Here is a 144,179-nt window from a genome sequence, read left to right as displayed (position 1 = left end):
TGGGGGTGGAGTGCCTAGTGTCAACAGTGCCTAGTGGAGTAGGGCAGCAGAGAAAGGCCATCGAGCTGGACATTAGCTGAACATCTGTGACTTTTGAAAGGGTAGTTGCAGTAAATGCTGGAGATAGAAGCCAGACTCTGGAGTTAAAGTGGAGGCATCAGGAATAGACTTTTCTTTTTCAGATACTTGGCTGGGAAGAGGAAGGAATGAGGTAAGTGTAAGAGAGGCGGGATGCAGGAAAGATTCTTTGGGGATGTCAAAAGCCTGAGTCTCTGGGCTAATAGGAAACTGCTAGTGAAGAAGAGATGCTGGAGGGGAAGAGAGAGTGAGGAGGGAATTGGAAAGAGAAAGACAGATGATACGAAGTCTTCAGATGGAGGCTGGGAGATGTAATCAGATGAAAGGATCAGCTCTGGAAATCCATCAGGTCACCGGGAAAAAAGACCAGTCTAGCAAGTTACTTGACACAGCATGCCTGCATTTTAAAATGTTTCAGCCTGTTCTGTTGGACTTTTGAAGACAAAGCCATGGTGACCTATTTAGAAGCCAGCCAATAGAAATAGTGGCTTAAGATACTGTGTTTTGTTTTTTTAAGTAAATCATCCTGGAAAATTTCAGCAGTGCTTAGGAAAAATCTTCCCCTCCTTCTTTTTTTTTTTCCCCTTAAGTTTTGATGTAACCATTGAAGTATTAAAAGCACATTGGTTTTTTTTTTGTTTTTTTTTAATTTTTATTTTTTTAACATCTTCATTGGAGTATAATTGCTTTACAATGGTGTGTTAGTTTCTGCTTTATAACAAAGTGAATCAGTTATACATATACATATGTTCCCGTATCTCTTGCATCTCCCTCCCTCCCACCCTCCCTAACCCACCCCTCTAGGTGGTCACAAAGCACAGAGCTGATCTCCCTGTGCTATGTGGTTGCTTCCCATGAGCTATCCATTTTATGTTTGGTAGTGTATATATGTCCATGCCACTCTCTCACTTTGTCACATCTTACCCTTCCTCCTCCCCATATCCTCAAGTCCATTCTCTAGTAGGTCTGTGTCTTTATTCCCATCTTGCCACTAGGTTCTTCATGACCTTTTTTTTTCCCCCTTAGATTCCATATATATGTGTTAGCATACTGTATTTGTTTTTCTCTTTCTGACTTACTTCACTCGGTATGACAGACTCTAACTCCATCCACCTCACTACAAATAACTCCATTTCGTTTCTTTTTATGGCTGAGTAATATTCCATTGTATATAAGTGCCACATCTTCTTTATCCATTCATCCGATGGTGGACATTTAGGTTGCTTCCATGTCCTGGCTATTGTAAATAGAGCTGCAGTGAACATTTTGGTACATGACTCTTTTTGAATTCTGGTTTTCTCAGGGTATAGGCCCAGTAGTGGGATTGCTGGGTCATATGGTAGTTCTATTTTTAGTTTTTTAAGGAACCTCCATACTGTTCTCCATAGTGGCTGTATCAATTTACATTCCCACCAACAGTGCAAGAGGGTTCCCTTTTCTCCACACCCTCTCCAGCATTTATTGTTTCTAGATTTTTTGATGATGGCCATTCTGACCGGTGTGAGATGATACCTCATTGTAGTTTTGATTTGCATTTCTCTAATGATTAATGATGTTGAGCATTCTTTCATGTGTTTGTTGGCAATCTGTATATCTTCTTTGGAGGAATGTCTATTTAGGTCCTCTGCCCATTTTTGGATTGGGTTGTTTGTTTTTTTGTTATTGAGCTGCATGAGCTGCTTGTAAATCTTGGAGATGAATCCTTTGTCAGTTGCTTCATTTGCAAATATTTTCTCCCATTCTGAGGGTTGTCTTTTGGTCTTGTTTATGGTTTCCTTTGCTGTGCAAAAGCTTTTAAGTTTCATTAGGTCCCATTTGTTTATTTTTGTTTTTATTTCCATTTCTCTAGGAGCTGGGTCAGAAAGGATCTTGCTGTGATTTATGTCATAGAGTGTTCTGCCTATGTTTTCCTCTAAGAGTTTGATAGTGTCTGGCCTTACATTTAGGTCTTTAATCCATTTTGAGTTTATCTTTGTGTATGGTGTTAGGGAGTGTTCTAATTTCATACTTTTACATGTACCTGTCCAGTTTTCCCAGCACCACTTATTGAAGAGACTGTCTTTTCTCCACTGTATATGCTTGCCTCCTTTATCAAAGATAAGGTGACCATATGTGCGTGGGTTTATCTCTGGGCTTTCTATCCTGTTCCATTGATCTATGGTTCTGTTTTTGTGCCAGTACCATACTGTCTTGATTACTGTAGCTTTGTAGTATAGCCTGAAGTCAGGGAGCCTGATTCCTCCAGCTCCATTTTTCGTTCTCAAGATTGCTTTGGCTATTCGGGGTCTTTTGTGTTTCCATACAAATTGAATACCTAAATAAAATATCCCATGAATGAATACTTGCTATTTGTGGGGTGGAAAAGTAAAAGCTTGCCAACAATGAAACAGAAAGGACATTGGGGCTCCCAGACACACACACCCAGATCTCATGCCTTTGGATCCTAACCAACACAGGTATTATGTCCTCTGTGTTTATGGACAAGGGACTCAAGCTGGAACTAGAAACTAGTCCAAGTTGTTCCCATCTCCATCTAATATGGCACCTCCTCTTGGAAAAAAATGATGACCTGAACCATAAAAAGTGCAGACAAGCACTTTTATACAACTTGATATTGTGAATACTTCTGTCCATAATTATTCACAATGCAGGGCGCCTAGGACATCGGCTATCCTCAGTCGTAATTCACAGTTCCAAAATAGGCATCTGGTATGATACTAAATGAAGTAAGTCAGAGAAAGACAAATATCATATGGTATCGCTTATATGCGGAATCTAAAAAAATGATACAAATGAACTTATTTACAAAACAGAAACAGACTTGCAAACTTAGAGAATGAATTTATGGTTACCGGGGGGAAGGATGGGGAGAGGGATAGATTGGGAGTTTGGGATTGACATGTATGCACTGCTATATTTAAAACAGATAACCAACAAGGACCTACTGTATAGCACAGGGAACTCGCCTCAATATTCTGTAATAACCTAAATGGGAAAAGAATTTGAAAAAGAATTAAAAAATAAAAAACGAAAACAAAAACAAAACAGGCAGCTGGTCTTTTTCCATAAACTGTTTGCTACTTTTTAATCTTATCACTGACACCTACTAGGAAATAGCATAAATCCCACATATTTCTTCTTCCGGTTTGCAAATTTTCTTTTGGCTTCTTAAGATTATTTGGCTTCTCTATGGTTAACAGTTTGAGTTTAATTAAAATCTAATGGAATCAGGAATCAGAATTCCCAATTTATCTTATGATGGAATAAATACTTTAATAGGCTCAGTTTTTACCAAAAATGTGATAACAACTTTTAAAATTAAGTATAAGAATTTAGGAAATAAAAGGACTCTTTCCTGGCTATAAGGCACAAAGCTATGTTTAAAAATATATTAAGCTGATACTTGAAAAGCCAGGGCTGACTACATATAGTCTACCCATAAGCAAAGAGGTACATTTATTTGACTACACAGTTTCCTTATGCAACTGTAAGAACAAAATCTCTATGTCTTGTTTATTTTTAGGTAAACCAACATGTACGATACACAACAGTGCTATGTGACTGGGGAAAGTGTGTTAAGAGATTGCAGAAACCCGGCTGCCTGACTCCAAATACAGCATTTGAACTGCGATTTGAAGGGTTGGTAGGATTTCAGTAAGACAAGAATTGAAGGAAGAAATGCCAGGTAGAATGGCAGAGGCAACACCAACAACAGAAAATTGAAATGTGCATGTTTTTAGTAATCCCACCAAAAAATTATCTTCTCTCATCTGCTAAACTCTAAAATAATGGAAAGGAAACAGTCCGTACTCTCAGAGTTCTCATGGGACACGGGAAGGGCAGCATCAGCAACCCCACAATAGTGTGTCTGTGTTTTCTGCCTTTAGGACACTTTGAGCAACCAGAGGAGAGAAGCTGGAGCTTTAGCTCAGTTAGAGGTTTGCATGTTGAGAGAGTAGGAAAAGGGCCACCCCAGCAGAAGGAGCAGCACATGCAAAGACACACAGACATTCTTCCTGTAGTTTCTTTTTCTAATTATGTAAATATGAGAAGAAGAAGAATAACATCTAACTCTTTACACTCAACTATTTGTCAGGTACAGGTATTGAAACCTCATTGAATCTTTAGACATCGTTCGGATGAAGGTACTATCTCCATTTAACAGATGAGGAAATTGAGATACAGGGGGTTAAGTAACTTGCCCAAGGTCACAGAGCCAGAAGGGAGGATTTCAACGCAGGGTGTCTGGCTCCAGAGCCCACATCCTCAACTGCAGTGTCACCACAGATAGCCCATGTGGTGAGGTCAAGGAAATGTGGGAGATTTACTCTTACCAACTCTATAGTTGGAACAGCTATATTTTTCGAGCCCTAAAAGTTATCCGGCAGGCAGCCAGTTTCAAACATGCATTGAGCCCTCAGAACATTCTACTTGAGACACTACCACCTGTGTCCCTGGGGCTCTTATAGTTTAGGCTGGAAATCGTGATGGACTGCTATCATGTTTTCTGCTCCAAACCTCCCTTGTCTTGAGAACTTGTCTCCCCACCCCCTTTCTTTTCAACCATGTGATCCCAGTGGGGACTGCCATGATCTTACATGAGATGTTTGGCCACCACTGATGGATCTAGAGGTGTGCCTATCTGGTCTTGACTGAACTAAAACTGAGAAGTGGGAGTTGGCGAATCTAGTGGCCGGAGCCGTGAGATACAAGACTTGGCATCATTGGCCATGTGTTCTCAGCCACGTGGTCTACAGCGGTTGAGGGCAAAACCAACAGGCAGAAAGAAACACAGCTGAGAGTTGGAGAGAGCAGGAATTCTGAGGGCATTTGAATGTCCAGATCCTATTTTCCCTAAGGTCTAGCCACATATCCCCCCGACCTGAATTTAGGTCAAATAAGATAAACCTGTAGCCTTCCAAAACATTCACCTCTTTCTTAAACCAGCTGGAATTCTGCCACTTGCAATCAAAAAGGTCCTGAATAACACAAGCATAAAGAATTAATTTCCATAAAAATACTCAGAAACTCTTTATAAACAACCTGCAAGCAAGGGCTGCTGTATCACTATGTAAAATATCATTGACATATACATAGTGGAAAAAGTTTGACCAAGGGACACTTTCTTAAAGGTAGAGATTGGCAACAGATAACTTAGTTCATGTTGTCAAGTGATTCAGCTTCACCCACACTTATTGAGACCATCCCTCTTCTCTGACACCAGAAATTTTAGGGCTAGGGGATCCTATGTGCTTTAAAACATGGCACCTCCCAACAGTTTCCTGAGTACACAAAGATTCTGAAAGAGTTGCATTTCTAAGTCAAATGGTACACAAGTTATGACTCCACAGCAAAGCAACTGATTTTTAAATAAATATACCAGAGTCTAAAGCCCAAATGTGTGATTTTTCATTTAAAGCCATCAACGTAGGACCACACACTTGGTCTCTGAGGCTGCCATGTCTCAAAGCAGCATTGGAACTCCATTTGGGGGATTGTCTTCACAGCTTACCACCTATGCTCTAAATATTCTTTTTTTTTTTAAACTTATTTATTTATTTATTTATTTATTGGGGGATGGCCTTCACAGCTTACCACCTATGCTCTAAATATTCTTTTTTTTTTTTTTACTTACTTACTTATGTATTTATTTTTGGCTGTGTTGGGTCTTCGTTGCTGCATGTGGGCTTTCTCTACTTGCGGTGAGCAGGGGCTACTCTTTGTTGTGGTGTGCAGGCTTCTCATTGCAGTGGCTTCTCTTGTTGCAGAGCACGGGCTCTAGGGCGTGCGGGTTCAGTAGTTGTGGCGCACGGCTTAGTTGCTCCACGGCATGTGGGATCTACCCGGACCAGGGATCGAACCCGTGTCTCCTACATTGGCAGGCGGATTCTTAACCACTGTGCCACCAGGGAAGCCCCTCTAAATATTCTTAATGGTACCAAATATTTATCATTGGAGGCAGGTCTAGACTTTTGGAATGAGCCAAAATATTTGGAGCCAAGGTTATTGATTAAGGTGAGTAATCCAGCTTAGAAAACTACTTGGCATCAGAAATAACACTTGAATATAAATATGGAGATAGATTTTTTCATTCATTATTGACAAACTGCTTCTGACAAGTGATTTTGCTCAGTTATATACTGTTATAATTTTATAATATAGTTTAACTGCAAAGTAAAATGTTAAAATCTTACTTTTATGGTTTATCTAATCAGATTCATAAATGAGAAGGAAAAATCTCCTCCCCCTAAGCCCAAGATCTGACAACAAGAGATGTGCCACCAAAAGTGTTTGGATGTATTATGCAAACTTGTTTTTAAAAAAAGATAACTTTGGATTTTACAGAATCTTCCATTCCAACCTCAACAATACTGAATTATCTGGACTATCATCAAGCCCAAGGGGGACATTTATTACCTTGGGGGATGAGAAGGGACAATTCTTCACTCTAAATTCTTCCCTCTAAATGTGATAATTTTCTCTTTGAAAAATATAGCAGTTAAAATATTTTTTTTCATTTTTTGCCTTTTAAAAAGTTTCCTTCCTCTATAAGTTATTCTTTTGCCTACACTATGAGGCCACTGAGTCTACTGAGGACTCCCCTAATGGTCCAGGAGACAAAGATCCTGGAGGATTGTCTTCATACTTCCAAAATCTTCTTTTTTTATATATTCTCTGTGTTATAGATCACAAGGGTTACAAAGCAATCTCTCACATTTCCCAGAAAATAAATACATCTGATTTGGAAATTCTTACATCAGCAAGATTGTGTATTATTTGTGCCAGTTATTTCTTAAACAAATAAATAAAACCCCAGAAAATCTTTTTAAAACATCATTTCAAACAATACAAATAGAAATGTGACATGCATGGCATGGCTGTCCGTTTTACTTGCACTGTTTTACTGTTTCATATTCTGAGCAAACAGAGAGGCTATTTTCCCCCAAGGGTTCAGGAGGGCATACGATTTCATTTCTTCAGAAAATTGTTTCTCAAGATTTCAATCTTCTTCGCTGGAGATGACAAAATATAATATCAGAAACACTTAGGCTTTTTATCTACTATATTTTCAAAGAATAAATAAAAGCTCAGTATACGTTTAATTCAGGTAGATTCAAACTTAGGAATAAATCACATACATATTACAAAATAGCTTTATAATGTAAGAACATTTTAATTTTAAAATGTTTAAGAGAAGATCAATAGAAAAACTAAGCCCTTTAAAAATATTTTGCATTGTCACTCTTATTTTACTCAGCTAGCATTCTATTTTCTAAATCTTGGGGTTAATGAGACAAGAAATAAAAAATTAAATTGGATTTTTAGAAAAAGGGATTCAAATGGGCAGCATTCAGCTAAAGCTTCTTTTTCCTTTTTCTTTTTCTAATAGTGGTGAGCACTATTTTGGTTTTCAACCTCCTTATACTTCTATTCATAGAGCATGGTATAAAAACTTTAAGCCTCAAATGTTTTAAATAAAACAAATCATGCATCAATGAAAAGAAGACCATAATGGTTTTTTTTTTTGTAGCTTGCCTAGCGCAGTTTGCAACTGGTCTCACAGCATTAGCTAAAGAATTCCCATTAGTATTAATATGCTCTTAAGTTCTAACTGTCCTATCATTTAAGCAATAATTTGAGGATCAATTCAATTTCATGGGAATTTCACTATTCCAGGCCAGCCCTGTGGCTTTGTGCGCAGAGAAATTTAGTTGTTGAGACACTGAAGTTTTCACAGTCTTTTGTGGAATAGTTGAACACATACACACCCACCACACACATGTCATTAAACTAACATCTTGGATGAAACCAGTTATCAAATAAAGGTGGCTTCTGTGGTATGGATGCCCACCAGCTCCACACCTTTCTTCTCTTGGATCCTAGTTTGTCTGCAGACACCATAGCGAATAGGTCATCCAGGAAAATATCAGGGTTGGTCCCTGAAGGGATTTAAGAGACACTTAAGGAATACTTGAGTCCCTATTCTGTCCGGTTGCTGTCTTGGCTTAAGGCATTGCCTCTAGAAGGTCTCTGATAAGACAACAATTTCTGATCTGGGAGAGTTAACAGGAACTCATTAGCAGGGTTCCCTACATGTAGTAAGAATATATGCTCATTGAATTGAAATAGCACCCATGAGATCACGTCCATGTAATCTGCCCAATCAGTAATGAGCAAAAGCATCACAGGACAGAGCGAGTCCTGAGTGCTGTGTGGGGGGCAGAGGAGAGAGCAGAAAATAAAAATCCCACCTGAAAATACAGAATTCTTACGTAACTGAAAAAGGCTTAGAAAGAGGCTTCATTGTACGCTGAACAAACTATATTCTTGACACAAAAATTATTTGTACTGGTTGTGGGAAAGTTCAGAGAAGTCACCACTATAAGCTTAGGCAGCATTTTATATCTCATTCACTGGAAGTAGAAGAGGCTGAGGAATAAGAACATTGCACCAAGACTGATAGGTTGTGAGACTTCTGAACTTTGACACTAATAAACCCACAAAAACTTCAGCAAGTCTCCTGGCTGATCTTGGAACTTCCTCCTGTTACGTTCTTTATAGATAATCCTGCTCCACCCTTAGTTTAGCTTCCTAGGACAAACCCTGGGCATGATCAGTTATAAAAGCCATGCAACATGCATTAAGAAAATGAAATACAGGCTCTTCTACTATAAGATATATATGTGTTTCAGGGCTTCCCTGGTGGCGCAGTGGTTGAGAATCTGCCTGCCAATGCAGGGGACATGGGTTCGAGCCCTGGTCTGGGAAGATCCCACATGCCACGGAGCAACCAGGCCCGTGAGCCACAACTACTGAGCCTGCGCGTCTGGAGCCTGTGCTCCGCAACAAGAGAGGCCGCGATAGTGAGAGGCCCGCGCACCGCGATGAAGAGTGGCCCCCGCTCGCCGCAACTAGAGAAAGCCCTCGCACAGAAACGAAGACCCAACACAGACAAAAATAAATAAATAAATTAATTTAAAAAAAAAAAAGATATATATGTGTTTCAAATGATACTTGCATTCTGCAAAATCACAGGATTTATAGGAGAAAAAAAGTAGCAAACCACTCAAAACTTAAGCAACTTTATAATGAAAACACCAACACAGAGAATAATAAACCTAATCAAAATATTTTCAGTTTTTTAAAAAAAGTCGTTAACTTCCTAATTTAAAAGACTACTGCAAAAGTTTAAAATTATATTCTCCATAACGATTTCTTCTCTGCCTTGTTATTTTTCAGAAACAGTGAATGAACAATGAAGACTAAAACACTGTTATGTAAATAAAGGATGTATTATATTTAAATAAAATGTAACAAATACTGATTTTTAGAAATATCTTTTTTGTGGTTATAAATATTCATGCTCATTATTAGAAGGTATCCTAGAGAAAATGAAAATGACATACAACTCTGTTGCCGCAATGTATCTGTTGAAATAATTATTCATAACTTTTCTTAGTTTTTCAAGTGACCAATGGCTGTTTTGTTTAAAAAAGCAAAAGGAACAATTTAACTATCAATAAATTAAATAATGAGATAATTTATAATGTATGCCTACAAAAAAACTTTCACAGTCATTAAGTATAGATGAGACCGTTCTGCAAGTATTGATGTGAATAATGTTCCATATGATACATTAAGTGGGGTAATGTTCAAATTATTGCAAAATATGATTTTATATTATATTTGGTAGAAAAATATCTGTTGTTATCTGTGTGCTTACAGTATAATAATATGTGTCTAACCTGGTAATTTAAGATTGCAATATAATAATATTTGACTAATTTAGTAAATTTTTATTTTACGTATGCAGTTTGCCATTTTTGTGTTGCTGTTTTTGTTTTTTTTTTAAAGAAATTCACATTCTTTTATTTATTTATTTATTTATTTATGACTGTGTTGAGTCTTCGTTTCTGTGCGAGGGCTTTCTCTAGTTGCGGCAAGTGGGGACCACTCTTCATCGCGGTGCGCAGGCCTCTCACCATCGCGGCCTCTCTTGTTGCGGAGCACAGGCTCCAGACGCGCAGGCTCAGTAATTGTGGCTCACGGGCCCAGTTGCTCCGTGGCATGTGGGATCTTCCCAGACCAGGGCTCGAACCAGTGTCCCCTGCATTGGCAGGCAGATTCTCAACCACTGCGCCACCAGGGAAGCCCCTGTGTTGCTGTTTTTAATGAACATATTTTTTTATCATTGAAAGGATGAAATTTATGTGCATTAAAGTGTGCACATAAATTTCATCCTCAGCCTAATGTGTGCTCTCAGATTTACATACCACAGTGACCACAGGGGCCCCTGCCCTCACCTTTGATCAATAGAAATAAACTTCATGGCAAAAGAAAAAAAAAAAACTACTGCAAACACAGGAATTTTTAACTTTTTTAAAAAAAAGATGTATATTTCACCACAATAAAGAGAGAGAGAGAGAGGGGGAGAGAAGACAGCTTGATGGAAGGGATGAAATGAAAGATAGAGGCTACTGATTTGAGAAGACAAGAGCCAAATACCCAAAGATCAGAGAGAACCACACACTCAGCACTTCTAAGACAAAGCACATGGCCACACTGTTCACAGGTTGGTCTTCTCTTTAACTTAGTTTGGCTGTAGGTTCTATATTCTGTGTTCTTCTAGCTTGCTGCATTCAGCTGCTGTTGTTTGCTGATGCAAAACATTAATGATCTGAGGAAAATCATGTATGACCAACATGACTTCTGAGTTACACTGGCCTCATTCTCCTAATTACCAGTTGCATAAGAGCTAATTCCTGTTACAGAAACATACTACAGACTCCCCTGGAAAAGTTGTCATCCAAGTGTTGACATGGTATTTTCTGAGAACATAGACGACATCTGAGAATCCTATGCGTTACTTCTTTAACCATCTAAAGGCAGAAGCCTGAACCAAATAACCTCCAAACCCCATCTAGCTCTTCCATTTTAGGAATATTCAATTTTGGGGGCTCAAGAGCAATTTAATTTTTTTAATGATATATAAATGACAATAACAGTAGATGAAATAGATGTAGATGACAATAAATGTAGATACTAATTGGTAGGAGACCATTGCCCAATACCCTACGTGGAAGAGGAATTTTTCATAGCATAATGATTTTGAAATTCCAACATAACAAGGGAACTTAGTCAAACGAGAGGACAGTTAATCAAGTCAGCCATCAGGGGTACGCATGCTTTGGGGAAACAAGTATCCAAGGTCTATCAGGGTTTTAGATCCAGGAAGGACCACTTTGTTTATAGCCCTTTGAAGACACACTCATGGAAATCAAAATTTCCACTCTTTGAGATTATTCAACTAATGCATGACCAACAGGCTATACTCTAATCTGTTGCTTTTCACCAAAAGGATTTATCCAGGCCTCTTTTCTTTAGGCTCTTCTCGAAGCTAAGCAGCTCACCCTTTTAATCTGCTTATTCAGCACAAAATATGAAACACAAAATAAAAGCAGTGGTTGACTTTACATAACTGCCTTTTGTTTTACCTTGTTGGCCCCCTTTTGCCCTATTTGAATAGTAGTGTATCTCCTTCACATTCCAGTCTTAATGAGGTTATTTACCTTGCATACCCAATGAGATTATACCTTATATAATAAATTCTCTTCTCTGAGATATATCTGAGAGGGCAGCCTATTTAACCATTAAAAGGATTAACCTTTTAACTGAGAATGATCTTAAGGCTGGACACAATTTTCATGCTGAGCTTTCAATTACTTAAAGATGTCACCACTGCATACAGAGGTGTTTACATTTACATATACTAGTAGATCAGCCTTAAAAATAGCCACTCGTGGGCTTCCCTGGTGGTGCAGTGGTTGAGAATCTGCCTGCCAATGCAGGGGACATGGGTTTGAGCCCTGGTCTGGGAAGATCCCACATGCCGCGGAGCAACTAGGCCGTGAGCCACAACTACTGAGCCTGCGTGTCTGGAGCTTGTGCTCCGCAACAAGAGAGGCCGTGACAGTGAGAGGCCCGCGCACGGTGATGAAGAGTGGCCCCTGCTCGCCGCAACTAGAGAAAGCCCTCGCACAGAAACGAAGACCCAACACAGCCAAAAAATAAATTAATAAATTAATAAATATTTAAAAAAAAAATAGCCACTCGTTAACTTTGCACAATGGCTGGTAAAGAAAGCTCATTTGTTGCTACGTGTGTATTGCTCTTGCTCATGTGTGTTAATGAAATACATGTGAGCTAAAAATGCAAACTGGGAAGTAAAGAATATCATTTTTAATGCATTAGTATTGCTATCAATTTTATATGCTAACAAAATACATGGAGGGACAATCCATATGGACCCTTCAAATTTCCTTTTAGCCAGTAATTGTTCTTTTCTTCCTCACCCAACTTTTTACCATAAGTGATAACATTAATTGCCTTAATTCTTTTCATATTGTCATTCCAGGTAGGGAACAATAAAATTGGCCAAAGTCTATAAACAGAAAGGGCATGAGGAAAAGCAAATGGCTTGGGTAATCCACCATTTGGACAATAAGTTTGGCTTTACTTCATCGATTGGGGATGGGGATGGAGATGAGGGGGGAGGCAGTTGGTGGTTGGGGGTTAGGAAAAATAGGAAAAAAAAAGAGTTACTTATTTAGCTTATCTAGATCATTGCATTCAGGTAATAGTAAAAAGAATTTTCACAAATCTATTTTCCTCCAAAATCTAGTTGACTTTTGCATTATGGCACATCTCACTCTCAGATCCTCATAAACATTATAACTTAATCTGCTTGATTAAATGTTGTACTGACCTAAAAAGGAACTGTTTATAGTAATGTCCAAGGCACTGGGAGAGCAGCTCTCTTAAGTCAAAACAATTTGGTCTCTATTCTTAGGAAAGGAATCATTGAAAGGAGAACCTCCCCTTGGACATAAACTACCTTGTCCATCTCCCCTGCAAAAGTCCCAGAAAAATCTAGTCTATTTACTAACGTTCTGGGGCTCATGGATTATTTCTGGAGAACTCAAATATTTATTGATAACCTACCAACTGCTGTGTACTGGGAGTACAGCAGGGAATAAAACTTTCAGAAATTTCTGGCAACATGGATTACTTTCTACAGGGGGAAAGGGTGCAATAAACAAAGATGCAAAATATACACACATTAGATGGTGATAATATTGCTATTGAATATTAGCGATAATAGAGAAGTTTTAGACAATTTTAACAGAGGAAAAAAGCAGGAAAGGGAATGGAGGGATATTATAAGGCAGGTGTTGTCAGGTTAGGTAAGGCAAGTTGATATTTGAGTAAAGACCTGGGGATGGGGGATCCAGCTAAGCAAAAATGTTTAAAGCAGAGGGACAATTAAGAGAAAAGGCTCTGAGGCAGGAGTATGGCTGGCATGTTACAGGAAGGCCAAGGAGGCCAGTGAGGGCAAAGAGAGATGGGATAATAAGAACAGGAACATCAAGCAGGGGGTGAGGGTGGATCGTGTAGGACTTTATAAGCCATTGCAATGTCTTGGGCTTTTACTCTAAATAATATGGAGAACTGTGAATCTAAGCTATGGACTTAAATGTCTGTCAACAGATGAATGGATAAAGAAGATGTGATATATACACAATGGAATATTATCCAAGCATAAAAAGGAAGAAATCCTGCCCTTTACAACAACATAAATGGAGTCTGAGGGCATTGTGCTAAGTGAAATAAGCCAGAGAAAGACAAATACTGTATGATGTCACTTGTATGTGGAGTCTTAAAAAGATGAACTCAGAGGAATAGAGAGTAGAGTGGTTGTTACCAGGGATTGGGGGGTGGTGGGAGAAATGGGGAGATACTGGTCAAAGGTTACAAACTTCCAGTTATGAGATTAACAATTTGGGGGATCTAATACACAGCATGGTGGTTGTAGCTAATAATACTGTACCATATACTAGAACATTGCTAAGAGAGTAGATCTTAACTTTCTCACCACAAAAAGAAATTGTAACCATGTGATAGGATGGAGGGGTAGCCAATACTATGGTGGTAACCATTTTACAATTTATAATGATATAAAATCAACACGTTGTACATCTTAAACTTACACAATGTTATGTGTCAATTATATCTCAATTAACCTGGAAAAAACCCCAACAACAACAAGAAGAACAAAAAAAGATGAGAAACCATGGGAAGGTTTTTGAGTAGAGGAGTCATCAGACCCTATGAACAGGCTTACTTTGGCTGCTGCTGGGAATGGATTGTGAAGCAAGTGGATGAGTGCCTGTTACAATAACCCAGAGGAGAGATGAGAGGGGCTGGGGTCTGAAAGAACAGACACAGAGCTCAGGTCTGAACAGCATGGAGTGAGATTAGAGACTGCTCACAGAGACAGCCAACATCTAGGTTACAAATGAATTTATTTTATAAATTCTAATTCTAAAATTTATGTACTGTGAAATCAATCCATCAGTGAGAACACAACTTAGTGGCCTCCAGTGTTAAAATTTGTAATAAAATACATTGTGTGTACATTCTTTAAAGTCACTACACATCTGCATTAGAAGTTGAGTCAAATGTTCGAGGAATGACAGAGGGACCTGTGTAGTCTAGGGGATCTGTGGAGCACAGCATGAAAACTAGAACTCCCTAGGCTGCTAGGAAAGATGCCATATCCCGTGAAAACTGACGGAGGTGGCCTCAGAACACTCTTGGGAGGCATCAGGAGAGGCGGGGGCTGTTGAAGTGACTGGAAGCAATAGGACATCCCACTTCCTCATCACTTTTCTGGGAGGGCCTAGTCTCACAGCCCTGAACTACTTCCTTACTTGCCTTCCCAAACATCTGGCGATAATGTTTGACAGCAACATGTGTTAGAAGTTTGTGTAGAACGCATGTTCTTTGTGAATAGAACCATCACAATGCATGAATTACACATAAGAATCAGGAGTCATGAAAACTACATGCAAAAGCCATAAAGGACTAGGAGAAAGGTTGATACCAATCCCAAATTCAATAGAAGGACATGCAAAGTACTGGGGAAGCAGGTGCTGGGTGAGCACAGGATGATCGCAGAGGAAGGATAGGAGAGGAAGGAATGGGAGAGGGGCCAGACAAGGCAGCTGACTAGTGTGAGGACCTTTGTTGGGCCAGTGCCTGTAACCAAAGGTTAAGTGGAGAAAGGCAGCTGGTCATCAATGCCTAGACCTCTAGGTAAAACCCAAGGGCATGGGAGCTGTGGACAGCAGCAGTCCGTAGCCTTCCCTCCCTGGCTTCAGATGAAGACCTAGACGCACAAGGAAATCCAAAATCAAGGTTTCTTCATTTCATTCAAAAATCTTAAATTTCAGAGAAGATAAGCATCTATATCAGGGGCACAGTGTCCTGCTAGAAACAATTCCAATTCAACAAACATGCATGGAGAACGTACTGTTTGCCAAGAACTGTTCTAAGTGGAGAGTTGAAGGAAACTAAGAGACAATTAGTCCCTCAGTGAAAGTGCAATCCAGGAAGAAATCTGCATCCTTTGTATAAATCAAACCAGCATTTGACATGTACTCAGAAAAACATTTCGATAGACAAGAAATATTAGATATTTTTCAGTACTTTCAGTAAAAATCTCATTGGAAAGACAAATTTTTTAATGGCACAGAATTAAAGAATTTAGATGTTGGTTTTAGAAATTCACTTAGTACCAAGAATAGAAAGGTAATTTATGTACTGAGCAACTTATAATCACCTTTTCTGCTGTTGTCACAAATCAAGTCAACTCTGTATGGTAGCACAGAAGAGACACAGCTAACAGTGAAAGCGGAAAGAATGCGCACTGCTCCTTACTAAGTGGAGGAGGAGCCAGCAAGCAGTACCATATTCTTTTTTAGCTTCTAAAATAATAGTAACATCTCAAATACTGTTTCACAAAATCTGGGCAACCCAAGGAGTGAGTGTCTTACCAAAGGGACTCTTCAAGATTTCCTTCAGAATATTACTATGGAACATTTTTACAGGATATTTTAATCACTTAAAAGTATATAAAGTAAAGAGTATTGCTGGCAAAAAGTCAGCTTGAACAAATGGATAAGACTGGAGGTGGTGTGATACAGTGAAACATTTATGGATCAACCTAGGTTCAAATACTGCCTTTCCCACTTACCAGCTGTGTGACCTTACGTGCGTGACTGAATTTCCTGGAACTTCAGTTTCCTTATCTAAAGAACGGAGATAAATAATTTTCTATTTCAAAGAATTCTTCTAAGGATCAAATGACACTGTGTATATGTCTTACAGCAGGTTGGGTATATATTAAGTATTTAGTCAACTATGGTTTCCCCAGTAGGAAACCAGCACATCAGGGGGGCCTCCAGGTACACTAGCCTACATAGACACTTAAAATAACTACCATAAAGTAAATATTTCTACAAAATCTTAAATGTATTCTAAATTTACCTAATTTTGTATATCATGAAATTCATTCTCATCTCTATCACAAATTGCCACAAATTCTCAATTTGGGAAGCTTGAGTCAGATTTTGCTATGATTGCTATCATAATTCCAGAGCAATCTGCACTAAGATACATTACTGCATACTGTACTGTGATTATTTCTAAATGTTTATCAGAACGCAGATTTAGGAAGTTATTTAACCATCCATAGGAAGCAGTCTCGACAACTTGTGAGATTTCCAAAGAAATATATTAAGGGAAGATCAAAGATTATGGTGCCATATTGCATAAAATGAAGCAACTGCTTATTAGAAGACAAAAACCTTTGATTCATTCCTCTTAATCAAAGGAATTAATGAGCTATGTATGCCTATGTGCAAAGAAAGGAAGGTGGGGCTTCCCTGGTGGCGCAATGGTTGAGAATCTGCCTGCCAATGCAGGGGACATGGGTTTGAGCCCTGGTCTGGGAAGATCCCACATGCCACGGAGCAACTGGGCCCGTGAGCCACAATTACTGAGCCTGCGCGTCTGGAGCCTGTGCTCCGCAACAAGAGAGGCCGCGATGGTGAGAGGCCCGCGCACCGCGATGAAGAGTGGTCCCCACTTGCCGCAACTAGAGAAAGCCCTCGCACAGAAACGAAGACTCAACACAGTCATAAATAAATAAATAAATAAATAAATAAATAAATAAATAAATAAATAAATAAATAAAAGAACGTGAATTTCTTAAAAAAAAAAAAAGAAAAGAAAGAAAGGAAGGTGGAGAAAGTATGTAAATGCACAGGGGCTTTCATAAAACTCTACAGGCTGAGAGTACTTTATTTAAGCTGTTGGAAGAAAAAAATTATCTGAGTTTCTCAGATTCCTTCCTGATTTTTAAGTCCATGTTTTTCATAAAGCATTCATTTCTATTCTTTATTCCAAAGTAACAGAGGTCTCTATTTTTTTTCATTTATTCATTCATTCATTCATTCATTTATGGCTGCACTGGGTCTTCGTTGCTGCGCACAGGCTTTTTCTAGTTGCGGCGAGCAGGGGCTACTCTTCGTTGTGGTGCGCGGGCTTCTCATTGCAGTGGCTTCTCTTGCTGCGGAGCACAGGCTCTAGGTGCACGAGCTTCAGTAGTTGTGGCTCGCAGGCTCTCAAGCGTAGGCTCAGTAGTTGTGGCGCATGGGCTTAGTTGTTCGGCGGCATGTGGGATCTTCCTGGACCAGGGCTTGAACCTGTGTCCCCTGCGTTGGCAGGCAGATTCTTAACCACTGCACCACCAGGGGAGTCCTTCTATATTTTTACTGCCCAGATAAACTCATTTTTTTCTCTGCCTTTTGAAGTTGAACTCTTTCTCAAGACTTTGCATATATGAAAATGTTCTGAATTTGGAAATAACTGAACTATTAATTTGAATTTAGAAATCTTTCTGTAACACAGTGATCTGTTGTAGCTCATTATTCTAGATTTTTAATTTTTTACTTTAAAAATTAGACTTGCTAAAAAGTAATGCACATTCTTGATACTCAAAGTACAGGGGGAAAAGGTGAAAAAACAAAGTAACACGTACACTACAACCCAACTATAATTAGTTAAAATTTCTTATATTTTTATAACATTTGTTATATTTTTATAAACTCTTCTCTCTCATATATCTATATATTTGTAGATAGATCTCTATTTATGTATTTATATAGATATATATTTATCTCCACATCCTTGTATACGAGACCAGACTAAATATACCATGTAACCTCATATCCACTTTTCTGTTAATATTAAATCTTCAGCATTTTCTCACATTATTAAAAATACTTCAAAAATATTTAAATGCATTATTTAAATACTCGCTCACTTCTGAGCATTTTGATCATCTATTTTTCTCACTATCATAAATAATTCTGTGATGAACTTCATTTTACAATGCAACAGGTTTAGACCTACGAGGCAAATGTACAAACTCAAATTTAAGGTATGTTCTGAAGGAGAAATGGAAGAGGAGATACTAGGGGAAGGAGGGAGACCAGGCAATCAAGCGTTCAGCCTGCGTTTGCCTGAGCGTAAGGGAAAAAAACTCATTACCACTTTACAGCTGCTTCGTGGTTTATAAAAAGTTAAGGGTTCAAACCTCTTCCCAGTGACCAGATGCCCATGGCTTCAGGTGCTACGGAACGGTCAGTAACTGACTCACGATTTTGATGACAGTTCATGTGAGAGAAGCTACAGGAGGCAAGTGGGGCCCCACACAGAGCACCTTGCTCAGACACAGTTTGGTTTAAGAATACAACTGTGTACCTATCAATTTATAAGGCATGTAAGCTAAAAGGACTAAAGACTAAAAGGGAACCTAAGGAAGAGAAAGCAGTTAATGCATTACAATGATGGAATGCAGTGAAATAGCTTCTAAAATTTTTATCATTGTGCTTTAGATTTCTTATATTAAAAACCAAGAGAGAAATAGACAAGTATTGGTGAAAAAAACTAATTTTATGACATCATTGCATGAGCAGGAAGCTCCTGGGTTGTGGGGAGGGAACAAGTAGGGGGTTGGGGGGAGGGTGGTGAGACTTTAACATTTATAACATCAAAATCCAGTAAGATACTTTGGGATTCCTTACAATACCCCTACCTTATTTTCAAAATGCAATCTCACTAATCTCACTAACACTGTCGAGTTTTAAGCAATTCTCCTGTCTAAAAATGATCACTGATACAGCTATCAGCAATCTAAAAACACTCAAGACCCACACACTATAGTTCCTTTTTTATACTAATTTTGCCACTGCTGTGGCCATTGCTGCTTTGTACCTGGCATATAGCTTCTGGCCATGGGGATAATTTGATGGGTTCTTTAATGCCCAAAGGTACTTGAGATTCAATTGTGGTTTTTTTTAACATCATTAATTTAAATATTACAGTAATGTTAACTGGTATCTTTGATAGTTAGCTATTCTCCTAGAAGAGAGCTACAGAGTTCCTGCTCTACTGACTCATGGTCCCCTTTGAAAATTAGATGAGAGCTATGTATTCTCTTCATAGAAAAATGTGCATGCACACATATAAAATTCTGCAGAAAATTTCCAGAGGTCCTTGGACTCCCTGAATCCCTGTTAACCTCTATGCCAGAAAGAGAAGAATTTATAGAGAAATAGTAAACAGGCTGAGAGGTGTAAAGGGAGATAAAGGAAGGATGGGAAGTAGACAAGAAAGTTTCCCATTCTAGTCCAGACTTGGCCTAGACTTCCCCTATTTACTTTTCACAGCAGCTCTGTGTACTACATATCATTTTCTATGGTCAAGGAAACCAAGGTTCAGAGAGGTTACCTAACTTTCCCACAAGGTCATACTGCTGGAAAGTGGCAGAGTCAAAATGCAAGCCTGGTCTCTTGACTTTTTAAGTCCCATGTACATTTCACTTAGGACTTACTAAGTCAACTTACTGCTTTTTCATCTTGGACTTCCTAAGATAGAACTGACCTATTAGAATAACCACCTAGTAGACTATGAACTCCCTGAGAGTAGGGTCCATGCCTCATTCATTTTATATCTCCAGTGCCTGACACACAGAAGGCACTCATCAAAGGAGAAGTGAATATATACATTAACACCCTGGGGCAACAATCCCTTAGACAGTGGGAGAAGCTACATGCAGCTGTGTGTGATCACAAAGATCCTTATCATCACTGAATATTCCTTTAGATGACCACTGGGCACAGACTTCAATACATTTTAAACTACAAATGGTAAAACTCTTGTACAGAACCAGCATTTAATCCTTTTGAAAAATAACCTATTTATAAAACACAAAGTAGCTTTACAACAAACCTGCCTAATGTTATCATGTCAACAACATCTTTTGATAGTGAACTACTGCATCTTATGAAAACCAAACTCATGTTGAAAATAAGTGCATAAATTAGGACTGTTTTCAAAAGATACTTAACTTTACAAATGTTATAAGAACTTAAATGTATTTTTGTTGTTTTTGCAATAATTGCTCTGAAGATGAAAACTAAAGCACCATTTCAATGTAGTAAAGGTAATTGCTGCATTTACTGCTCATGTCATGTTGATGTATGACCATGTATCAAAGGTCATCCTTCTGTACTCATACATTATCAAATTTGAAAGCACAATATTTGATTCTGACCAACCTTTAAACTGCCCACAATGTGTGTGAAAAACAGATGGAGTTCTACCTTGGGTTTAAAAAAAAAAAATGACCCATGTTTCGGAAGCAGAAGGGTCAAGAAGCCAGCGGCGAGGTTAGATATCAGCACCATGAACCTCGCAGTGTCTTAGCTTATCAGTGAGGTCTAGTACAATGATCACAAGCTAAAATTGCTGTACTAATGAAGACAAAGGTCTAAAAACTTAGTTAGCACAGGCCCTCTGACAGAGGGCAGTATCTTGTGGACAATTATGCAGAGATAAGGACATAAATCACCCTTTAGAGACAATAAAACCTATAATGCACAAATTGAATTGTTTACATGTCTATTGGAGACACTGTTAAAAACAGAAGTGTTGGCTGCCATACCTCTTGTTACTCATCTGCAACACAGTAGCCCTGAATTCCACTTCTTCATTAGAAGGCAAGTCATCTGCTCCCCTTCCCCTCTTCCTGCTCCAAACATACAACACTACTGTCCAATTTAGTAGTCCTGTGCCATCCTGACCTAAAAGGAGTGCTGAACATTCATGCTTGCTTCAAACTATTGCTTACAATTGTTTGCTGGGAGGAGAAATTGGTCTTATCAGAATCTCCTAAAACCTGAACAGCTGCTGCTCTTGCCTTTGCTGGTTGGGGGAGGGGAGGAGGCGCGGCAGGGTGGGGCGTCAGGCAGCAGGGAAGGAAGAATCCCCACTCTTCAGTAAGGATTGTGGCTGTCTTTAAATAAATAAAACGCCATTTAATTCCATCAAGCCCAACTACAGGAGACTGCCTTATTGAAGAGAAGAAAGATCATACAAACATACAAAAAGAATCCAGATCTTCAAAAACCAAAAGAAAAAAAAAAAAAATCATTCTGAAAAGAATCCACAACGTCCACCCAAAACATGTTTCAAGCATATCAATTTTATTTCAGCCAATTCTCAGGTTAGATTATTTTATAAAATTCACAACATCCTATACTGAAAACTCATTTATTCTTTGGCTGTATGAACACTCATAATTGAGAATACAAATTCACTCCAAAATTTGATTCCTTCTTGTTCCTAGGAAAAGAGTTTTTTTTAAGCATACCACTGTAATTTAATAAAATATGTCAACTCTTGGCAGGTAGGCCAAGCCTTTAGAATTCTTGCTATAGACAATAAGGCACAAGTAGCCTTTCTCATTTTCAGAAAAAAATAACATAGCTGACTATAATTCATAAAATATACCACACTAATGCAAGTTTTAATTATACTTGCCATGTACTGTAAACTTTGCCTTTAATGATTTTTTGAGGAAAGTACTCAATTTTAAGGTCTGAATTCCTATAGCTTATATACTGAAAGAGGAAATATTCTTAAATTATATATATATATATATGTATATATATAGTGCATGTGTGCGTGTGTGAGTGCGTGTGTGTGTGTGTGTCCAGGCTCCACCAATGTCCAAAAAGCAGCAACTTAATCCATAAAATTCCTAACTTAATCTCAGTTGCAACATTAAATGGTCAGAAATGAGATAATGAATAAAAATAAACATAAAACAAGGTATTTTTAAAAACCTCATTCCACAGGTAAGTAAAATATGGGATCGGGGGTCGGGGGAGTATAGGGATCTTCAAGAATGGAAGTTTGCTAAAGAACACAAATTATACATACAATTTAGAAATCATACCCAAACAATGGACTCACATGAGTCAAGGAAGAGCTCTGACACTGTGGTCCCCCCCAGCACACCAGTTCTTAGGCCTTCTCCAGGTCTGTTCATTCACAGTTATTGAGCATCTATATCAGGCATTAAGAATTCAAAACAAATGAATCCTCCCCACCCTCAGTGTGCTCACAGTTTCCATTTTCTTATATCTTGAGCCAGTCCTTCTCACTTTCTAGCCCCAATTACTATATTTGTAGGAGTTTCAGATGGAAGTAGCACACCAACCACTAGTGCTGATCAACTCAGGTCTATCACTTATAGGAATCCACTCTCTAAATGTACATGTAGCAGAGACCATGCCAGGTTTTAGTTTTGTTTTAATTTGTGCCGTTTTGTTTGAAGAGAAAAAAAGTGAGAAAATAAAAACTGAGAAACATGGCCTTTCTTCAGTGTTTACAATCAAATGAGGGAGGCAAACATCAGGAGACTACAAGTTACACCTGGTATATAAAGTACACTGGGAACAAAAGGCAAGTGACTGCTTAGGAAGGCTGAGGAAATCACTCAGATTACAGACAGAGTTAGTCCTTAAAGAAATGAGAGTTGACAAGAGTAGCGTCATGCAAGATCAGCGCAGGGCATCTCTCAGAAGTATGAAAGACTCACCTGTGGTCAGAGCGCGAGGGAGAATAGTGGGAGACGAGGCCGGAAAAGTGATTTAGATTCTGAGGGCATGCTTACAAGCCACCTAAGGAGTTGGCCATACACAAAGGAGCCTTACAATAATTTTTAAAGTTTATGTTTTAGAAAACTCCAACAGCAATGTGGACAATGTATTAAAAAAAAAAAAAGACAAAAGTGTCCATTGGAATTTTCCTAAATTGTGAGAAACAAGCTTTCTGGCCCTTTCCCTTCTCAATAATTCAAATAATTTGAGACTTGCAAAATTCTTCACACTATAAAATCTGCATTAAGACTGCAGTGGTATTTCCCACTGTGCGTGTGTGTTCATGCACGCATACTACCACTCAACAGATAATTTATTATCTCTTCTATATGCCAGGCACTAGGAATATAATTAGCAAAACCAGACATGTCCTTGCCTTCAAGGAGTTCATAGTCTGGTGCAAAAGATAATATTATGAAAGCATTTCAAGGGGAGGGTATGTGTGAGTGGAAAGTCTGACAAGTGTTAGGCTAAGAGAAGATTGCCCTGAAGAAGTAACAACTGAGTTATCACAAAAATGAGAAACCCAGGAGCCTGGGTCTATTTCTTTCAGCTACCAAAGAAAAAGAAGTAGAGAACTCATAGGTAGTAGCGAAAAGGACAGGACTTAAAGATCCTAGGTTCCAGTTCCATTTAAAATATCCATAAACTAAGTGATCTTGGGAAATTAATTTAATCCCTGCTTGACAGGATTCCATCCTCTCACATAGCTCATAGTCTCACACAGACTGTAAGGGAGTGTATATGAAAGTACCCAGAGCACAGTGCCTGACCAAGAATAGGTATTCAAAAAAATGTTCATTTAATTCCCCACTTTCTTTATCCTTCAAAATCAGACTAAGATAGAAATATTTATTTCCACAAAAATAAATGATTTTTCCCAGTTTTCCTAAATCAAGTGCCAGGGATCTGGTAAAAGTCTTTGGCAGTTGAAGATTTGGCCTATTCTCATATAATCCTGGAATAAGAACTTAAAAAACTAATTTATGAGGGAGATTTTTGAGAACTCTTTTTAATCTTCTCAGAGTGCTTCCAGATTCTATCAGTTGTGCTGCCAAAGAAAAAAGGAAGGCATAAATATCTTTTTAAAGAGAGAAAAATGCATAAAGCAGAAACTCTAGGTTTTAAAAAACATCAAATAATACAGAACTACATAAGTGGATAATATTTTCTTCTCCTAAAACTACATGAGTAGTATAAATTAAACTACATATAACAGGACCTTTGAAGGAGAAAGAATGGGAAATTAAATGGAATCTAAGTTTCATACAAAGGCAAACTGATAAAGGTAACTGGAGGGATATCTACTATCCAATAAATGCAACAATTTTTTAAAAGGAATTTTTAAATAGTATTAAAGTAGAAAATGTAGATTAGTTTCTGAGGAGGAAAGAAATTAGACAAATAAATAGTTTATGGATTGATACAATTTAATAAGGTTTAATTCCATACTCATTTTAATTTTTATTCTTATGATTATATTCTCATAAATGTACTTTTCTATATTTATATGTTTATCTTTCCAAACTCAGAGCCTGAATCTGTGGACATTAATCAAACACTTTAAAGGAGGTCACCAGCAAACTTGTTAACCAGTCTCATTGGCTTCCATCTTTTTTTATGCATAATAAAGTCAACTGACCAAGTGACCATGAACAGAGACTGACTGGGGCTCCTGTTTTTTAGCAGCTGTTCCTCTTCAGCTCTGACCATGTTGTTGTGTGATTATCTCAACTGGTTGTAATCAAGACAGAAACTGAAGCTCTACCACTGAACTGTTTAAAAATAAGACACTAGTTTCTTGTATTAAAATTGTTTGCAGTAACAGCAACAACACAAAATCTGTTTGTTTTATGTCCACATTTTACTTATTAACTTGGTAGAGTTAATATATTTAGGTCTTTAATAACTTTGAAACAAGTCAAATTACAAATTGTAAGATTTAGCAGATCATTGATTCACAACTATCTCTATCTTGGTCTATCTTTACATAAGTACTTTTATTATTTTTAATAGCTCTTTGGGAGTTCACAAACTATATCTAAATCCCTTCTATAATTTTTACAATGTATTGAAGTTATACTAGATGACTTACCACATTATTTTTCTTTCAATTTTCTAAAGCAGCTCTGTTCTCCATAATTGTTTCAAAATAGCTACCATAATTCCATAAATTATGCTCATTCTTCGACCCTTCTGCTAACTGATCTGCACACAAGCCAACAGGTAATACTGTAGAGTAATACTGTAAAGTGGTATAAGGAAAAAAATAAGGAAAAAGTTTTAAGATAGTTAAGTAGTTACTGTCAGCTGGAAATAGAAGTAAACATGTTACATATTTTAAATAATCTTAATCTCTAACACCAATATTGATTGTATATAAATGGTGTGTAAAATGTATAAAAATGGTGGTTTAATATAAAGCATCCTACATTAAGAGCTGAGATCTGAGTTCTGACTTGGCTCAGGTAGCTAGCTCTCCCTATGACTTTGTATAAGTCATTTAGTATTTCCAACACTCAGCATACAATATTTAATGAAAAAAATAATTATATAATTAGCATCTTCCCCCCCACCTCATGAAATGGTAGCTCTCCTGATTCAATTATGTTCACCAAACAATAGTGATTGTGTGTCTAATGCATACAATGAGAAAGACCAATTACAAGAATAAAGGGCAAAGCTTAATAACAATAATTAGCAAAATTTCTAAACTTGGGTTCTAACTGGAACTATTTCAATTGAATTCAACAACTACTTACTGAGTGTCCCCATATCTATGTGAGTGGGAAGATACCCCAGGCAGAGAAAAGAGTACCAGGAGACTGGGGGATTAGAGAAAAAAACACTGCATATGCAAACCACAGAAAACGGTATAGCTACATTAAAAGCATGGGGGAATAAGGGGAGAGGAACAGTGGCAGTAGCTGTGGTGAGAAATGCCAGAGTTAACTAGGAGCAAAATTACACAGGCTTTGTGGGCCATATGGGTAAGTTTGGACCCCATTCCAAGAACAATGAGGAATAATTAAAGGGTTTAAGCAATGGTATGACATGATTTGTTTTCCAATTGTGAAAACTCTTTCAGGCTACAGTGCACAGAATAGATAGCTGTGGGCAAGACGGGAGATGAGAAAACCAGTTAAGAGACAGTTTTGAGACGAAGGAGGCTTGAATTAGAAGGCAGTACAACAGTAATAAGAAGTAAGACTTCTGAAGTCATTTGCCTGCATTCAAACCCCAGACTTTCCACTTACCAAGTTGCTTACTCCCTACACCTCTTTTCTCATCTATAATCCAGAGGAAAAAATCCTCACAGGGTTCTTGCCAAAGAACAAATAAAATAATACTCATACAACAGTTGGCATGTTGACTGGCACATAGTTAGAATGCAAATGTTTACTATCATTAAGTAATGTTAATGGGATGGAGAAATGAGAATATAACTGAAAGATGTTTAGGATACAGAAATTGACAGTTAAGGTACAGGAAAAGGGTAAAGGAATGAGTGAACAGATTCTAGTTTCTGGCTTGAATAGTGGCACTATTTGATGAGATGAGAAACACAAAGTTTGAAGGAGAAATTAGTGTTCATTTTTTAATAAATTGATTGAGAAAGACATTCCAACAGGCAGGTGAATATATCGCTCTAAAGTGAAGGAAACAGATCAAGGGTGAAGATCTGAGAATGAGAGAGACAGATGGTAATTAAATCCATTGGGGTTGACCAGAACCTCTAGAGAGAGAATACATAGAGTGAAGAAATGCTGACAAGGTAAAAAGTATGAAACACCAACATTTAAAGGATGGGCAGGGGAAGAGAAGCCTGCAAAGGACACAAAGAAAGGGGCGAGAGAAATAAGAACAATAGTGTGAGAAGTCAAAAGCCAAAAGAAAAAAAGTGTTTCAAACTAAAGGAAGTACTCAACAGTGTCAATACTGCCAAGCAGTAGAATAAGTTAAGGACTGAGAGTCTTCACTGGATTTAGCAACAGAGTTATTCATTCACATAATACATGTGTCAAACATTGTGCTAGGCCCTGGAGAAACAGAGGTAAATAAGACAAGAGCCTTGCACACACAGACTCTAAGTCTTGAAGAGATACAGTAAACTAGTAAACAGATAAAATACTTTTACACATTATGATAATAAAGTAACATGACAGAGTAAAAGGCAGAGGCTAGCTTTAGATGCGGAGCTTGGGAGGGCATTTCTCTGAAGAAAGAACATTTAAGCTGAGACCTAAGATGGGAAAGGGTTTAGCTTGGTCAGAGAACTGAAAGAGGCCCTGAGACTGCAGCATAATGGTGGAAGAGCCAAGGAGAGAGAAGCCAGCTCATGACTGTAGATTACGCTGAGGGTATAGTGAGAAAAATTTAGGTGATGACCTGTTGAGCATTAGTAAGTAGGGAAGTTAAGATCACTCTAACAGCACTTATTAGTTTGCTTTTCCTCATTTATACTAGTCTTAATAATCAGAAATGGGACATTTTACCACTCTTTCAACCATTAGCTGTTTATTACAATGTCAAAATAAACTTTTCTATTTTAAAGGGTACTATATGATTACAGTATGTTACCCGTTGCATTAATTTACCTTTTAACCTTTTAACCTTCTTCCATAGATACTTTTCATAATATCTGCTTAATTCTATCATTAAATTATATTTCTCTGAGGTACTCCTCATTTTCCAGTAATGTACATCAGAATTTGAATGCTTTATAACAAGAAGACTCAGCAAGGTGTTACTAAAGTGTTATGGGCCAATAACACACAAAAAATCTGATGGGCTTCATCAAAAAAAAAAAAAAAGAGACAGTGTCTATATCCTGTAGTATTATATTCCACAGTTTCAGGTTCCTATTTTCTTAACCTATGCATTTATATACATGTATATGATAAAGAAAAGCTGATGCAGAAAACTTTGGCTTGATTTTGAACAGCTGAATTATACGTGCATATTGTTTTTTCATTTCCTTATCTGCAAGAGGAAGAATTTATAGCCCTTCCATATTTCACAAGGATATCAATAGTATAAAATGCTACCATTTACTTAATATCTATTAATTATCAGGCAGTAAGCTAGGCACACTACATAAATTATTTTTAATTGTCCCCACACCTGAAAAAGTAGGTATTATTCTTCCAATTTTACAGATGAAAAAACAGTCTCAGAGAGATCAGCTGATTTGCCCAAGACTGAAGAGCTAGAATTTAAGCCCAGTCCTGTAATCTTGAAAACTCTGGTCACTATACCATGATGCCTCAGACTATCAACAGATTTAGGTTCCTTAAAAATACCTATCAGATATAAGATATTAAATCATAAAGATGAATTTTTAAATGGTAACAAATGGTATTTTATTAAATTTTTAATAAACTGTGTACAACTTAGAAATACTTGCCATATACACCATTCCTATATATTCCTCCCTTTGGCATAAGTTGATTTCAATTTTTTTTAATAATAGAGAAGAGAGATAAAAGGAAGAGAGAAAAGATAACAACACTGTACTTAAAGTACAAGAATTACTATTCTGGGTCAAAAAAATTTCCCAGTTAATCCTTAATACACATATTAAATCCAATGAACTACTAGTAATTAACTGCTTATTCTCACAAAACTATGTCTCTCAAAATTAAAAACTACAAATGGCCTAAGGATTTCATGAATCAGAAAAATCTAACCTCTGATTAGAACCTCTAAATGTCACTATTTCTCTGAATTTGAAAGGCAACAAGTCTGAATAAAAAGATCATAATTTGCTCTTAGCAGAATCTATTGATTTATTGAATTGTGAGCTTTTCCTCCTAAGACTTTTCAGGTAGCCATGTCAGCCACCAAGATACTGTCTGAAGAAGTCTAGGGATTTAACAGAAAGAAATTGCTGCCAGATCATCTTTATTTTCCTTAACAAAATACATAATAGAGCACAAAATTCACTTATAATATCATCATTTTACAAATATAAATAATGCTCAAAATTCAAGTACAGTCAAGTGCAGAGATAGTTCCTATATGTTAATATGTAAACATAAGCTAATTATATACATCAGGTACCTCAGGCCCAGGTGCAAAAAAAGAGACATCAAAATTAACACTGCACTTGACTGTTCGACTGCATTCTTACTGAGAATTCATACCAATGCCTATATTGTTACTGTAGTAACTTTCATACCTCTTAATATAAATGCCTAAATAGACATTTTACCCCTTGGAAAATATCTCAAGAGTTAAAATTCTATCCATTTTAATGATGTAGTATTAAAAATCTTAATTGAGTTTCATTCCTTAAAACAAACGCTATTAGAACTTACTCCTAACCAAAGTTCTGCCTATGTCAAAATGGATAGTATTTACAGGTCACAAATAAAAAACAAAACTGCTATATTTGTTTACATTTAGAATGGAAAAAAATACCTAAAAGCTGTCTAAACCGTGTGGGTTTTATACATTAAAAAGGATTTTACTTTACTGATATCACTTGCTTTTAATTTTAATAGCAGTAGACATAACTTTGACATATTGAAATAGCTAGGCAATCAGAAATTCAGATGACATCAAGCATGTCTTTAGAGGGGGGAAAAAAAAGCACCACCTAAGAAAGCAATAACTGACATCAACAAGACTACAAATATCCAGTTGAAGGCACGTGGAAGCATTTACTACATTGTCGAAGATTCTCCACTTAGTTCAGGATTAGGAATAGCATCAGCTCTGGGAACTGTTGATTTGGCTTTATTCATTGAGGTTTCCTCATTCTCGGTCTCTTCTTGCTTCTCCTCTGGTTTCTCTGTGCCAGATGCTTGTTCAATCACTGGGTCTGTCTGCTCTGTATCCGGTATTTTGTCATCTGTCTGCTCTGTACTGTTATCTAGAACATCTTGTTCTTCTAAAGATTCTGAAAAGATAAAGAGTCAAGACTTTAGGTATACCCAAATGTTAAAACTACTAAATAAGATAAGCACATGCAAACATGGACTAAGAAACAGTAGAATGGTCTAACATTAACCTCAAAAATCTTAAAAAATATGTACTTAACTCCCTACAGCATACCATATATGAATTGGTATGAATGAAGGAAAAAACAAATTGGGGGGAAACAAACCCACAAACATACTTTTACCTAAAGACCCATAGTTCATGAAATATATGAACTTTCATAATATTTAAGAACTTCAAGATGGGTATGAAAGTTGAATGTCCAAATATATCAAAGTCCCTACAGTATTATGTGCTGTAAGACAACAGCCCAGCAAAAAAAGCAAATGTATTAACTCCCAGATTATGCTTCCTGAAGGAACTGGTCTCCCTTGCGTCCAGGCAACGCTGTGACCAATGTGTAAATGTGTACCTTTGTTTGTGTGTATGTGGCGTGATTTCCCACACTGATTTACATCTCTATTATCCATGACTGGGGAGGTCTGGATCCACCTTTTCCAAAGGCATGACAAATCTTCCCTCATCCCTCTGCAAGACAAGTCCTCAGGATTTAAACCTCTGGGTCAGAATATGCTACATACCTTGAATGCTAGGGAGAGAAAGGGAAGGGTCTTTTGCCCCTGTCTCCATAGCGGAGGCCAAGTAAGGGTCTTGGTTCCTACCTGAAAACTTACTCCCTTCAAACTCTCTTTTGAGTTTCATTAAATTCAAATCTCTTAATAATAATTTAATAATAACAACTTTAATTCTTTAAAGTTTACAGAAAGGGATAGGAAAGGGAATGACAGGAGCAGAAAGCTTTGAGCCACCCAATTTCCAAATCAAAGATAAAAACCTAATTTTGAGGTGTTTCTTTGTTTTGTTTTTGTAATAAACAGCAACTAATATTATTGTTAGGAGAAATATGGTTAAACTACATCGGCTAAGCAAATAAGCCGATTTTCATACCATCACAAAAGATCCCTTGCAATAAACTACAAATGTTACTAATTCAAAGAATCTGGAGGAAAGGTCAGTCTACACTAGTAAAAAGTTCTAGTTTTGTTCCTTATATAGTACAGGCCAGAATTTTGCTAAATAGAATTAATTAATAGTTTTGCAAAGAAATTATGTGCTATACGCACACATATTGACATGGAGGTCTTAACAAATTCATGGTTTTATCATATCAGTTTTAATAAATACAAATTATCTATAAATCACACACTCTATGCCAAGAGTCGAAAAATATTTTTAAAATTATATTTAAAGCAGATATCTTAGACCCTAGTTTACAAAATTAATTACAATCTCTTTCTCTCTTTTTATATATAGAACAAAAGGCCAAAATTGCATAGTTAGGGACATCCAAGTTAATGAGGTTTTACTGTATGAAAATTTCACATGCTCACAAAAAGTAGTGAGGAATGTTCACGTCACAAAAATGCTATTTTTATCTTAAAAGGAACTTAAAATGGCACTGCTGCACCACTTGGAATCTTACAAAAATCCAAAGCAGAAAAGCAGTAGGTCATTTGAGTTGTGTTACTTGAATGTTCCAGTGCTCACAGAAAAAGCAGAAAGTGAAATGAAACTCTATGGACATGTACAGATCATTTCTGCTATAAGGGCAAGCAAGCTCTTCAGTGGAAAATTTCAGGAGTCACTAACCATTTGTAATTCTACCTTCACATATTTATCCAGAGTAGAATTTTAAGAGTCATGGTTTTCCACAACTCTCTGGCCATAGAGCAATACTTACTTGCCAAGAACTTTACAAGTGGTTATAATTTAGTAAGCCCTCCAATAAAGTCACATGAAATGAAAAAACAAAAAGCTCAAAATTCAGGACTCAACTCATCAATAAACGTGCTTAAGTGAACATAGGCCCACATAGTTTGTCATATTCTGTTTGACAGATTGCCTCAGTACTAAACTTAAAACAGGAGAGGTATCAAAGTTCATGATTTATCGTATTAAAGCTCTGTGATGTAACTATTTTCAGAATCAGATACATCCCCAGTCAAATCCGATTTAATTTAAAAATTCTGGGATCTTAAAGAAGCAGTTAATACAAAGAGAAGAACTATAATACTTAATTTTTTAATGTCTATAGAGGTGAATTCTAAGAAATACCATGTGCTGTCATAATTAGAAAATAGCATTATATACAAAACTTGCTCATCAATACTGCACTGTATTTCAGAAAATATATAGAAGACTAAAAACTGGTGAAATGATGAGTAGGGCTGGAGAACAATCAAAAAGCCTAGTAATGACTACTTTTCTTCCCCCAGGTTAATTTTTAGAAAAGTAATTTTAATAGCAGTTAACACTACAAAAATTTGGTATGTGTCATAATATCTATAATGCAGATATCAGCTAGTCTAAACGACACAGATATTCAGTGTATGGATACCAATGCCATTTTGTGAGAGGTCATCCCAATAAGCTTGAAGTAAACTAGGTGTGCAAGATTAACAGAGAATTAATTACATATCAGTTTAATAACTAAACCACAGAGCTTTATAACAAGTTTATTAAATATATTCCAAAAGTACTTACTTTATTTCTGTGGGGGGCTATCATTTGCCTATTCTAATAAAAACAGTGAATTTTTTCTCTGAAGTTTAAAATAGCTTGGTGGTATAAAATACATTACAGTAGATGTCAATATTTGGGCATAAAATACCAAAAGAGAAACCAGCTTTCATGTTCACACTAATAAAACAGGCTTACTCTCCCTGTGCAGCACCAGTTTAAGCCTAAAATTGATGCAAGTTACATGAGTGACCTAATTCAATCTGTAAGAAAATTTTAAAAATCACCTTTGACATCTGTAATGCCAAGAAAACAACAGATCACAATGTGATAAAACAAAAATTACCCAAGGGATTTGTTCCTTACCTGACTCCTACCCCTGCCCAACTCCCACCCCACTATCCTTGAGAGAGAAGCTTTTTCCACAAAATTGTAACAACTGGCTTCCACTTGTCTGGGCAAAGCTTCAGTTCAGCTAGACAGAGCTCAAACTTGTAAAACTGAGTGTAACTGTACAGTGAATACCACTGCCTCACCTGTAAACCACACACATGCAAAAACATCTAAGAAGATCACCTTACCTTTAGGTTTTTATTCTAGCTCTTAAAAGAATAACTTTCTAAGAAAATTAAAGAATAGTCTAGCAAAACAATTTCATATATCTCCAAAAGAAACACATAACTTCCACAGCAAAATACATGATTGTATTTAGATTATGCCTTCCAAAACCCCTCATATTTTAGTGATTTAGATTCTTACTTCTTATTCCTTTTTATAATAACTTAAAATTTTTTTTTTGCCTTGCTAACACATCAGTACCTACTATATGCATAGACTATAAAACTTACCTAAAGGAAATATGTTAAATTAAAATGGACAATTTGTCTTTGAACTCACAGATTTTAAACAAACAGTTTTTGCAAGATTTTTCTGCCTTAAGAAAAATGGCCAACTTATATTTAAGGACCAAAGACATGAATTTCATCCCAAAACTCAACTCAATGGTTCAACAAACAAAATTCAAATAAATGATAACCACCTATGAGAAAACAGCTTATCTTAAACACACAGAATGTTGTGTAATTATTTACCATTGGTGAACAAATTCATTAGATGAGACTTTAGAATGTCATTATTAAGTAATAATGTAAAACTATTAGGTGAAGGTGTTTTAGAAAAGGGAATCAAAAGGCTAAAAGATCTATATGTCTAAAACAAACATGCAAAACCATACTACAGGCAAGTTTACATCTTGAGTAAGCTATACATAGCTAAATATAAATAAAGGTATAAGTTTTTTTGATCTGATAAATACACAGAATTCAATAAAATTTATATTATCAAATAGTTCAATTTCCTAGAGCATCATAATAAGCAATACTAAAAATAGAATTTTCCCTAGTTCAACATAACCTAATGGTTACAGTATATTGCTTAAAAGAAAGGAAGAGCAGAAATCAGGTTATCAGATAAATTTCACCTTATATAAATTTTAATCACTATTTTTGATAGTACTGATTAGATGCCATGAGTTTTATTATTAGCAAGTTATTTCCAGTTGAATAAAAGCTATATTCTACTAAAATAATTACATAAGATCTAGCCAAATATAACTGAACAATGAAAATGATATTAACATTTTTCAAACATGCTAACTCCAAATCACTTTACTAAAATACTAACAGTGTAGAAACCTTGTACTCTAATTATTACCATATCTAACAAAAAGAATGCTATGTATCAGTTATTTTGGAAAATACATTTTTTAAAAAAAGCAAAACTGATAAACCCACTTTAACATGGCTTAGCAGAGACTCAAATATTACTGTACTATTCATTTCACAGTAAAAGAAACCGAGGAACCAAAAACCAGTTCATTAGTTTGGCATACCATATCTAGTATGCTTTTAGATAAAATGACAATCCTAATATCTTGCTTTCTTTAATAGTCTATTACCAAAGCATCTGTATACACAATTCTATAAAAAATACTAGCAATTCAAATGAGCAATTAATGGGAGGAATTTCTTCTAGGTCTCCTTCTTTGATGAAAACTTTCCAAGGTTTCATATGTTGTTCTAAAGAGTGGTCCAAAAATTTCAAAAGCCTTGTGCCTCATCCTAAACGCAAAATCTTCCAGTAGCAGGATCAAGACAAAACTTAATTTCAAAGTCTTGCATCATAAATTGAAAAAAAAAAGAAACCGTTTCTTCTATTAACTCTAGATTTATATAAATGGTTGTGGAATATTTTTTGAAAAAAAATTCAGATGGAAGAAAGTTACCTTTTGGTTCCATCTGTAAATTCAATAATGCAATTTCAAGGAGCTACTTCAATACTTTAAAAATATATAAATATTAAAACAGGAAAGTTTTTCTCTCAGACCTCAAGTTTCTATGTCAAAAGTGTAGAAATCAGCAATCTAAGCCCTTAATCACATTGGCTGTCAGCAGAGAGAGTAGCTGATTCAGATGATATGCTCCTTACTTCATAGTTCAATTTAATCATAAAGGTATGCTACCAGCATTCAAATAAATACAGCTTCATCCGTTCATCAGAAATACTTCCTGTCATTTACTAATAGAATCCAGCTTGGAATTGATAACTGTATATCAACAGTGTTGAGACAGGAGTCTTCGAAAAAATTTTCAGTCTTCTGGAAAGCCAAAGAAGTAAAAAGGTGCTCATAATAGCCATTTTGATGAATCCAAAGAGAAGAATGAAGAAATTACTACTCTACAGACTATCTTAACCAAATGGAATCGCTTCACAGTTTCTAGCACTGTGGAACTATCAGACCCTGCCTCAATGTCTTCACCTATTAACGTTACCTTATTAGGGTTGACTTTGAGCCAGTTAGACTTCATTCCGGAGATTTCTGACAAAAAATGAGACATCTGGGGTATTGCTCCTCCTAGATTAGATGAGAAGGGAAGGTATAGCTGGGTGTTGTTTTGCTAACTGTGCATCTTGACCTTAGCAGAAGATATAAAGTATGGGACTCATTATCAAGATATCTATTTTGTTGGCTGTTTTTTCTTTTCTTTTGTCCCAACTATTGGCTTTCAAATATTCACTTTAGCTTTCATAAGCAAGGTTACTCATGGAAAGGACTCCAATTTTTCCTCTAGGCATCTTCACTATGGAATTCTTTAATTTTCAGTTCCAAGAGGCTTGCAATGGCAAAGCAGATGATTTGCATGTGACAGCATGCAGCTCAGAGCATGACTTAAGCAAAAGAAAAAATCTGATATTGTGTTTGGAGTCGATGTTGCAGACTTGGAGAAGACGAATGCACTGATTCAGTGTTGGAAGTACACAGGCCTCTTGTCATGGCTATCTGTATTCAAATTCATTTTGATATTTGTTAGTAAGCCAAAAGCCAAGCCCAAGTCAACACACATATTTTAGGTTCATTTTTCAAAGTTAAAAAAAAAAGATACTCACAGTTTCATACTAAACTTTAGATATGTGAAAATTCATTGCCTCATATATTATTCTCAGTTTAAGCACTTTTTCTACTACTCAGTGATTTTATAAAGAAATCAAATATATGTAACTGATAATTTCAAGAAGTTAAAAAGATGCATACTGACTACTACTTAAACTATGTGAACTGAACTTCCCATATGGATTTTTTTTTCTGTACCAGGTAAAGCACCAAAATATCAGGGCCTTTGTCATAATTTTAGCAATCTTCATAATTCAGAGCTGCTTAACAAGCAGCTCCTCACCCAATATTAATAACAAGAAATAGCTGGCAATTAATAGTCAGATCTTCCATCTCATCTTTTTCATTTTTTCATGAAACTTCCTCAAGAATTCCTAAAACAGAATTAAAAGATAAGTTCTAAAACTCAATGAATCGTGATAACTTCAGTTTCTCTAAACTAAGGTTGTTTTACAACAAAGGCATTCATCAGCAGTGTTAAATCTTGTGGACCTCAATAAATTGTTTGTTTCAAAGGAACACCAGTCCTATCAACAAAGTCTTCCAAAGAATGTAAGGCTGACTTTCCAACTCCAAAGTTTCCGGCTTTCGAGTAACTTCTATTCATTGAAATGGTAGGCACAAACCTATTTTTATCAATGTTAATTACAAAGCTTATAAGAAATTTACCCTTATGAGTAGTAGTTTCATAATTCTCATAATCTGTTTCATTTAAATAAATTGAAAAATAATTCCATGGAAACATTACTAGTTAAATCTCCCAACAGTTATTAAAAGAGGTAACTCCATAAATAATATTTACCTAGCTATTTCTAGATGCTGCTTAACACAATATAACCTGTATTTTAAAACTGAAACACATCATACCAGTTGCACGGGAGGCCACAGTATCAGAACAACAGCTGATCTACGCATGCTGCAAAATCTGATCCATTCTTGTCTAAAACATTATTAAGAGACAAAACTTTTTAATTAACATATTCATACCTTCACTGATCTGGTTCTCTGATGAAATCACACTTCCTGAGGGCAAGGAACCAACTGTACTTGAGCCTTCCAAAGTCTGCCCCTTCTCAAAACTAAACTCTGGAAGTCTTGGAGCCTGGGGTCTGGTTTTTCTTGCAGGATTCAAGAAAAAACAGTAGGCACAACGAAAAGCTGCAGAGAATTTAAAAAAACAAAACAAAAACCATAAAACCAAAGAAATTTTAAGGACTAATCAAGTAACTCTCAAGATTACTTTTACAAACAGTCAAAGAACCCTTCAAAAGTTACTTAGCCCTTGTGAAATTACTCGTGGTTTTAATAATATTATGGCAGGTGTTCTAACCAAAGTTTATTTTAAAGCATACTTTCTAATTATTATTAAAATTATAATATCAATTTAAAGCAGAAAAGATAATAAGTTACATAGCAGGTTAACTAATAGCAGAACAATATTAATAATGACCTAAATGTATTACAGATACTACATTTCTAGTCACCGGAATCATTAGGTTATCTTAAAATCCAGAACTTTGCTCACTTGACCCAAAAAATGTAGTATGTCATATTTGAGAAGCATAATTAATCTAGTTCAATATTTTTAAGTACTAGTAGCTGCACATAAAAATATTCTGAGGAGCTTTAAAAAAAATGCTGATTCCTGGACCCCACCCCAGACCAATTAAAGCAGATTATTTGTAGGTGGGACCTGGGCATCACAATTTTTAAAAGCTCTTCATGTGATTCTGATGCACAGTGAAGTTTAAGAACAACTGGCCTAGGGACTTCCCTGGCGGTCCAGTGGTTAAGACTCCGTGCTTCCAATGCAGGGGAAGTGGGTTCAATCCCTGGTCGGGGAACTAAGATCTCACATGCTGTACCGCACGGCAAAAAAAAAAAAAAAAAAAAGAACAACTGTATACTGTACAAAGAAAAAAACCTGAGTTGTCTTTCTTGCTTTGCTCTGTGTTCTACAATATGCCTGAACAACATATAAAGAGTAGTACCTAAAATAAAATGGCATTACATGGGAATTGGCATAGAATGAAATATTTAAAACATTTAAATCTAACTGCCAAATAATTCTTACCAATGTATTCAAATTCTTCTTTCAAAGCCATGCCATTGTGAGAAAAACACTGCTGACATATAAGGGCATACCTACACCAAAAGGAAAAATGAATAGACCAGTTACAAATGCAGATAAAACCCATGGGAGAGGCTACTTTAGCCATCACAGCTAAAGTACACAGTACATAGCATTTAATATAGCTAAATGTGTCATAGTAGATTAGATATTACTTATAAAACAATAAACAATACTCTTTAAACATGCTAACAGTCAAAATTTCAACTATTTTAAAATATAATTTATACATCAAATTAAAAATAAACTAAGAAACACTCAAATGAAAATATTCTTACTAAGTAAGCAGAAACATATTTGATAACAGAACACTTAAATTTTAATGTTTTCTAACATATATTCCTGGGGATGACAGACCCCAAATCTGTGGTCAGATAAGACTGGAAAAGATGAAACCTCTTAGAGATTCACAGTGAGTATTATTAAAACCTCTGAGATGTCTTGTAGTAAAGAAATGAATTTAATTTTGTTTAGTCCAGTCCAAAGGTTAATTTCTGTACATCATGATTCCTGTATCTATCCCAGTTACACTTAAACATCTTCTGCATTTTCTACTTATGTAATCTTTCTGTTCTCTGCATATGTACTTAACAAATGCTTGGCCCTATCAAACAACATTCTATCTGTTTTGGATAACATATAAATTTTTACATTAACATTAAATTCTAGTCCCTTTATTAAAATGATAATATTACAATAACCTTGTCAAATATTTACTCTAAGAATATCCTAAGAATTACTTAAAAGTCTATACTATGACAATTGCTTTGCTCACGTCATACCTATAATCCTACAGTTATTACAAGGATCAATTAAGATAATAACTGGAAAAGCATTTTGGAACTGTAAGTGCCAAATACATGAAATTGTCCTCACTGTTATTAAAATTATCACCATCAAGTCCAGTACTCACATTTATAAAACTCCATTTCTAACAACCTACCAACTTTTCACTATTTACATGCTCTTCAAGTTCAAAAGAGTCAATGAAATGATTCAATTTCTCTAAAAATTACCTTATAGTGCAGTTATAACATAGCAGAGTTACAATATTTTTTCTGTTTTAAATGTTTTATCTAGATACTTTAAGCTACTACTGAAAAATAATTGAATATGTACTCTTTTGCAGGGCTATAAAATACTCCATTACGTTCTAAAATCAGGAAACAAGAACCACAAAGTTGTAGAACATCTAGTACATGTGCACACACACATACCCTAAGCAATAAACTTTTCTTCATTTTCATTTATCTACCACCCTAGTAAACATTACCTGTTCTGTGGACCATCACCAACTAAATATTCAACAATTCTATCCAGAGCACCTCGTTCTCGGGGCAGAATAGGTCTTGCTAAAGGTGGACCAGGAGGATGAAGACCTAGTAAATAAATAAATATATATATAACTTATATGTATAAAATACATTTAAACTTTAATTCAGTTGCCAAAAACTACCTATGCTTGTCAGAACTTTTAAATGATTTTAACAAAACAAAAATAATAGTTATTAACCTCTGTATTCAAATTTTCATTAAAAATACTGCACTACAAAAAATACATTTATACATGTGCTATATTAGAACCAGGAACATAATCTATTAAGGAATAAAGCTATGTTGAGTTCTGTATAATTAATTTTTAAAATGCTCAGACTCTTAAAACTTTATGTAATAGTAAACTAGGGGACTTCCACTTTGTACCACAATAGAATAACCAGGGTCAGATTTAATCTTCCCACCTAAAACAACTAAAATACTGTGTAAAATATATGATGCAATGGTTTTAAAGACACTGGATATCAGGCAATGTAGGATAAAGATCTCTGAAAGACAAAAAGCAAATAAGATGAGCCCACTGCCAACAGCCAACTGCCCCCAACCTGTTGCCTGGAGAGAATTTCCAGGTAGCAACTCAGGCAGGGTAAATCCAGGTGAAGTTCATCAGTCTCCTTGAGTTGAGGAGATAAAGCTGGAACTCTGGGGAGGCCAAGGCAGGTTGAGTTCACTGGAAAGAGTACCAGAGAGGAGAGAATGCACAGAGCAAGAACACCAAAGATCTGCCCAGGATGCATATGAGGAAGACTACCTGAGGACAGAGAAATAACTGCCCCAAAATATTAAAGCTACCAGTGCTCACATGGGATCAAAAATATCACATTAAAAAAAAAAAAAAAAAAATCACATGTTCCCACCAGCCAGGGTGGAAAACTTCATAACTCACAGGTCATCGGGTAAGTATTCAGAGGAGCTTTGTATAGGAATATGAAAACATCCTGCACCCAATAAGGTTAAATCTACAATGTCTGACATCAGATAAAAAATTATTAGATATGCAAATTAGCAGGAAAATACAACCCATATGAGAAAAATCAATCAAAAGTGACCCAGAAATGACAAAGATGACAGCATTAATAGACAAATATACTAAAACACTTATTATGACTATATTCCATATGCTTGAGAATCCAGAGGAAAGATTTAATATGTTAAGTAGAGACATGAAAAAAATTTAAAAGATCCAAATTGAACCTCTACAGATGAAATCTATAATATCTTGATTAAAAAATCCACAGATGAAATGAATAGCAGTTTGGACATTACAAAAAAAAATTAGTAAACTTGAAGACAGAGCAACAGAAACCATACAAAATGAAACACAAAGTCTAAAAAGATTTTTAAATGAACAAATCATCAGTGAGCTGTGGAACAACCTCAAGCACCTAGTATACTTATAACTGAAGTTCAGAAGAGGAGAGAGAGGGAAAGAAAAATATGTTTGAAGAAATAACGCACAAAAATTTTCCAAATTGGATGAAAACTGTAAACAAACACACAGACCCAAGAATATCAACAAACCCTAAGCAAAAGAAACATAAATAATATTGTGCCAAGGCACAGCATACTCAAACTGCTTAAAACCAGTGATAGAGGGAAAATCTTAAAAGCAGTCAGAAAAAGATACATTATATACAGAGAAACAGAGATAAGAATGACAGATTTCTCATCAGAACATAAGCAAGCCAGAAGACAGTGAAACAGTATCTTTAACGTTCTGAAAGAAAAACTATCAAATTAGAACTCTGTATTAATGAAAACATCTTTTAAAAACGAAGGCAAAATGAAGACTTTTTTTGGACATACAAAACTGAAAGAATTCATCACTAGCAGAACTGTACTACAAGAAATGTTAAAAGAAATCCTTCAGGCAGAAGAAAAATGACATCAGGCAGAAAGCTGGATCTACACAAAAGAGAGAGGAGTACCTGAAATGGTTACCATGTGGGTAAATATATAAAATTTATTATTTAAATCACTTTAAAAAATAATCAATGGCTTAAAGAAAAAGTAATACATGATTTCCCTTCCTGTCCAAAATTTCCCATGAAAGCTTTTGTAAGCCAAAATGGCATAAAGTGAAGAAGCAATTACCTTAGGATACATCTTGCTAATGGATGCACAAAACAAACTGAGATAAAACACAGATGTTCACAGACAAAGTTCAAAGCTATGGCGGCTTGAGGCTGAGATGCTGAGTGTAGTTCCCAGGGAAGGAGCTTGGTGGTGCCACTCTTGCTGCTCAGGATGTGCGCTGCCTCTATAACAGCTCACTGCAAAACAAACGCTAAACACTATTTTTGCTTTCCACCTTTTTTTGTAAAAGCGAAAACCCTCTTCCGATTTCTTTCAGTTACTGAAAACAGGTACTAATGTAGGTCTTTCATAAAAGCAAAGTGGTGTAAAGTGACCTTTCAAAATGTGGGGGATATCTGTACTTTCTTCTGGGGTTTATAATACATATATAAGCAAAATGTATGACAACAATAGCACAAAGGCCAGAAGGAGAGAAACATAAGTACACTGTAGTTTGATTCGTAAACTATGTGAGAACTGGTATCATATTACTTGAGATGAACTGTGACAAATTAAAGATACATACTGCAAAGTCTAAAGTACCTGCTAAAATAACAAAAACAAAAAAGCACTATCGCTGATAAGGCAACAAAAAAAATTAAATGGAATCATAAAAGACACTCAACCCACAAGAAGGCAGAAAACAGGAGAAAGGGAGCAGAACAGATGAGACAAATAGAAAAAAAAATAGCACAATAAAAGATTTAAACTCAAACCTAAACATACTAATCATTACATTAAATGTATGCGGCCTGAACATCCTCACTATAAGGCAAAGATTGTCAGAATGGATAAAAAAGCAAGACCCAATAGGTGCTGCTTACAAAAACCCCATTTTAAATATAAGGACACAAACAGGTTAAAAGTAAATGACAGGAAAAAATATATAAATACACTAACACTAATCAAAAGAAACCTGGAGCACTTGTATTAATAGCAATCAGAGTAGATTCTGGAGCAAAGAATATAATCAGGGATAAAAAGGGTAATTTCATAATGACAAGAAGTCAATTCATCAAGAAGACATAATAATCCTAAACATATATGTGCATCATAACAGAGTTTCAAAAACTAACAGAACTACAAAAAGAAACAAAGACACAATTATAGTCAGAGATTTCAACAGCATTCTCTCAATAATTGACAGAACAAACAGACAGAAAATCATTAATGACGTACAATACTATCTACTACCAACTTGACCTAATTGACATTTATAGCCATTCTACCCAACAGGAACAGAATATATATTCCTTTCAAGTGAACATAAAACATACACCAAGACAAATGATAGTATGAGGTATAAAACAAGTCTCAATACACTTAAGAAGATTCAATAATATAAAGTATGTTTTCTAATAACAATAGAATTAAATTAGAAATCAGCAACAAAAAGACATCATGAAAATATCCAAATTTTTGGAGACTAAATAATAGAGATATAAAAAATCCAGGCTTTAAAGAAAAATCAAAAAAGAAATTACAAACCATTTTTAACTGAATGAAAACAAACAAAAAAAAAACATGTCAAATTTATGACATGCACCTAAAGCAATACTTAGAGGAAAATTTATAACACTAAACACTATACCACTAAACACCTACAAAACAGGATAGGCCTAAAATCCATGAATTCAGCTTCCACCTTAAGAACCACAAAGGAAACAGCAAATGAAACCTGAAGTAAACAGAATAAAGGAAATAATAAAGATCAGAGAGGGAATTAATAAAAGAGAAAATACAAAAATAATAGAGAAAAGCTAGTTCTTTGAGAAGACCAAATGAATTGATAAACCTCTAGCCAGACTAATCAGGGGGAAAAAAAAAAAGGAAGATACAAAATACTAACATTAAGAATGAGAGGGACTTCCCTGGTGGCGCAGTGGTTAAGAATCCATCTGCCAATGCAGGGGCCACAGGTTCGAGCCCTGATCCAGGAAGATCCCACATGCCAAGAAGCAACTAAGCTCGTGAGCCACAACTATTGAGCCTGTGGTCTAGAGCACGCGAGCCACAACTACTGAGCCCGTGCACTGCAACTACTGAAGCCCATGCACCTAAAAGCCCGTGCTCCACAACAAGAAAGCCACTGCAGTGAGGAGCCTGCACACTGCAACGAAGAGCAGCCCTCACTTGCTGCAACTAGAGAAAGATCGCACGTAGCAATGAAGACCCAATGCAGCCAAAAATAAATAAATGAATAAATAAATAAATTAATAAAAAACAGAATGAGAGAAATGACATAAATAGAGATAGTAAAAATATTAAAAGAATAAGAAGGGTATATTATGAATAACTTTATGCCAATAAATTCTATAAGTTAGATGAAATAAATTCCTCGAAAGACTACCAAACTACCACAACTCACTCAACAAGAATTAGATAACTATTCAATTTGTTAACATTTTGTTAAGAATTTTTGCATCCATGTTCATGAGGGATATTAGTCTGTAGTTTTCCCTTTAAAAAATTGAATTTTTAGTTAAAAAAAAAAACCTTCCACAAAGAAAACACCAGGCCCAGGTACTTTAACCTGTAAAATTTTAATTTATTATTAAGAAATAATACCAGACCACAGCACAGACAGCAGAAGCAAGAAGAACTACAATCCTGCAGCCTGTGGAACAAAAACCACATTCACAGAAAGAAAAACAAAATGAAAAGGCAGAGCACTATGTACCAGATGAAGGAACAAAATAAAACCCCAGAAAAACAATTAAATAAAGTGGAGATAGGCAACCATCCAGAAAAAGAATTCAGAATAATGATAGCAAAGATGATCCAGGACCTCGGAAAAAGAATGGAGGCAAAGACTCAGAAGATGAAAGAAATGTTTAACAAAGACCTAGAAAAATTAAAGAACAAACAAACAGAGATGAACAATATAATAACTGAAATGAAAAATACACTAGAAGGAATCAATAGCAGAATAACTGAGGCAGAAGAACAGATAAGTGACCAGGAAGACAGAATGGTGGAGTTCACTGCCAAGGAACAGAATAAAGAAAAAAAAAATGAAACGAAATGAAGACAGCCTAAGGGACCCCTGGGACAACATTAAATACACCAACATTCGCATTATAGGGGTCCCAGAAGAAGAAGAGAGAGAGAAAGGACCCAAGAAAACATCTGAAGAGATTACAGTTGGAAACTTCGCTAACATGGGAAAGGAAATAGCCACCCATGTCCAGGAAGCGCAGAGAGTCCCATACAGGAAAAACCCAAGGAGAAACATGCCAAGACACATAGTAATCAAACTGACAAAAACTAAAGACAAAGAAAAATTATTAAAAGCAATAAGGCAAAAACGACAAATAACATACAAGGGAACTCCCATAAGGTTAACAGCTGACTTCTCAGTGGAAACACTACAAGCCAGAAGGCCGTGGCATGATGTATTTAAAGTGATTAAAGGGAAGACCCTACAACAAAGATTATTCTATCCGGCAAGGATCCCATTCAGATTCAACAGAGAAATCAAAAACTTTACAGACAAGCAAAAGCTAAAAACATTCAGCACCACCAAACCAGAACTAAAACAAATGCCGGAGGAACTTCCCTAAGTGGGAAACATAAGAGAAGAAAAGGACCTACAAAAACAAACCCAAAACAATTAAGAAAATGGTAATAGGAACATACACATCAATAATTACCTTAAATGTGAATGGATTAAATGCTCCAACCAAAAGACACAGGCTTGCTGAATGGATACAAAAACAAGACCCACATATATACTGTCTACAAGAGACCCACTTCAGACCTAGGGACACATACAGACTGAAAGTGAGGGGATGGAAAAAGATATTCCATGCAAATGGAAATCAAAAGAAAGCTGGAGTAGCGATACTTGTATCAGATAAAATAGACTTTAAATAAAGAATGTTATAAGAGACAAGGAAGGACACTACATAATGATCAAAGGATCAATCCAAGAAGAAGATATAACAATTATAAATATGTATGCACCCAACATAGGAGCACCTCAATACATAAGGCAACTGCTAACAGCTCTAAAAGAGGAAATCGACAGTAACACAATAATAGTGGGGGACTTTAACTCCTCATTTACACCAAAGGAAAGATCATCCAGACAGAAAATGAATAAGGAAACACAAGCTTTAAATGACACAACAGACCAGATAGATTTAATTGATATTTATAGGACATTCCATCCAAAAACAGCAGATTACACTTTCTTCTCAAGTGCGCACGGAACATTCTCCAGCATAGATCATATCTTGGGTCACAAATCAAGCCTTGGTAAATTTAAGAAAACTGGAATTATATCAAGCATCTTTTCCGACCACAACACTATGAGATCAGAAATCAATTAAAGGGGAAAAAACATAAAAAACACAAACACATGGAGGCTAAACAATATGTTACTAAATAACCAAGAGATCACTGAAGAAATCAAAGAGAAAATCAAAAAATACCTAGAGACAAATGACAATGAAAACACGATGATCCAAAACCTATGGGATGCAGCAAAAGCAGTTCTAAGAGGGAAGGTTATAGCAATACAATGCTACCTCAAGAAACAAGAAAAATCTCAAGTAAACAATCTAACCTTACACCTAAAGTAACTAGAGAAAGAAGAACAAACAAAACCCACAGTTACTACAAGGAAAGAAATCATAAAGATCAGAGCAGAAATAAATGAAACAGAAACAAAGAAAACAACAGCAAAGATCAATAAAACTAAAAGCTGGTTCTTTGAGAAGATAAACAAAATTGATAAACCTTTAGCCAGACTCACCAAGAAAAAGAGGGAGAGGACTCAAATCAATAAAATTAGAAATGAAAAAGGAGAAGTTACAACAGACACTGCAGAAATACAAAGCATCCTAAGAGACTACTACAAGCAACTCTGTGCCAATAAAATGGACAACTTGGAAGAAATCGACAAATTCTTAGAAAGGTATAACCTTCCAAGACTGAACCAGAAAGAAATAGAAAATATGAACAGACCAATCACAAGCACTGAAATTGAAACAGTGATTTAAAATCTTCCAACAAACAAAAGTCCAGGACCAGATGGCTTCACAGGTGAATTCTATCAAACATTTAGAGAAGAGCTAACACCCATCCTTCTCAAACTCTTCCAAAAATTTGCAGAGGAAGGAACACTCCCAAACTCATTCTATGAGGCCATCATCACCCTGATACCAAAACCAGACAAAGATGTCACAAGGAAAGAAAACTACAGGCCAATATCACTGATGAACACAGATGCAAAAATCCTCAACAAAATACTAGCAAACAGAATCCAACAACACATTAAAAGGATCATACACCATGATCAAGTGGGGTTTACCCAAGGAATGCAAGGATTCTTCAATATATGCAAATCAATCAATGTGATACACCATATTAACAAATTGAAGGATAAAAACCATATGATCATCGCAATAGATGCAGAAAAAGCTTTTGACAAAATTCAACACCCATTTATGATAAAAACTCTCCAAAAAGTGGGCATAGAGGGAACCTACCTCAACATCATAAAGGCCATATACGACAAACATCATTCTCAGTGGTGAAAAACTGAAAGCATTTCCTCTAAGATCAGGAACAGGACAAGGATGCCCACTCTCGCCACTATCATTCAACATAGTTTTGGAAGTCCTAGCCACGGAAATCAGAGAAGAAAAAGAAATAAAAGGAATACGAATTGAAAAAGAAGAAGTAAAACTGTCACTGAAGTAAAACTGTCAGTAAAACTGTTTGAAGATGACATGATACTATACATAGAGAATCCTAAAGATGCCACCAGAAAACTACTAGAGCTAATCAATGAATGTGGTAAAGTTGCAGGATACAAAATTAATGCACAGAAATCTCTTGCATTCCTATACACTAATGATGAAAAATCTGAAAGGGAAATTAAGAAAACACCCCCATTTACCACTGCAACAAAAAGAATAAAGTACCTAGGAATAAACCTACCTAGGGAGACAAAAGACCTGTATGCAGAAAACTATAAGACACTGACGAAAGAAATTAAAGATGATACCAACAGATGGAGAGATATACTATGTTCTTGGATTGGAAGAATCAATACTGTGAAAATGACTATACTACTCAAAGCAATCTACAGATTCAATGCAATCCCTATCAAATTACCAATGGCATTTTTTACGGAACTAGAACAAATCATCTTAAAATTTGTATGGAGACACAAAAGACCCCAAATAGCCAAAGCAGTCTTGTGGGAAAAAAACGGAGCTGGAGGAATCAGACTCCCTGACTTCAGACTATACTACAAAGCTACAGTAATCAAGACAATATGGTACTGGCACAAAAACAGAAACACAGATCAATGGAACAAGATAGAAAGCCCAGAGATAAACCCCATGCACATATGGTCACCTTATTTTTCATAACGGAGGCGGGAATATACAATGGAGAAAAGACAGTCTCTTCAGTAAGTGGTGCTGGGAAAACTGAACAGCTACATGTAAAAGAATGAAATTAGAACACTCCTTAACACCATACACAAAAATAAACTCAAAATGGATTCCAGACCTAAATGTAAGACGAGACACTATAAAACTCTTAGAGGAAAACATAGGAAGAACACTCTTTGACATAAATCACAGCAAGATCTTTTTTGGTCCACCTCCTAGAGTAATGGAAATAAAAACAAAAATAAACAAATGGGACTTAATGAAACTTAAAAGTTTTTGCAAAGCAAAGGAAACTACAAACAAGACGAAAAGATAACCTTCAGAATGGGAGAAAATATTTGCAAACGAATCAACAGACAAAGGATTAATCTCCAAAATATATAAACAGCTCATGCAGCTCAATATTAAAAAAAAAACAAACAACCCAATCAAAAAATGGGCAAAAGACCAGATAGACATTTCTCCAAAGAAGACATACAGATGGTCAAGTAGCACATGAAAAGCTGCTCAACATCACTAATTATTAGAGAAATGCAAATCAAAACTACAGTGATGTATCACCTCACACCAGTTAGAAAGGGCATCATCAGAAAATCTACAAACAACAAATGCTGGAGAGGGTGTGGAGAAAAGGGAACCCTCTTGCACTGTTGGTGGGAATGTAAATTGATACAGCCACTATGGAGAACAGTATGGAGGTTCCTTCAAAAACTAAAAATAGAATTACCATATGACCCAGCAATCCCACTACTGGGTATATACCCAGAGAAAACCGTAATTCAAAAAGACACATGCACCCGAATGTTCATTGCAGCACTATTTACAATAGCCAGGTCATGGAAGCAACCTAAATGCCCATTGACAGATGAATGGATAAAGAAGTTGTGGTACATATATAGAATGGAATATCAGCCATAAAAAGGAATGAAATTGGGTCATTTGTAGAGACGTGGATGGACCTAGAGACTGTTATACAGAGTGAAGTAAGTCAGAAAGAGAAAAACAAATATCGTATATTAACGTATATATGTGGAATCTAGAAAAATGGTACAGATGAACCAGTTTGCATGGCAGAAATGGAGACACAGATGTACAGAACAAATGCATGGACACCAAGGGGGGAAAGCGGGTGGGGGGGGTGCGATGAATTGGGAGATTGGGATTGACATATATACACTAATATGTATAAAACAGTTAACTAATAGAACCCGCTGTTTTAAAAAATAAAATAAAATTCGAAGAAGGAAATAATACCAATTCTACACAAACTTGTCCATAAAATTAAAAATGAGAAAATACTTTCTCATAGTGAGGCCAGCATTACTCTGATACCAAAACCAGAAAAAAAAATTACAAGAAAAAACAAAAAACAAAAACAAAACTACAGACCAATATCCCTAAGGAAAATTGATGTAAATATTTCTAATGAAATTTTAGCAAATTGAACCCAACAATATATATAAAATAATAAAACATCATGACCAAGTGAAATTTACCTCAGGAAAGCTAGGTGGTTTAGCATCTAAAAATCAGTGTTAAAAAAACGTATTAGGGACTTCCCTGGTGGAGCTGTGATTAAGAATCCGCCTGCCGGCCTTCCCTGGTGGCGCGGTGGTTAAGAATCTGCCTGCCAATGCAGGGGACACGGGTTCGAGCCCGTTGTGTGCCACAACTACTGAGCCTGCGCTCTAGAGCCCGTGAGCCACAACTATTAAGCCTGCGAGCCACAATTACTGAAGCCCGTGTGCCTACAGCCCGTGCTCTGCAACAAGAGAAGCCACCACAATGAGAAGCCTGCTCACCGCAACAAAGAGTAGCCCCCACTCGCCGCAACTAGAGAAAGCCCACGCACAGCAACGAAGACCCAACAAAGCCAAAAATAAATAAATAAAATAAATAAATTAAAAAAAAAAAAAAAAGAATCCGCCTGTCAATGGAGGGGACACGGGTTTGATCCCTGGTCCGTGAAGATCCCACATGCCGCAGAGCAACTAAGCCCGTGTGCCACACCTACTGAGCCTGCACTCTAGAGCCCACGTGCCACAACTACTAAAGCCCCTGTGCCTAGAGCCTGTGCTCCACAGCAAAAGAAACCACCACAATGAGAAGCCTATACACTGCAACGAGGAGTAGCCCCTGCTCGCCGCAACTAGCGAAAGCCCAAGCACAGCAACAAAGACTCAGCGCAACCAAAAATAAATAAATAAATTCATTTAAAAAAATCAATCAGTGTATTTCACCATATGAAATAGTGATGTTAAAACAAAAGAACAAACTAAAACCCTACATGAGCATCTCAATAGATGCAGAAAAAGCATTTGACAAAATCCATCATCTTTTACTGATAAAAACCTTTGTAACTAGGAATGGAAGGGTACTTCCTCAATCTGACAAAGGCAATCTATTAAAAAAAAAAAAACAAACAACCCTATAGCTTACATTAGGCTGAAGGAAGAAAGAGTAAATGCTCTCCTCCTAAGATCAGCAATAAGGCAAGGATGTCTGCTCTCACCACTTCTATTTAACACTGCACTAAAGGTTCTAGCTAGTATAATAAGGCAAGAAAAAGAAATGAAAGGAATCCAGATTTTAAAAGAAGTAAAATTGTCCTTACTTACAATCTGACAGCCTATGTAGAAAATACTATGGAATCTATTAAAAAAAAAAGCTATCAGAACTAACAAGTGAGTTTAGCAATATTACAGGATACAAGATCAATATACAAAAATCAACTCTATTTCTATATATGTTAGCAATGAACAATGGAAATAGTTAATAAAATATCATTTAAAATAGGATAAAAACATGAAAAAATTAGATGTACGTTTAACCCCCCAAAGGTGCAAAACCTATATACTGAACACTGCAAAACATTGTTGAGAGAAACTAGAGAAGATCTAAATAAATAGAGAGATACACTGTGTTCATGTAATAAATTAGCCAGTATCAGAGGAGATGAATGGAGAATGGGGAGTGGAGGAATAACCCAGAATTTAGTTAATGATTACATCATATAAAAACAGTAGCAACAAAGAGTTGCACATTCAAACTTTATGAATTGTAACTCCACCGTCTCTGAAAACTGAAACAGAACTGTGTGTAGGAGATACTCTGAACTGAGAGACTACACTGAAGGCACTGAGAAGTGAGAGAATAAAATAAATAAGATGTGATGTTTGCCTTTGTAAAACAAGGCCAGATAAGAGTAAGATAGGCAGCAATGGAGGTTATGTGGAGACCTCGTAGAAGACTTTGAAACAAAATGTGGTCTTGTTGGAATAAGCCCTGCAATACATGGATAAAAGGTTTTCAAAATGACTGTGACAAAAACTCTAAAGCATTAAAAAATGGCTTTAGGGCAGCAATATGATATTAATATATTAAAAGATAAGAGATTTGTTTTGTAAATAATCACAAATCTAAAGGTTGTTACCATCTTTAAAAAGGCAAATGATGTAGAATTATAGCTAGTAAATGAAATTTAGGTTCTAGAATAAGTTTTTAGTATTACAAATCAAGTACATTTTTCAGATTTCATCAGTTATTGGTATAGTCGTACTAACAACATTCAATCATTATCATCAAAACATTAACTTGAATGCAGACATTAAGTGTCATCCTTCATTACCAAATTTTCAACTTGAATAAACATGCCAAATTAGATTTTGAAAGCATTTAAGCCAACTTAACTTTTTCTGGAGTATTTTACTTCTACATGTTTAAAATGAAAACGTCCAGAAAGGAATCTGGATAAATAAAACAACAGATTTCATAAAACTATCTTAACTCCCTTGCATACTAATAACTTTTAAAATAACACATCTTTGTATTCATGCTGTTATGGGTAACAGTAATTAATAAAAACATCAAGAGCAATCATTATAGGAATACTGGTCATTTTTACACAGCTTGGCAAATTATCAAGTACCTGCTGGTTATTAATTTCCAAACATATGGGAGCCCTGTGGTAATACACATTAAATTGATTCTCTTCCACAAATATGGCATAATGAAAATATGAATTATTAATCTTCTCTGTAAGAAATCACTTAACTCATTCATACTTTTGGCAATGTACAACTTAAATACAAAGTCTTTTACACGGAAACTAATTAAAAACTTCAGTAAAATATGTTATATTTACATGATCATGAAATGGTAGACCACTGCTCCTGCTATAATCCTGTTCTTACATGTGCTATTATATAATTTTTATTATTTTATATAAATTGCTAAACTTTAATTTCTTTAAAACTAGTTACACAAATGTATATAACTCATGCATTCTCACAAAAAAAGTTCTTTCATTAAACAACTAAGAGCTTTACTTTACAAATATGGGTATCTCGAATCACCCAGATAACAACTGAAAGATGAATAATTTTCAATCACTTTAATTTACTCAACTTCACAAAATATATGGCTGCCTTGGGTGACATCATTATATGTCAAGTTTAAAAGTATTTTTTCAATAACCAATAATTAAAAGTTATGTTTTGTATTCATTTCATTTGTAGCTAGCTTTCTTAATGTATTTATAAATTAATAGTTTTCTAGTTTTCTAAAACCTTATGCTGCTTTTTTTGAAGAAAAAGCAGGAAAAAAAGTCTACTGCATTAGTAACATTTAGATTGCTTATTGATTTTATTACATAAGTGCCCTGAATACCTGATATCAACTACTGACTAGCCTCAAAATCATTATAAATTATATGTAATTAGTCATGAAATATGAAAGTAATCTAAATTAAAATTAAATATTCTAAAATAAGATAAATAATTTACTATCATATTCAATAATCGGACATGGAAATCTACATAAACTAATGTGATCTGCTGATGTAGTGGACTTCCATGTCCCAATCACACTCCAAAAGAAAGTTGCAGGGTAATATAATCTATTACACTCCAAAAATGGGATCTTCCCCTAGAGATCTACAACACTGAAAAAAGAGAATCCAAAGAAATGAAATAGTAGTAAAGGCAGTATGTTATTAATTCAATAGAACTTTATGTTAAAGTATCTGTCAGAAAATACTAAGGTTCTATGGCTTAAAAAAAGAAAAATCTACCAAGCCCACATTAACATTAGTAGTATTATACACCACAACACATGAATATTCTTCCTGAAATATGTTAATTGTCATATTTTAAAATATATATGAAGGGGCTAGCAAAAAGCACGAATATATTCCAAAAATGTTCTCCTCTATCCTCATTTTATATAAATCTGGGACCATTCTAAAGCTGAATATAAAAAGATATGTTATACTGTTGACTACAGAATACTACAAAGTTTTATTGCCATTTAGACAAAGAAGCCATAACAGTTAAATGAGCTCAAGAAATAGGTTTCAGTATCACAAGGTGCCAGCTGTAAAGAGTTATGGCTAATTGAATATGGAACTCCTGCTTAATCAGATAACTGCTCTGCTATTTCCAAATGAAATGCCATTTCCATACTGTCTGAAAATGGCCCGTTTTATTGGTAACCAGAGAAAACAATATAAACTGTAAACAACATTAAGTGCTCTGTTTACCCATTCCAGGCACTGAAGTAGCAGGGGATCCAAAACGTCTTGGTAACACATTTGACGATAGGGCTGGAATAACAGTTCTTTCTGGGGGTCCACCAGGGGCTGAAGTGTCCTTTGGTGGTCCAGGAGATACTGGAACTTTTGGGGGAGAGCCCTGGCTAGAGCCTGCTGGTGCTGGAGAAAGGTTTCTTTGAGCTGCAGGTCGCTGACGAATCTCTGAGAATAAGAATAAAAAGTATATATTAGGTTCAACATCCAATATACCACCATTAGTCAATATCACAAATGACTTACATTTAATAATGTTTTGTGGCACTAGAAAGCATCTGTAGGGTCAAAACTACTTGTAATAAGAAATCTATAAAATGTGACACTGAAAGCTGACTGTAGAGTACTCCATTTCTGAACCTACAATTCAACTACATGTATATATTTACGCAACAAGCCTTGATCTACCTGCTGATATTATTTTTCAAAATAAATTCAAATAAAATAAAATCATCACCCAGTTATGTATCATCTTTTTACAATAATCCTTCCCAAGTTATGATAAAGAAAGTTTATCAGAATTAGTGAAAACGCCAGTGAAAACTGTAGAATTGTTTTTTCAAGATAAAAAAATGGTAATGCTAAGAAATGAGTAAATAAGTATATTCTGTAATTATCAAGTATTTATGAAGTAATTAATCAAAGTAGTCATAGAAATGCTGAAAAAGTATTCTTTACTGTTAGGTACCATTAGCTTCCCATTCTCCTTTATACTATTGCTATCTTTTTGGGTAAACTTTTTTTGCCAATACAGTTTACAAAGGAAAACTTCCACTCTGCATAAACAATATATCATCATAAACAAATCTTATCTTTTTGTTGCAAAAATTACAAGAAGTGGGCAAATGTGCCAAATCCAGGCTGCTGCCTCTTTTTGAAACACAATAACGCTGTTGTTTACATACTGTCTATGGCTACTTTAGAAGAGTTGAGTAGTTACAACAGAGACCCTATGGCTCTCAAAGCCATTTACTATATTTACTATCCGGTGCTTTACAGAAAGTTTCATGATCCCCTGCCTACTCGATAACATAAAATTCAATTCTGTCATTCCCCATACCCACCAGTATCTTACTTGAATGTCGATGGTAAGATCTCAAATAAAGATGCACTTCTAGCTTTTTAATTCTACATATCACCTTAAATTATCACAAATCCTGAAACTGCAGGCTAAAATTAAAGAAGTTAAATTTTAATTGGCATGACTGGTAAAAAATGCATACTTCCAGAAGCAAAATAGTTTAGATTTGGACTCTATTTGGCAGTTAAAGATTTTCATGAAAAGTTCATTGCAATCAAAAGTACAGCTTGAGCATCAGATTTCAGTTTACTATAATCTAGTCTACTAGTTAAGAACCTGGGCCCTGCGGTCAAAAAGGTTTGGTTAGAATCCTGGCTGCAGCTACAAGACCTCAGATGGGCTAACTTCACTAAGTCTCTGTCTCTTTATCTGTAAAATTAGGATAATAATATCCTAACTCAGAATTGTTATGAGAATTAAATAAGATAATATCTGTAAGTTGATAGCTCACATTTATTGAATACATATTTCAGATGACAGTGTTTTCATACAGCTAAGTATTTCAAATCACCATTTATCTGTAATTAGTGGGACCAACTAATTTTCCATTGGTTCTTAATTTAATCTCTAACCTAGCCACTGCAATAATAAATTACAAGCATGTCATCATTATATAAATGGAACTGCCCTTATATTTGGCTACTTTCCTTACAGTTTATAGAAAACTTCAGATTTTACCTAGACTAAGTGTATCTTAATAACTCCTGCAAATTAGCTGGTCACTTAATTATCTTTTATTCACAAGGAACACCTTAAAAGATGGTTACACATTAAGAAAGCCATTAAACGCTGCAAAAGGTACTGAGATCAATGAAATCATATAAAGATCTGGTCACTGGAATTAATTTAAAAAAACAAGGCATCAAATATTGTAAATCATTTCTTTAGCAGATTTTTAGGTAAAACATAACTCAAAAATTACATTTTTCTTCCAGATAAATTAAATGCTTAACATTTTTTAGACTATCTTAAAAGTTACTATTATCCTTTCACTTCTTTTTTTTTTTTTTCTTTAATTAATTAATTTATTTAATTCATTTTTGGCTGTGTTGGGTCCTCGTTTCTGTGCGAGGGCCCTCTCCAGCTGCGGCGAGCGGGGGCCACTCTTCATCGCGGTGCGCGGGTCTCTCACTATCGCGGGCCTCTCCCGTTGCGGAGCACAGGCTCCAGACGCGCAGGCTCAGCAGTTGTGGCTCACGGGCCCAGTCACTCCGCGGCACGTGGGATCCTCCCGGACCAGGGCACGAACCCGCGTCCCCTGCACTGGCAGGCAGACTCCCAACCACTGCGCCACCAGGGAAGCCCCATCCTTTCACTTCTTGAACAAAGACTTGAGACTGCTTCCTCTGAGTGTGCATTTACCCAGTGAAAATTAACTAAGGCACTCTTTTTTTTTAACATCACTCATATGCTACTGAAAGGTAAGGCCTATAACTAACTATTTAACAAAGAACACCATATCTAGCATTCCATAAAAGAGATATGGCTTAATAATTTCTAAATCTAAAATTAGGCAGACAAAAGGGAAAACTGATACAGAAGAGTCAGGAAAGGGAGAAAAAGTTTCAATGTTTACAAAGGAAAAGCAGGTAACAAAGAGTTACAATGACAATGGTTGAAAATAGTTAGCAATACAATACCAAATCTATATTTGGTAAAGTGTTATGGAATATTCTGGTAGTCTCAATTTAAAATATCTAAGATTTATCTACTTTTAGCTACATGGCACTTAAAAATGCTTTGTATTATAATTCTCTTAAAAAGTTTCTAGTACTCAACAAAGTAGTCATATCGGTTATACTGAACATTTCCCACATTTAAATGTAAAATACCATCCCCCAAAAAGATTTACCAAGCATTCTACGTCAGTCTGGTTAAGTATAAGGACTGTCCCATAAAGCCACCTCTTGGCCAGAGGATGTTTTAACATCCTTATCAATGATCAATCAACTATTCAATAAAAATCATACCAAGTATGAGGACGTGTCTATAATTTTAAATTCAAAATGAAGCAGACTCAAAATGAGATTAAAAACTACTATTTTATGATAAACAAAAGGAAGAAAACAAAGTTTAAAATAATAAAATAAGATAGTTGTTAAAAGCATAGATTCCAAAATCAAACTGTCTTGATTTAAATTTTAGCTCCACCCTGTTTATTAGATGTGCATGCAGCCTTTTCCAAGTTGACATCTCTCAGTTCAGCTTCCTCACATAATGAGAATACTTACCTCCATGGTTGTTACAAAGAACAAGGGCCTCATTTGTCTTCTACTTACTTGACCCTTTGCAGAATATGACAATGGATATCATCCCTACTTACACTTCAGCTTTCTAGATGCCAGTTTAGTTCTGCTTTTAACTTTGATCATTTCTTCTTTTTCCTGGGCTCCTCTTTCTCCATCTACACTTAAATGTTAATGTTCTTATACAGGGGTCCCCAACCACAGGGCCACAGACCAGTATCGTCCACGGCCTGTTAGGAACCGGGCTGCACAGCAGGAGGTGAGTGGCGGGCGAGCGAGTGAAGCTTCATCTGCCTCTCCCCATCGCTTGCATTACCGCCTGAACCATACCCCCACCCCCTACCCCACCCCGGGCCGTGGAAAAATTGTCTTCCATGAAACCTGTCCCTGGTGCCAAAAAGGCTGGGGACAGCTGTTCTTATAGGTCCTCTTACTCTTATTTTCTCTCCCTGGGCAATTTCACTTAATCCCATGGTTTCAATAAATATCACCTATACTTCCCAATGAGTCCTAATCTGTATCTATAACATCAGCTTTTTTCTAAGCTCCATTTGAAATAATTAACTACCTATAAACCATATCACCTGGATTTAACTCCCACTCAACAGATCCAAAAGCAAATTCATTATCTTCAACACAAACCTACTACTCTGATTCTTATGTTCCTTATCTTGCTTAAAACACTAACATCTAACCAGCTGCTCAAGCTAAAAATCTTTACTCCTCCTTCGACTCCACACTTTCCAAATCTAATAGCCATCAAGTCCTATCAATCTACTCTTAAATCTGAATTATCTCTTAAATCTCTTCCCTTTTCAACTTCTTTGCAATAATCTATCTAGTGTAGGCCCTTATCTCTTACCTATATTAGTTGGTATCCTAATTGACTTCCATGTGTTCAGCCTTGCTCTCTCCAATCCATTCTCCATGTTACAAAAAAGAAAAAACCAAAACCAAACAAACAAAAGCTGTTCTTTTTAAAATGCAAAGCCTCCAGTGGTTCCCATGTTGCATATAAGATAAAGTCCCAAACTCTGTAATGCTGCATACAAAATCCTTCATAATTATCCCTCCCTCACATAAACCCTACCTCCCTTTTTCAGGCATATGGCACTATTTGCAGTCCCTCAAGGTACCAAGGTCTCTTCTTGGTACCTTAGAGTAGACCTGAAGAGTCCTTTCCCACCATGTTCTCAAAGCAAATTGTTATTAAAACATATGCATTGTGATTCGTGACGACCTTCACCGTGGTCCTTGGTATGTTAAGATTATTTACATGTGCATAACTTTTTTAACCATGAGCTAATAGGCAGGAACTGCATCTTTATAGCCCCAGGATGTGGCAAGGTACTGGCACAGAGTATGAGCTTAATAAAGTCTATGAAACAAATTTATGTTCCTCCTGCACTTTAATAACGAACTTCCAACTGCCTATTACCCAACTTACGTGGTATAGTAGGCAGAATAAAGGCCTCCCAAACACATCCATGTCCTCATCCCCAGAAAATATAAATATGTTATGTTACATGCAAGAATAAGTAAGGCGGTACGTGGAATAAGACTGTTAATCAGCTGAATTTTTGTTGCCTGCTACATTGAGAATTTCAGCCTAATTTCAGGAGACCATACAAAAAAGCTATCTTCAAGCAGAAAATTTTCTAATAATATATACCACTTGCCAGCCTTTAGTTGAGTTTACTTTTTTGTTGTTCTGCTTTTTAAAGAACTATTAAGCAAAATGTACTCTTAATTTATCGAAACATTTATTTTTCTTCATCACCTTGATGGTTTATTTCTACTCTAGTTTGTCTCCTACCTCTCTCAATTTTAAACAACCTGCACCTTGCAGTTCACCAAGGTCTCATTTGGTTAATCACTTTTTTACAACATTTAAACAAAATTTATGAATTCTTAAAAAAAAATTCCTTTTATTTCCTTTGACAACACACTTATTAAGCAACCACTATGAGCAAAGCACTACTGAATTGAATTCAGAGTTGCAATATAAAGGTGGCAAGCAAAGATAACACAATATTATAACATACACTAATGCAAGGTAAGTGCCACAAAAAAAGGAAACAACAAAGTACCATGAAGGGTTCAGGAAGGGGGATATTAAAATCAGTGATGGGATGAAGAAGGGTTTCATGGTAATGTTGGCATTTAAGATGAACACAGAAAAATGGATGGGGATAGAAATGCCTTTGTTAACTGTATTAAGGTATATGTGGCAGTTTTAAAATAAGAGTCCAAAATTATTTGAGTCACCTCCATTCAAAGGGAGAAGGAGAATGCCTATGTCCCCTCCCTTGAATCTGTACTACTGCTGTTTAACCAAGAGAATATAGGTGTGCCAGCTTTCAAAACTACTTTCTGTCTTTTGGGTGGCTTGCTCTTAGAACCCAGCACCATATTAGGAGCAAGTCCAAGTGGCTCCATTAGAGAGGTCCATGTGGAGAGGAACCAGTGGCCAGCACCAATTTGTCAGTCATGTGAGTAAGCCATCCTGGTAGTAGATCCTCCATCCCCAATCAGGTAGCTCCAACCCATGTGGGGTAGAGATGAGATGTTTCTACCAAACTCTGCCGAAATTGTAAATTCATGAGCAAAACAAATGAATGCTGTTTTAAGCCACTAAGTTTTGGAGTGGTTTGTAATACAATAGATAACTACAACAGTATAGCTATAACATGTAAGAACACCCAAAAAAGTGCATTTGCTATTTTATGTTTTCGCAGATTTTCTTTATCAAATGTACATCCCCCAAAACAGCAAAGTATGAAGTATCATTCCATTTACTATCAAGAGCAAAAAAGATTCATGACTTCTACTTTAATCTTCCATATATGCCATGGAACACAAGTGAGTAAACTCTAAAAACCTACTTAAATAAGAAGTTGTAATCCATTTACTAGGACCATTAACTTTTTTTCAATACTTTTTGATTTCAAACTTAGCTGTGGCAGGATATAACTGACTTTCCTTTTGTTAATTTCACTAGTACAAGATGCACTTGTACACTAAATCCCATCCCTTCTTGCCTCCTCATGGATGGTTCTCCATCAATTGTCCCCACTCTCTCCATCATCAATTATTCCATGTCTTCTAGGCCATTCCCAGTAGCACATAAACATGCACATGCTATCATTTCTTTCATACATCATGCTCACTCATACACACAAAATGCTTCCCCCTCCAGCTACCCATTTTTTCAATTTCCTTTACGCAAAAGAACTGCCTCTTCTCATTGTCTACAACTTCTCTACTCCCTTACTTTCTCAAATCTACTCTAAACAGGCTTTTACTCCATTCCTCTACCAAAACTATTCTTCTCAAGGTCACCAAGTTCCTCAACGTTGCTAAAACCTATGGTCAATTTTCGACCCTCAACTTACTTGGCAGCAGTATGTGTCACAGATGATCATGACCCAGAAACTTCAATTAGTGTCCAGGACACCACACACTCTTGGGATTTCCTATCTCACTGACCACTTCTTCTCACTTTCTTTTTCTGGTTCTTCTTCATTACTCCAAATATCTTAATGTTAGAGTACCCTAGGGTGGCCTTGGTCCTTTTCTCTTCTTTCTCCACATTTACATCCTTGATAATCTCATCCGGTTTCATGGTTTTAATAGATACCATCCAAATACTGATGACACCTAAATTTATATCTCCAACCCACATAATTCCTGTTTGCCAGACTCATATTCAACTAATTCCTTAGAATCCCCACTTGGACATCTGTCTAATAAGCATCTCAAACATACATATCCAAAATCAAACCCTGTTCTTCACCACCTCGCCTGAAACCCCATCCAAAAAGTGCTCCTCTTGTAATTTCTACCATCTCAGTAAATGGAAACTCTATCTTCCCAGTTACTCAGGCCAAAATCCTGAAGGTCACCTCTGACTCCTCTGTCTCTGACCCAATATCCAATCCATCAGGAAATCTTTTAGGTTCCAACTGTAAAATATATGCAGAATCTTAAACCACCTCTTATGTTACTAAACAAAGGTTCAAGCCACCATCAGTGCTTTCCTAGATAACTGCAAGAGCTTCCTAAGTACTTTCCCTGCTTCCACCTTTGCTTCCTTTGCAGCCTCAACAGAGTCACCTTCCTTTTATAACATAATTTAAATCATGTCAATCCTCTGCTCAAAACAAAAAACAAAATTTTTTAAAAATTGAAAACTGAAGTTCTTACAGTGGTCTACATTCTACAAGACCCCACATGATATGATCCTTTGCTACCTCTCTTACTGTCTCTCCTACTATTCTCCCCATTGTTCAATCCAGTCCAGCCATATTGGCCTCCACGCTATTTCTAGAGTAATCTGGGCATGCTCTTTACTCAATCTCTGCACTTACTGATCCTTCTGTCTGGAATGTACTTCCCTCTGATATCTGCATGACTCATTCCCTCACCTCTGAGGTCAAATGACTTTGATCAAATGTCACCTTATCAATGTGGCCTTCCCCGACAACCCTATTTAACACTTCAACCCACCCTCACTCAAGACAGTCCCTATACATCATCCTTTCTTCATTTTCCTCCATCTAACACTATACAGATAAACTGATAGATAAAATTGTCTACCCCCACAACACGCACAAAGGGAGATTTCTTTTTTTGTCTCTTTTGTTTACTACTATGACCTCAGGGCCTAAAACAGTGCCTGACAGCACACACTCAATAAACATGTACTGGAAAAAACAAAAACAAATGAATAAATCAGAAATTAGTATATACAAGTCAAATTTATTCCCATATACCAATTAAAACCTTAAAAAGGAGGTCCTCTCCAAGGACTAAGGAGTCTGCTCCCCACACTGGGCTCCTCAGCCCAGGGGTCCTGAACCAAGATGAGCCCCCAAAATGTCTGACTTTGTAAACCAGCAGGGTTCACATTTTGCAGAGCCAGAGGGCTGCAGGAAACTGAGACTGCTCTTAAAGGGTGCAGGCAAAAACTCACTCAATCTGAATTCAAGCAGAAAGGCAGCAGTGTGAAAGGTGCCAGGGTCAGACCTACTTGCCGATCTCAGAAAGCCTCCTGCTGGGACTCCCCCCTGGGCACTGAGATGATGGCAGCAGCCACTTATGTGATCTCATATTACCTAGATGACACCAGAACCGGCAGGCATGCTCTGGAATCCTCCCTCGAGCCTATTAGCACCAGGGGCCTGCCTCGCCTACCACTGTGCTCACATCAGTTGCCTGCCACCAGGCCTCACAGCCAGATGTGCTGGGGGGCCTGCACCACCCACCAATGTATCCCCCATAATAGCACAAAGCAGGTCCTCTCAGCCAGCTGGGCCCAGGGGCCAGCCCCGCATACCAGCAAACCCACGGCAGTTAGCCCTGCAACAAGACAAAGGCACACACAGCCCACATAGGATACACCCCTGAAGCATCTGGCTCTGGTGGACAGAAGAGAGCATGTGCCTGGGCCCCACAGGACACCTCCTACATAAGACCACTTCTCCAAGATCAGGAAATGTAACGGGCCTACCTAATACAAAGAAATAAACACAGAGAATTAGGAAAAGTGAGAAGACAGAGAAGTATGTTCCAAATGAAAGAACAAGACCTATCTCAGAAACTAAATGAAATGGAGATAAACAATCTATCTGATAAAGAGTTCAAGGTAATGATCATAAAGATGCTCACAAAACTCAGCAGAAGAATGGATGACCACAGTGAGAACTTCAGCAGAGTAAGAAAATACTTTAAAAAATCAGAGCTGAAGAATACAATAACTGAGATTAAAAACACACTAGAGGGAATCAATGGAAGATTAGATGATACAGAAGAATAGACTAGTGATCTGAAAGAGTAGTGAAAATCACCCAAACTGAACAGAAAAAAGAAAAAGAACTCAGAAAAATGAGAATAGTTTAAGGGACCTCTGGTACAACATCAAGCATACTAACATTCGCATTACATGAATTCCAGAAGAAAGAGAGAGAGAGAAAGGGGCAGAGAAGTTATCTGAAGAAATAATAGCTGCAAACTTCCCCAATGTGAGGAAGGAAACAGACATCCAGGTGCAGGAAGCACAGAGAGTCCCAAACAAGAAGAACCCAAAAAGGTCCACACCAAGACACATTATACTTAAAATGTCAAAAGAGAAAGATAATGAGAGAATCTTAAAAGCAGCAGAGAAAAACAACTAGTTATACATAAGAGAGCCCCCATAAGACTATCAGCTGACTTTTCAGCAGAAACTTTGCAGGCCAGAAGGGAGTGGCACAATATATTCAAAGTACTGGAGAAAAAAAGAAACAACCAAGAATACTCTACCCAGCAAGGTTATCATTCAGAATTGAAGGAGAGGTAGAGTTTTATAGACAGCAAAAGCTAGAGGAGTTCATCACCACAAAACTGACCTTACAAGAAATGTTAAAGGGCCTTCTCTAAGTGGAAAAGAAAAAGCCACAACTAGAAATAAGAAAATTCTGAAGGAAAAATCTAACCACTAAAGACAAACATATAGTGAAAGTAGTGGATCAATCACTTATAAAGCTAGTAGAAATGATGAAAGGCAAAAGTAGTAAAATCATCTATATCTATGTACTTAAGGGATACACAAAATAAAAGGATGTAAATTCAAAACATAAAACATGATGGGGGGCTAAAAATGTAGGGCTTTTAGAAAGTGTTTGAACTTAAAACAAGATCATCAACTTAAAATAGACAGCTATATACACAGGTCATTATATAAGAATCTCATAGTACCTAAAACCAAAACACACACACAAAACAAAGGAATCCAAACATAACATTAAAGATATTCATCAAATCACAAGGGAAGAAAGCAAGAGAAGAAGAAAGAAACAAAGAAGAACTACAAAAACAACCAGAAAACCATAAACAGAATGGCAATAAGTACATACCTATCAATAATTACTTTAAATGTAAATGGACAAAGTGCTCTAATCAAAAGACAATGGATGGCTGAATGGATCAAAAAACCAAGACCAGGACTTCCCTGGTGGTGCAGTGGTTAAGAATCCGCCTGCCAATGCAGGGGACACAGGTTCAATCCCTGGTCCAGGAAGGTCCCACATGCCGTGGAGCAACTAAGCCCGTGCGCCACAACTACTGAGCCTGCGCTCCAGAACCCGCGAGCCACAACTACTGGCCCATGCACCACAACTACTGAAGCCCACGCACCTAGAGCCTGTGCTCTGCAACAAGAGAAGCCACTGTAATGAAAGCCCATGCACCACAACGAAGAGTAGCCCCCACTTAACGCAACTAGAGAAAGCCTGCACGCAGCAACAAAGACCCAATGCAGTCAAAAAATAATTAATCAAAAAAAGAATACTAGCAACCAAATTGAACAATACATTAGAAGGATCATAAACCATAATCAAGTCGGATTTAAACCAAGGATGCAAGGATGGTTCAATATCCACAAATCAATTAATCTGACACACCACGCTAACAAGACAAAAGATAAAAATCCTGATTATCTCAATACATGTAGAAAAAGCATTTGACAAAACCCAACATCCACTTATGATAAAAACTCTCAACAAAGTGGGTATAGTGGAAACATACCTCAACATAATAAATTCCATATAAGACAAACCCAGAGCTAAGACTCAACAGAGAAAGCTGAAAGCTTTGCCTCTAAGATCAGGAATAAGACAAAAATGCCCACTCTCATCACGTTTACTCAACATGCATTGGAAGTCCTAGCCACAGCAAGCAGACAAGAAAAAGAAATAAAAAGCATCCAGGCTACTGCCAGTGTCCTTGTCCTCACGGTAAGACACAGCCACCTCCCGCCTCTGCAGAAGACCTTCCAACACTAGCAGGGTGTTATAGACTGGAAAAGTCCTGGTTTAAAAATAAAGAGATTAGGAGAGGACAGACGGCAGAAGCAAGAAGTACAATCCTGCAGCCTGTGGAACAAAAACCACATTCACAGAAATATAGACAAGATGAAAAGGCAGAGGGCTATGTACCAGATGAAGGAACGAGATAAAACCCCAGAAAAACAACTAAATGAAGTGGAGATAGGCAACCATCCAGAAAAAGAATTCAGTATAATGATAGTGAAAATGATCCAGGACCTCGGAAAAAGAATGCAGGCAAAGACTCAGAAGATGAAAGAAATGTTTAACAAAGACCTAGAAGAATTAAAGAACAAAGAAACAGAGATGAACAATACAATAACTGAAATGAAAAATACACTAGAAGGAATCAATAGCAGAATAACTGAGGCAGAAGAACGGATAAGTGACCTGGAAGACAGAATGGCGGAATTCACTGCTGTAGAACAGAATAAAGAAAAAAGAATGAAAAGAAATGAAGACAGCCTAAGAGACCTCTGGGACAACATTAAACACAACAACACTCGCATTATAGGGGTCTCAGAAGGAGAAGAGAGAAAGGACGTGAGAAATATTTGAAGAGATTATAGTCGAAAACTTCCCTAACATGGGAAAGGAAACAGCCACCCAAGTCCAGGAAGCGCAGAGAGTCCCATACAGGATAAACCCAAGGAGACACACGCCAAGACACATAGTAATCAAATTGGCAAAAACTAAAGACAAAGAAAAATTATTGAAAGCAACAAGGGAAAAGTGACAAATAACATACAAGGGAACTCCCATAAGGTTAACAGCTGATTTCCAGCAGAAACTCTACAAGCCAGAAGGGAGTGGCATGACATATTTAAAGTGATGAAAGGGAAGAACCTACAACCAGATTACTCTACCCTGCAAGGATCTCATTCAGATTCGATGGAGAAATCAAAAGCTTTACAGACAAGCAAAAGCTAAGAGAATTCAGCACCACCAAACCAGCTCTACAATAAATGCTAAAGGAATTTCTCTAAGTGGGAAACACAAGAGAAGAAAAGGACCTACAAAACCAAACCCAAAACAATTAAGAAAATGGTAATAGGAACATACACATCAATAATTACCTTAAATGTGAATGGATAAATGCTCCAACCAAAAGACACAGGCTTGCTGAATGGATACAAAAACAAGACCCACATATATGCTGTCTACAAGAGACCTACTTCAGACCTAGGGACACATACAGACTGAAAGTGAGGGGACGGAAAAAGATATTCCATGCAAATGGAAATCAAAAGAAAGCTGGAGTAGCGATACTCATATCAGATAAAATAGACTTTAAAATAAAAAATGTTACAAGAGACAAGGAAGGACACTACATAATGATCAAGGGATCAATCCAAGAAGAAAATATAACAATTATAAATATATATGCACACAACATAGGAGCACCTCAATACATAAGGCAACTGCTAACAGTTCTAAAAGAGGAAATCGACAGTAACACAATAATAGTGGGGGACTTTAACACCCCACTTACATCAATGGAGAGATCATCCAAACAGAAAATTACTAAGGAAACACAAGCTTTAAATGACACAACAGACAAGATAGATTTAATTGATATTTATAGGACATTCCATCTCAAAACAGCAGATTACACTTTCTTCTCGAGTACGCATGGAACATTCTCCAGGATAGATCACATCTTGGGTCACAAACCAAGCCTCAGTAAATTTAAGAAAACTGAAATCATATTAAGCATCTTTTCTGACCACAATGCTATGAGATTAGAAATCAATTACAGGGAAAAACACGTAAAACACAAACACATGGAGGCTAAACAATACGTTACTAAATAACCAAGAGATCACTGAAGAAATCAGAGAGGAAATCAAAAAATACCTACAGACAAATGACAATGGAAACACGATGATCCAAAACCAATGGGATGCAGCAAAAGCAGTTCTAACAGGGAAGTTTATAGCAATACAATCCTACCTCAAGAAACAACAAATATTTCAAATAAACAATCTAACCTTACACCTAAAAGAACCAGAGAAAGAAGAACAAACAAAACCCAAACTTAGTAGAAGGAAAGAAATCATAAAGATCAAAGCAGAAATAAATGAAATAGAAACAAAGAAAACAATAGTAAATATCAATAAAACTAAAAGCTGGTTCTTTGAGAAGATAAACAAAATTGATAAACCATTAGCCAGATTCATCAAGAAAAAGAGAAGACTCAAATCAAAAAAATTAGAAATGAAAAAGAAGTTACAACAGACACCGCAGAAATACAAAGCATCCTAAGAGACTACTACAAGCAACTCTATGCCAATAAAATGGACAACCTGGAAGAAATGGACAAATTCTTAGAAAGGTATAACCTTCCAAGACTGAACCAGGAAGAAATAGAAAATATGAACAGACCAATCACAAGCACTGAAAATGAAACAGTGATTTAAAATCTTCCAACAAACAAAAGTCCTGGACCAGATGGCTTCACAGGTGAATTCTATCAAACATTTAGAGAAGAGCTAACACCCATTCTTCTCAAACTCTTCCAAAAATTTGCAGAGGAAGGAACACTCCCAAACTCATTCTACGAGGCCACCATCACCCTGATACCAAAACCAGACAAAGATACTACAAAAAAAGAAAATTACAGACCAATATCACTGATGAATATAGATGCAAAAATCCTCAACAAAATACTAGCAAACAGAATCCAACAACACATTAAAAGGATCATACACCATGATCCAGTGGGATTTATCCCAGGGATGCAAGGATTCTTCAGTATATGCAAATCAATCAATGTGATACACCATATTAACAAACTGAAGAAGAAAAACCATATGATCATCTCAGTAGATGCAGAAAAAGCTTTTGACAAAATTCAACACCCATTTATGATAAAACTCTCCAGAAAGTGGGCATAGAGGGAACTTACCTCAACATAATAAAGGTCATATATGACAAACCCACAGCAAACATCATTCTCAATGGTGAAAAACTGAAAGCATTTCCTCTAAGATCAGGAACAAGACAAGAATGTCCACTCTCACCACTATTATTCAACATAGTTTTGGAAGTCCTAGCCATGGCAGTCAGAGAAGAAAAATAAATAAAAGGAAAACAAATTGGAAAAGAAGAAGTAAAACTCTCACACTTTGCAGATGACATGATACTATACCTAGAGAATCCTAAAGATGCCACCAGAAAACTAGTTGAGCTAATCAATGAATTTGGTAAAGTTGCAGGATACAAAATTAATGCACAGAAATCTCTTGCATTCCTATACACTAATGATGAAAAATCTGAAAGGGAAATTAAGGAAAGACTCCCATTTGCCACTGCAACAAAAAGAATAAAATACCTAGGAATAAATCTACCTAGGGAGACAAAGACCTGTATGCAGAAAACTATAAGACACTGATGAAAGAAATTAAAGATGAAACAAACAGATGGAGAGATATACATGTTCTTGGATTGGAAGAATCAATACTGTAAAAATGACTGTACTACCCAATGCAATCTACAGATTGAATGCAATCCCTATCAAATTACCAATGGCATTTTTTACAGAACTAGAACAAAAAATCTTAAAATTTGTATGGAGAAACAAAAGACCCTGAATAGCCAAAGCAGTCTTGAGGGAAAAAAATGGAGCTGGAGGAATCAGGCTCCCGGACTTCAGACTATACTACAAAGTTACAGTTATCAAGACACTATGGTACTGGCACAAAAACAGAAATATAGACTAATGGAACAGGATAGAAAGCCCAGAGATAAACCCACGCACATATGGTCACCTTATTTTTGATAAAGGAGGCAAGAATATACAATGGAGAAAAGACAGTCTCTTCAATAAGTGGTGCTGGGAAAACTGGACAGCTACATGTAAAAGAATGAAATTGGAACACTCCCTAACACCATACACAAAAATAAACTCAAAATGGATTAGAGACCTAAACGTAAGACCGGACACTATAAAACTCTTAGAGGAAAACATAGGAAGAACACTCTTTGACATAAATCACAGCAAGATCTTTTCTGATCCACCTCCTAGAGTAATGGAAATAAAAACAAAAATAAACAAATGGGACCTAATGAAACTTAAAAATTTTTACACAGCAAAGGACGCTACAAACAAGACAAAAAGACAACCCTCAGAATGGGAGAAAATATTTGAAAACAAATCAACAGACAAAGGATTAATCTCCAAAATATATAAACAGCTCATGCAGCTCAATATTAAAAAAACAAACAACCCAATCAAAAAATGGGCAGAAGACCTAAATAGACATTTCTCCAAAGAAGACATACAGATGGCCACGAAGCACATGAAAAGCTGCTCAACATCACTAATTATTAGAGAAATGCAAATCAAAACTACAATGAGGTATCACCTCACACCAGTTAGAATGGGCATCATCAGAAAATCTACAAACAACAAATGCTGGAGAGGGTGTGGAGAAAAGGGAACCCTCTTGCACTGTTGGTGGGAATGTAAATTGATACAGCCACTATGGAGAACAGTATGGAGGTTCCTTCAAAAACTAAAAATAGAATTACCATATGACCCAGGAATCCCGCTACTGGGCATATACCCAGAGAAAACCATAATTCAAAAAGACACATGCACCCCAATGTTCATTGCAGCACTATTTATAACAGCCAGGACATGGAAGCAACCTAAATGCCCATCGACAGATGAATGGATAAAGAAGATGTGGTACATATATACGATGGAATATTACTCAGCCACAAAAAGGGACGAAATTGGGTCATTTGTAGAGACATGGATGGATCTAGAGACTGTCATACAGAGTGAAGTAAGTCAGAAAGAGAAAAACAAATATCGTATATTAATGCATACACGTGGAACCTAGAAAAATGGTACAGATGAACTGGTTTGCAGGGCAGAAATTGAGACACAGTTGCAGAGAACAAACGTATGGACACCAAGGGGGGAAAGTGGCTGGGAGGGGGCGGGGGTGGTGTGATGAATTGGGAGATTGGGATTGACATGTATACACTGGTGTGTATAAAATTGATGACTAATAAGAACCTGCTGTATAAAAAAGATAAATAAAATAAAGTTCAAAAAAATAATAATAAATAAAAATAAAGAGATTAGGAGCAGTTGCTCTACTGACTTGCTCTATTAAAAAAAAAAAAAAAAAAAGCATCCAAATTGGAAAGGAAGAAGTCACTGTCACTATTTGCAGATAACATGATATTGTATATACAAAACCCTAAAGACATCACCCAAAAACTTTTAGAACTCATTAATGAATTCAGGAAAGTTGAAGGTTAATATACAGAAAGTTAATATACAGAAATCTGTTTCATTTCTATTCACTAATAATGAACTAGCAGAAAGGGAAAAAAAGAGAAAACAATCCCATTAATAATTGCATCAAAAAGAATAAAATAGCTAGGAATAAATTTAACCAAGAAGGTGAAAGACCTATACTCTGAAAACTATAAGACACCGATGAAAGAAATTGATAATGACACAAATAAATGGAAATATATACCATGATCATGGGTTGAAAGAATTAATACTGTTACAATGTCCACACTATCCGAAGCAATCTACAAATTCAGTGCAATCCCTATCAAAATACCAAGGGCATTTTTCACAGAACTAGAACAAATAATACTAAAACTGGTAGGAACCACAAAAGACTCCAAATAGCCAAAGAAGAACAAAGCCAGAGTTACTGTGCTCCCAGAGTTCAAACTATACTACAAAGCTATAGTAATCAGAATAGTATTGTACTAGCACAAAAACAGTCCCATTGATCAATGGAACAGAACAGAGCCCAGAAATAAGCCCATGCTTATAGTCAATTAATCTATGACAAAGCAGGCAAAAATACAAAGTGGAGAAAGACAGTCTCTTTAATAAATAGTGTTGGGAAAACTGGACAGCTACATGCAAAAGTATCAAATACCATATACAAAAGTAAACTCAAAATGGATTAAAGACTTAAGTGCAAAACCTGAAACTATAAAACCCCTAGAAGAAAACATAGGCAATAAACCCTTGATATCAGTCTTAGCAATGTCTTTTTGGCTCTATCTCCTCAGGCAAAAGAAACAAAAGCAAGAATAAACAAATGGGACGAATCAAACTAAAAAGCTTTTGCACAGAGAAGGAAACCAACAACAAAACACAAAGGCAACCTACTGAGTGGGAAAAGATATTTGTAAATGATATATCGAATAAGGGGTTAATATCCAAAATATCCAAAGAACATACACAACTCAATATCAAAAAAAACAAGCAATCTGATTAAACAATAGGCAGAGGACTTGAATAGACATTTTTCCAAAGAAGACACACAGACGACCAACAGACACATGAAAAGATGCTCAATATCACTAACTATCAGGGAAATGCAAATCAAAATCACAACGAGATATCACCTCACACCTGTCAGAATGGCCATTACCAAAAAGACAACAAATAACAAGTGTTGGCAAGGAGGAAAAAAGGAACCCTCATACATTGTTGGTGGGAATGTAAATTGGTGCGGCCGCGATGGAAAACAGTATGGAGCTGGCTCAAATAATAAAAACAGAACTACCAGAAGATCCAGCAATTCCACTCCTGGGTTTCTATCTGAAGAAAACAAAAATACTAATTTGAAAAGATATATGCACCCCTGTGTTCATTTCAGCATTATTTACAATAGCAAGTGTCCACCCATAGATAGGTAAAGAAGATGTGGTATGTATTTATGTATACAATGGAATATTACTCAGCCATAAAACAGAATGGAATCTTGCCATATGCAACAACATGGATGGACCTAGGGGGTATTTTGCTAAGTGAAATAAGTCAGGCAAAGAAAGACGAAAACCACTTATATGTGGAATCTAAAAACCAAAACAAAGGAACAAACAAAACAAAACAGAAACAGACTCACAGATACAGAGAACAAACTGGTAGCTGCCAGAGGGGAGGGGAGTTGGGGAATGGATGAAATAGATGAAGGGGATTAAAAGGTACAAACTTCCAGTGACACAATAAATAAGTTAAGGGGATATAATATAGTGTACAGCATGGGGAATATAGTCAAAAATATTATAATAACTTTGTATGGTGACAAATGGTTACTATACTTATTGTGGAGATCATTTTGTAATGCATGTAAATGTTGAATCACTATGTTGTACACCTGAAACCAATATTGTATGTCAACTATACTTCAATTATTTTTTTAAAAAATAAAGAAAAACACAAGAGATAAAAAAGTGGCGGGGGGGTGGGGCCGTGAGAGGCTGGCAGTCAGGTTAGTATTATGTTCAGTAAATATTATACTCCTTTTAGTGCTACACCTAAGCAAATCAAAGAATACTATTCTCAAATTTTATAATCATTCTTAGTGTAATATATATCATTAACACCTAAATAATAAAAAATAAAAGAAAGCTATCTACTACACATGAACCCAAGTTCTGGTTCAGAAAACATGCAAGAGAGCTAGTAAAATAAGGACACCACAATTAGATTCAGTTTGGAGAGCCACATATGTACATACATACATCCTTTAGTATTTTTTCCCTTTTCTATTATTTAAGTTCAGAAATAGGTGAAAGAAACAAAAAGAAAAGAAAGGGTGAGGGAGAGAAGAAGGTGTTGGGGAGAAAGGGAGTGAGGAAGGAAGGAAGGAAGGGAGGGAGGGACTGATGGACTAACAATGGTTCAAAGCAAAGAAATAAAAATTTTAAACTCACAGAAACTCAGAACTTAAACATAAATAAAATGTATGACGAAGTCACCTATAATAACAAGATCAAATTAAACAAGGAACTAAATTATAATTCTCAAAAACTAGAATAAAGTTGAGATACAGTTTAGAATCTTTTTTAAATAGGGAAAAAAATTCCAAATAGCAATTAATATCTACAGACCCAGAAAAGTTAGAAATACTAGACCAGTGTACCCCAGAAGAAATATTAAAAAAAAATAGGTTATAAGCTTCTTAAGGTCAAAAACCATATTACATTCATCTCTTTATTCCCCATGATGTCTACACATAAGAGTTATTTAATACATTCTTTGAAGTGAATGATTCATTCATATTATAGCTAAATGTTAATTCTCCCTAAAAGAATATCCAAAAGCAGTGCTGCAGGAATCCAAAGTAGAGAGACCAGAAATGGTTTTTCTATAGTTACAATATGACAGCAGAAGAAAAAAATTGGGGCTTCAAAAGTTTCTAAGGAAAGGTAAGTTTAGATTCTTAAAGGAACTAATGTTGCCTAATATTAATAAATGCTTAAGAATGTCAATAAAGGGCATCATACATCTGTTCTTTTTTAATAAGAGAGAAAACAGATTTTTGTTAAAGTAACAGCAACAGCTTTCTGCAAAATATCACATTTTAAAAATATATTCACTAAGGTTATTCAAGAAGCACTTTTGAAAAGTTACTACCAGTCATGCAAGTAAAAAGTATAGAAACCTGGCCTGCAGGCCGAAAAAATTTTATAATTACTAGTAAGAAGTACAAATTATAGAAAAATTTAAACTGATTATGAAAGTAGGTGTTACATTGCAAGTATCTATGACTAATTTTCTTTTTTTCGGCAGCAGAGCGTGGCTTGTGGGATCTTACTTCTCCGACCAGGGGTTGAACTTGCACCCCCTGCAGTTGCAAGGGCAGAGTCCTAATCACTGGACCTCCAGGGAATTCTCTACGACTAATTTATTTTAATCATATTTAAACTTTTACATAACTTTTGATAGAATTTTACATTTATCAAAAGAGCAGGCTAATATTTCTATAAACCAGAATCCTACTTATAAAAGACAACCCTCAGAATGGGAGAAAATATTTGCAAATGAAGCAACTGACAAAGGATTCATCTCCAAGATTTACAAGCAGCTCATGCAGCTCAATAACAAAAAAACGAACAACCCAATCCAAAAATGGGCAGAAGACCTAAATAGACATTTCTCCAAAGAAGATATACAGATTGCCAACAGACACATGAAAGAATGCTCAACATCATTAATCACTGAGAAATGCAAATCAAAACTACAATGAGGTATCATCTCACACCAGTCAGAATGGCCATCATCAAAAAATCTACAAACAATAAATGCTGGAGAGGGTGTGGAGAAAAGGGAACACTCTTGCACTGTTGGTGGGAATATAAATTGATACAGCCACTATGGAGAACAGTATGGAGGTTCCTTAAAAAACTAAAAATAGAACTACCATATGACCCAGCAATCCCACTACTGGGCATATACCCTGAGAAAACCATAATTCAGAAAGAGTCATGTACCAAAATGTTCATTGCAGCTCTGTTTACAATAGCCAGGACATGGAAGCAACCTAAATGTCCATCGTCGGATGAATGGATAAAGAAGATGTGGCACATATATACAATGGAATATTACTCAGCCATAAAAAGAAATGAAATGGAGGTATTTGTAATGAGGTGGATGGAGTTAGAGTCTGTCATACAGAGTGAAGTAAGTCAGAAAGAGAAAAACAAATACAGTATGCTAACACATATATATGGAATCTAAGGGGAAAAAAAAAAGGTCATGAAGAACCTAGTGGCAAGACAGGAATAAAGACACAGACCTACTAGAGAATGGACTTGAGGATACGGGGAGGGGGAGGGGTGAGATGTGACAGGGTGAGAGAGTGTCATGGACATATATACACTACCAAATGTAAAAGAGATAGCTAGTGGGAAGCAGCCGCATAGCACAGGGAGATCAGCTCGGTGCTTTGTGACCACCTAGAGGGGTGGGAGAGGGAGGGTGGGAGGGAGGGAGATGCAAGAGGGAAGAGATATGGGAACAAAAAAGAAAAAAAAAAAAAAAAAGATGGGAAACAGTGGGATTCTTCCCACATACCTCCGCCAATTAGAATACCTAAAACTATTATGGCTTATTTAGTACCCATGGTCTTTGTGGATATTTATAAAAGAACTGACTTCTCGAAGCTCTAAATGTCACCCTAACTTTATAAACCAGGCTCCAATTCTGATGATTTATAAGAGTAGAAGTTAAATTTTTGTTATAGTATATTGCATATAGCAACAAAAGCCTTACAAACTACAGGCATACCTCGTTTTATTGTGCTTCATTTTATTGTACTTTGTGAATACTGAGTTTTTTCACAACATGAATTTTACAAATTGAAGGTTTACGGCAACCTGCATTGTCAGATGATGGTTAGCATTTTTTAGCAATAAAGTATTTTTTAATTAAGGTACGTACATTTTTTTAGACAGAACGCTATTACACACTTAATAGACTACTGTATAGTGTAAACATAACTTTAATACACACTGGGAAACCAAAAAGTGTGTGTGACTCACTTTATTGCGATATTCACTTTATTGGGGTGGTCTGGAACCAAACCTGCAATATCTGAGGTATGCCTGTTATTTTATTATACTCTAGAGAAGAGAACAAAAAAGGAAGCCAATGCAAACTCAAAAATATCTTTTCACGTGCCAGTCTTGGGAATACTTTATGTAATCACTTAAAATAATAACATAATAGTAACGGTTTCACTAGTAATCTGGCAATATAACCTCAAAAAGAAAGAGTTAATGTTATTATATAGCAGTAATTCAATTTTTTTTTCTCATTTCTAAATTATTTTTTTCTCTTCCTAACTAAAAGTGTTACTTTAGAAGGAACTCAAGTTTGACAAAAATCTTCATTAAATTCCTCAAAAAATAAATCATAAAAATGTAAGAATTTTCATAATAGCAGATATTCCAGGAGACTCTTATTTAAAGGGGGGAAAAAACCTTACAAAATACTGGTGAAATCACTTAAATTTCAAAAGATTAAAACTAATTATATATTTAATCTCAACAGATAATAACAACTTTACTCATCAACATATTTCTATAAAATCAAAATGAAATAAACTTATTGCCATCTATTTTAAGTCATATCCCAAATTACCAAAAACAAATTAACATAAAAGCATCCTACATAAGTTTTTCACACCTCTATCACACTTTTGAACTCACTTGGGTAAATATGGATCTTTCCAACAGCAGCAGCAGTTTCTACAAAGTTATTTACCTTGTCCAGGTCTTGCAGTTATAGTTGCTCCAGCAGATGGCGGCTCCAACTCCTGTCAAATACAATAATGTTATTACAGTGACCTACTACAATGTGCGATTTATAATAAAATAGTAGTGATATTACAGCCTTACCTTTGCTTTCTTTGAGTCCGGATCAAACCTTTCAAGAATTAATTTAGCCGTTTTATAAGTTTCTTTTTCCATGACTTCTTCAAGCTGCAAACAAAAATTTCCACAAGTTGTCACACTTTAAAACACACATACCCTACTTACTTTTATAAGTCCTATTCAAAAAGTATTCAAGTACAAGGCTTAAAATAAACAGCACATAATATATCCAGATAGCATGAAAGACTTCCACATTCAAATAATTAAAATCCAGATTTTAAAATGGCTTCTAACCTCTAATATGTTACTTGTATTTAACAGCTTTACTGCAAGGAAATACCAAATATTGCTAATTGTTTACATATAATGAGGAGAATAATTACATGCACCAACTTCAATAATGGAATGTGCAAAAATCTATCAGCCATCATTATTGGAAGTTATTAGACATGACAAGCAAATGACAGGCAATTCCTCAGATTTATTTCCTCCTAGCACTTAATGCTATTAATTTAAAGAAGGTCATTAGCCAAGAGCTTTACAAAATAAAATCTCTGTGCCAATTAACTGCTGTCAGCATCGATTTTAGATTATTTATAAGCAGAAGCAATTAGCTTGCTGCAAAATGCAGTGAAAACTCACTTAACTGGGAGAACAGCCATGCTCTCTCATGGAATTTGCTCAAATGACTTTAAAAGCTGAAGCTCCCCCTTTTTTACTTAAATTCAAACAACTTTAGAGGGAAAAAACGGAACATAATAAGAACTTAAGATTTTACTGCGTTCTATGCTCACACTAGGGACTGTAATTAAAGCACTTCATTATTATAGAATTTTATTTACAATGCACTCAAGTCACTTTATGGCTTAATATGTGGGTTTAATTTAAAAAGTAATCACTAGTAAAGTATCATTTTAGCAGTTACAGCCCAATATCAGAAAAAGTTTAACTTTAGTACAAGACAGTCATAGTTATGACAAATAGCTAATATACAGAATAAAAATGCTTTTGCAAAACTTGGAAGAGGACCTTTTCCTTCTCAGTGACCACTGAGAGCCACTTAGATTCATTAAATGTCATGTTTATTCCAAAGGACATTTATTTTAAAATGCAAAGCAGAGAACATTTACCAAGTTAAAATACAATTTAAAATATGCTGCCACAATAGTTAATAGATTCCTCATTAAAAACTCAATATAACACTTAAGTGCTTAGATGAATGATTTATTAACCTTGGTTTAGTGAAACTAAAATATTTTTCTAATTATTTCAAAATTATGATAAATTCTCAAAACAAGCAAGTTTAAATTTCTGATGTAAAGAAAATGTTTGTAACATTACTACTTTAGGGTTGGGGAAAAACTTGGGATGGGGACAGAGAGAGGGCATGATAGAATCTATCCCCAAATCAACATAATCTACATGAAATAGCAAAGAACTGAATCCCTGATCTCTACAAATTAATTTTTGATGGTCCAGACCAGTGCTGTAACAACAGAACTACATGTAATGATGGAAGTGGTTTATATCTGCACAATAGAGTAGCTACAATGCCATATGTGATAAATGATCACTTAAAATATTGCTTGTGCAACTGAGGAACCCAACTGTAGCTACTTTTATTCCACTTTAAATAATGTAAATTTTAAAAGCTACATGGGTCTAGTGGCTACTGATTTGGACAGCACAATTCTAGAGTAAGACTATTGGTAGGTTTAAAAAGAAGATTAGATACAACTGTGATCTTTAAAACAATACATAAAACTCAAAACTAAATTGTCATTTTATTAAACGATTGCTATTCCTAGTACATCATTCAGCAAGTATTCATGTTTATGTCTATGTACATGTAAAGTATCTTAAATAAAATCATTTTAAAAAGCAAAAGGTACAAATCCATTCTCTTTTTCTTTTGCATTTACTTTGAAAAATTCTTTTTTCACGTAATAGCTTAATTAACACATATATTCCTACTACATTTTAAGTGAATAATTTGTTTTATAAATAGGGAGACATCTGATCAGTGGGAAGAATACAAACTTGAAACCATGACATCAGAAAAGATCTGGGTTCAAAGTACATCTCCATTCTTAATTAGCTGTAGAAAGACTGAGCAAGTCTGTTAGCCTCAGTTTCTCCTTTTGTAGATCAGAAACATTAATACTTTCTCATAGCACTGTTACGCAATTTAAATAATGTAGGAGAGTCTATAACAGTACCTAACACAAAAATGCATAATCTTCAATGATACCTCAGTTATTCAGAGTGGATCTGAAACAAGCAGTGTTTTCAAATACCCAACATATTAATATCAGGATTCAGGAATGAGAAATTGAATTCTCAGAATTCCCTAAATTATAAATTACTCTGTATTCTTCCTAAAATTTTACATATTTCAAATAATAATGAATGATGTAACAAAGAGTGAATTGTTTTTCTGTGATATGAGTATACTAAAAGTTTCAAAGTTTTTTATTTAAAAAAGAGAATAATAGGGGCTTCCCTGGTGGTGTAGTGGTTCAGAACCCGCCTGCCAATGCAGGGGGCACGGGTTCGAGCCCTGGTCCGGGAAGATCCCACATGCCATGGAGCAACTAAGCCCGCGTGCCATAACTACTGAGCCTGCGCTCTAGAGCCCGTAAGTCACAACTACTGAGCCCGCATGCTACAACTACTGAAGCCCGCGTGCCTAGAGCCCGTGCTCTGAAACAAGAGAAGCCACCGCAATGAGAAGCCTGCGCACCACAAGAGTAGCCCCTGCTCGCCGCAGCTAGAGAAAGCCAGCGTGCAGCAAAGAACACCCAACACAGCAAAAAATTTAAAAATAAAATAAATAAATTAAAATTAAAGAAATAAAAATAAAAAAGAGAATAATAAACACATGGTTGCTTATTTATTATGAATCAACATTATTTTGGCAAGATTATATATTTTGAGGACATATAAAAATTATTTCTACCTGATATAGAATTTCATCATAGAGAATACTAAAAGAAGGGAACACTAACACAAAATAAATGTCAATTTTTTTAATTCTGAAAGATAATTATACAATATTTAAGTTATAACTCTTGAAATAAAATTTTAAAACACACAAAGCATTAATTGCCCTATCCAATATTCTTGATCCTTGTTTCACAACAAATATTCCAGATGTAGAAAAATGTCTTCTGTTTTGTACTGACTTTGGTCAAATTATTAAAAGCATCTTCAATTCACAGCTTTAGGGTACATGTTGCATTATTTAAACTCATGTTTTTAAAATGATGAAAATACTGTCTGCTTATCCCGATTTTGTTTTGCTGTTGAAATCAATATTGTTTTTACTAATTCAGATTTTAAATCATTTTCTGATTTCATATAGGAGTATTCTACAATAACAGTAACATCTCTCTCAGCATTTCTTCTGTTAAAGTATTTACAAAGATATGTAGTCTACAGTGAATATTCAAACACTGGAAAACACCAGCAAATATTACTGGGTAATATAAAAATGTAACATATGAAACTTCTAGTGAGGTTAACAGCCCCACACAGAATCACATGCTAAAATTGCCAATTTAAAGACTTATTTTGCTTCCAAAATTTATTTCATGGAATATCACTCACAGGATTTTGTATAGAGTATTCTATATGTATAAACTTATTAACATTTATTTGTAAGAATAAGTCACCATTAATAAGAGACAGGGCCCATAAAACAGACTTATGGCCACAAAAGCAAGACTGACTAATTAGATTGTGCCACTTCTCCTCTATGTGCTCCTGTCCTGTTGCCTGAAATGTCCACATTAACCTACAGCTCAGCATGTCAGCATTTCTTGCTCTTGCTTTCAACTGACACTAGTGGATTCTTTTGAACCAGTAACATTTGTAGTGATTGTTAAGTTCTAATTCTCAGAGAATTGTAATACTTCTTTCCCAGGTTCCCAATTTCTCAACCGATTTTCCTCAGGACTTGGAAAAATATAAATTGCCTGAGAAATGCCAGAAAGGAATTACCACATAGAATGACCTGTACTATTCTGAAAAAAGCACAGCATTTTCATGAAGCCACTTAAAGAGGTCATTTTGACTCGAGTTTTGATGGATTTTGATTTTGAACTGTTTTGATGGGATGCTCATGGATACAAAGCGATTATCTATTGAATACTGATATTTTTTAAACTAAAAGTTAAAAAAAAAAATGTGAGTGGCAAAATGTACACAACCAGACTTGGGAGGTTTTTTAGGTAACTAAAGATTAATTCCTAGCTTTATTTTAGTAAGTAAATACTTACATTAAGTTTTTAGATTTAAAACATTGTTTTAAAACATTTAAAACATTGTTGTCACTCATTTTCCTGTCTAAGTAATTTAACTTTTTAATCAATTGATAATTCATGTTTATTGTTACAAATTACATTTTGACAAATTACAAATTACATTACAAATCTATCCAGATTAAAGAGATGCATCCCTGAGGAAACCACCTTTAATAACACATCAAGTAGTAAATACAATTTACATTCATTTTTTTAGTGAAAGAGAAGGGTTAGGAGTTGGGTAATTTTAAACTAATGGCTATTTTTCCTGCCAGCATTTTTAAAGCTATAAATGTAGAGTTAAACATCAAGGAACAAGATCAGTTTTGATTACATTTTGCTTTTGCTCAAAAGTAACGTCCCTTCTTTTTCCTCTCATTACCAGTACAATCATTAGCTAGCACTGTACTCCTTACAAATTCACCCTTAACACCTATTGTTCTAAACAAAGTATAACGCTACTACTCAAACAAAGCAGCTCTGTTAAGGGCTTGAGCAGTAAAGGCAAGGGACTAGTTCCCAACAGCAACAGTACTGAAACCAGAAACAATCAAGTCAATGCAAATTGTGTTCCCTAATTGACAAAATGAGTTAGAGCAGCCAACTTATTTTTCTTTAATCATACACTGCAAGAGAAATGCCATACTGAAGTATTCTGTAATATTGATGTCTCATGAACCATTTAGATATACAAAACTATTGAACCTTGAACTGAGTTTCCCAACTGTCAGACCTAGATGGAGCATCGTTTATGTTGTGATTCCATCAAGGGCTATTAAAGAAGTAAATAGCTTCGTTTGCCCTGTCAAAGAATTTTCTACGTCTGCTCTGTTACTCTACTGAGAGTTCTTCACCAATCATATGTTCTCTAAGATTCTGTTTTCTGTTCGTGTGATGCCACTGACATTGAATCAGCTTCTCATCACTTAGAATTTTTTTATTTTCTTCTTTTTTCTTTTTTCTTTTTTCTTTTGTCTTCCTCCTTGTCTTTTCTACTTTAATCAATATTTCTCCATTTTGGTACAAGTAAGACTTGGCTCTGATCAACACTACCAGCTCTTCTTTTTTTATCACATCAGCAAACCAAACCAACCATATCACAACTTCTATATTACTGAGAACCATCAGTATTTACTCACTTTGAATTTCCGGCCGTTCCATAATGTGTAGAATGCCAGAAATATAATAAGATACAATGGAAATATTTCTACGTTTCAATTTAGGACCATCAAAAATATCAATGCAATTTTGATAAATACCTCACAGAACACTGAAGAGGCATCAAATAAAAAAGATAAGGAATCCTTTCAGAATTAAAGTTTCTTTATTTTTCAGGTACTTAAATCCCTCAGGACCAGTGTCTTTTCTTACCAATTCACAGAACAATTTTTAACATTAATCTTAACCTTCATAATTTTTATTAGTTTCATCCATAATTGTTACTTATTATGTTAGACTAAAATACATTAAATTGATTTTGCATCTGATTAAATTTCATTAAGTTTCCATATAACATGATGCTCCTATCAATTATCATTTTTATACTTCAAAAATAATTATATGAAAAAAGTATATGTAAATTCAAGCCAAACACCAAGTTCAACCCACTTATTAAAAACTATTGCAGGGCTTCCCTGGTGGCACAATGGTTAAGAATCCGCCTGCCAATGCAGAGGACACGGGTTCAGGCCCTGGTCCGGGAAGATCCCACATGCTGCGGAGCATCTAGGCCCGTGAGCCACAACTACTGAGCCCACATGCCACATCTACTGAAGCCCGTGTGCTCTACAGCCCATGCTCCACAATGGGAGAAGCTGCCGTGATGGGAGGCCCGCGCACTGCAACGAAGAGTAGCGCCCCCCCACTCGCTGCAACTACAGAAAGCCCGCGCACAGCAACAAAGACCCAACACAGCCAGAAATAATAAATAAACTTAAAAACAAAAAAACAAAAATAACTATTGCATATCAACCTCTAAACATCTAGAGTCCTTACTCTCTCTTGATCCTCCTTTTTCCAACCCATCTGAAGGATGCATTTAACTGGCCCCACAACAGACACCCATGTGATCAGAACTGCTGATAGAAAATGAAAGAAACCAAAGAAAAAATACTCTCTCTTTCTCTCTCCCCAGTTTTCTTTGGCTTTTTTTTTTTTTTTTTTTGCATGTTAAATTCGTTTTTTACAACCAATCTTGTTGATTCTGTCTCTCCTCGCCTTATTATGTCAAGAAAATCTGAGAACTGACATATGATGTTTGGTCTTTTTTTGGCCCTAATAATAAATCTGGATACCCACCTTTTTACCACTCTGCCTCATTTAGTCCTCCAAAATGATTCATTTACTTACTTCTCAGCTTCCAATTGACATAGACACTCAGACTCTCAAAAGTTCATCTAACTACTTTTTCCTGTCCATCATTATTAACTAGCAAAAATATTCATAACTTAGCTTCACCATTAAACTGTTATCTAAAAACATACTTGTTCCTTGGAGAGTCATTACTTACAACATATAAACATTAATTATTCACAGTTCTTAATTTATTAGTTTTATATAAATTAACTTAAATAAAAGTTAACTTACTATTTTTTTCTTCTGGGATTTTAAATCATCCAATGCTTCATCTAGAAAACAAGATTTAAACCAAAACTAAATCAGATATTAAGATACTTAAGATACAAGAAAAAAAATCATGTCAAATGATATACATTAAGCAACTGCAAGAAAACAGTCTCATTTTAGAATTTCTCACAGATATGTACAGACAGAAGTCATCTCAATTTTTACCCATATATATTTTATATGTTTGCTTATAGTATGTATTACAAGCTCAGGAGGGGAAAAATGGACTTTATATAGAATAAAACACGTTTCCAAATTTTAAAAGATACATATTTTTAAAATGTTTTCAGAAATATTACTTTTTATTATTTCTCCTTCCTTTCAACATCCCACCCATGTTAATTTACAAAATTAAAGCCAATTCTCTTTTTATACATTGGTAATAAAAATGTTCTCTTTATTTATGAGGAAAGAAGTACATATTTTATTAAGTTATTTGATCTTCAAGATACTGAGCACTAATAAAGAAAACCTTTGAAAATCTATAGTATTATATACCTGAGGAGGGACTTGGAAAGAAAGAGGATTCTAATTACTTTTCAAAATTAAACTTTTCCAAGATTTGCCTGTTTAGTTAGGTTGCATTGGTGGAACATAAAGAATCATTTCAAAGGATATAATTTATGAACGTCAATATCTGCTTTACAAATTTATTTTAGGTTTCTAGTTTTTCTCTAGAAATACTGAACTAGTATAAGAATACTATTCCAGCTGGAAAGAAGACTTACAACTTGATTTAAACACTTTACCAAATAGAATTTAAATAATTGTTCTTAATGTTTAATTAAATTTACAAATAAAATTATTGCCTTTTCATTGAAGTTCTGGAGTAGCAAACATCTGAATACCCAATTCAAATAATACTATTTATGTAAAAATCCAAAGAAATACAAACTTATGAAAAGATGATTTTACTATATATTTTTTTCAAAGTGTTCTAGCAGACTTATTACTGAAAGGGGAAAAAAACTGCTGACATCTTTAAAGAGAATAGTCATCTTTAGTTAGATAAGACCAAGCCAAATATCTAACCTTTAGTGCAGAGATCAGCAAACTTTTTCTATAAAGGGCCAGACAGTAAATATTTTAGGCTTTATGGGCCAAAAGGCAAAGTTAGGTGAGCACTTTTAAAGGAGTAAACAAATTTCCACAAAACTTTCATTGACATAATACAAATATAATAATAATTGAGTTCAATTTTTTGTAACGTAGGTCTACCAATGAAAAGAATGGAATCTGGGGGGGTAGGTGGGGGGTAACATTTCACTTAATTGAGATTCAGAATTAGTGTCCCCCATCCTCAAAATTGATCACAAATGTCAATCTGTTAGTTTATCTGTAATGAGATTTCACACATTTTATTTTTGAAAAATTTTTTTCACACAGATAGGTGCTGCTAAATATTGAAATCAATCCACAATCACGATTTTAATTGAGCATATTCATTGTGTGAAAGGCATTTATAAAATTCTTTAGATTCTTCTCTTGATATTTGCCTTTTATCATGTCATTGCAAATTAATCACTTCCAGTTAAATGGATTTTGAAATACGGAAATTTCCTTTGTACTTGCATGAGGTCTGAAAAACACTGCTGGAACCGCAGTTTGAGCTCAGATAATGTATCTGCTGCAAATCTGCGTGGGAATGGAGATCTTGTTTCTTAACTTTTCATAGCACTTTTTAAAAAATTACCTTTTGTCATTAAATTATTTGCTTTTCTAAATCACTTTATAGCAGTATAGGTTTCACATATAAGGACTGTTTTGCCTTGTACTCTTAGGTTGAATTCATTAAGAACCATTATCAAGTCTGCAGCAAAATCTAATTTCCAAAGCCAGTTCATTCTTAATGGTTGAAGGTGGTTCTTCTCATTCAGAAACATTTTAGTCTTGGCTCTGAGCTCAAAACATCACAATAAAACTTTACTACTACTACTAATCCATCCAACTGCTTGTATTTCTGATAAAAGTTCACATAACTGATGATGATTAAGTCCATGAGAGCAAATGAAGTTCCCCATTGACAATACTCGTTCAGTAACACATGATAGGTTCAAATATGCTCTGCAAGTACCTGCTGTTGAATAACACAGTGGATAACCACAGAATTTAAACACCTTACAGTTTCATGAGCTTTGTAAATTAATCCACTAAGCCTCTTTCTGCTTCACACATATTTTTACCACCAATAGTTGTAAATACATCTCAGTAGATTCCACTTCAGGTTGTACTAAATTAGTGTTTTTTCAACTTCTTTAAAAATATTCTCTCCCAGAGTGTTCTACACAGACTGTTCACAGAGGCTAATTCTTTAGTCAGTTCAAGTTCAGTATTGACTCCTGAAATAAACTACAATTGAGCTGTATCAGTAACATCTGTCAACTCATCAAGAGTCAATGACAGGGAATTCCCTGGCACTCCAGTGGTTAGGACTTGGCACTTTCACTGTGGTGGCCCGTGTTCAATCCCTGGTCAGGGAACTAAGATCCTGCAAGCCTCGCAGCATGGCCAAAAAACAAAAAAAAAAAAGAGCCAATGACAATCACTTGAAATAATTTTTTTTAAATGATCTTGTTTTTAAATTAACTATGTTGCTTCCAGTGTTCTTAATTCTTCAAGCAATTGTTCTTGCTAAAAAGGCTACTAGCCAAGCAAGTATTTTCTCTAAACACATTTTTTCAGCTGCTGCAATTACACAGTTTAATTAACTCACCATTGGTAAATAGCTTTCTTTGCTTCACAAATAAGCGACTCATAAACTTACTTTTAAGTTCCATTTTCACTTCTTATTTTTATGAAGAAATTCTGCTATGATGAGATATTCCATTTTAAATGTTCTAATTTTTCTAACATTGCTTTTCTGTGCATTGGGAGTATCATGATGAGTACTTAGCATGATAGTCAATGTATATGTGTATTCTTTTAGTACATTTATAATGGCTTTGCATAATAAGCACAATGCTTTGTGTTTTGATAATAAAATAGTCCATAATCCATTGTGCCTTAAAAGTGTAACATTCAAAGTCCAATTTTCTCTTCTTGTTTTTACATAATGAGTGTACACTGGTAATATTAAATAAAATAGTCGCAATACAGCAATATACATGGCACATGAAATGCTGTCAAGTTATAACAGTGTCACTGTGATTTCTTGTGCATCCTACAATAGGCTGAAATGTTGAGAGTACCATACAGTCTGTCACAACTACTCAATTCTGCCATCATTGAATGAAAGCAGCTACAGATAACATAAATGAATGGATGTGGCTGTATTCCAATAAAACAGAAATTTGAACTTCATTCAAATTTAACATGTCACAAAATATTACTCTTTGAATTTTTTCAATAATTTAAAAATGTAAAAACCATTCTTAGATCATGAGCTGTACAAGGTGGTGGGCAGGACTTGGCTCACAGGCTGTAGTTTGCCAATCCTTGCTCGAATCTATACTAGGTCCAACTTGTAAAACAAAGGAAATACAACTAACAGAGAACAAAAAGCAAGACATGATCAGTAGCTTCAGACTTAAAAAAAAAAAAAAATATATATATATATATATACACACACACATATATATACATATGGTACCTAACTTTATGCTAAAAAGAAGTGTAAGACTGCAAGACAATCTCTTATGAAGAGATTTTATCTACGTGCAATACCTACGCAAATGAATTTGTACAATTTTTTTAAATGAAAGGATCTGTGAAATAAAATTTTAAAGCAAAAAACTCCTTTATATAATAAGCATGTCCTAATGTGCCTACTTGCAAGTCAAAATATTCACACATTTTCCTTAGAGAAGTGTTTCCAAGGGCTCTTTTAAAATAAATCTTCTTATATTTTTCACTATTTTGTTAGTTCCATGAGGTCAGAGATCATATTTGTTTTAAACTTCTTCTTGTCTTTCCGGCATCTACTATATTGCTAAATATCACTGGAAACAATGCCGTAAGCTTAATTTCTCTAATCTGATTAAAAGTATCAATATTTTTTAAAACCACAGCAAACATCATACTTAATGGTAAAAATTAAAAGCTTTTCCACCAAAATCAGGTGCTAGACAAAGATACCTGCTATTCCCACTTCAACTCAATATTATACTGGGTCCTAACCCATTAAACAAGGCAAGAAAAATTTTAAAGGCAAGAAAAATAAAAATAGGAATTGGAAAAGAAAAATCAGTACCATCAGCCCGCATGTACATAACACTTTACAATTTTTATATGCTTTCACACACAATATTATCAGTTAAAACTCATAACAGTCTTGCCAAAACAAATATTTGTTTCTAGTTTATAAACTAGCAAACTGAGGTTCAGAGGACTTAAACTTATCTGTAGGACAAAAAGATGGCTAGTGTGGCTGGAGCAAAGGTGAAAAAAGGAGAGTGGAAAGAGATGAAGTTAGAGAAATAGACATAAGCCAGAAAGTTGGGGTTAAGGTCAGATTTTACTCTGGTTGCAATGGGAAACCACTAGAAGAATTTAAGTAGGAGAGATACAAGATCTGATTTATACCTTAAAAATGGACTAGCTAGGAAACCACTGCAATAGTGCCAGCAACAGATGATGATGACCTGAATTAGAATTGTAGTAGTAGTAAAGAAAGTTAGAAGTGGTCATATTCAAGATAATTCTGGAGGTAAAGATGAGAGAACTTTGAAGGGGAGGGAGAAATGCATTGTAAATTAAAGGGAATATGGAGTCAGGATGGGATTTTTCCCCCAGATGATTGTATTGAGACAGGATTACATGCCAAATAGGGACAAGCCAATACAAATAGATAATGCAAAAGAGATGCAGGTAGGGATAACTATAAGAGCAAAGTTCATGAGATGGTCAGAGTATCTAGAATCCAGAGCATAAATGAAAGGCTTAGCCAGAGATGGGATCAAGGTCGGTCTTCCAAATTACCATGATGGATGACAGCATACGGAGTAACAGATGGGGCTAACTTTATGTTTTTGGTGGTGGAGATAGCACTCACCTGTTTATATCTATTTTCTTCATGAAGTGAGACTATCAGGTGAGAGTGGCCAGGTAGATTTTGTGAAGTTTTGTTTATTTGTGGCTTCTGAATTTTTATTTGGTTGGTTGGTTTTATTTTGGTTTGGTTTGGTTTTGGTTTTGGGGTTTTGGTATGGTGGTGGGTATTAGTGATTTGAGGAGAAATACAGTGTCAAATAATACTCTCAAAGAGAAAAAAGTAAATTTACTAGGGAACTATAATAGGATTGTGTAGCAGTGTTGAGTGTACATTTGATATTTGCAATCATAGATTTAAAGTGAGTCTAGTCAGCATGTTGTATGATTTTCCTCTAACAAATTCAGCTTTCCTGATGCAGACATAGACTAAGTAAGCATATAAATGTTTTTAACCAGGATATGGTTTTGCCAGTCACAGATTAAGCATATAACTGTATTTAAAGAAGGTATGGTTTGCCAGACAAGTAGAATGGGAAAGAGAGGCAAAGGAGTCAAGGGTGTCTAAAAGGGATGGTCATTGGTCTAGATCACAGAACCTTAACTGGGTCAAAGATAAGTCATACATGAGGAGGGCAGTTTGAAAGTTATGTATCTGCGTGAACCTTGTTTGGATCCTGAGTCAAACAAAATATTTTTTAAAGCAAATGACATTTGTAAGATAACTGGAAATTTATTATTTTTATGTTTAATATTTTATATTTTTAAGAATTCTTTTTTAAGTATAATAATGTACATTGTTTACATATTTTTTAAGTACATTATGGATAGATATATCTGGGGTATACTTCAAAATAACAGAGATGGAGAAGTGGGTGGGGGTAAAAATGAAATAAGATTGACCAGGAGTTGATGATTGTTTAGGTTGTGTGATAGGTAATATGAGTGTTCATTATACTATTCAGTCTATTTTTGTATATGCTTGAAATATTCTATAATGAAAAGTTAAAACAAGAAAAAAAATCACATGTAAAGTTCATTTAAAATGAAATTTGCATACCTTGGGTTAATTATAACTCATAGTTTTAAGACCTGAATATCTTTAAAATCTGCACATATACAGAATACAGGAAAATTGTCATAATTTACATACTTCAATAAAAACAAAAGCCTAGGGGTTGTGAGCCTGAAGAGAATGATGCAATTAATAGAATAAATCAAAAGATGTTTAGCTATATTTTACTCCATAATAACATGTTTTCTATAAAGATAATTTAATAAATATAATTTCTCTTCATTTAAAGAAATGAAATGTTTTGTGTATTGTGTAAAAAAAATTCTAAATGGACAAGACAGAAATAACACAACTGAAAAACAGAACCAGTTTGATCATTCATAACCTTTCTTATACTTTACAGTAAACAGCTCTTCAATATTTACCACGTTGTCACTTCAATATACCATTTCACAACCTGTTATTCAATTACAAACCAATGCACCATAAGATGGGTTTTTTTAATGTATTTATAAAAACTTCGAAATTAAACTTACTATTTCTTTCTGTTCTCTTGGAAAAGAAGAAAATAAGCACCGTTCTTATGCTCCAGATGCTATAGAACAAGCAAAATTCAGAAACAAAAACCATCATTAGGATACACGAATTAGAAGCCACATAAAATGAAAACAAACACACATTTCCAATTAGAGTTAGGGACATTGTATCCCTTTGTATTTTGAAAATCAAAAAGCACTCCTTTCTTTCAGAAGCCACCAGAAGTCTACCTGTGCTTTCAAAGGAGGAGTTCTCAATCTAAAATCCATGGACCTCCTGAGGGTCCCTCCAAATTGTGAAATTGCCTTTGTGTGCATAAGTGCATTTCTCTGGAGAGACCATTACCCTCATCATTCTCAAAGGAGTCTATGAATCCTCCAAAAGATTAAGAACAAATTATAAAATCCCTTCTTACTAGGTAAGCATCAACTCTAAAACTTTATCTATTCCCATACGTTAGGGAAAAACACATTTTACAAATCCAAACCATTATACAAATGTAAGTTGCTACTCCTTCCCTGTTATTTAATATTAGAGGGATCTTCTCTACTAAATAGGATAAGCTATCTGGAGAAAAAATAAAATCTTACCATCAAGTAAATAACTGATAAGTAAATTTAGCTAAACATCGCCTTTCAAAGATTTTATGAAGGTAATTCTTTAGGCCTTGCATTAGTAAGTCATCAAATGATACTAAAAGAATTAAAAGAAAATCAAAGAATGATCCTAATCACAAACTTGTCCAGGTCATCTCTTAAATTCAATGTAAATAAAACAAAATTCCCTTCTCCCTAGAATATGGCCGAATAAGTATACAAACATTATCCATCATTTTATAAAAGAAATACATTGTATCTAAATGCAAATTCAGATAATAGGTATGAAAATTAGTTCTTCACTCTGAAATATATCATTGCTATTCTTAGGAATTAGCCTGCAAGGTCATCACCAGTGAACGCTGTCTCCTGGTATGCATAACTTTGTGTAGTCCTCTCTCACCAATGTTGGTCTGTGTGACCAATAGCATGTCACTTCAAGATTAGGTTATAAAAATACGCAGTTTCCATCTCAGGCCTCTTCTTCCGCTTGCTTTCTTTCTCTCTCTTGGATTACTTGCTCTGAGACAAGTCAGCTGCTTTGACATGAGGACATTCAGGGAACTCTATAGAAAAGCCCATTTGGTGAGGAACAGAGGTCTCTGGCAAACAGCCAGTGAGGAGCTGAAGCCTGCCAACAACTGCATGTGCGAGCTTAGAAGTAAATTCTCCAGCCTTAGGTAAGCCTTGAGATGACTATAGGCCCAGCCAATAGCTTAACTGCAATTTATATATGAAAAAAGACCCTGGGCCAGAACCATCAGCTAAGCTGCTCCCATATTCTGTCCCTGAAGAACTGTGAGAGAGAATAAACATTTGTTGTTTTAAGCTACTAAGCTCTGGGGCGACTTGTTACATAGCAATAGATAACTTGTACATGTTTTGGGGGTTGTTTGTTTGTTTGTTTGTTTGTTTATGGCTACGTTGGGTCTTTGTTGCTGCATGCGGGCTTTCTCTAGTTGCGGTGAGCGGGGGTTACTCTTTGTTGTGGTGCATGGGCTTCTCATTGTGGTGGCTTCTCTTGCTGTGGAGCACAGGCTCTAGGCACACGGGCTTCAGTAGTTGTGGTGCGTGGGCTCAGTAGTTATGGCTCGTGGGTTCTAGAGTGCAGGCTCAGTAGTTGTGGCGCACGGGCTTAGTTGCTCCTTGGCACGTGGGATCTTCCCGGACCAGGGCTCCAACCCGTGTCCCCTGCATTGACAGGCGGATTCTTAACCATTGCGCCACCAGGGAAGCCCCTACATGTTTTTTACATGGTGATGATTTATTTTTATGATATGAAAACACCAAAATAACCAGTACCAGATTCCTACATGGTACTTGGACAACTATCTAAGCACTAAAAAAAAGACACTGGGCATTGTCCTTATCAAGGGAAGGGAGATGAGAAAAGAGGTTAAACATACAGCTCACAACCCTCAATGATCCTACAACAGTAGAAAAGTCCCATAATATTTCCCCATTGCAAACCCCCTGAAACAGTGGCAAGCTGAGAGAGATGATTTAGGAAAAAAAGTATAGGGAAAGAAAACTGAGAACACAAGAGAAGGAGTTGCAGAGATAATGACTAAAATTCTGAAGGAAATCAGTAAATTTTCTTAAATGGTAGATTTTTTTAAAGCATGTATAATTTTCAAAGTATAAAAACTACAAGAATGGAAATATACTCCCTTACTTCACAATAAAACTCACTAATTTCCCTTTGTGGACAACAAATTCTTCTTTTGGTTTTTATCAGAACTACTGGTGGAGAAAATGAGCTATCAAATAATACACATTTCTAAGTGTCAAGCCTTCAAGCCTTGAAAAGGTAGACTATAATAGAGTTAGTTATTCCTTAAGGCTAAATTAAATGAAATTCTTTTACATAATTCTTTAAAATAAAATTTAGGAAAAGAATTAAAGTACTTCAGGAATATGTGTTCTACTTATCCTAACAAAGATGTCGCTCTCCCAATAATTAAATATAATTTATGAAAATACAGCAACATGTTTTGTGAAGATATTACAGATATTACTATTGACTCCTGCTTTGAGAATAGTGGCTTAATCTCCATTTCCCCCTTCTCTTCTTAGAAATCATCCAAACAGCAAGGAGACAAAAACAAAAACACAAATTCCTTTTCTGATAAAATTAAGATAAGCTAAAACTCAACCCTCAAAATATGTGGAAGTGTTCCCCAAAACAGTGGAGCTCATGCAGAGGCTCAAAAGAGTAAAAGCAGAGAAGGAAAACTGCTTATCTCACTAAAAGGTAGGAAGATAAACTTCTCAAAGTGTAAAGCCTAAAACTCATGTTTATTACACTGAGAATAAGATACACATGCTACAGGCAGAAACTCCTAAGTTTGGTTCCAACAATGAAACAGAAAAGGCAGGGCTTAAAGAGAAATCACTCAGAAATGCCCTATTTACAAAGAATATTCTGTTTCTATGGCAGCAGGGGAGAAAAGTTTTGTACTATGAAAAATTTTATACACAGTTGCCTAACCCTATTGGCTGGAGAAGGATAAAAGCTGAACAAACTAACACACTAAATCCTGGATCATAAGGAAAATTCTAGATAGCCTAAATGTAGGAAGACTTGCCTCTATACTCTCACATAAACCTCTTACAAATAACTGGGCCAAAGTGAACATACCACATAGCTAGAGATTTTCTATTTAAGGTATAAAAACCAAAAGCAAAATAGAAAATTAGTTTCAAAACTTAGACCAACATCTTTCATCTCAATGAATGTAAATGAGCTAAACTCACTAGAGCAAAAGAAAAAGACTTTCAGACTGGATCATAAAATAAAAACCAACCCTATAATGTAAACTGACACCTAAAACTGTTTTTGAAGGTCGAAAATAAAACAATGGGCAAAAAATATAGTAGGCAAATACACACAAAATAAGGGTTGTGATCTTAATATGCCACAAGACTGAATTCAAGACTACACCCCCACCAAAAAAAGCTTTAAACTAGAAAAAAAAGGTCATTTTATAGTATTATAAAGGATGCAGTTTCTTTCCAACAAATAGAGCTGGAGCAACTGCACATCCACAGGCAGAAGAAAGAAAGAAAGAGAGGCAGAGAGGGAGGGAGGGAGAGAGAGAGAGGGAGGGAGGGAGGGAGGAAGGAAGGATGGATCTCAGTGTGAACCTCACATCTTATATAAAAAATTGGCTCAAAATGGCTTATGAACTTAAATGTAAAATGTTAGAAGGAAAAAAGCATAGCAAAAAAACAAAGAAAATCTTCAGGACCTATAGATACAGAGGGGTTCTTAACAACAAAAGCACAATCCATAAAAGGAAAATTTTAAATAATAAATTTGGCTCTGTGAAAAACCCTTTATAAGGATGAAAAGACAAATTACAGACTGAAAACAAATATCTGCAAACCATATATCCAGCAAAGAACTTGTATTTACAATATATAAAGAACTCTCAAAACTCAACAGTAAAAAGACTAATTATCCAATTAGAAAATTAGACAGCAGACCTGAACAGACATTTCAATGAAGAAAAGATACAGGTGGAAAATAAGCACATGAAAAGATGTTCAACATCACAGCCATCAGGGAAATGTAAATTAAAACCACAATGAGCTATCAATACACACCTATCAGAATGATCAAATCAGAAAATAGTGATAATACCAAATGCTGCCAAGGATGCAGAGAAACAAGATCACTAGTGGAAATATAAAATGGTACCTCTACTCTGAAAAAAAGTTTAGCAGTTTCTTATAAAAGTAAACATGTACTTACAAGCGTCTCAGAGATTACACTCTTGGGCATATACCCCAGAGAAATAAAAACTTACATTCAGACAAAAACCTGTACACAAATATTCATGGTAGTCTCATTTGTTAGAGCCAGAAACTGGAAGCCATCCTAATGTCCTTTAACAGGTGTATGGCTAAACAAACTGTGCTACATTAATGCCATGAAATACTACTCAGCAATAAAAAGTAATTATTGTTACACTTAACATCTTGGATGGATCTCAAGAATATGTTGAGTTTAAAAAGCCAATTTCAAAAGGTTACATACTGTGTGATCCCATTTTATAACATTCTTGAAATAAAATTATACAGATGGAAAACAGACGGGGTGGAAGGGGTTAAGAATGGGGCATGTGGAAGAGGGTTGGTATGACTGCAAAGGGGTAGCAAAAAGGAACTCTGTGAACAATTCTGGATCTAAATTGTGGGGTACTTACATGAAGCTACACATATGATAAAACTGCATAGAAATATAAAACACATACACACAAATGAGTGTATGTAAAACTAGTGAAATCTGAATATGCTCTATGAATTGAACCAGTGTCGATTTCCTGTTGTGATATTTAACTGTAGTCATGCAAGATGTTACCACTGGGAAGGCTAGGTGAAGGGTACACAGGACTTGCTTGTACATCTGTTTTTTCCAATTTCCTGTGAATCTATAATTATTTCAAAATAAAAAGTATTTTTTAAAGGATGTGCCTACAATGAAGATATAACAAGAATATTTACTCATCAAATAGAAAAGCACAACATTCATAAAGCAAAACTAAAGGAAATATAGGGAGAAGTAGAAATATACTGTTATTAGGGTACAGAAGACCTATTAACACAGTCAGGTAGTTTTCAATGATAGTACTAAACTCTGAAAAAAATATATATATATATCTTCAGGTGTTCATGAAACACAGCAACTGATCAAATAGCATGCCACCAAAAAAGGTCTCAATAAAATCAAAGAAGTAGAAATATTATTAAACAACATTCTCTGAAAGCAATATAACAAAACTAGAAATAGTAACTAAGCCAAAAACCAAACATACAAACACACATTGCCACCTGGAAATAACTCTTAGATTATAAAAACTTAAAAAAAAAACTTAAAAAAAACTTTTAAAAAATGTAATGAAGTCTTAAAAATAACCAAAGTAAATACATATCACTACCTATCAAGACCTGTGGGATAAAACTAAAGCAGTCAGAAAAATACCATGGCCTCAAATACATGTGTGGTGTACTGTGTTAAGAAATAAGAATGAAAATAAATACATTAAAGCATCCATTTTGAGTTACAAGAATAAAGTAAGCCTATGGAAGAAAAAAGAATTAATAAAAAGAAGTAATTTTTTAAGCTGGTTCTTTGGAAGAAATAAAAACAACCAAAAAAGAATTACAAATATACAAAGTAAGAAATAATAAGGAAGCAATAATCATAGCTACGAAGAAATTTTAAAAATCAATGAGACAATGATTATTGCTATTACAACACTATGCAAATACACTTTAAAACTGTAGAATGGTTAACAAAACTAACCTTGGAAGAGAGAGAAAGCCTAAAAAATTAACTATTATTGAATTTTAAAAGTTGTTAAGAGCTACCCTCTATAAAAAACACCAAGCCCAAAAGATTTCAAATGGAATACTACTAAACCTGTAAAGGACAGATAATGCTAGTATTATTTAAACTGTTCCAGAGCATTAAAAAAGAAAGAAAAGCTTCCTGATGTCCTTATAAAATGACTACAACTAAGAAAGTAGAAATTTTCCTAGAATTCAAGATTTCAATATTTGATTTCAATATTTAATATAATCTATCATTATCAAGAGATGTAAGATGAAAAATCACATGGCTATCTCCATAGATGATGAAACAGCATTTAACAAAATTCAACAATCTTTCTTGATTAAAAAAAAAAAAAACTAAATAAAATATAAATAGCTAGAAGATTCCTTAACATAAAATATATCTGTCTCAATCCAAAAGTCAGGATAATGCCCAATGGGGAAACTTTAGAAGCATTCCCAAGGAACAAGTTAAGGATGTCGACTATTTTCTCTGTAACTTAACATTGTCCTGAAAGTATTAGCCAATACAATTAGCAAAGAGGAAAAAAAAATCTGAAAAGAGTCAAAAAATCTGAAAGGAAGTGGTAAAATTATTGCTATTTACAAATAATATGATTGTATACTTAGAAACTCTCAAAGAATCAACTAAAAAACTTATTAGAAACAATAAGACAATTATTATAGTTGAATACAAAATTAGTATAGAAAATCAATATATACTATCAGTTCTAAGACATACTAAATACCTTAACTCACATTCATGAAATCATTCCTGTTGTTCTTTCCTGAATGAAACTGATGCTATTTGAAATGTAAGTACGGCATGAATTTCTGTTAAATATTATCCAGTGACTTGCACTATAAAATTATAAAGGTGTTCTAACAGGAATAACTGGAGCCTCAATAAAACAGAATCATACTTTAGATTCAGTAAACATTTTTTTTTTTAAAGATTTATTTATTGATTGATTGATTGATTGCTGTGTTGGGTCTTCGTTTCTGTGCTAGGGCTTTCTCTAGTTGCGGCAAGCGGGGGCCACTCTTCATCGCCGTGCGCGGGCCTCTCACTATCGTGGCCTCTCTTGTTGCGGAGCACAGGCTCCAGACGCGCAGGCTCAGTGGTTGTGGTGCTTAGCTGCTCCATGGCACATGGGATCTTCCCAGACCAGGGCTCGAACCCATATCCCCTACATCGGCAGTCGGATTCTTAACCACTGCGCCACCAGGGAAGCCCGAGATTCAGTAAACATTTTAAATCCTTAATACTAAGTGCTTTTACTGTACTAAAGTTAAACATGCTAAAAGTTAAAATGTAGCAGAATACCTAAAACTCAATCAATATAATAAAACCTTCCTCACTTTTACTAAAGGATTAACATTCCATAAACCTCTAATGATTTTTCACCAACCTTCATATAAAAAGGAATTTTTACTTATCTCGTCCTTTCTGCCAAATTTAAGTGCTTTCTTTCCAACAACTACACAAGTCCAATCCAATTTATTGAAATGTTTTTAAGATGAGACTTAACAATACATAAAGCTAAAAATGAAAAGATACAGATCTCAATATTTATAACTATGTTGACAATTTTGTCAGTTTATTTAACCATCAAAGGCTTTAGGGAGAATTACCTTCACATTTAGACAAGTAACAATGATTTATTTTGGTATAAGGAACAAGCTTTATTTATTTATTTATTTTTTATTATTTGTGGGGGAGAGCTATAACTCAACACCATTTTCCCCCAATGATTTGAAATGCTATCTTTATCATACATAAAAACCATATATGATAAAAATTCCTTTTGGGATTTATTTCTGGATTCTTGTATCTCTTCCTTTGGTCTGTGTCTCTATTTAGACACTATCCAACTTTTAATTAATGAAGTTTTACAATGCATTTGATGCCTGGTAGACCTCTGCTTCTCATTCTGCTCGTTTTTTAGACTTTTCAAGACTATTCTTATGTGCTTATTTTTCCATTAAAAATTATGGAATAAATGTGCCAAGATTTTTAAAGTATTGTTATTATTTTTATTGTGATCACACATTTTTAGATTAATTTAGGGAGAACTAATCTCAGAATAGGATTTGTTTTCCCATCCAAGAATAGGATTTGTCTCTTAATTATGTCTCAGTACATAATTTTTTAAGTACAGAATTATATCAAGTGAATATCTATATCTTAATATCAATATTATAAAAGGGATGCTTGCAAAATGATTTTCTTACCTACAAAAACTAAGAGTAAATATTCCCCTTGAGTAAATACCAAGAGATGTTCAGATACCTTCTCCTTTAAGAGCCAACTACAGTTGATGGGAGATACTTTGTATTATTATTAGAGTGCCATGAGACAAACTTTTAACTTCCCTGAAAAGGCTACAAATTATGTCTGTTAGCTGCCTAGCTGGATTGAGGAAATATATACCACAAACTGGTTGGGAGGAGGGGAAGTGGGAAGGCGGCATTCCGTGACAGTCCAGTGCTTAAGACTCCACCTTCCAATGCAGGGGGCCCGGGTTCAATCCCTGGTCGGGAACTAAGATCCCACATGCTGCGCAGTGCAGCAAAAAGAAAACAAAAATTGTATAAAATCAAAGCTCTAACCTCAAATGGCTTTCAATTCAAGTAGGAAAGCAAGAAAACAAAAAACAGGAGACAAAACTACATTCCTCAGTTCCTTGCTTAAATTTTTTCCCCTCAGATCTCATTTTAAGAGGAAAACACACATACACGCGGAAAGAAAATATGGCCAAATCCTCTGGGAAGGTTAACATTTTATGCTAATTGGTCTCTGAAATGACCTTATAGAGAATGGAACTTCTAGAAAGTTATTATTTGTAAGAATAAGGTATCCAGGAATAAAAGTTTGTAAGATTGCCTGCAGAGTCAGTTAAGGGTAGAGACAAAGTTTATGGTTGTTCATTCTTAGAAAATGAGCCAACTCCCAAGATAATGCCTATCTGCCAGCATAATGCAGAAATACAAAAATTTAACTGTAAACCAAACCTTCCCTCACTATGGAGCACAATCTTAATAATTCCTATGAAATCACTTCACCATAATTTCAGTTTCAGTAACAGTTGAAAAGATCAGAGAGATATAAATATATTACTGAATATGAAAAGCAGAAAACCAATAGACCGGAATCTCACCAAGTTCCTCCCTATTACATCCTAAAAAGAAGACAAGATAAAATCTCAAAGCTTCTTAGGTGTTGATACTCTACCATAAAAGATAATTAGGGGACAGTTATGATTAGGAAATATATGCTCAGTCCTGAATCCATGACCTCTCTGCCAGTAAAAGCATTTGGGAAACTTGGAATGCAGAGAAAACAGTCATTTTTTGCCGTTACCAGGTAGATTTCTAAGCTTTATAATTAATGTAGACAGTGATGAGTAAAGCAATACCTTTTATTGCTCCTTCTGCCTCCATTTCTTTAAGCAAACCCTGGTCTAGACCTCAAACTTTGTTTCCAAAGAAAAAAAGTCCAGGGGTAAGCTTGGGCGAGAGCTCACATTACACACAAAAGGCAATGTCCTGTGGTAAGTCTTCTTTCTGTTCACCACAACATCCACTCTCATGTTGTTGTATTCTATTTCATGCTTTTTTGATTGTCATCAATCAGAAGGACAATTCTATTCTTTGTTGGATAACTGGTCTCTGCTTCCAAAAGTGAACAAGCAGCTCACTGAAATAGAAGCTGCAGCAGTTGAGAACCAGGTCACAGATGTGAATGAGACAAAGTGAGAAATGGCTCTGAAGCTTAACAAGCCAAGAAATACTAGATGCAGGTGATGCAGAACAGGCAGAAGGACACAGTAAGGATAACAAAGCTTCATACTCAAAAGAGTAGAAAGATCAAACTGAAGAAATAACAAACATTTTTAAAGAAACTAAGTTTTTTTACTTTTAAAAACAATTAGTATATGATTTATGTGCAAAAAAACAAAAAAAAATCTTCTGAGTCACAATAGCCAATCACAATCTGTGCATAGGCATTAGAATTAGCACAGAGAGTTCCCTGTCAGGTATTCTTTTACAACTAGATAAAAATCTTCTATAATCAGAAAAGCAATTTTTATATGGAAATGGATGTCAAATGGAGTTTTTTTAAGTATTTAAAGACATTTAAATCAACTAAACATCTCACACTTATTCCCTTTCTAAATTTTTCTCCCTTCTTTTCATAAAAAAAAAAAAATAGAAAGTTAACAAGGGAAAGGGGCTCAGCATTATGAAATCTGAGACTACACCTGGGATAAGAAGCATTCCAAAAGACTTCAAAAGAGAAGAAACATTTTTTAAATGGCAGAGACAATTATTTTGTAATATGCATGTACTCGATTTTTGGCTCTTTACCTACATACAAAGTTAAAATTGTATCAGCACCAGGAGTTCCTAAAGACTAAACCAAAAATGTTTACTATAGTAGTCCCAAAGAAAAAGATCCTACCCCACCCACCAATGTCAAACCAAAAAACCTAAGTATCACCCTGATTCCTCCTTTTCCCTTACCTTCCATTTCCTCCCATCAAGTTGTCTCAGTTTTACTTCCAAAATATTTCCAAATCATCTGTTCATCTCTACTGCCACTGGGCAGTCCAATCCGTCTTCATTTTTTATTAAACTTCTATAACAGCCTCCTAGCTGATCTCCCAGTTTCTATTCTTGCCCTCCTCTTACTCCATCTCCATAAAACATCACACACGATCTTCGTAGATCTCATCATGCCATTCTTCTACTAAAACCTTTACACACTTTCCATTTCACCCAAAATAAAATTCAGACTCCTCTCTGTGACCCTCCATGACCTAGATTGTGCAAGCTCACCTTGCATCACTCTTCCTCTCCATCACACACTCCAGATATAGCTATGTTTTTGACCCTCGCGTAAGTCACGCTCTCTCCTACTTCACAGACTTTGCATTTTCTGTTCTTTCTTCTTGGAATTTTTTTTTTTTTAATTTGAACAACACATTGATGTAAAAAATTCTAAAAATATCAAAAAAAAGCATGTGGAAAGAAACGACTACTTAAAATTCCAACACCTGAGAAAATTACCATTATTATTTTGAGGATAATCCTTTCCTATATCTCTCTATGGATATATGTGCTATTACACACTGTATATATAAATAGTCTTCCATATATTCCAACTCTTTCCATACTGGTTCTTTCTCATACTTCAGTTCTCAATTCAAATACCTCCTCAAAAGAGGCCTTCCAGGACCATCCTAAAGTATCCTATTCTTCTCTATCACATCACCTGTTTATTTTCTTCATTGCACTTATCTCTCTCTAAATTAACTATGTTTGTTTACTTGTCTCATTTTTTGTCTGTCCAATCCCAACTGAATGTAAGCTCCCTACTTTCTCAATCACAACGGGCTAGCCCAAAACCTAACACATTGCAGGTGCCAAATATTTACTGAATGAACAGATGATGGCTTTGACTAATATTTATAAGCTGCCAATCCTAAATTTATATCTCCCATTCAAATTTCTCTCCTGAGCTTCATAGTCATACTTAACCATCCCACTTGGCAGCTCTATCTGGATAGACCATAGGTATTTTGGTCTCAGTGGGTCAACTACCTGCTCCTCCTCATGTTGTTCCCTATTTAGATGAATGATGCTACCATCAACCAAATTTCCCAAGCCATGAACCTGAATTTTATCCTTGATGCAATTCTTCCTCTTCACCCCACATCTAACCAGTCACCAAGAGCCTCTCCATATTACCTCAATTCTACCTCCTAAATCTCTTCAACCCATCCACTTCATTCAGCCCATCTGTTTCTCTTCAACGCTGCTACCACCACGCAAGTGCAAATCACCATCAATCGTTTCTCCCCTAGACAACTACAATAACCTTCTAACTTGCTGCTCCGCATCCATTCTTACTCCCCTCTAATTTACTCTCCATGCTGTAGCCTCACTGGTATCTTCAAGATAATGATATGATCATGTCATACTCCTTAAAAATCTTCAGTGGCTTCCTACTATTCTTAGATTAAAACCTACAATCCTTATCATGGACTATAAGGCCCACAAGAAATATCCTTCATCTAACAATCCAGACTTTTCTCCATAATCCAGTCTTTGGCCTTCTTTCAATTCTTTAAACCTACCATGCTCTATCCTCCTTCAGGGTCTTCAAATATGCTCTTCCTTCTGCCTAAAACACTACCTACCATGTCACACCACCCTTGCTACACATACTTATCCTTCAGGTCTCAAACTCAAACATCACTTCCTCAGGAAGGCTGTGGTAGGCAGAATTCTAAAGATATCCCCCCCTCTCTCCCCAAGATTTCCATTCTCTGGTTATATTATCAAACAGTAATCTAGGTACTACCATGAAGGGACTTTGCAGATATAGTTAAGTATTAGTTGATTTTAAGATAGGGAGATTAACCTAGATTATCCTGGTGCGTCTAATACCATCAGTTAAGCGCTTAAAAACAGAGGTTTCTCTCAGCCAAGGGCAAAATAGGAAATCAGAGAGATACAGCAGAAGTCAGCCAACACCCTGTTTGAGCCTGGAAGCAGATTCTCCCCCCTCAGAGACTCCAGGCCAGCTGATAACTATGATTTAAGACTGCAAGACCCTAAGCAAAAAACCCACTCAAAAAAAAAAACCCAGTCAAACTACCTGGACTTCTTACCTACACACCTGTGATATAATAAATGGGTGTTAAGTCACTAAATTTGTGGCAACAGTAGTAAAGAATACAAAGGGCCTTCCCTGACCTGCATGTCCACTCCAGACTGTGTTAGGGACCCATTATAATATTCATTATACATTTTACTTAATTTAATGTATGCAGTCTAAGATCTGCAGTCAAAGGTTCTGTATTTTTGTGTACCATACACCATTATAATCCAACATGCACCCAATTGGTACCTATAAATGTTTGTTGATTGAATGAACAAATTTTTCATTCAACTTTCTCTCAAAATTCTCAATCATTCTCAATCATTCTCATCTCAATTCACACCTCCTGTAAAGTGCTGTATTACAAAATATTTCTGTAATAAGGGTCAATTGCTTTATAGCAGTTACTAAAAAGAGGGGAAGGGTGGGATGAATGGAATACATTCAACATGGGGCAGTTGTTCTTTTTGTTTTACAAGTCCTTCCTCACTTGCCACTACCCACAATCTGAAATGCCTACTCCATGCCCAATACTCCTAGGGAGCATGAACATGTATTAGAGAATCACAAAAGATTCCGTACGGAGCCATTATTACTAATGTCACTGGGTCATATTCTTCAAGTATGTTGGATTGTAAATAAAGGTTTAAAACAATTGTTCTACTTTTTAAAGAAACAGTTTTCAAACTGCAAAAAAATGCAAATTTATTCAATCTGCAACATTATTATTTCATAATAAAAAGAAACTGACTACATTAAAACTATCTAGTCAGGAAGAGGAAAAGTCAACAAAAAGAACATTTTACTTACATTAACGGGAAAGCAAAAAATGGGAGTGTCATGGCAAGTCTTGCTGTAAATTCATCGGGAAGGTACCATAAGTATACAATTAAACATGTAAACAGATAGAGAATTGAAGAGTAGAGAATTAATCTTCCAACCCATAATTTTTGTAATCTCTGATTTTTTTCCCTAAATTCTTCCAATGCTTGAATTTCCTGTGAAGAGAAAGTTATTATGTATTATTAAATCTCAAATTCATAAAGAAATTAAAATGGTAAAAAAAATTTTAATACGATAGAGAGGTTATAAAGAACTCTTAAAAATTCAATGAAACATAATACCTTAATATTTTAAACAGAACATAATATGAAAAAGAATTAAAAATGAAGTTAAAATATATGAAAAATGTCTATTATGATTTGACAAATCTTTTTTTAAATTCAAAATTAAGATATTTAAAAATAATATTTGATAACTTATCAAATTAGCAAAGATCAGAGGTATAAAATTGGCATCAATAAATAGTCTTTGTTAAATCAAACAAGTAATAATTCTCCCTGTATAAGGCCTAAAAAAAAAACTCTGACTATAAAAAGAATTAATAAAAATTGAAACAGTGACCCATACTAGATTCTTTCAATCCATTCATCACTCTCAATATTCTCAAAGAATAACCATTTTTTATGATAGAAAGTATAAAAAGCTGTGAAGTTTGCAAACTGATACAAATAGTTGCAGACTATTTTATAATCTACTTTGTCCTATCCGTAACATTGATTTACACCATGCTGTAGATCAAATTTCATTCTAACATTCACTATTACCTGACACAGACTTCTTAGGTCACTGATAGACTTTGAATTTTAACATTAAAGTTCTCAGGCTTACTCTATATCACCTCTAAATTCCCACACCAGATCTAGTCTCCAAAGTAATATGTACTAAAATAATATTTATATAACACCTAATATGAATTAAAACACCCCAGAGCCAAAGAACATACCTTATCTATATTTTCCAGAACCTCTACAGTTGAAGGTTTTGTCTGTTATAGAAATAGAAATAAGAGACAGCATTAAAACTTGTTATTGCTAACTTAGAAAAACTTTGACTTATATAATCATAAAAGAACATTTTAATCCAAAATTAAGTTTTTTCAATATTATCAAGCAATATGTATTCCTGTTTTTTTACAAATGAGATTTAGACTTAAATAAAAATTATAACTATAAACAAAATTACACAAGACTAAAGAAATAAGAAATAAGATGTACCTACTTAACTTATTTTTAGTCCTAGAAGTACTTTCAACTCTGATAGCTCAATTTTTACCATCCTTAACCAACCCCAATAAAACATACTTTTATTGAGAGAAAATTTGTTTAAATTTTCCTCTAAGAAAAATTTTCTTAGATATGATTATTCAAAAGAATTCTATTAAGTTACTATAAACTACTAATTCTATAATAACTCTATTAAATTATTATAACTATAAATTCTATTTAAAAATTCAAGACTAAAGATGGTCTGATTTACTATTGCTAAAAGTTCACTTAGGACTCTGGAGGTCGAAAATCAATAGGTTACCTTCATTCTGAATTCCTAAAGTACTTTTCTGAAGATCAGATTTTTAAAGGGCGCCTAAGAATACTTCATTATTGCAGAGCTTGTTTGTCAAAGATATTTTTTTATATCACCTAGAATAAAAACCAGCCAAAATGGCTCATACAACATTTGAAAAAAGTAATTACCAATTATATACTCAACCATCTAAGAGGGTAATGATTATCAATTCATTGTAGCGCCCACAGGAGTTGTTAACATTAGGTTGAACCACATGAAATTGCTGTTTATGTAGTCAAAACTGGCAGTTTCATATGGTTCAACCTAACAAGAAAGACAAAGGAAGAAAAGATAAATTTGATTCTCAGGCAGAACTGTAATAAGGTTTTAAAGGGGGGTGGAGGGTGTCAATGTAATGCCAATCCAAAACAGAGCACCTCCAGTAATAGTCCAAAAACTAAATTGTGTACCAAGTATTGCTAGACTCCATTGTTATGGTAAAAAGGAGTCAAAAAATAAGCAAAGTAGTTGTCCTAGACTACATTACCTCCTCTTATATTAGAGAAGAGCATTGACCAGAATATTTTATATTTTATAGCTCTAAATTTGAGATACTTCCTCTAAAGACTTAGCCAATAAAATCAAACTATATTTTTAATTTTGTTTAACCTATTAATTCCTAAAAGTATACCTAGTGTGACTTTAGTAAATATTTGTGACAAGCTTTAAGCAAAAAGATATAGCCTATAAAAACATAAATATTGTATAGAATACTTAATTTCAACTATCTTTCAAGTAAGATTGAAATTTAGGCAGTATGAAAACAAGAAAAGATAACCATTTGTACACGAATGTATAAACAGAGAAGTAAAAATAATTCATAGGTCAACGTGAAATAATTCTGTTAAACAGAGACATCAGACACCTATATAGCAAGTAGAACCATTAAAGTCCAAATAAAAAACTAATTCATAAGAGAAGAAAGAAAAAATATTAAATAGAGTTAGGGATAATATTAAACTACTACTCAAGTCTACACCACAAAGGAGACCTTTACAAATAGCTTTACGTGACACTTCTGTATTAGACTAAGAACTGGCTGTAAAGAAAAGTAACTTACCCTCCATCGAGAAAATAATCCACCCATTTTTTTATTTGTAGAAACTGGGCACAATGATAAATATCATCAGTTGTCCAAAGGAATTCACAGCTAGAAATAAAGCAATTATTTTTAAAATTTAAGTTAAACATACAGCATATTCACTATAAAATTTAGATGTTGCAATACTACCCAAAAATACTATAAAATATTAATTTATTTGGACTCCACTTATGTGGAATTTTAATTCAGACAGTCTTGCAGACAGTCCACCTTTTAAAAATTCCTTTCTTCCAAGCCAAAACATATTTAAAAGTGAAAATAAAGCTGGAAAGACTTAAGCAGCAAGGCATTTTAAAAGTGTATATTCATACCATTTTGCAATTTTCTGTTCCTTAAAGTAGGTCCCTTATATTGTTCTTCTAAGAAAAATTCTGCTGTACTACTTTCATTCTACATTCTTAGATACAGTCATTTCTATCATTCAGCTCTCTCCCAACTAAACTAGTTATTTGGAATTAGGGTTGCTCTACAATGTTTAGAATAACATCACCTTACAATAATAGAAAGCCAACAGGATTTTGAGTAAGAAAATAAGGGTTATAAAGCTACCTGTGACAGTGAACATATCATTTAATGTTTCTGAGCCATAATTTTCTTTTCTGTATATTAAAGTTAATAATACTACCACTTTTCACAGGATAGCCTTTATTATTACCATTTTACAGACAAAAAAATTAAGTGGAAAGAAGTTTAGTGATTCACCCAATAGCTCAGAAGAAACATTACCCAAAGCCACTCTATCTTCAGACTTCTGGTCTGTTCACTACCGTTCAACAACCAAATAAACATTTCTTTCTGAAATTGTGTCTAAGTCCCTCAAGTTAAACTGTCATGTCAGCTAGTTGTATCTCATATCCCCTTCTTTTAGTTGTTTTTCTATGACTCTCAAATGTATTAAATATTACCATACATATAAAAACGTATCAGCAATATTATATCCTAAATCAATTTACCAGTCAATAGTTATATAATTTTTAATTCTTTTAAACTGAAATAGTGAAAGTATATTTTCAAACTTACATATTTTTACCAGGTTACAGTTATATACTACCAATGTATAAAACTGCTTCATTTCCACCTAAAAAAAGTTAGGCCATAATTCTTACATTTTTTTAAACCCATAAATGTAATCACAAAATAATGCCAGTACAAAGTAAGTACATTCACTCTGCAATACTATTTTTAGGTTGGAATTAGCGTCAGGCATGCCTATCTTGAACTTTCTTGGTTAGAGAAGTAACAAAAAGCCTAATTATGAAACACACAAAGTGATTTTTACAAACAGAAATACCTATAATCTGTCCTGAAAACTTCTTAAGTTTATAAATGTAATCAATGTTATAAGTCACATTTAAGTTGCAATCTAAATATTATTAATCCTTCAATAGTAAATCAGTATTCAAATTTCTAAAGTGTGGTTGTAGGAAATCCAGGAACTTTAATGAATAAAAGTATAAATTTTTGAGTTAAGACATTAACTAGATCTTAAAACCTTAAGATGCTAAAAATCACCAAGAAAGGTGGCTGGGAAGGGAAGATTCAGAGGAACCACTTAACTTGTGTATTTTCAAAGTATACATTATGCCATGTATACGTTGAATGTATGTGCTATACATCACTATGTATGGTGTATAGCACAGTGTTTTGTACACAACTGACCTACACATTTTGGTTTGAAACAGTTTATAGCTATCACAAATCAGAATTTTTAATATTTGAAAGTAATGACAACAATAATATCATTTAAACACTTGGTAAGGACTTAATCTTCTAGCAGGCCCTAAAACAAATGCTTTTCATGAATTTTATCATTTAGATACTACTATCACTCTATTTCACAAATGCCAAAACTGAGTCTACAGAAGTGAAGTAATTTGCTAAGTTCCCAAAGACAGTTAAGTAGCAGAGCCAGACCCAGTATTTTAGTTTTGATTTTTTAAAAAGCAACAAGTTAGGGGTAGTGACTTAAGAGATACAAACTGCTATGTATAAAACAAGTAAGTTACAAGGATATATTGTATAGTACAGGGAATATAGCCTATATTTATAACTATAAATGGAGTATAATCTTTAAAAATTGTAAATCACTATATTATACACCTGAAACTTATATGATATTGTAAATCAATTATAGCTCAATAAAAAAGGCCAAAAAAAAAGCAACAAGTTACTTCTAATAACTCAAAATCAGAAATTAAGTCTTTCTGTAGATTAGATTGGAATATTTATATATAAAATATATAAAAGCACCTCAGACATTCTCAAATAGCTGGTAAACAGAGCTACTGAAGTGGAAAGTTATAAACATAAGACACAGGGTTAGTACAGTGTATCATGTAGCCCAATTCCTTCATCTGATTAAATCTGAATGCTTAAATCTGCATGGAAGAGAAGCTAAATGACATGCCAAAATCACGCAGCTCCAGCTAGGGGCAGAACTGGTGCTAGAAGTCTGCAAGTACTGCCTCTACTTGTTTACTGCACGTCACTTTTAAAATACGTGTAATATGAAATGTATGCATAATATTACAATTAATACTAACTTTGACATCAACTATTTGCTTGGAGAATTGTTTTGGTGTTAATGAAACAAACTACATAAGATCCCTTTAAGATCCCTGAAGCAGAGAACTGTGCTTCTAAATTTGTCCTCTAGAACAACACACTATGGTAATAGTCATTAAATGCCATATTCATCCTTTCAGGTTCATAATCAAAGAGCCAATCAACCCTCATTGTCCCAACATTTTTTCTATCAAATTCTGGTATTTGTTAGGGAAGCCTGATTTACTATAATACACATGTATAAGTAGTACTTTCCAACAGATACGAAAGCATAACAAAATTAAATAAATCAACTATTTCTCTACAACTTTAATTTCATGCCTCTTCTATTTCCAAACACTTTTTCCCTCCTTGCCACCTGAACATCTTAACTCCAATTCCTGTGGCCCATTACTATGAAACCTTGGGCAAATAAATAACTTAACCTCTCAGTTACTCATTATCTTCTTCTGCAAAAGAACAATAGTTAAGAACCCTCTCAAATGTTGAAAAGCTTAAACAGCATAATGTATTCTAAAGTACTTACAACAGTGCCTGACACATACTAATTTCTCGATACAAATTGTTTTTACTGCTGTGGTTGCTGCCCTTTTCTAGTCCATCTCTGCTTCCTTTCAACACATGGAAAATACATGGGAATCAAATAACTAGCATTTCTTTCTGAAGCATAAATCAATTTGCTTGCCCTTGAGTGGACAGATGGTTCAATCTCAAGTGGCCTGTTCCAAGAAATCTTCCGTGAACGTGTATAAAGAGTCTCTTTCCACTCTGATATCACAATGGGACCTGACATGACCTTAAGAGCTGGGTGCATCTAATGTGTTTTTCAATAAATAATAACACCCACCATATTATTTGAATGTTTTCTACTAACTGCTATTCACACTCAGGTTTAGGTGTCAGAATTTGAAATCTTGGGATGTGTTATTCTCAAATTTTCAGCTTACTTCAAGTCATATTGAAATAATGGAATAAAAAAGGTCTTGATTTAAAATATGACTCAACCACGTACTAGTTACGTGATCTTGGATAAACTAAACTCTCTAAGCCTCAGTTCAGCATTTGTAAAGCGGTGAAAATATCTACATCTACGCTTCACAGAATTGTTGCATGAGTTAAATGAAATTATATATCACTTGGTAGTGAAATAATAAGTGTATAATAAATTATAGATATTATTACTACTATTACCAGAAAACACATGTAGTATGGCAATACTTCTCATATGGAACACATTTCTTTCTAACTTCTTATGAAGAAACTGCTTCATAATTTTAAAATTGGAAAATAAAGTTAGTTTGTATTTTAACTGAAATTGTATTGCTCTCATTTTCTCCAGTATAAAAAATAAAACAAAATACTCTGAAGACTCTTACATTAAAATAACCTTTAACAGCAAAGTAAGTTTAGTTTTATGTTTATCAAGTTCCAAACTTAACTAGAAACTATTGTCACCATCAACAGTACCTCTATAACACACTGGACTATTCAATTTGAGATTAAAAGTGTTTGTTCTAGAACTCTAAGTTTCAAATATCCTAACAGAAAAGACAATTCTGAAATATCCCAAACCGCCACATTTATTGCTCAAAAATAAAATTACTGAAAAGAAGTACATCTCTAAAAGCACTTTTATTATATAATGATTAAGTTCTGGTCTTCATGGTAAGTCAATGCTCATTCTGAACTAAATACTACCAAAAAATGACTATTTGATTGTAAAGGTTTCTCCTATAAATCATACCTGTTGTAAGCCATATAATTTCTTCCATTTTTTATTCTTTCAAGTTAATAATATGTAAACACTAAGGTTTTTAACAGCAATGCAATGGGTTGATGCCAGTAGATGACGGAGAAACTTGAAATTCTAATTTTAAATGTTTAAAAAAATGTGTTGAAAATCAACTTAGTCCTCCTAAAATGAAACCACGGGGGCTGTTGAAGACAAGAGATTAGCATTCCCTGCCAGTTTGAACATATGCCTAAAACCAAGTTTACTCACATCCACACAACCCGCTGTTGAATTTTGTGTGGTGACAATTTTGTCAATGGTGACACCCAGGCCACTGAGAAAGGAGAAGAAAGTCGACACTAGGCACCACAAACCAGAAGCCTACTGGGAAAAGCGGAATATGGAAAATTCAGTGAGTCACAAATTTTACTTAGTAGAGTGAGGGCACCATCAGCAAAACTGAGTGCACCAATCCCAACTCTTTCTCAATCCCCTTACACTGTATTCAAGAATTAAAACTATGATGTAGTTTAGATTTGCTCTTCTCCTTCTGCCATGCCTATGACACCCACGCAATCTCGCCCTTCCCTCCACCCCACCATTGCTCAAAAAAGGAATACAGTCGAAGAGAGGCTTCTCTAAGCAGCATACAATCCACGCCCACACGCCTGGGCCGAGCAGCGTGACACTGACAGTTTTCGGTCCCTCCCGATCTCACCAACTCGTGGCGCCTCCGCACAACTCAGCAAAAGACAAGGGTAGAACCCACTCAAAGCGATGGCTTAGTGTAGGACCTTCTGACCCTTCGACCGAACAGGGAGGTGGGCCAAAGAGACGATGCTCAGCTCAACCCAGTCACTGCCCCCCTTCCCCGTCCCGAATCTCCGAGAAAAGGCTGGGGAACCAACTCCCCTCGGGGAACAGAAAGGGGTCTCCAGCACTCCAGAGCCACCCCTGCCACTGTGCTGGGAAACCAAGGGGATCAGGCGGCGAGACAGGGTCAGCGCGCAGCCGGGCAGGAGCTCGACTAGCCGCCGCCGCAGAGCTCGTAGGCCACTCGGCGTGGGGCGGAGGCGCCCAGGAGAGGCAAGCGGGGGAACCCGAAGCGTATTTCCCAGGGAAAAGCTCAGCGCATCTCCCCTCTGCCGAACCCTGCCAACGGCCCTCATCTTGACCCCTCTACCTTCAAGTAGAAGCGGGCAAAGCCCGGCGCTGGCGTCCAGCTCTGCCAGCTTCGGCCGCCACAGCTCAGCCCGCTCCCGCAGCAGGCAGCAGCCGCCACTGACAGAGCGATGGGCTCAGCCAACTTCCCATCAAACCCCGCGCTCCCGCCGTCAGCCAATCGGCGCCGCAGCCGGCGCGCGGCGCTCCCCCGTCACGTAACCGTGACCGGGGCGGGCAGTTGGGGGGCGAGGCCGGTGGTTGGCCCGAGGACTTATGTCCCTGTGGCTTCCGCGGCAAAATAGGATGCTCGTCGTCGCGTCTCACAGGTGGACTGTCATTTATTATGACTCTTACCAGTACAGTTACTTCTTACTCCTCCTCTGCCTCCTTCTTTTCTTTTAGAGCCCGTTCTGCCAAGTCTTACCGGCGAAAGAAAACACCGAAATTGGTCCTGATGGTCCTAGACGGCCGCGGGAGAGAAGAGTGCGCTTGGGTGGAGGTGGGTGCACCTGGAAAGGAGTCCGCGCCGAAGAGTGCCCGACCAGCTGTCATCCAGCCGGCAGAAGAGCAAGTTAATGCTACACCGCTTAGAAGAGACGGGTTCCCAAACAAGCCAGTGGAGGAATTCAGCCTAGACTCCAGGAGTGCTTGCTTGAGGCTTTCATGACTCTTGGACGCCAGAAAGGGTCATTTGATATCTGGGCGCTTACCATTGTGTGGTAAACATCGAATGCCCAAGGATGTTGATTTCAAACTTGCGGATAACAACATAAGCTGAGTTTTCTATCTCTTACCTTAAGAACACTCCCTTCACAGGTCCTGGTACTAGGCCCACGAATGAACCACCTAGGTTTTATTTGCCTCAGATTTGAAACATTGGCTAAAGAGTGTTAAATCTCCTAGTCAACTGGGAATGACAAGTCTAAATAACAAATGGTACTTGAACCACACAAGGTAATGTTGGAGAAGGGTAGAGAAACCTCAGCAAAAGCTTTTGTCACATTTTACCCCTGTGTGCAAACATTTTTCATGGGATTTTTCTATTTTATTTAGTTACATACACATTTTAAAATAATGAAAAGCGTCCATAGTTTTTAAAGAGTATAACCGTTTTAATATGCTACGTTTAAACTTTGACAACCAAACAGGTAAAGTAAGAAAAGAAAGTGAGCATAGTATCTAGTTGGTAAGAATAATTTATTATACTGGAAGCTACCAGATAATTCACTGTAGAGTTGCTTAACTGCTAAAATCTTTAGTTATAGCTTTGTAAACTTGAAAACAAGGGAAGGGAGCCAAAGTTTCTTCTCGTACTCTGGGTCAGACACTTTACAAATCTAAAAGAAAATGAAAAGAAACATTTCACCTATTCTGGTATGGAAATTTAATCATTTTGTTTTTTCAGCCTTTGCTATTTCAAAGTTGTTTTTTTTTAAAAAAAAAAAAAAAAGACCTGTGCAAGACTTAGAGGCCAAACTAATGGTTACCAGGGGGCAAGGGTCAGGGGGAGGAGGGATAGTTAGGGAGTTTGGGATTGACATTTACACACTGCTATATTTAAAATGGATAACCAAAAAGGACCTACTGTATAGCACAGGGAACTCTGCTCAATATTATATAACAACCTAAATGGGAAAAGAATTTGAAAAAGAATAGATACATGTACATGTTAAAAAAAAAAAAAAAAAAGGCCTGTGCAGTTTTGCAAATGAATCTCCTCACCTCAGGACAATCTCTTTTCCTAACAGAACAAGGAAGAAATGTTTTCTACTTGCTAATAATTTGTTCTCTAGTTTTTTGGGTTTTTTTAATATTATTTATTTGGTTGCACCAGGTCTTAGTTGCGGCTTGCTGGCTCCTTAGTTGCAGCACGCAGGCTCCTTAGTTGCGGCATGCATGAGAGATCTAGTTCCCTGACCAGGGATCGAACCCAGGCCCCCTGCATTGGGAGTGCAGAGTCTTATCCACTGCGCCACCAGGGAAGCCCCTGTTCTCTAGTTTTAATTGAGCCATCAAGATCTACTGTAAAGGGGACAAAAACAAGAGAGGAAAACAGAAAAGAGCTAACTGGGTGCAAGAGATTCCAAAAACCTAATCCTGAGACAAAACTCCCTAGGTAATTGATCTACAAGAGGAGAGATTTGGCCTGGCAAGGGGAGAGAGAAGAGTATTAAATAATTAACTTTTTTAATCCTCCCAGCAACGTTTTAAGGTATCAGTATTCAAATGAAGAAACTGAAAAGTAGAAAAATTATACATATATCATTGAAGGTAATGCTAGCACTGCCTCTATCAAGTGGTAAGAGTTTGTAGGCACAGTGAGGGAAGACATTAGAAGCAGAGAAATCAGCATATGCACTATATGGCTGTACTACAAGCTACAACGGTCATTCCAAATATTTATTGAGGACAAGACCCTGTATTAAGTGCTGGGGATACAGAGATAAGTAAAACAGCTGTCCTAAAGCAACTGATGCTAGTGAGAGAAACCTTCAAGAAAACAACAACAAAAAAATACAATATAAGGTAAATAAGTGTTGTGGTAGAGGCAAATTTCAAAAGATTGGAAAATGATTAGGCAACAAGAGCCAGAGGTGATGTGGGAAAGCCAATGAACGTGGTTCTTCAGATGAGTCCAAATATTCATCCTAAAAATTGTTCTGGAATAGGTTCTAAGGAAGTGAAGTCAAACAAGAGAGAAGATGAGCAAGGAAACAAACTATTCTAGGCAAAGGAATTCGAAAATGTCTAATTCAACAAATAAGTGAGCCACATTTATTTAGATAAATAAATGAAAGTTGCAAGAGATAGGTGCTCTGAGAGCTTACATTAGGGTCATTCACTGATCTGGTCAGAAAAGTTAGGTAAGGCATGTTTGAGGAGGTCTCCTGGAAGAGGGATCTGAAGGATGAGAGACTGAAGAAAGGAGAAAAGGAAACAGAGAGCATCGTGTATTTTGTCAGGAGTGAACAGTGCAAACCTGAGGGACTGAAAGGAGGCCATTGTGGCTAGAGCATAGTTTGCAGGGAGACCAAACTAAGCAGAACTTGGTTGGCCATACTGAGAACCTTCATCTTTTTCTTCAGAGCAAAGTGGGGAAGGGATATGACCTGATCAGATCTGTGTTTTGAAAAGATCATTCCAGATGCAGTGTGGGAACAGGAACAGGATCAGCCTTGGACCAGGTAGGATCTATAGGTCATGGTTAGTGTTGGTAGTAAGTAGTTAAAGTGGACTGGGATGGGCACAAGGAGACGGAGACAAGTGCGGAAAATGGACCGATTTAGGAAGTGAAATAGGAGGTCTTGGGAATGGATTTTGATAAGGCAGAGTGGAATGAATGGGGATTGAGGGAGAGGAAGGAGTCAGAAATGATGGGATTTCTGGCAGGCCCAGTGGGTGGATAGCAATGCTCACTGAGGTGTGGGGAACACTGAAAGAGAGTCGGATTTGGGGGAAGATGGTGATTTCAATTCGAACATGTTGAGTCTCAGATGTTTTCGGGACTTCAAGGAGAGATGTCATGTAAACAGATCTATGGGTCTGCAGCACTGAGGAGAAGTCTGGGCTGGAGAAAAAGTATTTTATGGTTTGTAATATGTTCTTTTCCACAAGGTACTTATTTTTTCAAAATGCAAATATTATAAATATTTTGGAAAAATGAAATAAAAAGTAGAAGTCTCTAGAGCTGTTTCCCAAACTTCCTTTCAAATTACCTGGGGACTTCATTTTGAAGAAAACAAGTTCTCAGGCTTCTACCCTATAGATTCTGATTATACATGTCTAGTATGAAGCCTCAAAATTCGGATTTTTAACAAGTGCCACCGGTGATCCTTCCTCTCAGTGATTTTCTCTGGGCAATGGTACTCTAGTGCCAGAGGCCACCTGCATGAGAGTTATCCTAAGTGCTTATTAAAATATAGACTCTTGGGCCCTGCAGACTAAAATCTCTAGGGATGGGAGGACTGGAGAAAGGAAGATGGTACAGTACCAGGTTGTCCAAGATTTCACCATCTATGGCAGAGGTGTCCTAGGCCCTCCACCAGGCAGTTCAGAGGAGAGCTGGTGTCCTTTGTTGTATGATGCAAATGTAGGCAGCAGGCAGCCCTGGCAGGCTGGTATGATAACAGCTTTCCTGGCTCCTAGCCCAGGTCTCCCGCCCTGTCCATTGAAATGGTGCTCAGCCTATTCTGATGCTCTCTTTTTCTGTCACTCCTGTCAAACCTCATCCTTCCCTCCCTGGGGAAGGTGTTACGGGTATTATGCTCCCAGTTCAGAGGTTTCTTTTAGCTAATCTGGCCAGGGTTGGGAGAGAAATAGGTTCAAATGCTATGTTTCACTCTCAGCAAGGTTTTTTTTATTCTCAAGAACCTACTTTGTAAGCGTTTTGTTTTTAAAGACTGAATTGTTAGTGTCACTGTAACATCTCTATTTCTCTATGAAGTACTGTAGATGTAGAGGAAGAATCAGAAGGTATGGGGGGAAAAGAGAAGATTAGAATTTTTTTTTTTTTGGCTGTGCCGTGCGGCATGCAGGATATTAGTTCCCTTACCAGGGATTGAACCCACCCTCCACACTCTCTGCAGTGGAAGTGTGGAGCCTCAACCACTGGACCACCAGGGAAGCCTCTAGAATTATTTTTTGTGATGGGAAATACAGCAAACACACAGAATAGTTCATTAAACAGATGTGTACTGCTTAACGACTATAACCCAAACACTCATGTAACCCCCACTGGGTCAGAAAGTAGAACATTATCAACATCCCAAAAGGCCCCAAAGTGCCCCTTCCCTTATAACCCCCAAGTACCTAGGGTTAATAACCACTGTCATGATTATTAACATATTCACTTTCTTGCTTTTCTTTATAGTTTTATTGACTAATCACTCAAACAATATAGCTTATGCCTGTCTTTCAACTCTATGTAAATGGAATCATAGAGTAAGTTTTTTTTCACGTCTTGAATGTTTTTAATCAAAGTTATATCTTTAAGATTCATCCATGTGGATGTGGCTATAGATTTTTATTAAAATTTCTTTAACTGTATGTATTAATTTCAGGGAGAATAATATCCTTCCACATGAGCCTTCCCTTTCTGGAATGTGGTATAACTACATTTATTCAAGTGTCCTCATGTGTTTTCCAAAAAAATTTTTCATTTTCATCATATGAGTCTCATACGTTATAATAGGTAGAATTCTAAAGATGGCCCTCCAAGATCCCCATCCCCTGGTGAGCCAATAAAACAATAGTCCTGGGCTTCCCCAGTGGCGCAGTGGTTGAGAATCCACCTGCCAATGCAGGGGACACGGGTTCGATCCCTGGTCCGGGAAGATCCCACATGCCGTGGAGCAACTAAGCTCGTGTACCACAACTACTGAGCCTGTGCTCTAGAGCTCGTGAGCCACAACTACTGAGCCCGCGTGCCGCAACTACTGAAGCCTGCACACCTAGAGCCCGTGCTCCACAATGAGAGAAGCCACTGCAATGAGAAGCCCGTGCACTGCAACGAAGAGTAGCCCCTGCTCGCCGCAACTAGAGAAAGCCCGCGTGCAGCAACGAAGACCCAACACAGCCAAAAATAAATAAATAAATAAATAAATAAATAAATAAATAAAAATTTTTTTAAAAAACAAAAAACAATAGTCCTGCTGTGAAGGCCTTTTACGGATGTAAAAGAGGCAACCCCGAGCTCCAAGGACTGGACCTTGAAGGGCATGTTCAGGTTGGAGGGCCCACGTGTGGACCAGGAGGGGACCAGGCTCTGCTCCAGAACCAGCCTCTAGAGTGACCTTTCTAGCCCCAGGCTGTGCTTGTGCATCCTTGGGGGACGCAGGAGGCAGATACTGCTGTGCCTGGGCCCCGCACCAGGCGAACCACATGCCATTACTCGAGATGAGCCACAACATGCCTGGATTTCTGATCTACAGAACTGCGAGATAATAAATCAGTGTTGTTTTAAGATGTGCGTGTGGCAGTAATGTGTTATGGCAGCAAAAGAAAATACACACCTTTCTTATTAAGCAAAAATCTTTTTGGCTCATCAAGTAAGCCTTTACTCGAAGTAGGATGATACCAGGGAGGTCACACTACTCAAGTCCTATAGCTGAGATCACTTCACCTTTTAGAATCCAGACTAAAAATGCACGTATATCTACTGAAGGTGACACTTGAAGCTACTCTCAGCTGCCTCTGAAGCTGGGTTTGGTAGATTGATAGTACTCGGGAGGAGAGGGACGACAAGTTGGGGAAAGCACAGCAACAAAAGCCAAGAGCTTGCGGTGCAGCAGAAGGAGCACTGCGGCTCCTCAACCTGTTTGCTCACTTCACATTTAGATTCGTCCAGCCCATGCTCTGGAAGCAAATGCATGCTAAATGTAGTTCCCATGTTCCAATAAAAAAAATGAAGAAAGAAATAAAGGCTAGATTGCTGTGAAATAACTGAAAATAAATATTGACATTTATCAAGTCTAACATTAAAGATCCATCTATTATCATAAATAATGCGTAATACCAGAGACCATTTGTGTCTGAAAGGCATAATTTAAAATTAGAACACAAAGTATCCTGGCATGTAGATAGTTCCATGCGAGCTCAATCTAGTTACTGAAAAAGAAAGGAACATTTCCTTCTTAAAATGAAAAAAAAAAACTTTGCTTGTTCTGGAAATATATATATATAAACTAAGCTAAAATAAATTATTGGCTTGCTGCCCAGTAATTCTAAAAGATGGCATTCTAATGCTACCTGAAAAATAATGATACACATGACAAATCAGGGAGCTAGTGAAACTTGAGTCTTCACTTGTATGCATGTAAAACTTACACATAAAACAAGGAAGATGTAGCTTTAGCTAATTCATACTGAGATTTATTGTTAATAGGAGTCATAAGAGTACATGGGATTTTACAAAGCATAAAATATGGAAGACAAATTTTCTGCCCTGAGGAGCTTAGTAAAACATGTGTAGGCAGTAGCTAACAGGAAAAATATTAAGTCATGATGATTTACAAGTGATCACCAATGGGAGACTGGGTATAAAAAAAAAAGATGTCATAAAAACAAAGAATTGGGAAATGCCAGGGATTTGAAAAAAGATTGCAAAAGCTTGAAGGAAGAATGAAAAAGAGATGTGAGAAATGAAAGACAAAGGTCTAAGAAATGAGGAAGGAGAAAAAACTGAAGATAAAGATAAAAGAAAAGACTTGCCACTGTGAGGCATGAACCAATACATGAGAAAAAACGTAGGATTGATTTGCTTGACAAACCTCTGAAATTAGACAACTGGAAATCCTAACTATACAATTTATTTCTTATAAAGTTTAAGAGCAAATTTTCCAAACAGTAGACACTAAACCAAACTTCTTGTTCAAGCCAAAGTATTCCATCTATAACATATGTATATATAAATAAGATTCCGTACAACTCTGTATGCAGCTGAATTGTGAACAACTTAAAAGCTTAAGAATATTTTTTAGCTATAATGTAAAAGGAACTTCGCTTTAGACTATATATTCAAAAGCAGTAGTTTTCTTTATATATACATATGTTCTAGAAAAGTCCCAATGCTATGGCAATACTGAAATCAGACCCAATATTTCTCTCCAAGATAAAGGGCAACTTCCTGTACAGTGTATTCAGGGCCCACACCATCTCCATGTGCTACCTTTGAGGACACAGCAGGTGTACAGTTTTCTCTTTATTCACCAAATAGGTCATACTCGGGAGATTATCTGTTCAAAAAATTTGCGCATCTTTAAATGACATTGTCTTTTTATTAATGAGTTTTGAGCATTCTTTATAAATTCTGGGTATTCCTTTTCAGATATGTGACTTTCAAATATTTCTCCCAGTCTGTGGCCTGTCTTATTCATTCTCTTAAGTGTCTTGCAAAAGGCATGAGTTCTTAATTTTAATGAAGGGAATTTATCATTTTTTTTCTTTTATGGGTTGTGCCTTTAGTATCATATCTAAGAAATCTTTGTCTAATCCAAGATCACAAAAATTTTCTCCCAAGTTTTCATCAACAAGTTTTATGCTTTAAGGTTTTGCTTTTAGGTCTATGGTCCATTGTGAGTTAATTTTATATATAAGGTGTGAGGTATGAGTTGAAGTTCATTTTAAAAATTTTCTTTGCATATAGATGTCAAACAGTTTCAGCACCAACTGTTAAAAAGATTATCTTTTTTCCATTGAATTGCCTTTCACCTCTATCAAGAATCAGTTCACTATATATTTGTGTGTCTATTTCTGGGCTCTCTCTTCTTTCTATATTTTTGCCGTTTACCACACCATCTTGACTACTCTACCTTTACAGCAAGTAAATGAGGTGGTGTGAGTCCTCCAACTTTGCTCTTTTTAAAAATTGTTTTGGCTATCCTAGTTCTATATGAAGTTTTAAGTAAATGTATCAATTTCTAGAAAAAATTTTGCTGTAATTTTTATTGGGATTGCATTGAATATATATATTATATTGAGGAAAATTGGCATATTAACAATATTGAGTCTTCCAATCCAAGGACAGAGTATTTCTCTCCATCTATTTAGATCTTCTTTGATTTCTTTCATCATTATTTTATAGTTTTCAGCATATAGATCCTGCATATTTTTGTTAGATTTATATCTAAGTATTTCATGGTTTTGGTACTTTTTTTAAACATAAATTTATTTATTTATTTATTTTTGGCTGTGTTGGGTCTTCGTTGCTGCACACAGGCTTTCTCTAGTTGCAGCGAACGGGGGCTACTCTTCGTTGCGGTACGCGTGCTTCTTATTGCAGTGGCTTCTCTTGTTGCAGAGCACGGGCTCTAGGCACGTGGGCTTCAGTAGTTGTGACACGAGGGCTCAGTAGTTGTAGCTCACAGGCTTAGTTGCTCCACAGCATGTGGGATCTTCCCGGACCAGGGCTCAAACCCATGTCCCCTGCACTGGCAGGTGGATTCTTAACCGCTGCGCCACCAGGGAAGCCCAATATGTGAATTTTAAGAATGGCTGTCAAGTGTGGGAAAAGTGCTATCAGACTGTTAGTTTTTTCATATAGGCATTGTAAGATGTCAGGGTTTCATGTTTCTTTGTGCAGTAATTAATTGAAAATATTCTTTGAATCAATAACAGTGATAATAACTCATTCTTGATGTCCTTGTTGTAATAGCACGTTATGAGTTTTATATTACTTTTTTCAAAGTAATCATTTTGTGTCTAATCAAAGAGTTTTAAATCGTTTTCTAGTGTGTTCATATGATCCCTTCCTCTCATTAATTGCATTATCAAACAATCCAAGAGCCTATTCATCACTTCTATTTGAAATGTATCTCTTCCTTTAGTGAATTCCTGCTTTTGGTGATGATTTGACACTTTTTGTTGCAAATACTTCTTGATGTCAGAACAATTTCTATTAATTTAATTGCTTACCTTTTCCACTTTTGTTTCATATTCCATTAATTTTTTTATCTGAATTTTTTCTCAGTTCTTTATAAATAGATTTAAAGATGAAGAAAGATGGTCCCCTTTATGTAATTCAAATAAGGTGATTGCAATTTCTTAAATATAGAAGCATTTCAAAGTGTCTTTCTGTATTACAGTTATAATGATGTATTTGCTGGTTGTCAACTTTTTGAATAAGCTTTTTGGTTTTTCTTCTGTGTTGGGGTTTTTCTTCCAAATCTTTGAAAATATATTTTAGCGTCTGTAAAATATCCTTGACCCATGTTGTAAAGCTTGAACAGCTTTATAATGGATAACCCATTATATTACTCTTAGACTTTTTTTTTAATCCAAGTGGATATGTTTATGTAAAATACTCCATTTGTGAGAGGAACCTGAAATGAAAATAACTGTTGTAAAATGCCGAGGTGGTTAACAACTGTGAAGCAGCTTTTTCTCTTACCAGATTAAAGGAATGAGCTGCATGTGGTGTATATCCTGCACACTTATTAACATTCTTTAAAGGTTGCTGGGAGCCCTTTTCCTCACCTTTGTTGGATAACACTCCATGAATGTTTTCAACCACAGGTTACTATTTCCAAAAGTTATTTTACACTGTTGGATAAAGCCACAGGCTGGTTTTCAGTCAGTGAAAAAATTTAAAACTATACATAGAGTTTTCGATAACAGCAGTAGAGCACAATAATGGCCAACTAATGGAGTAGTATTTGGTTTCTGGTTTATTTATCTGCTAACCCTTCCATTATATAAATATTTTCCCATTACTTCTATTCATTCTTCATAAACTATTACTTTTTTCCCTATTTTGGGCATTTTTCCAAGTTCTCATGCACAAATTAGTTAAATTTAACAATTATTTCTAGGATTCCCATTAAATTTCTGTTAATTGAATCATGATTATTGTTTCATCATGACCTCTGAAAGTTCCCTTAAAAATGCAATAACCTCAACTACTCTTTTCAGCTCTTTAAAATAATATGGAATGTTCTTACTCAGCTGTTTTTTGATTCATGGGTAATCTAAGAAAAGATAGTTGTCTTGTGCTCCATAGAATAGTCACAGCTTTTGAGGGCTTTCGATATATTCGCTTAGTCTGAAAACCCATCCCGTGTAAGTAATGTCTGTCTTGTTGAAAATAATTTACAAACAAAACAATGTTTTTGATCTTTTTTTGCCTTGGCATAAACTAGCTAGAATCTCATAAGAGTATGACTATTTAAAACTTTTTTTTCAAAATATCTTTTTGAGAAACATCTCTCTTGCCCATTTTATGTTCTGTTTGATTCTGTATAAATATTATTGGAATCACAATTTTGAAGGAAAAATTTTTCTTTAATTAAAGTACTGAATGACATTATTACTTTTCGCAATAGGGCCATAATAAAAGACCACAGTCCTTATTAAGGTCAATGAAGTCATCAACATGAAACTGCTGCCAACCTTTGTTGACTATACAAATTGTATTTTGCTTGACTATTTTCTATTTCTCCTGCTTTTTCATTTCCTCTTTGGGAGTGCCCTGATTCTCATAATCTTTATCTCTTCTGTTGTCATTTTAATCATCTAAATTTTCTTGGCTCTAATGAATGCTTTCTTTTCTTCATGATTTTGGCAGTTTTAGTATACATTCCAAGCTAACAAGAAAGTTTTTGATATTTTGAAGTTTTTGTGAATCTTCAGTTTAAATTTTTTGCTTCCAAAAGAATACTCTCTTCATGAGAACTCAATTTTCCACTTATAATTTTACTCATCTGGTGATTGAAAGAATTTTCCACAGACTATCTTCTAGCTCCATATGTTGCAAACCTTGTTTCTCCTCCACTAACAGCCTATTCCCACCATCCAGGTACCACTCATCTTATGGTAGCCTCTGGCCTTGCACCTTCATACCACCATGCCAAGTGAGCAGGCAGAACAGGCAATTGAAGTATGCTGAGAGGTTATTCTTACCCTGAGGTGCTTAGCAATAACCATAGGAGTGGCTGTGAACCACATAAATATATCCCACTAAACCTAAAATAGCATATCTCCAAATCAACTACCTCTAAGTTGGATCCCAAAACTGCCTAAGCAATTGCAAAGCCACCTAACACAAGGGGAAGTGGATGAAGGGAAAGCCAGAAAGGAAAGACACAGCAATCTTCACTGGTTGGAGTTAAAATATCTTACTTGAGCAAATTTTGCAAAAATATATAATTTGGGGAGCACGTCATTAGAGTCCCTATCAAGAAGCTTTATTAACATTTTCTTCCAAGGAGTCATGACACATCAACCTCCTTAGCTTCTTGGTAAATCTGCCTCTGGACATTACTTCCAGGCTTTATCCACAATTTCCCCAACTGCCTGAAATGTCTTATCTCTTTTTCTACTCCTAGCAAATCCCTACTCTTCTTTCACGGCTTAATTCAAATGTCAGTAATTCCCTGAGAAAGAACTCAGTGTATTGGAAAGAATTTGGACTCTGATAAAAGACAGATAGAGGGTTTCAATCTTGGTTGGGCTTCATGTTCTTTGTGTGTCACAACCAAAGTGCTAACTTCTTTGAGCCTCAATTTCTTCATATATAAAATACGGATAAAATATATATACATTGCTGACTTGTAAGAATTTTTTTAAATTTAGCAATTTCATCAATTCTATTTTTTCTCATTTTAATATCTCTCCATAGACTATTGGAAACATTGAGAAAATGGTGCTTAAGAGAGGCTTTAAATTATTTGTTTCTCTTCTTTTAGCATTATTTTATTATTTGGGTGATCAAAAGAACTGGAACTAGGATGAAGTGAGTGAGACATTTGCCTTAGGTCCAAACTATTGGGAGGTGTCAAAAAACTCAGTAATCAATATAAATTCAATATTTTTAAAAAATCAGTGAAAAAAATCCATAATGAACAAAATATCAAAAATTTTTTTAACGATGGGATCAGTACTACTGATTTTTCCTTTGCCTTAGGCTCCAATATGACTCACATTGGAGCTGGTGATCAAAACTTGATGGAAGAATTTGGAAGATTATTTTTTATAACTATTCATAGCATTTAAATTATTCTCTTTATATTCAGTTGTTTTTACAGATGCCATATTTCAATACCTCCAGTATTAATTTTTCTAGCATCAAACCTTAACCCTCGGGCTTCCCTGGTGGCGCAGTGGTTGAGAATCTGCCTGCTAATGCAGGGGACACGGGTTCGAGCCCTGGTCGGGGAAGATCCCACAAGCCGCGGAGCAACTAGGCCGGTGAGCCACAACTACTGAGCCTGCGCGTCTGCAGCTTGTGCTCCGCAACAAGAGAGGCCGCGACAGTGAGAGGCCCGTGCACCGCGATGAAGAGTGGCCCCCGCTCGCCACAGCTGGAGAAAGCCCTCACACAGAAACGAAGACCCAACACAGCCAAAAATAAATAATAAATAAATAGCGCGTTCCCTAAAAAAACAACAACAACAAAAAAAACCTTAACCCTCCACAATAGATGATTACGCGCAAATTATCTTTGTTTTACCTTAGAAATATTGTTTGCTCTATTGAAAAGTAGGTTACTGTTTTGGAAATCAATTTCTGTTACAGATAACCTCACTCTAGAATGATCTATTCCATTTTTTCCTACACTGAAGCTATTTAAATTTCACTCTCAACCTTTTGCAGAATGACTCATTTCAGAGTATTTCAGAGATCTTATGCTTCCTTTAGGAATTCTACCTATATACCAGTAAGTTGTTCTTATTTTCCATCTAAATTATTTAGCCAAATTTATTTATGACTATTTCTCTGAGGTGATGGAGTAAAACACTTCAGATAGTCTACTTGAGATATGCTCTGTAATGTGTACTCTCATACACTGTTGGTGAAAGTATAAATCGGTACTTGCTTAAGGTCAATTCTAACATAACCACCAAATTTGAAATATGCATGGCACATATTACTTTTATAATTAAAATAATAATTTTTTAAGTGCAGTTTTTTTCCCGTTCTATCCTTCTAGGTGAAAGAGTACAGGATCCCTGGCTTCAAGGACCTCATACTTTAAAGGTGAAGGAGAAAAGAATAACTTGTGGTCTTTACATAGGGTGATATTTTAAAATTGTTTTGAGGTGTGTTTTCATATTATAAATATTAATTATAACCCATAATTATAGCCCACATAGAAAGTATAAGGAGAGTCTAAAAAATTTTGAAATTGCCTTAATTCTACACTTCGAAATTAAAGATAATTTTGTGTTAAATGTAAATAAATCCTCAAACTCAGAACAAATGAATTATTATACTATTCATATATTTCTCTTTTTTAATTATTTTGTTTATTTTTTGAATGGGTAACATGCATATGATACAAAATTCATAAGTTACAAAAGGGCATACAGTGAAAATTGTCTCTCTCCCACCCTGTTCTCAGGACTCAGAGTTCCTCTCCTTAGAGGCAACCACTGTTGCCAGTTCTTGGTTAGCTTCTCAGATGTCTTTTGTGAATATAAGGATATATTCTGCTCGCTCTCTCTTTTTTTTTTTTTTTGGCACAAAGATTATTTCATTCTATACACTATTATGCATATATCTTAAGAATGACAGTCTTTTTAATGGCTGTGTTATATTCAATTGAAAGGATGTAGCATTCTTCATCATCATTATTTAGGTTGCTTCTGATCTTTTAACAATTACAAGCAATGCAAAAAAGCCCGTAACCTTTTACATGTGCCATTTCTTTGTATATCAATATATATCTGTAAGAAAGAATTTCTAGAAGCAACAGCTTTGAAGCCTGAGCAACCGAACTCGGCAGCCACAACCCAACTCGGCTGAACTCAGCTTCGCCGAACCCTATCCGAGACGTTCTGCGCCCTGGGCTTGCAACAGCTCCTGATCCTTCCTAGCGTCCTCTTCAATTCCAGCTAGAATGCTGTGGCAGGTGCTTTGCAGATTTGGTCAAAAGCTGGCATGCAGATGTACACTGGAGACAGGCAAGGCTGAGACTCGTCTTGCCAGATGCCTGACCACTCTGGACTTAGTGGCCCTAGGTGTGGGCAGCACATTGGGTGCAGGGCAGCACATTGGGTGCAGGCGTGTATGTCCTGGCTGACGAGGTGGCCAAAGATAAAGCAGGACCATCCATTGTGATCTGCTTTCTAGCGGCCGCCCTATCTTCTATGTTGGCTGGGCTGTGCTATGCTGAGTTTGATGCTCGGGTTCCCCATTCTGGTTCTGCATATCTCTACAGCCACGTCACTGTGGGTGAACTCTGGGCTGGAAACTCATCCTCTCCTATGTCATCGGTACAGCCAGTGTGGCCCGGGCCTGGAGCTCAGCTTTTGACAACCTGATTGGGAACCACATCTCTCAGACCCTGCAGGGGAGCATCTCACTGCACATTCCCCACGTCCTCGCAGAATATCCAGACATTTTTGCTATGGGCCTTGTGTTGTTGCTCAGTGGATTGCTGGCTCTGGGTGCTAGTGAGTCGGCCCGGGTTACCAAAGTGTTCACAGTGGTGAATCTTTTGGTTCTCGGTTTTGTCATCATCTCTGGCTTCATTACGGGAGATCTGCACAACTGGAAGCTCACAGAAGAGGACTACAAACTGGCCATGGCTGGACTCAATGACACCTATAGCTTGGGCCCTCTGGGCTCTGGAGGGTTTGTGCCTTTCAGCTTCGAGGGGATTCTCCTTGGAGCAGCGACCTGTTTCTATGCATTTGTTGGTTTCGACTGTATTGCTACCACTGGGGAAGAGGCCCAGAATTCCCAGCGTTCCATCCCCACAGGCATTGTGATTTCACTCTTCGTCTGCTTTTTGGCCTATTTTGGTGTCTCTTTGGCACTCACGCTCATAATGCCTTACTATCAGCTTCAACCCGAGAGCCCCTTGCCTGAGGCCTTTCTTTGTACTGGATGGGCCCCTGCCCGCTATGTTGTAGCCGTCGGATCCCTCTGTGCTCTGTCTACCAGCCTCTGGGCTCTATGTTCTCCATGCCTCGGGTGATCTACGCGATGGCAGAGGATGGCCTCCTATTTCGTGTCCTTGCCAGGAACCACACCGGCACACACACCCTCATCGTGGCCACTGTGGTCTCTGGCATTATTGCAGGATTCATGGCATTCCTCTTTGAACTTACTGATCTGGTGGACCTCATGTCAATTGGGACCCTGCTTGCTTACTCCCTGGTGGCTATTTGTGTTCTCATCCTCAGGTATCAGCCTGACCAGGAGATGAGGAATGAGGAAGGTGAAGTGGAGGAGAAGATCCATGAAGCAGAGAAGCTGACCCTACAGGGACTATTTTGTCCACTCAACTCCATCCCCACTCCACTCTCTGGCCAAGTTGTCTACGTTTGTTCCTCACTGCTTGCTCTACTGCTGGGTGTCCTTTGCCTGCTGCTGGCCCAGTGGTCCGTTCCACCGCTTTCTGGAGACCCAGGGTGGATTGCAGCGTTTGTGCTGCTCCTGATGCTCATTTCTAGGATCACTGAAGTCATCTGGAGACAGCCACCGAGCTCCACTCCACTTCACTTTAAGGTACCTGCTTTGCCTCTCCTCCCACTAATGAGCATCTTTGTGAATATTTACCTTATGATGCAGATGACAGCTGGCACCTGGGCCCGATTTGGGGTCTGGATGCTGATTGGGTTTGCTATCTACTTTGGCTATGGGATGCAGCACAGCCTGGAAGAGGTTAAGACTGACCAACCCCCACTCAAGTCTAGGGCCAAAAACTATAGACCTGGATTTCAGCAGTGCCTGTACACATTTGATCTGACATAATCACACCTGAGTGCTCTCTGGTCTCCCCACACAATAATGGAGAGCACTCCTGACCACACGGAGAGCTAGGCTTCCCATGGCATGTTGGTGGGGGAACACAGATAGAGCTCTGTAGTTATTGTGGAGTGAAGAATGTGTCTTTGCTGTTTCTTATCTATTTTTTTTTCACTTGTCTACGTTTTAATTGTATCTGTAGCTGCTTATTGGCCTTTAAAAAATTATTTTTAAAAGAAACTAGAAATAAAAAAAAAGAATTTCTAGAAGTAGAATTGCTGGGCTAAAGGATCTATACAACTATAGTTTCAATAGATATTGCCAAATTATCCTCCACAGAGGTTGTACTAAGTTACATTCCCACCAGAAATGCCTTTTTCCCCACCCTGGACAGCACAGTGTATGATCACATTTTAAAAATTGTTGACAGTATGATAGTTTTAAAAAATGGTATCTCACAACATTGTAAATCAACTATACTTCAATTTTTTAAAATGGTATCTCATCATAGTTCTGTATTTTTTCTAATTATGAGGGAGGTGGATCATCACTTCATGTGTTTAAGAGCAACATTTACTTTCAAGGCTCATTATGGAAAGAGTAGTCAATATTTCCTTCCAGATTTGACTAGATTCTTTTCCTTTCAATGAAAAAAAAAAAAAAAACCCTCCTACTGAGTTGTAGCTTTATAACAGCTACCATTAAAATAAATAGATAGGGGCTTCCCTGGTGGCACAGTGGTTGAGAATCTGCCTGCTAATGCAGGGGACACGGGTTCGAGCCCTGGCCTGGGAAGATCCCACATGCCACGGAGCAACTAGGCCCGTGAGCCACAACTACTGAGCTTGCGTGTCTGGAGCCTGTGCTCCGCAACAAGAGAGGCCACGATGGTGAGAGGCCCGCGCACCGCGATGAAGAGTGGCCCCCGCTTGCCACAACTAGAGAAAGCCCTCGCACAGAAAACGAAGACCCAACACAGCCAAAAATAAATAAATAAATAATAAATAAAACAATTATTTAAAAAAAAATAGATAAATAAATAAAAACATTACAACACTTTAGAATATAAAAGCAGAGTTTTTCCACCTTTTCTGGAAGAATTCAAAAGTTTATCTTTGGATTGTAACACAGATGTGAAATTTCACTGAGATTATCTATTAGTAAAGTTGGAAATCCCCACAGTATATAAATGCTCAATTTGAATTGCTTTTCACAATTCCATGCCAAAATGCAAAAAAAAAAAACCAATAAAAAATGTTTTCCTTCAAAACAATAGCTGTGATATTATTCAGTAATAAAAAGTAAACTTCTAAGACTTAGAAAATCCCTCTTCTAATGAAAGCTTGTCTTTAGGGACCTTCTAAAATGATTATTGATGAGTAACATAAGTATAGTATAAATTTTAATGCGGTATCCATAAATAACATTCTTACATTGTTGCTAGAGTAGTAACACCAATGTAAATAAATATTGTAAATGAATGTCAATAGTAATGTTTCCCTCTGTTCTATGTCATTTCACTGTTGGCATTAAACCATTCTCTTTCTTTTTTTAATTTTTAAAAATTTTTATCGGAGTATAGTTGATTTACAATGTTGTGTTAGTTTCTGCTGTATAGCAAAGTGAACCAGTTATATGCATATACATATATCCACTCTTTTTTAGATTCTTTTCCCATATAGGTCATTACAGAGTATTGAGTAGAGTTCCCTGTTCTATACAGTAGGTCCTTATTAGTTATCTAGTTTATATATAGTAGTATACCATTATCTTTTAATCATTGTTATAGAAGTTAGTCTTACTAAATAAAATCTAGCACTTGAAATGTATCAAACATCTTAGAACTTTTCTAGTTAGTTTGTATTGATAGTATGGAAATACTTAGTATTTTTAATATCTTTTGTGGGGGCGAATCAGTCTTCTTACTCCCTACTTTCCACCCACCTGATCATCCTCATCCAGAGAAATAGCTCTCTCAAGTTACAGATAAGAGATGCCAATTAATCAATCCGGCTGGTCACTGGAGTGAAAGATGTCACTGCCAGATCCCCTGATAACCTGTATAGTGGCACAGACTCCTGGAATTGAGAAGGAGCCAGCTCGAGGAGTCATTTAATCCAGACCTCTCTCTTCCTGCAAGGCTCTGCCTGAAATGTCTAAGACAGATGGTTTGTCCTTAAAATTCACCAGGGACAGAGATTCTACAGTATTACTCTGGAGCCTTTTCTAATGTTTAATCACTATTACTGTCAGGTTAGCTTAAGCTCTTTCCTGCTAGTTTTTCCTCTGCAGACATGGAAAACAGTTGGTCAGCAACCTCTTTATAATCACCTTTCCAATAGGCAAAGACAGTTACCAAGGTGCCCTTCAGCCTTGTTTCTTCAAGTTTACACAATTTATCTTCTCTATATCACTATTTTATCTCATTAAACATATGGATTACTTTTCATTAAACTCTTTTTTAAAAATTTTTATTTTATTTTTATTTTTGGCTGCATTGGGTCTTCGTTGCTGCACGTGGGCTACTCTTCTTTGCGGTGTGTGGGCTTGTCATTGCGGTGGCTTCTCTTGTTGCGGAGCATGGGCTCTAGGCACGCAGGCTTCAGTAGTTGTGGCACGTGGGCTCACATTGTGACTGGCGGGCTCTAGAGCGCAGGCTCAGTAGTTGTGGTGCACGGGGCTTAGTTGCTCCATGGCATGTGGGATCTTCCTGGACCAGGGAGGGCTCGAACCCGTGTCCCCTGCATCAGCAGGCGGATTCTTAACCACTGCGCCACCAGGGAAGCCCATCATTAAATTCTTTCCATTTGTTCTATATCACCCCTAATTTAACATTATAGTAAGTTCTTTAATTGTAATGTGGTTTTTAAATTTTTAATTATTGTAGGATAAGGTAACAACACTTTTGTTTATTCACTAAATAAGTACTTATTGAGTATTTTGTGCCAGCAAGAAAAAGATAGGCAGATCTCCTGCTCTCATATAATATATATTCTAATAGAAGAAATCAAGAATAAGCAATTAAAAATGGATCTATAATGTAATATAATATAATGTTATGATAAGAATAAAGCACCTTGTATGAATTAGAAAAAAGCTAGGCTGCTGTGATAGAGACCCAACAATAATTCAGTGGTTTGAAGAAGAGGTTTGTTTCTTACCTAACGGTCCACGCTGACTGCTCTGTCATCAAGAAGTTCTGCTCCATAAAGCCATTCAGGGATGCCAGTCCTTCCATCATGTTGCATCATCAAACCTTAGGTCATTGTCACTATCTTTATAGTATAAGCTGGGTGACCCAGAGTTCCAGCCAGCAGAGAGGAGAAAGACAGTATGGATGAAGCTATCCCAGGCCCAGAAATGGCACACATCACTTGCACTCCTTTCCAATGAAGAGAACACAGTTACAGGGCCACACTTGGCAAGAGAGACCGGCTAGCCATGTGCCCATGAAGAAGAGGAGAATGGATTTCGGGGGGCCCAGATAGGGTGTTGCAAACACTATCAACATTGGGACGTTCCTGGTGGTCCAGTGGTTAAGAATCCGCCTTCCAATGCAGGAGATGCGAGTTTGATCCCTGGTCGGGGAACTGAGACCCCGCATGCCATGGGGCAACTAAGCTCGCATGCTGCAACTACCGAGTGCCGCAACTACCGAGCCCACCCACTCTGGAGCCCTCGCACCACAACTAAAGAGAAGCCCATGCGCCACAACGAAGAGCCTGCTCAATGCAACAAAAGATCCCACATGACGCAGTGAAGACCTGATGCAGCCAAATAAATAAATAAATATTTTTAAAATGTAGATTTGGTTTTTTTTTTAGAATATAAAGAATTTTTTATTTTCCAGGACAAAGAGAAAAAGAAAATATTTTCAAATTTTCATTGAGTTGTAACAAATTCAAAAAATAAAGAATCGATTAAAATGGAAAATTTGCCTATCAATGCGATGCATATACATGATTATATTTAATAAAAAATATTTCAAGGCAAATATATATATATATTTTTTATATTGGAGTATAGCCAATTAACAATGTTGTGATAGTTTCAGGTGCACAGCAAAGCAACTCAGCCATATATATACACGTATCCATTCTCCCCCAGACTCCCCTCCCATCCAGGCTGCCACATAACATTGAGCAGAGTTCCCTGTGCTATACAGTAGGTCCTTGTTGGTTATCCTTTTTAAATATAGCAATGTGTACATGTCAATCCCAAACTCCGTAACTACCCCTTCCTTCCACGATGTTTCTCCCCAATAGCCTCAGATCCTGTTTTACCTCTTTATGTGTTTCTGCTTCCAATGTCAAACACTGGACTGTTTCTCAGAAGATGCTCTAGGAGCACTGGAAAGTCCTAGGAATTTACCTCCCCCCACTCTACCTCACCCAGGGGGGACTGATGAGTGCAGGAGTATGAAAGACCAGCCCCCTTACCCTCTGCTGTCAGGATGATTCTGAGGCATAACTTACATTTCAGAGTTCTCATGTAAGCATAGGCTGAAGCTACTCTCTATGGGAGTTGGCCTGAGATTCATCCTTGCTTGGATGTCTTCTCTTTCCTGTCCTGCTTTCCACATCCCCTTCTTGGTTTTCCCCAAGAGTACTTTCTTAATAAATCACTTGCACATGAATCCTCATCTGATGATCTGCTTCTAGGAAACTTAATCTAAGACACAAGGTAAAGCATTAAAGGTGCTGGATCATTTTCAGTGGCTTCACACATACGATCAAAAAGAGTATTTGGACAAGTATGAATGACTTAGCTAGCAGCTATCACCACTACTGTGGGAAAAAAACAAACAAACGAAAATGTGTATTTCTGTTGCTAGGGGTACATTCATATACATAAATTTAGCTTTTGTGATGTGGATATCTACAGTTTGTTCAAAAAGTGAATGCATTTGTATCTTGTATATTATCAAATTAAGCTTCATAAAAGCAGTCTTCTAATTGGATCTTTGAAGATAAAGGGAATACAGTTAAGTTAATAGAGAGAATGGGCAATGAAAGTGCTCAGTGACACCTCAGCACTGGGTAACCCACAGGTACTTAGAGCCTTTCCAAATACAAGATATCATGAATTCTAAAGCACCGAAGAGTGACATCTTTTGGGGGCCCAAATATATTGCATGTAATTGTTTTGAACAAGGGTACTGGTTGCTGAACCACAGAGAAAACCGTGCGGGCCTTTGGGTATGGGGAGGCAGAAGGACTGCAGAAGAAGCAACTGGCAAAAGATTAGCTGATTTAGTTTTGACTTTACTAATTGTAACCATCTGTGCTTCTCTTCTGTAATCCTAATTAATAAATTAACACAGAAGTTTATGTTGCACAGTATTTTTTACAATAATATTAAAGTATGTAAATATGAGACTTATTTGTGTGTTGCAGAATTACTAGGTTTTGTATGAGTAATTAACACAGCAAGATAGAATTATTTTTAAATAGGTTTCTAAGTTAAAATATCGCCTTTGATAAATACCATAATCAGGAACTAGAGATGCTAAAGTAAAATTCTACAAATTTTACCCTCTCGGAGCCCTACAGACTCCTCTGAGACACTGTGGCTTTACTCACAGTTACAATTGTACATTTATTTTTGTGCTTATTTGATTAATGTCTGTCTCCCACACTAAACTATAGATCTGTGAGGACTACTTTTGATCACTGTTGTATCTCCAGCATCAAATGCAATACCTAACACATAATAGGTGCTCAAAAAAATTTTGTTGACCAAAAAAAATTCATGAATATATAAATACAGAATAATTTATATTAAATTTCAAATAATAAAATCTTTACCATCTAAAGTACATGGTGCAAGTATTCTTATACACTACTCTGTAAATTATAGAGAATGGATAATACAAATGATTCTTGTCCTTAGAAATGCAAATAAATTATACCCAGTAGAATGCAGTTGATTATTGCTCTATGCATAGATCAGTTTTGCATCATTTGTAAATGTAGTTTAGCTTTCCATACTGCCCACATGTATGTGGTTCTTTGAATTCTCCTTTGAAATGCATATAACGTTCTACTGGTTCCCTCATTAATCAATGCATTAAATTAGATATTTGATATGTGTTTATATTTGTATGAGTCATGACTTTACCTTCTTTTAGAAAATATGCTTTGATACCTTAAAAACATCTTAAATAATACTAATAGTTTATTTATGTAGACAAAGATGTATTGAGAATGAACTACATGAACATTGTGCTATGCCTGAGCAGGAACTGAATACACACCTTTAAAGAATTTTACTAGTCAAGCTGCAAAGAGATTACTAAAAAAACTATTCTTACATATTTTGTTTTTTATCACTATTGTTAGTCCATGTAACAAAGTACTAGCACTTCACTGTATCATTCAGACCCTTCCCCAGCTTCTTAGGATTTGCATACTAGGAAAATATTTTACAGAGACCATCCATACAAGTATTTCAAAATGTCCTAGTTTGCAGTTAAATTCATTCTTTTATTTTCTGTTTTCTTTTGTTGTTGTTATTTTGTTACATTTTATGTGCTTTATAACTGAAGAATTACTCAGAGTTGGAAAAAGAGATAGCTCAAGCACAGGAATTTCAACTCCATACATGTTTTGAAGAGTGCAAAAAGTTGTATTACGGGGGGGGGTTACTAAATTACATATGATTTTTTTCAAACAAATGCCAAGAACTATATCTGCTAATAAGTTTTACCCAGCTTGGAAACCAAACTCAGCCACATAGTATGAGAATGCCAGATATATGACAATAAATATTTTTGGCGTAGTTTCAAAGCTACATAATGCCAGACATAGACATGTAAAAGTAATGGCAAAAACTACAAAGATTATAAAAGAAATAAAGTCACAGTTCGTAATTCATATGATTATGTTCAATAGCAGGTTTAGACAGCTTTTCACATAATAAGATCCACATGTAAAAGCATCAGCTTATTTTACTCAGAAAAAGATAACAGATATTTAAATGGCTTTTAAAAGTAAAATTTTATTGAGAGGTTGTAAATGTATTTTTGTAAGCTGAAGCAGAGTAACTTAAATTGTCTTTTTGTTTCTATTTAGATACCCAACTTCTGCTTCCCTTTTTGTCACACGGAAAAGTTAAATAAGAAAAGAAAATGCGGTTTCAAAGATTGGGTCTTCTCTGAATTACTGTCACTGTAGTCTGTATATTAAAACTGGAAAACACCATTCCCCTAAAATTAAATAAATTGTGCATTGCATTTAGAGAAAGGATGAAGGAAATATAGTTGTCAGATGTTCAAACCCGGATTTGACTACTGGGTACAGATTGTGGGGCTCAAAGCCAAAGTTAATAAAATAGTCCGAAGTAATTCCATTGTATCCTCCATTGCAAGGTGAGTATCTCAGGCTGTTTTTTTGTTTGTTTGTTTTTTTAATTAATTTATTTTTGGCTGCGTTGGGTCTTCGTTGCTGCGTGCGGGCTTTCTCAAGTTGCAGAGAGCAGGGGCTACTCTTCCTTGCTGTGCGTGAGCTTCTCATCGCAGTGGCTTCTCTTGTTGCAGAGCACAGGCTCTAGGCACGTGGGCTTCAGTAGTTGTGGCACGTGGGCTCAGTAGTTGTGGTTTGTGGCCTCCAGAGTGCAGGCTCAGTAGTTGTGGCACACGGGCTTACTTGCTCCGCAGCATGTGGGATCTTCCCGGACCGGGGCTCGAACCTGTGTCCCCTGCATTGTCACGCGGATTCTTACCCACTGCGCCACCAGGGAAGTCCCTCAGGCTGGTTTTTAAGTTCAGGTATTCTAGCAACATTTTGTGCTACTTGGAATATTTTATTTTGGACCTAAAGACCTCAAACTAAATTGCGTTTGTGATGGGTTTGATTTCCAGAGATAAAAGAAGTATACTTTTGTGTTTTCCTTCTGCTTAATTTATAGATTAGAAATGATCAGCCATCAGGGTGGGCTAATGAAAAGCAAGACTAAGGGGACATGCTAGTGAAAGAAGGATGGAAGAAACTGTAGAATCTGAGATAAACTGTCAGTCCCTTAGGCAAGATAAGCCAGAACACCACAGTGCCAAGAACAACTAGCTCAGATTTCAGTTCTCAGTCACAAGCAACACTGCGAATTGAGGTTTAGTTCTTAAAAAAGGAATTTTACCAGGATGGAAAATAATAATTTAGTGGGTGAACTGAAAATTGTCACATTTTAAGATTTCATAGTAAGTGCAATAAAATATTTGGTAGTACTATATGTGTATATTGTATTGATTTTTTATTTTGTTGGATAAAATATAAAACATGTTTTTGTTTCTGATCAACCCAGTGAAAACTTATAATGTAGGATAAGTTATGTGGCATCTCTATCAACTATTATAAAAGGGAAAAATAATGTTTTGCAAACACATATTTTCCTTAGTTCCAAGTTTTGCAAGAAATTTTTAAATACCCCTCTAGTGATGCACTATTTGTATTGAATACATGTGTAATGCATTGGTGGGAATATGCACTCTTACTTAGATGTGGGTGAAAACGTTTGTTACAAAAAGACACTTTCAGATTGAGTTCTACCCGCATTTACACATGGATCCCTTTAATGGATGTTGAGAGTCTCGATTTAGAACTTTTAATAGGCTCGTTTACATTTTGCAAATCTCTACCTTTGAAATAAAAATGTAGTGATCCACCCATCTGCAGACAATTAGGACCAGCAGCCAAGTATAAAAGGGTGGAGAACTTTTAATAGGTGTTTATAGATTGGAAGCACCGACCCCCTTTTAAATGAAAGAGGCCTAAGAAGAAATAGTAAGTGTTAAGGATAACCATGAAATTCATTTAACCCCCCAAGCAGAAGATCCGTTATCAAAGAATTGACAGAAGTCTACACCTTCTAACTTAAGGTTCTTAGCTTGAGTACTTAGCAAATGTACTTAGAAAGAAATATCTTATTTAGAAGTGTTTTGATTATAAATTCTTAGCCGCTTTAAGGTCAAAACACAAGCCCACAAGAAGACCAACAGTAAGGTATGTGATATAAAAACAAATATTTCCATAAAATCTTTGCCCTAGCAAAAAGGGAAATTCTTAGTAGGTTCAAGGTGGGAATTTAGGGAATAGTATTTTTTTTACAGAAAATACTGGTTAGGCGTTTTATATAGGGGGTTCTGCATTTGTAAAGGGATAATTTGCTCTAAAATATGTGGGCAACCAGCCTAAATTCTCTAATTGAGTAGTTTGCTCATAACCCCAGGCCATTAGGTGAATGTAAACTGTTACAGGCTTAGTAAGAAAATAGTCCCATTAGGATTTTTGTATTTGTATGCGGTTGTGTGTTAGAGTAACTGTTTCCAAAATCATGGATTAATGAAAAGCTCTTTTTTCTGAGTTTGCAAATACCAGCTTTGAAATGCTCAAACTCAAATTAAGCCAAGGATTCTTTTGTTGTGGTGGTGGTGGTTTTACAGTTAAAATTTTTTTTACAAGATCAAGTCTCAGCTATAAGTTCCATTGTTAAGTTATCTAAGGAAAGTTAGAGATATTTAATTGGCTGGTCGTTAATAAAGGAAAGCAGCCAAATTTTCTTTGATACTGTCATTCAAATACTTTGCTCACAACCTAAAATCCCCCTCATTGGCCACTGCCAAGGAACTTGATGCACAGAAAATGGGTATGACTTTAAAAAACTAACTACTAGTGCACAAATTCAAGAAATGTTGTGTGCATGTGTTTCATTTAGTACACGTGCGGCGGGTAAGCTCGTATTTCTGTGAAGGAGAAGACAACTTTATGTGCTGCTTCTTGCATCCAGTCTTGGGCTCCTCTTATAATGGATCCCTTCAGTTAAACAGTCTACTTCCTTTCCTGTTGCATGATTCCTGTTAACTCATCACATTGTTTCTTACCAAGCATAGTATACTTGTACAGCAGGGCAAGGAAGGAACCCAAAATAGACTATGTAATACTCCTTTCAATCAGTAACTATAAAATGCAGAAGAAATTCAGTCAAAGGAGGAAAATATCTGACCAAATATATCAGATAAATTATATAGACTTTCAAATTGAGATAATCCATGCCTTTTTCGTGTCTCCATTTTCCCACTGTAATTGGCTCTAGTGCTAAGAAGGTTGTGGATACTAGTATTACATCAAACCTTCTTTTAAAAACTGAATTACACAAGACCTTTTCTTCGCAATTAAATAAATAACAAAATCACAGTTGGAGTCCAATACCAATCTCTTAGGGCAGCTGGGCAGTGCTAGGTGTTTTCATAGGCTGTTTAACTTTTCATTCTGTCAAGTTTCCTTTTTTCCACTTAAAAATTTCCTATTTCAAATCATTATAACAGTACAGCAATACCATAGATATATATTTGCCTAAACCATTTAGTTGAGAAAGTCAGAATGATGTGATATGGGAGGAAATATAAATATAAAAAGAAATTCTAAAAAGAAGATACTAAAGCAGAATTGTTCTGAAATGACTTGTTGTAAGAAGTGAAAAATTAAACTCATATACACAGGGGGATGTGAAGAAAGAAGGGATTTTTAAGAGGGCCCTGCTCTACCGTGAAAGTATGTGGAAACTCCATACCTTGAAAGAATGTACTAAAGATTTCTAGAATAGTTGGATAGTTTTGAATAGTTTTCTTAAAAACTTTCTAAGAGATATAACAAAGAGATTGTATTTATTATCTTCTTTGGATTGAGACTGAAGCTTGAATACTTGCATAATAAATTTTGGACAAGCTGAGAGATGAGATTTCCTGAAAGAACCGACGATAAAGGAAATACAAATTGACTCTAGTAACAACGAAAGGGAGAGAAAGGACTTATCTTCAAAATTCTTCCCTTAACTTATCATTTTCAAAAGTAATAAAATAATACTATAGAGAGGAAAGGCAGTGATTCATCAGATTTTTTCACATACCGGTTTACCAATATTTTTAATACTAGCATAGCTATGAATTGTGTTAAGAGCAAAGTGAAAATATGTATGTAGATATTTTCATGGAGAACAATCCCACTTGGAGTGCCCAAAAGACAGTAGAATGTTAATGAGGGCTGAGACCTAACAGAGAAAAAAAATCCATAAATATAAATATAAAATTAGAAACTATCTGCATATAAAGATGCTTCAAGAGGATCCTAGATGATTTTTTAGAAGAGATATAGGTGGAATTTTAAAAGGAATAAATGCTCCATCCTTCTTAGTTTAATCTTGCACATAGAATACTTTTAACAAATATTTTTTTAGATGAATTAGAAAGAAAGAAGAAAAGCAAGCCTATTACGACACAATATCTATTTTGTGAGAAAGAAAATACTCTAAGTCTAAATATTTGCTCTTTCAAGTTTACTAAAATATGGTTTAAAATAGGTTCCTGGTAGCTAACTGTTGAAGTCAGGTGAGGGGGTTTCATTTTCTCTCTTATATAGGTTTGAAATGTTCCATAATAAATATTTTAAAAATGAAAAAGTGTATTTCTTAGGGTCTGTAGAGTAGATAAAGTGGCATTTGCAAAATTCATAGTTAGTAATCAAAACTTGGAGATTATTGTGGAATTTCGCCTCTAGGAAAGACTTGCTGGGGGAAGGGATAACAACATGGGGTCTGCTCTGTCCAGTGACAGTGAAACAAGTAGGTGGAATGAGGCAGAAAGGGAAGTCAGAGGGAGGGGCAAGGCAGCCGTTTTCAGCCTGGTGGCTATTTCAATGTTATAGGACTTTGTTCTTCTGATGCTTCACCACCTCATTAACCTATGTGTCATTCTGAAGTCTTTTGCCATGCTCTCATGATGAGAGACTCGCTCGCTAACAACACAACATTTTAAATGCAAGCTCTTCCCTGGCGTCGTGGTGAATTAATTTTCAATTAGCTTTCATTAATGAACTTCATTTTTATGGGTCTAATTGCTGTCCCAGCTTCAGGAAATTCAGCAAGTACTTTGGTGGTGTGCGAGGGGGCAGCTGTAGGAGTCAGGAATATCCTGGGCCCTTTGCAGAAGACCTTACTTCAGTCATCAACCAAAACAAAATTTATGTCTAAATTATAAATCAAACGTGTACCAGTAGAATCCATGAATATTTTCTGGGGTCTGTAGAGGTAAGTTTTATTGCTAGCTTCACCCGGTGTTTATTTTGTATCCCAAAACCAGACTCAAGAAGGGAAAAAATTGAATTTAAATAGAAAAATGCTCTGGGTTCTGGCACTCATCTTTCTATACCTTCACTTCCTCTCATGGAAAAAGGTTTAGTCCAGATTGTCTAGATCCAAATAATATGCGCCTATAATAGGTGGCAAATGATCGCAAATAAATCTAACACAAAAAGACAAACTACATAGTAAAACCAACGTTCTTGGGTTGCTAATGAAGGACTAGTAGCCTGGATAACACGCCCACACACCAAAACTCTAGCAGCTTCTCAGGAAGAGTGTGTGATACTCTTGTGCCCAAAGACTATAAGGTTTCTATGCTCTTTCCACTTCCATTAAAAAAACCGCAATGGAGAGCCGTGATCTACTCCCACTCTGTAGCCTAAGGCTTTGCCTTAATAAAATTTAATAAACATTTTTCTTTCTCATGATTTTTCCATGAAAATGCTATGTCTGTTGATAAATTAATCCTTTGGTGTTTGCTCTTTAGGAGGCACACGTTTTTTAAAGTACACTGGGATTTTAGAACTATAAAAATGTATTAATTCCATCTTGTTTCTTTGACTCAGAAATAAATAAATCCTATTTCTTAGTTAATGGAGTTAATTCTTCCCTTCACACATAAATGATTAAGCCTTCTTTTAGTAGGCATTTACTGAGTGCTAATTTATTCATAATACCAAGATCTTCAGGATCATAATCTAAAAAACAAAAACAAAAACCTAGAAGATGTTCCAGTGAAAATAAAAAGTCATTGAGATGACAAAAGAGGAGTGTATGAAACTGTAGAACAGTGACAAAGTGACTGATTGAATCAGTGCAAAATAATGTAGTAGAAATTGTAAGGGGAAGTACCCAGGGATGGTGCTGTAAAACTTAACTGCTATTTTATTATTTTTATTTACTTTCTTCATCACAAGCAGTTTCTCTGCATTATTGATCATTTTATTGTGAAAACAAACTCAGATTTTAATTCTTTTTAAATGAGTAGTATCTTATAGACAGAAGCATTTCCTAACATTTAGTTCCTTACCACAGAAGGGTGTAAGGATAAAAATGAGGATCTTGTGTAATGATGTAAAGAAAATGACTCCCCCCAAAATCAGCAAGAAACTAGAAATGTGAAATACTTTATTATGTAAGTCACTTTTAAAGATCTGGAACATCACAATACAGATTAGAATCTAATCCTGGAATATATAAAAGGAACAATATATCATAAAACTGAATTAGTGACATACAGGAACAAAACTAACCCTCAGAAGAAATAGGTGGCCCATCTGTTAATGCAATGAATAAAAGACAATTTGTCAAAGCCCTGAGAGGTGTTTAATCTTTAATAAATTTATGCGTTTTTAACAAAATATTGTCTAACTATGTCATTGGTTATGAACTTAAGATCTGGAGCCTGATGATAGCATAATAGAAAGAGCTCAGATTTTAGACTCAGACAGACCTGAATTAATACCATTTCTGACATTTATGAACAGGTTCTTGGGCAAGTTTCTTAGCTTCTCTGAGTCTCAGTTTCATTATTGGTAAAGTACAAATAATAATATTGCCGACATTATAAGGATTTTTGTGAGGATTAAATGGGATGACTCATGTAAAATGTTTTGCAAACGGTAAGCACTCAATAAAAATGAACTATTGCTATGATATATACTCAGCTAAACATTTGGAACCAAGCAACATTCTCTAGGCAGATAAGGAGTTATCTTACAAAATCACCTCATTAGTGGAGTCTATAGAATATCTTTATTAAAAACCACTAATAAATTTGGAGACATAACCAAATGAGAATTATGTGACTGCCATTACTTAGGCTGCCTGGTGGTCAATTAAAAAAATTGATGAGATGTCATCAGTTTCCAAATCTCAACTTCTGGCACAAAAAATCAAGTATTTAATATTATTTTGCCTTCACAGTTCCACAGAAACACCAGATTATTGGGTTCTACCTTTTGTCCTAAACTCCAGGTTAAATCAACAATAATGTACATGTCCTGTCTTCCCATGAATAAAACATAAGTGGATATATGTGGTTTTATTAGGTCAGCTGGGAAAACAAACTCCCCTGCAGCCATCTACCTGTTTTCTACATATTCCAATATGGAAAACGTCAACTTTCTTTGAAAGAACCACTGTGAAACTGGCCTCTGAGTACATTTTTCTAAACTCAACATAATAATGCTTTTTTAACATAATAGATTTTTTTTTAAACATTAAAGGACTTTTTCAGGATTCTCTAATCTGAGTCACAATGTTCTCATAAGATGAATGATTTTTACTACTTTTTAAAGAAATAGCCATACTTAGTAGCTGAAAGTCAAACAGTAATACCAGAAAATAGCAATGAGAGAGAACGGAGAAAAATTGTAATTCTGACTCTGCAAGGTACTTTTAAAAATAAGCCATTTTAGGTGTAAATAAACTTATTTACAAGACAGAAATAGAGTGACAGATGTAAAAAACAAACTTATGGGGGCTTCCCTGGTGGCGCAGTGGTTGAGAGTCTGCCTGCCAATGCAGGGGACACGGGTTCGAGCCCCGGTCTGGGAGGATCCCACATGCCGCGGAGCAACTGGGCCCGTGAGCCACAACTACTGAGCCTGCGCGTCTGGAGCCTGTGCTCCGCAACGGGAGAGGCCGCGACAGTGAGAGGCACGCGCACCGCGATGAAGAGTGGTCCCCGCTCGCCACAGCTGGAGAAAGCCCTCGCACAGAAACGAAGACCCAAACACAGCCAAAAAAAATAAATTAATTAATAATAATAAAAAAAAACTTATGGTTACCAGGGGGCAAAGGGGGAGGGAGGGATAAATTAGGAGATTGGGATTGACGTATACACAGCACTATATATAAAATAGATAACTAATAAGGACCTACTGTATAGCACAGGGAACTCTACTCAATACTCCGTAATGACCTATATGGGAAAAGAATCTAAAAACGAGTGGATATATGTATATGTATAACTGATTCACTTTGCTGTACACCTGAAACTAACACAATATTGTAAATCAACTATACGCCAATAAAAATTTTTTTTAAAAGGCCAAAAAAAATAAGCCATTTTACCTGCGCTACAATAATAGAATATTATTGCCCCCATTCTAGCCTAATAAAATATTAATTGTTTTGTTTTCTTTTTTTGAAACAGTAATACATGTACATAGTTTCAGAAATTGAAAAGTCCAAAGGGTATGCTCCCTCACTGATCTCCCAATTAAACTTATTTCTTAAATTGGGGCATTATGCTGTCATGCACATTATAAATGTAATTTTCCATTGATTTTCCTGATAGATAAAAACTTTTACTTCTGATTTAATATATGTAGTATATATATTATATTATATTTTATATTTTAATATTAGTTAATAATGTAGTATATTAAATCAGAAGTAAATTAACAAATAGGACTTAAGTTACTGCAAGTCTTTCATGACTTTTAGTTTTGAAGAAAACATCTAACATAAGAAGTAGTCTATTGTACTGCAAAAAGACCATTAAGAAAAGTTTTAAAAACCATTTTACTTAAGGTTTTATTTATATGAAGTCAAAAGGAGAATTGAAGCAAATACCATAAGCTCCTATCTAGCCAGACCGAAATAACCAGAATTCTTTGTAGTCATAGGCAATAATTCATGTTCCTATAGATGGCCCTACAACTCCACAAGATGAAAGTGCCTTCTGAAGCACAACACAGTACAGTTATGTTTGACTTAGTCTCAGTATTAAAGTCATCTTATTATTTCCTTGAAATGTATGATCCAAGATTAAAAGTTTCATATGTGTGGCAATGTCTTCATTACTCAGAATATTAAATTAATCATAATATTTCATTATTCTCAAGTTCTTTTAAAAAGGAATTTCCTTTAAGTTTAATGTGGAAATAAGAGGACCTGTGGAGAGAAGGGAAGACGATCTTCGCCTACACCATGTTATGAGTAAGACCTCTGTTTGTCCTTATTCTTGAGTTCAGTAGTATTAATATTGCCTTAAAGTGTGCTAAGCAATTTCATCTTTTTTTTTTCAGTTTTTCCTAATAAATAAATTACATATATAATCAAACATTCAGATGTTTTCTTAATAGGTTTTGATTCCACAAACACAACATTTTAAATGCATATAAATGTAAATGATTAAAGTGCAGCTCTTCAGATATTTTCTACAAGGAAAAGTACGTTCCATAAATACAGGTTATTGTGCTAAGATATCTTAAATGTACATTTAAGATTTATGGTACTCAGTTTTACAAGTTAACGATTTAATGCCATTTACTGGTTTTTTTACATAATTTAACCCATTTCTTCAGAGCTAGTTACTTCTATTTTTTACATCCATTTTAATAATTATGCATTGTACATGGTTTGAATAACCACCTTAAAACCTCTCTCCCTGGGACTTCCCTGGTGGCGCAGTGGTTACGAGTCCGCCTGCCAATGCAGGGGACACGGGTTCGAGCCCTGGTCCGGGAAGATCCCAAATGCCGCGGAGCAACTAAGCCCGTGCGCCACTACTACTGAGCCTGCGCTCTAGAGCCCGCGAGCCACAACTACTGAGCCTGCATGTCACAATTACTGAAGCCTGCATGCCTAGAGCTCATGCTCCACAACAAGAGAAGCCACCACAATGAGAAGCCTGCGCACTGCAACGAAGAGTAGCCCCCGCTCTCCACAACTAAAGAAAGCCCCCATGCAGCAACGAAGACCCAATGCAGCCAAAAATAAGTAAGTAAATAAATAAATTTATTTTAAAAAAAAAAACAAAAAAAAAAACCTCTCTCCCTGAATCTAATTTAGAAGATAAATTATTAACACAGAAAACTGTTTTTAAATTTTCCTATGGAAAAATTTTAAAATATTTTATGTAGGCTTTGCTTCGAGTTTTAAAAATGTTTGGAGCAGACTAAATTGTTCCATTATTAACCATTAGATTTTTATATTTATATGCATAACATTAGAATACTTCTATTTTGACAGACAGTAACGAAAGGAAGCAAGGAAATGCACAATTACGCCAGCAAGATACTGTGTCATCCAACACTCAAACACCGCAGGGTACGCTAAGAGAGCCATTAAAACAGC

At 35.9% G+C, this 144,179-nt stretch overlaps 1 protein-coding gene and 1 pseudogene across 2 annotated transcripts; one reads left to right on the top strand and one right to left on the bottom strand.

Annotated features, from left to right (window-relative positions):
• Positions 1-28,758: 28,758 nt before the first annotated feature.
• LNPK (lunapark, ER junction formation factor) lies at positions 28,759-110,908 on the bottom strand. Of its 2 annotated transcripts, XM_068544880.1 has the most exons (14): positions 110,794-110,908; positions 105,272-105,361; positions 103,592-103,633; positions 102,616-102,803; positions 89,199-89,257; positions 82,683-82,723; positions 75,817-75,900; positions 75,683-75,734; positions 53,402-53,614; positions 39,315-39,420; positions 37,985-38,055; positions 36,898-37,068; positions 35,291-35,373; positions 29,806-29,898 (listed from the first exon to the last, which is right to left on the bottom strand). In XM_068544880.1, exons 2-14 carry the CDS (start codon positions 105,296-105,298, stop codon positions 29,890-29,892), a joined length of 1,146 nt encoding a protein of 381 aa, XP_068400981.1. In that variant the 5' UTR covers positions 105,299-105,361; positions 110,794-110,908; the 3' UTR covers positions 29,806-29,889. The 2 variants fall into 2 exon arrangements, with proteins under 2 accessions (XP_068400980.1, XP_068400981.1); XM_068544879.1 differs by lacking the exon at positions 35,291-35,373 and having other exon boundaries at positions 28,759-29,898.
• Positions 110,909-125,106: 14,198 nt separating this feature from the next.
• On the top strand, positions 125,107-126,963 carry LOC137764855 (cationic amino acid transporter 3 pseudogene; annotated as a pseudogene).
• Positions 126,964-144,179: the final 17,216 nt, after the last annotated feature.

This window comes from Eschrichtius robustus, chromosome 5 (assembly GCF_028021215.1).
Source record: "Eschrichtius robustus isolate mEscRob2 chromosome 5, mEscRob2.pri, whole genome shotgun sequence".
Classification (NCBI taxonomy): Eukaryota; Metazoa; Chordata; class Mammalia; order Artiodactyla; family Eschrichtiidae; genus Eschrichtius; species Eschrichtius robustus.
The sequence above is the reverse complement of the archived record's forward strand: the minus strand, read 5'-3'. Positions and strand labels throughout refer to the sequence as shown.

Excerpts from the sequence above, each read along its gene's own strand:
- LNPK (XM_068544879.1), bottom strand. The coding sequence starts at position 105,298 with ATGGGTGGATTATTTTCTCGATGGAGG. Across the intron at positions 102,804-103,591 it reads TTCTGGAAAATATAGATAAG|GAAATTCAAGCATTGGAAGA; the intron begins GTATGTTCTTTG and ends TTCTCTTCACAG. Across the intron at positions 37,069-37,984 it reads AGAAGAATTTGAATACATTG|CTTTTCGTTGTGCCTACTGT; the intron begins GTAAGAATTATT and ends AATTCTCTGCAG.